The following is a 123,780-nucleotide window of genomic DNA, read 5'->3' as shown; positions in this document are numbered from 1 at the left end:
ATACATTAGAGGATTGGCTCCTTTTCAAAATAATTGCCCTGTGTACTAGCTGCTTTTTCTTATTTAGGCCTTTATTCTGAGGTGTCTTTCACCTAAAAGTTCTAATATAAATTAAATCTTAATAACATAGAAACTGCAGAAAATGAAATACATGTCGCAACAAAATCTCTATTCCCTGTTCTTGACTTTGCTGCTTTGTTGCCCTCTCATATCCCACTGACAACAACCCTGCACCTCTGGGCACCCTGAAGCCCACACTTCTAGGCAGTACGTTATCAGAGGAACCTCTCCTCCCAAGACCCCAAGTCCTTGGTCCCATACCACCTGAACCTGGAATTTTTGCTCTTAGTCTCCCAAACCCAGCAACCTCTACTAGAAAGTAAAGGTCCCTCAGGGACCCTCCTCAATGACCCCTCAGACCTTTAATTCAGGTGCTGGACTCTGCAGCTTCTCAGCACCCTCCAGTCCGCAACCAGGCTCTGCAACTGTGAGGAGAAAAGAAAAGCCTCTACGCTTGGTAAGCCCAACAGATGTAATGATTTGGGAATGCAATTAATGTCATCCGAACTTTTTCTGTTTGTACTATTATTGTACTTCAGAATTGTAGTAATATTCTCCTACATTGTAAAATTTACGTGACTAGAAATGAGATTAGACAAAGCAATCTTTAATCTGAATTTTGGTGAAACTACAAAATGAAAACAATTGTGTAAAACTGGTTAAGTTACTTTCTCAGCCTCGCTCACCCTACCTTGTTAAGGTCACAGCTAAAACAATTCTGCCAGCACTTATGAAACTTGTAAGACTGTTAGCTAGGTTTTTGGGGATTACTGTTTTAATGTTAAAAACCAATAAAGTTTTGGAGAGATAAAAGGAATTAAGCCCACCTAAAGATATTGATTAGGATAAGTATATTGATTATTGTGACTTATTATTATTGCTGTTCAATTAACTATCAACCCCCTCTGCCTGGAAGGGAAAATGACTATACCTTGTTAGCTATAAATTAAATTCCTTAGGCTTCTTTTTCACCTGGGCCAAAAGAAGTAGTTAGAATACTGGCCCAGCACATTTTAAACTGACCTAATTATAATACATGATTCCAAACTGTTTGTAAAACTTTCTCAAGAAAAATATGAACGCAACTTAGAAATTTATACTTGAACAATTAAAAAGGGGTGTATATTGTTATTTGGCATTGAGAAATTTATTAACTTTATAGCCCCAGGAAAATTCTATTGTGGTAATATTGGAGATCTATTGAGACTTACTGACTATGACATAGTTATTGAGATTTACTGGTTGTGACATAATTATTGTAATTTACTAATTGAGACCATCACTGTTATCATTACTATAAATACTACTAATATATATATATATATACATATATGTAAAATTTGAGATCCTGCATTGTCAGAAAAGTTATAATCTAAATGTTGTTAAGCTAAGAATTGTACTGAGTTAGAAAACTTTTAAATCATTCTAATTAACCATGTCATAATATGTTGTAGTGTTATAATTTAAAAAATCATAAATTACCAAATTTCATCTTTGATTGTTTTGCTATCATTTAGGAAATTTGTGAGATTGTTAGTTAAGCTTAAATCTAGTATTTACAAAACTATATTTAGTCTTCTTTTTTTTTCTCTCTCTTCAATTATGTAGAAAAGATTTGGTGATCAAATTTAAGAATTGTTTAATACTTAGAAATTAATAATAATATCAGGATAAATTGTAAGCTGTTTTCTGAGAAAGGGATATAAGTTTATGAAGAAAAGTTTTGTAAAATCCTTTGCATAATTTTTAGAAAGCCTCGACCTTGAATAAGTGTGCTACAAGAAAAGGCAAAAGATAGCAGACAGGCCCAAGGTTTTTCTATTAATCCCTTCCTGAAATCCATGTTACTGCTCCTTATTTTGTAAAGTTGCCAAGGCCCCTGGAAACTATCTGCATGGGCAAGGTCATCAGCTCCAGAGAGAGAACCTGTTTGATTTATGTAGGTCCTTAACTACGAACTTAGCTTGCTAAGAAGCCGCAAGTTTAGGTACTATAGATAGGATTCTAACAATTGGCTTTTTCACCAGGACAAATTTAAATCTGAGAAGGAACGATATTAAATGAAATCCCTTACGCATGTGAGTCCTGATAAATCTTCATTGCTTATTGCAACTCTGTCTCTGGCTCTAAGCCGTGATTGGTCAAACTTACTATTTTAGGCAAAAGGCACTTAGGACTATGACTAATTTTGTTTTGAGTTTGGATTTGGGTATAGTTATCTGCATTGAAGATCTGTAACTAAATTTGAGTTTACACAAAGCAAGAATGTTTTATCCTATCATATTGGGTATGTCTCTGCTTTTTCCTTCTATAGCGAATTTCTGTGATCAGAACAAGTAGTTAGTATAAGATATAAGCTCTTTTGTGTTATCTTACTAGGCATTCTGATCTTATTTTTATCTAGAACTAGAACATGTGCAGAAATTTATACAAACTGCTTAAGACTCACTTTAAGATGTTCTCTGTTTATAAGGATTCTAAGAGCAGTATACAACATCTTTTTGACTTAGAAACTTGTGATATTTAGGAATTCTACAATAACTAGAAACTTCCTTTGCTATAATGCTTTGGAATTAGTGTTACTTACGGACTTTTGCACCAATTTAGTAAATCTTTATGAAGAAGGGTAGAAATGCATACGAGCCACATAGGGCTCACTTTGTAGTTGCTCCTCAAGCAATGTGAGAATGTTATTTTGTTATTTGATTTAATATCATGCTCATTGCTGGCCTAAAGTTTGTTGCAATTACTAATGATGATGATAGTTAGAATAATGTGTTGTGGTTTAGTTTGTAAACTCCGTCAAAGGAACATAAAGATTGGGGATGGTACTTTAACATTGTGCTAAGATTGCTCTTGTAGGAGAATGGACAGAAAGCTGGTTCCTGCAAGAAGAAAAGGAGCTTCTGCAGAAGGGGGCCGAGGCCCAAGGGACCGGGGAGCAGCAGGAGCAGCAGCCAGCCCTTGAGGGGGAGCAGGAGAGGCGGCAGGCCAAGTGAGTGTGGCAAGAGAAGGAGAGATTACTGAGTGAACCAGAGGAGAAGGCCAAGGACGTTGCAGTGCCCCAGCTCAGCCCTGAGCTCATCAGTCAATTGTGCCAGTCTCTTCCCCCGAACCCGTACTTTGAGAGCTTCCGCAATCGAAGGGTCCAGGACGTATTTGACAAGAGTAAACTGCAGGATCAAACACCTAAAACAACTCCAAAAGACTTATGAATAAAGCAGACTGTTGACTGTTTAAAAAATAAAAAAAAATAAAAATAAAAAAATAAAAAGGGGGGGAGGAGGATTATGTGGAATATTGAAGTACCTGCGCGCTTGTAGGCATATCCCTTCTTGTACCCCTCCCTCTTTCTTCCACTTCCCTGCCCTGCCTGCATCCAACACACAGAATCAGGTTACCCAAGCTTACACTCTCCAGGATCTTATGCATAACGTCTCCTTAGGTTTTGAGACGCAAGCCCATATAGATAGGGCATTTTTATCAGGCTATCAACACCGTTAGACAGGAGGTCATGAAACTAGGAGAGGAAATAGAGCTGACAGAACTTAACCAACAGTTGAAGTGTGATTATCGCTACCCCTCCTATTGTGTCACCCCCCAAAAATACTATGCCACTGTATGGGGCTGGGATAAGATCAAAAATCAATTACATGGGCTCTGGTACACTAATGTGTCCTTAGATATCACAGACCTCTATGAGCTTGCCACTTCCGTCGGTGAGGCTAGTTTCCAGGGACTGTCCCCTGATAAGTTTTCTAAAGAGTTCCCTAATTTCTTCCATCATTCCTGGTCTCCTTGGGGATGGCTGGAACGTACATTGATCAGTGTTGCCTTAGGCACTGGCTGCCTAGCTCTTCTTTTGTGTCTGCTGCCTTGCCTCCTGCGTGGGCTCCTGAAAGTGCTGACATCCTCCATCACCACTCTAAAGCATGATATTTGGAGACTACATGCTGAGCACTCGCCTCGTTCGGGAGGTGCTGTGTTGTAAATCGAAAGGGGGGAATTGTAGGGAGTTAGTGCTGACCCGGGGGCTGCTCGGACCCTAGCGCTTGGCCTGTTTCCTGGGTAATACCAGACAGGCTTAGTAGGAGTTGGAACAGTAGGTGCCCGGAGGAAAGACTTCTGTCCCTAGCAGCCCCCCTAACAGCACCCCCCTCCTGCTCTGATAGCCATCCTTTCTCATGCAGGCAGAGTCCATTCACCAGGGACTCACAAGCCCAGTAGGAGGAACACAGCTGGCCACTACCTAATGCTCTTGAACCAGTGCCTAACACAACAACGATGCTTTGATACTTTACTTACTGGAACATCTTTGATACTTTACAAGGGCATCCTGCCCCGTGCCTGACATAGCTCATACAGCTCTGATATCAGCTGGCTACATGCCTGAGCCTTCCCATGCCTCCATAGATACTGTAGGACAGCACCCCACTTTGTTCCCATACTCCCATGGAAACTACCTTACCACAGCCCTAGTTTTTCCCATACGCTTGTAGGAAACATAGTTTACAACAATCCAGATTCTTCCCACCAGATATCGATCTTCCCATGCTCTCATCCCCTTACCCCTTGAACACCTGCTTCTGCTTATGTAGTGCAAAATCCTATAAAACTGGATAATGTCTGCCAATAAATCGGAGTTGTATCCATCTTTGGCTCCCACCTCATCATTGCGTACTGAGATAGGGCTACTTGCTGGTCAAGGACCCCTAACATATATGTACACACACATATGTATATATAATTATTCTATGCATACTTCTGTTTATCAGTTCTTTCTTCATTAGATTTTTAACTAACCTTCCTGACCCACAGTTCTCTTTCCTTTAGGTTCCTATAACACTCATTTAGCCCTTAGATGTGTCTTTACATTGTCACATTTTTAAGTGTGTTTATGCTTTGTCCAGCAACTTTTCAACTACATCATCAACACCTTAAGGAGAGGGGCCATATTTTATCCTTCTTCATAACCCCTGTGGTGCATCCTCAAGTGTAGAGGTATCACACTTAGTGCAAGTAGATTAAAATGTAATGGGCATGTGTTCAACACAATAAGCAAAATATAGTAAAGCATAAATGTTAGTTTGTGGTTTTCTAAGTCAATACACAGCCACAGGGATCCATTTCTGTTTGAGTTTCATACCACTTCTCAAGTACTCAATAAATATCTCAGTGTATGTGGCTGATAAAGGCAGCAGACACTTGTGGAGAGCCCCAAGGTGTTTTCATCACAACATTGCCCCTCTGTTTTTCTGTACTAGTTCTCTTCATGTACAGACATCTGAACACTAGCTTGAGAATCAAAAGATTTTTATTTTAGCCCCAGTTCTGATGCTTCCTAGCTGTGGGACTGTAACATATCTCCAAGCATCAGTTTCCTCATCTGAAATAAAGGGATAACACTCTACTGCCTCACAGGATTTTTATGGAGAAAGTACTTTGTAAACCTCAAGAAGCAACATAAATATGAGCTGCTATTATTATCTAGTCCCAATTCTTACTCAGCACGTGGCCTCGGGTAAATCACTTAAGCCTCAGTTTTTCATCTGTAAAAAGTGAAGAAAATTATGCATACTTTACATAGTCAGTAACTATGAAACAAATGGTGAGGTCTCCAAAAACATTTTGAAATTTGTAGAAGACTCTTTTGTAAATGTGAATTCCTGTTATCTGGACCTGGCTCTACCACGTGGTAACCATGTGACCTTGAGCAGATTATTTACTCTAGTATTCTGATACCATTAGAACCAGGAATCCTAAATTCTTGACTCTGTCATTCACTGACTTTCAGACCTGGTACAATTTGTTATTTATATCTCAAGTTTCTCATTTGTAAAACAAGAAAGGTCATTTTCTTTTCTATAAAGATAACAGATAAGCTCAGGAAAATATCCTAAACTCCTATTCCATAAAAGTAAGCTGGTGGTCTCTTCTCAAGCTTTTGCCTTGTGTCACTAACTACACAACCCTTTGCCTGATCTGGGTTACAAATCCAAATAACAGGATTTAATCCCCTTATAAACTATCTTTTATGCCTCAAAACTCTCAGGGAGTTACATTTTCCAATCAAGTCCTGTCCAAAGATGATTTCTCAATTTTATCAAGAGGTGAGTATCACAGAGATGGTAGCCCAGAGGAAATTCCAAGCCTTACTTGGTTTCATAGACTTCCGGTCAGAGTACTCCTGAGTCATTCTAATTGTATATATATATATATTGTAGGAAACAGAAACGGGAACCTCTGCCTTGCTGTTCTGACCTCAGATCCCTCTTTTATGGCGTGGCTTTTGCTGAGCAGCACTTACCTTACCACACTGGGATTTAGAAGTTGTGGATTAAGGGGCAGCTAGGTGGCGCAGTGAGTAGAGCACTGGCCCTGGAGTCAGGAGGACCCAAGTTCAAATCCGGCCTCAGACACTTGACACATGTACTAGCTGTGGAGACCTTGGGCAAGTCACTTAACCCTGATTGCCCTGCCAAAAAGCAAAAAAAAAAAAAAAAAGTTGTGGATTAGCAAGGTTACAACATTCAGAGGTACAGTGTACTTAGTAGATTTGCAGCTTTTCATCTTTGAGCTGGTCTTAAGATTTTTTTTCCTCTGTAGTACCCAGAAAACTTTCCTCTCAATGGGACCAAAAAAGTTGCTTGGATACCACAAAGTAATGACTATGACATTTCTTAGCATATAATACATGATATTTGTCTCAAAAAAAAAAGATAGCCAACACAGCCAAATTAGAAGGTCTAGGCTAATGACATATTGATATGGCCTGGCCTACTTAGCTCTATTCAAGCTCTAACTTTAATTCTCACTTTTCATCTGACCTTTAGGTCCTTTGTCCTTTATTGTCCTTTGCACAATCTCTAAGCTTAAAGAAGAGAAGCTTCCCACAGAGTGATCCCTTGGAATTTGTGCCCCCTGAAAAACCCCCAGCTAGGCAGGAGTGAGTACCAGATGAGATGGAAATCACCGGTATGGTGTGTAGAAGTGAACGTTTCACCATGGTAAGCAGCTGCCTGCTTCATTTCTTACTGAGAGGCAGCCTCAGCTCGAAACGAAGGAACCTATGTTCTAGTCCCAACTGTGTCGCCAACAAGCACTTCCTTGTCTGTAAAAATGGGGATGATAAAACTTATCTACCTCGCCCTTTGGCCATAAGGATGAAACAAGATGATAGGTAAAAGTGCTTTAATAAAGTATTATTATTGAGAAATATAGGTTATTTGATTGGTTTTATTGATCTAGTTGGCACAGTGCCTGGCACATAGTAGTAGCACTTAATAGGTGCTGATTGATTGTTTAATTGAAAGCCATTGTTAAAAAGATGTGTGGGTATCTCTTTCCCACTGTGTTGTGCCCATCAGAATGTAGAACCAGTTTTCATGATCAGCCCAAAGTTGCAGAATCTTTAATGAACTTTGAAGTTTCTCCCTTCAGCTGAAAGAGAGGCTCCTCTAGGGCAGGGATGTCAGATTGCATGTATTTGCTTTAGCACCAAGACTACCATGTCCTCTGAGTACATAATATGAAAAAACTGGAGAAAAGAAGGGAGGGAAGGGGACTCCATTGATAGAACCATTTATTAATTTATTGAGAAAAGCATTTATTAATCTGCCCATCTCCCCTTTCCTTCCCCCTCCTCTCTATTTCTTAGCTTAACCGCCGTCATCACTGCCGTCGCTGTGGCAGGCTGATGTGCGGCTCTTGCTCCACTAAGAAAATGTTTGTGGAGGGCAGCAGAGAGAACCCAGCTCAGGTGTGTGACTAGTGCTACACTGAGTAGAGGTTAGGGCAGCAAGGGCTCTGCTAGTTCCCCTAAGCCTTCAGGTTCCCAAAAGCCTGCTTCTCTGACATTAGCACTCCTCAAACAAACATTTAGTGACTTCTGGAGCGAGGTGTTGGTAGACTCATAGCAGGACAAGCTATCTGTAGGTAGGGCTAATCCTTTCCAGCCAAGATGAGAAGAAATATGTGTTCAGGGTTCCTGTCATGGATTCCGCAGTGGCAGGGATTTATTTCTTCATTCTGACTGTTAACACCTTAGCGTTTGCTTTCCTTAGTAAAGCAGATCAAAAGAACCTAGGCTTGCAGCATTCTGTGATAATAATGAAAAGAAATGCAAGCGAGGGTGGCCTAGCCATACCAGATCTAAAATTGTATTATAAAGCAGCAACCATCAAAACTACTTGGTTGTTGTTGGTTTTGCTCCTGGGGCTCCATGGAACCGTAGCCACCCCAAGTACAAGGCGCAATCCAAAAACTGGGAAACATTCAACCGCCCCAGTACCCCAAAATGCCATATTTTCCTTTTAAAATGCAAATCCTGCCCACGACTGTGCCATTTGATGCAACAAGTCAGCTAGCAGCGACTGTGACTGTGTAAAACCAACAACAGCCGGCACACAGAATGTTGCAAGGGAAAGTAGCAAATGTTGGAGGGCATGTGGAACAATTGGGACACTAATTCATTGTTGGCAGAAATGTGAACTGATCCAACCATTTTGAAGAGCAATCTGGACAAATTATTAAATTATCTACGCCCTTTGACCCAGCAATATCACTGCTAGGTGATGAGAAGGTCACGAGCTGCGCAAGTCTTCAGTAGTGAGTGACCATCGCTGTTGCTTTTTTCAATTCCATTCCTTCCTAGGACCCCCTGCCAAGTCTGGTAGTCTGAGCCTCCTCTAGCATTAAAGTCACTCAGAATTATAAGTTTGTCTTCTTTTGGCTCACTGATGGATAAGCTCACTTACCCATTTTCACCTTATCTTAGTATGAGGCGTAAAGCGTTGGTCTATGCCCAGTTTCCGCCATACTGTTTTTCAGTTTTCCTGACAGTTTTTGTTAAATAATAAGTTCTTTTCCCAGAAGCCACAGTCTTGGGGTTTATCAAGCAGTAGATTACTGTAGTCATTGAATGCTGTAAGTACCTAACCTCTTCCGCTGATCCGCCGCCTTTTCATTAGCCAGCACCAAGTAGTGTTGATGGCCGCTGCTTTATGATACAACTTTAGATCCTGTATGGCCAGGCCGCCCTCGCTGGCATTTCTTTTCATTATTTCCCTCGTTATTCCGGACCTTTTGTTTTCCAGATGAATTTTGTTGTTATTTTTTGTAAGCCGATCAAATAATTTTTTGGTAGTTTAATTGGTACGGCACTAAATAGGCAAATTAGTTTAGGTAGAATTATCATATATATACATATTGGGCCTACCCATGGGCAACTGAGATTTTTCCAATATTTGACTTTATTTGTGTGAAAAGTGTTTTGTAATTGTGTTCGTATAGTTCCTGGGTTTGTCTTGGCAGGTAGACTCCCAAATATTTTATGTTGTATACAATTAACGGAGTTTCTCTTTCTTTCTCTTGTTACTGGGCTTTGTTAGTATTATATGGAAATACTGATGATTTCTGTGGGTTGAATTTATATTCTGCAGTGTTGCTAAAGTCGTTAAGTATTTTTGAGTAGTTTTTTAGTTGATTCTTTAGGATTCTTCAAGTATATCATCGTGTCATCTACAAAGAGTGATAACTTAGTTTCTTCTTTGCCTATTCTAATTCCTTCAATTTCTTTTTCTTCTCTTATTGCTAAAACTAACATTTCTATTACAATTGAACAACAGTGGTGATAACGGGCATCCTTCTTTCACCTCTAATCTTATTGGAAATGCTTCTGGCTTATCTCCATTACATATAATGCTTGCTGATGATTTTAGATAGACGCTATTTATTATTTTAAGGAAAACTCCATTTATTCCTATGCTCTCTAATATTTTTAGAAGGGATGGGTGCTGTATTTTGTCAAAACTTTTCCGCATCTATTGAGTTAATCATATGATTTCTGTTAATTTTGTTATTCATATGGTAAGTTAAGCTGATAGTTTTCCTAATATTGAACCAGACCTGCGTTCCTGGTAGAAATCCCACCTGGTAGTGGTGTATTATCCTCATGATAAGTTGCTGCAATCGTTTTGCTGATATTTTATTTAAAATTTTTGTATCTACATTCATTATGGAGATTGGTCTATAATTTTCTTTCTCTGTTTTGACTTTTCCCAGTTAAGGTATCAGCACCATATTTGTATCATAGAAAGAATTGCCAGGACTCTTTCTTTACCTATTTTTCCAAATAGTTCATATATGTATTGTTGGAATTAATTGTTCTTTAAATGTCTGGTAGAATTCACTTGTGAATTCATCTGAGCCTGGAGACTTTTTCTTAGGGAGGTCATTGATGGTTCATTCAAATTATTTTTCTGAAACAGGGTTATTTAAGCATTTTATTTCCTCTTCTCTTAATCTGGGCAATTTATATTTTTGTAAGTGTTCATCCATTATACTAAGACTGTCAATTTTATTTGCATACAATTGGACAAAATAGTTCCTCATTATTGTTTTAATTTCCTCTTCATTGGTGGTGAATTCACCCTTTTCATTTTTGATACTGGTAATTTGGTTTTCTTCTTTCTTTTAAATCAAATTAACCAAAGGTTTATCTATTTTGTTGGGTTTTTCATAAAAATACAGTTCTTAATTTTATTTGTTTGTTCAATAGTTTTCACTAATTTCAATTTTATCAATCTCTCTGATTTTCAGAATTTCTAATTTGGTATTTAATTGGCGTTTTTTAATTTGCTCATTTTCTAGCTTTTTCCATTGCATCCCCAATTCACTAGTCTCCTCTTTCCCTCTTTCATTCATGTAAGGATTTAGAGATATAAAATTTCCCTGAAGAACTGCTTTGGCTGCATCCCGTAAGTTTCGGTATGTTGTCTCATTATTGTCATTCTCTTGAAGTTATTGATTGTTTCTGTAATTTGTTGTTTAATCTACTCATTCTTTAGAATTAAGTTATCATCTGTTACAGCTTTGAAAGCTATTCAGCTTCTGATGGATAATTCCAGCTACCAGTTAATGTCTTGCTAAGTATTCATTAGGTAATGATGATTTACAACCTTCATTGAAGCAGTGCTCAGTTTTTACCATTTCTTTCCATAGTCTGTGTTGAAAGTTAAATCTCGGATCCTTAGACACAATCAATAATTTCTGCTGATAATGACCTGATGTGGGATTGCCCCCAGAAATCCCCTCCATTTCTATAAACAAACCCACATGACAAGCATGTATTCCATGGTTCTCTGTACACAAGTTGTTGGTTGAATTCATGTGCAGTGTCACCTATAAGGTGCATTTGGACTGCATTCTTGGATTTTTGTTGTTTTATAAGATTGCCCCAACAATTGACAACTTTCAGATATTCTGGACACATCCAGGAGTATCTTTTTTTTTTTAATTTGCTTTTATTATTGCTAAGTGAAGTCTTAAATCTCTTTGTTTCAAAAGTATTCCGACTTGTTTAAAACTTGTTTAATATGTGCTTTGAGAACATGCCCCAATCCTCTCCCTCCTTTTTAATGAGAAAGTATTGGTCTCTGTATTTCTTTATTATATAGATTTTTATTAGGATACTTTCCAAGTATTTTTGTCTATTTTTGCAGAAAAGGAGATGGTCTTTCTACACTAGACCCTATCTAAAAGGGGAGCTACTTTAAGAAAGCCATACTCTGGGAGGAGGATTGTAAAGCAGGAAACGTCTCTCCCAATTGGCAGTCTGAGGGTTCTAAGGGATGGGTGGATGATTCTGAGAGTTAGAGGCACAGCTGTAGCTGAGGTGGTTCAGGCCATATAAAACAAGTGCTATTCCTGGCACCTCAAAGCATTTTTATACTTTTTTTATACTTCTCTAATTAACTTACTATCCCATTCAGCATAATGGCCATTCTGAAATTTTTCATCCTCCTCAAACCTTCCATAGCTCCTTCCTGCACCCACTTACCCTCTCAGCTGAGGACCTTGTCACATATTTTACTGAAAATACTGAGGTCATTCCCTGAAAACTCCTTCTTCTCTCCTCCTCTTCTTCTCACATCACTCAGATACCTTCTCTCACTGTCTTCTCCTCCAACCCTCTCTCACACATGTGCTTACTCCTTATTGAGCAAAACCTATCTCTACCTGCACAAGGGGTTCCCTTCCAGCCCATTTCATCCAGAAGACTGCTCCCTTTATCATCCCCATTCTCTCATTTCAAAATCTCCCTGTGTAATGGCTGTTTCCCCAAGCCTACAAATATATCTTTTTCTCCCCCATCCTTAAAAAATAATCTCTCCCTGCATCCATCCATCCCTTCTAATTATCATCCCATATATCACCTGCCTTTTTTGGCTAAACTCCTTGAAAAGACCATTTAGGATAATCACATCTATTTGCTTTCTTCTTCTTATGTCTCCACAGTCTACCTTCTTGCCTCATTGTTCAAAAGAAGCTTCTCACACTAACATTGCTAAGCATCTCTTAGAAGCCAAATCTAATGTCCTTTCCTCAGTCCTCATATTTCCTGATCACTTTGCTTTGTTGTTCACCCTTCTCTTGATACTTTTGTCTCTCTATGTTTATGTGATTTTTATTCTCTCCAGGATCTCCTTTTAATCAGAAAATAAACATTTATTAAGTGCCTATTATGTACCAGACACTGCACTAAGAAATAGAAATATTAGCATCTCACCGCATCCATTCCTTCTCAGTATCCTTAGCTTGATCTTCATCCTAGTTATGCCTAATAACCATGAGTGTCCCATGGGGCTTTGTCCTGGCCTGCCTTCCCTTATGTCTCAATAATATTTCACTTCTCAAGCATTCAATTATTATCTCTATGGAGATGATTCTCACATCTACTTGTCCAATCCAGTCTTGCATCTCCAACTTGCCTATTGGACATACCCAAATGGATGTCCTGTAGACATCTCAAATTCCACAGGTACAAAATTGAAGCCTTTCTGTCCCTCTTCTCTCAATACTCTTCCCTTTCAAAATTTGAGCTTTGAGGAATTTCTTTTAGATGAAACATTACAGCTTAGGAAAATTCCTAACATTTAGACAGAAGTTGGGCTCTCTGCTTAAATTGACATTTATATCTGTCTATATTTAGCCTCTGACCTCTTTGTGGTTGAGGCAAAATTCAGGTTACTAGAAATCTTTGTGTAACTAAAAAATGGATTAATATATTGTCTTTGACGGATATTAAAAGGGGAAGTTGGGGAAGGAGCAGACCTTTTGTAGGAACTATCTTTAGACCTCAAGTAGGTGTTTCCACTGGGGGCACCAGCCTGAGTCTTCTATTCTGACATGCTAATAGAGCTAGTATCCATCCTTGATATTCTCCTTCTTTGCCAGAGCTCAGTGCTACCTTGTCTTTCTCTTGTTGCTGGTTGACCCAGCCCTGCCAGTTGTTGGCTCAGCTTGCTATGAATTTGCTTCTTCCTCTCTACTTCCAAATCCTATGAATCTCTATCTTTTTCTGGTATGGGTCCTCCCTTCCATATAAGTTCCTAAAGGCTTAACCAGATCCCTGAAGGCAGTGCTTTTAATTGGTTCCAGAAGATAAATACAGACACTGTTCACACTTGGTTCTAATTGATTGATTCAATTAATAACTGTTCTTTTCTAAGGAAAGTATTTACTTACTTTGAAGGGGGTGAGATAATCTGTGAAGCTCCAGATTTTTACATAAGAATGCTCCCAGCTCCAACAGTCTATAATCTAAGAACCCCTTCCCCAATGCATCTCCCCCTTGCCCCCATAGGCCAGAAGTGTAGAGCATAGGAATAAATGGAGCTTTCCTTTAAATAAGAAATAGTTTCTATCTAAAGCCATCAGCAAGCATTTTCTGTAATGAATATAAGCTAGAAGTTTTCCCAGTAACATCAGGGGTGAAGCAAGGATGCCCATTATCACCACTATTATTCAATATTGTACTGGAAATATTAGCTCTAGCAATAAAAGAAGAAAAAAATTGAAGGAATTAGAATAAACAGTGAGGAAACAAAAATATCACTCTTTGCAGATGGTATATGTAGAGAATCCTAGAGAATAAACTAAAAACTAGTTCAAATAATTAACAACTTCAGCATAGTTGCAGGATATAAAATAAACCCACATAAATCATCAACATTTCTATATATAAGCAACAAAGCCCAGCAGCAAGAGATAGAAAGAAAAATCCCATTTAAAATAACTGTAGACAATATAAAACACTTGCCAAGACAAACTGAGGAACTACATAAACACAAAATATATTTTACTCAAATAAAGTCATATTTAAACAATAGCAAAATATCAATTACTCATGGATAGGCTAAGCCAATGTAATAAAAATGACAATTCTACCTAAATTAACTTATTTATTCAGTTCCATACTAATCAAACTACTGAAAATTATTGTTTAGAGGTAGAAAAATCATACCAAAATTCATCTAGAAGATCAAAAGGTCCAGAATATCAAAGGAATTAATGAAAAAATTAGAAGGAAGGTGGACTAACCCTACCAGATTGAGAACTGTGTTATAAAGCTGTAATCACCAAAACTACTTGTACTAGCTAAGAAATAGAGTAGTGGATCAGTGGAATAGATTATGTACAGAAGACGGTAGGAAATGACCATGTTTATTTAGTATTTGATAAACTCAGAGACTCCAGCTTCTGACAAGAACTCACTACTGGCCAAAAACATCGGGGGAAACTGGAAAAGAGTATGGCAGAAACCAGCATTCTACACTGTATGCTGAGAGAAGGTCAAAATGGGCACATGAGTTAGACATAAAGGGTGATACCATAAGCAAATTAGGAAAGCATGGAATAGTTTACCTGTCAGATCTATGAAGAAGGGAAGAATTTTGGACCAAACGAGATGAAGAGCATTACAAGATGTAAAAATAGGTCATTTTGATTACATTAAATGAAAAAAATTTTGCACAAAAAAAGCCAAAAAACAAAACAATGCAACCAGGATCAGAAGGAAAGCAGAAAGTTGGGAAACAATTTTATAGCAAACATCCCTGAGAAAGGCCTCATGTCTTAAATATATAGAGAACTGAGTCAAATTTACAAAAATATGAGCTATTCCCGAATTGATAAATGCTCCAAGGATATGAACAGGCAGTTTTCAGAGGAAGAAATCAAAGCTATCTATAGTCACATGAAAAAAATGCTCTAAATCCTTACCGATTAGAGAAATGCAAATTAAAACAACTCCAAGGTACCACGTGACAGCTCTCAGATTGGCTAATATGGCAGAAAAGGAAAACAATAAATGTTATAGTGGGTGTGGGAAAATTAGGACTCTAATGCACTGCTTGTGTGCTTGTGAAATGTTCCAACCATTCTGGAGAGCAATTTGGAATTATACCCAAAGGGGAATCAATTCATGCATAATACCTTTTGATCCAGCAATACCACTAGTAGATCTGCATCCCAGAGAGATAAAAAAAAATGGAAAGGACCTAATTGTACAAAAATATTTACAGCAGCTTTTTGTGTGGTAGCAAAGAATTGGAAATTGAGGGGATGCCCATCAGTTGGGGAATGACTGAATGAATTGGGATATATGTATATAATAGAATACTACTGTACTATAAAAAATGAAGAGCAAGCAGATTTCAGAAAAACCTGACAACATTTAGACGAACTGATGTAAAATGATATAAACAGGGCCAAGAAAATGATACACAGTAACAGCAACTTTGTACGATGGTCAACTATGAATGGCTTAGTTCTCAGCAATACAATCGTCTATGGCAATTCCAAATGACTCATGCAGAAAAAATGCTATTCATATCCAGAGAATGAAATGATTCTGTATTCTGAATACAGATTGAAACATACTATTTCACTTTCTTTATTGTTTTTGTGCCTTTTTTCCTTTATTCTATTTCTTCTTCCATGACATGACTAATATGTGTAATCATGTTTTACATGATTACACATATATAACCTGTTACAGGCTTCCGAAGCCTCGCAACTTTCTCAGGGTTCCCCCCAAGACCCAGGCCTTTGCCTAGCAAAAGACCTGATCTCACGGAAAATGAATGGAGCGGGAGCCAAAAGATGGTGAATGACTCCAATTTATTCAGGGTAGCAGCAAACTTTTATATCTTTAGTGACGTAGGTACATTCTTTGGTTACATAGGTGAAGGACAGGTAAAAATCAAGACACCTGGATACTAGCACCGCCCTGACTCCACCTACTCTCCTCCCATATCCTTCCCGTGCTCTCCTGAAGTTCCCTGCGGACAAGCAGTCAAAGTAAAGAACCGGAAACTCCATGTGCTCTGGCAAGCCCGGGCAGAGAACCGGAAGTTCCATGTGCAACAAGGGCAAGACCCTTCCTCCTGGTCCCTTCCTGTTCCCCTCATATCGCAGGGCCCCAAGTTTGCCTCAACAGGCCCCAGACGCAGAGGTCCAAGGACGGCAGGGGTCGGCTCTAACTCGCCCCGTTACAATAACCTACATCAAATTGCTGAACATCTTAGGGAGGATGAAAGGAGGGAGGGAGAAAAGACTTGTGTTCCAGGAAAAATATAATGCCATCCAGTACATGACCTTCTTAGGATTCTCTTTACCAGCTGGTGATCTCACAGTGGGGTTAGGCTTTGGCTGGTGGTTTCTTTGAAGGGGACCTAGGATTTTGTAGATGGTCTGATTGGAGGTCTGTTACCCATTTGGTGATCTTGATGGGGACCTAGCATTTAAGTGGTGATCTGAATGGGGTCCTAGGCTACAGGCAGTGGATTGGCTAGGGCTCTGCCATATAATTAGCATCTCCTGGAGGCCCTGGAACACAAGTGATGGTCTCAATTGGGGCCTGGAATTTGCCATGTCACTTTCATGATGGACAAGTAGAAGTGTAAATAGAGACCTGACACTTAATTGTAGATCTCTGCATGAGTGTGATATCTATGACAGGCATACCCCTGCCTTGGAAGTCTGGCAGCTCCTGGGATTATGAGAGAGAAGAGGCTGTGATTGGGTTTATTCTTCCAATCTCAAGTTCTTGTCGTTGCAATGGAGGCTGCTGCCTCCAAGACCAACATTTAGGAGCTAGACTCCCATGAAGATCACCAATCAGATGCCAGGGTCCTACTGAGATCTCCATTTGGTAGCCAAGTCCCCAAAAGGATCACCGACTGGCTGGAGAATGGATGAGAAAACCATGAAGATGATAGAAAATGCTATTCACTTCCAGAAAAAGAACTATGGAGTCTGGAGTCTAAATGTAGACTGTAGCATAGTATATGCTCTCTGTGTCTCTTTTATTTTTGGTTTCCTCTTTCTTGTGGTTCCTCCCATTGGTTCTAATTCTTCTTTAAAACATGACTAATGTGAAAATATGTTTAATGTGAATGTATATATAGAGCACATATCAGATTGCATGCTGTCTTGGAGTAGGGGTGGGGAGGGAATGGGGGAAAATTTGGAACTCAAAATCTTATAGAAGCAAATGTTGAAACTAAAAGTAAATTAATTAATTAATATTTAAAAAAAGAAAGAAAAACATGAAGAAAATGGAATAGAAAAATGAAAGTAACTACAAGAGAGAATCAGTGGGACCAGCCTCTCCTGAAAAAGCTCCCAAAAAGATGGGGCACAGCCTCTTAATCACTGGCCTTAGCGGCTCACCCCTCTTGAAGAGGAAGCTGGCTGTGCTGTCTGACCCCAAAAGCCTTCATTAAGAAAAAGCCCCAGACTAGTCATTAGGATATGGGATTGTACCTTGTGGCTGTGACTTCTGAAAAAGTTACTTCCTGTCTGTGTCTCAGTCTCTTCATCTTAAAAATGGGCTGTTTGTTGTCAATTATCTCTAACACTCCTTCCAGCTTTACCATTCTATTTTCCAAGCTCTTTTCAAGGTCTAACATTCCACATCCTCTGTGCTCACTGCCTCTCCTGTTCTGACTCTGCTCAAAGAGCTCTGCCATCTCTAATATTACATGTTTGGAGGCTCCTCTCAGCTGGGATGTTCTCTGTTCTGTGGTTAGAAAAAAAAGAAGTCAAAGTCTGGACTTTTCTTATTCTTCAAAGCTGCCTGTATTGTCAGGGCTCTGAGATACTCATTCACTCCAAAGCTTTGAGCAGGCTAATTGCATTATTGGGCCATTTGACTAGAAGGCAATGCTTCTAACAGGGAGAAAGGTTCTAATAAGACCTGGTACACTGCTCTAGTGAATTCAGGAAGACCTGAGTTCAAATCCCACCACACACAGGCCATAGTTATGTGACCCTAGGGAAGTCACTTAACCTCTCTGTGTCAGATTCCTCATGTGTAAGACGAGAGGGAAACTGGATTCATTGGTCTCTAAGCTCTAAAATCTACAATCCTTTCCTATTCTAACCATGCAAGTTCACCCTTCCCCCTACACATATGGCTCCCCACCCACAGATGATTGGGGAGTACATTGTTTTGTTGGGAAGGGAAGAAGAGTTCTAGGTCCATCAAGTCATCACTGTGGCCAAAAGTATTCCAATCCAGTCTAGGTTGATTCCAGAGTCTCCCAGTCTGCCTGGGGCATGAGCAATCAGTATTTCCATGCTGGTTTAGATAAGCTAAAGTTTGTACTAAGGGAAGATTGTTTGAAGGAGCCTACCCAGCAAACCTGCCCACAGAGGTGCTCCTGTGCGAACCAGAGCTGGGCAGGGAGTATAAAGTCCAATTGAGAGTCTCTGAGAATAGAAAATTGCCTGAGATGATTGAGAGAAACAGTGGGGAGCAGCCTTGGGAAAGGCTTGAAATCTACAGAGGAGGAGAGGATGGACAAGTTAATCACTGTGAGTGGCAGCCCAGGCTGGTTAGTACATTTGGGGAGGGCAATGAGGCATTTCAGCTGTCAGGGCTGCAGACCTAGAATCATGGAATCTTCCAATCACAGACTCCCAATTTGGAGAGAAATATAGATGCCTCGTTCCCACCCAGACCTGAGCACCAATCCCCCATACAGCATTCGGGACTCGTGGGCATCCAGCAAGTGCTGGGGAACTGAGTGCTTTCCTCCTAAAGCAGCCTCTTCCACTTTGGGGCAGCTGCCTCAGGGAGGGAGAGCAGTGCTTTCAGCCTGATTCCCCTCCTTCCCCCCCAACTAGAGAGAGTGCTCAGATCCCCTCCATCCTCCCTGCCCTCTCCCCACCTTAGAGAGGTAGAAGTGTCATCTCTGGGTATCAGGGCAGCCTGTTCACAGGAATCCATCCCAGGAACCAGTCCTGAAAGTGATGTCGGAGGGGCTTCTAGACCCTCAGAGAGGTCAAGTGAATTGTCCTGGTTACCCAGGTTAGTAGAACCTTAGAAAGTCAGAGCCAGGACGCCAAACAAGGCCCTGTGACTCTAATCCCAGTGTTCTGTCCATTACATGGCAGCTGTCTGTCACTTCAGGGAGTGGAGGCAGAGGTAAATGGGCTTATATAAGGTCCAGATGCAGATAAAGATCTATCTATATGGGAAACTTTGCCCAGGAACTATACTGGGGAGGGTGAGGGGGAGTGATGGAGGGAAGGCCCTCCTCTCTATGAGATCAGATTTAAACATGGTTCCCTCTAGGACCAAGGCTCAGAGGTCAGTCAGGCCAGGCAGGGAGGCTGCAGGCAGAGTGCTTCAGGCCGGGGCGGGGCCAGCAGGGCTGGTCCCAGGTATCCTGGCAGCTTAACCCTGGCTTAATGAATAAGACAGTGACCTTCAGAGATCCCCGTTTGAAAGTTCATAGATTTAAAGTGGAGGAGGCCCTTGGAGAGCATCTTAACCCCAGAGAAATAGAGGAGCTTGTTAAGGGGATATACAGAATATTTAGCAAATAATTAGAGTGTCCCATCAATGAAGTCACTAAAGTGTTGGTGTATCCTTGTAGAAGGAAAGTTCATCTCTTTATTTTAGTTATATTGAGAATATGCTATAGAATTTATTTCATGCACATTAAGTAAGAGGCATGAGAGGGTTTACTGAAAAGGTTTGGGGCCAGATAAGGTAGGGAAGCCCTGCTCTGAACCAACCATCTGACTCAGCGCACAGAGGAGGAAGGGCATGGAGTCCAGTCCTGACTCCAAACACTTTCTGTCACACTCAGCCCAGGCCAGATTCCTGCTTCCTTCTCACTTTCTATAGTCAAACACAGTCTTGCAGGCTCCCCCACTTTGCCCCTGTTTTCTCCTGGTACACACAGTCAGGCTGTGTCTCCAGCAGGACACAACCAAGGGAAGCAACGCAATTTCTCCTGAGTGTCAAACCAGATAACAGCCCCCAGAAAGTTCAAACTCCGTAGAGAGGATCTAGTCTGGACATTTCTTCTCCTCTCTATCTTCTTCCTTTTACTGAATTACTTTTTAAAAAGTTACTGTTTACTTATTATTAACATTCTTTTTTTAAAATTTTGAGTTCCAAATTCTCCATAGATATAAGATGAGTTTTCTTGGATGATTTCTTAAAATAACGCCCAGGCTCTTTCTTTGATTGTGGGTTTCAGGTAGTCCAATGATTCTTAAATTATTTCCCCGTCTATTTCCCAAATCAATATTTTCTGATGAGATTTTTCATATATTTTCTTCTATTTTGTCATTCTGTGATTTTGTTTTATTGCAGGAAGCGAGCCAGCCTCCGCTGGAACAGGCTGTAGATGGAAAGGCTGGTGTTGGGAAGCAACAACTGGCCATCGCCTTCCAGACCCTTACCCAGGACAGCATTGTAACTCACAGAGACCATCAAGTATATGGGGGAGGGGGATGGGGAGGAACTGCTCATTTGTATTCACTGTATGTGAGCTGGTGCCAAGCAGGGTGCCATCCCCCAAACTTTCTTCCAATGTTCCCATACCCCAGCCCTGCTGGAGGGAGCCCTGAATCCCTGCTCCCCTCCACCTTCTTAATAGTGGTGGGGGCAGTCCCCTCCAGACCCCCACCTCTGCAGGGCAGGCTCCCTGGGAACACTAACTCTCTTTATCTACTTCTAATGGCAGCTTTTAGCATGGTTCTTGGCACATGGTAAGTAAGCACTTAACCTATGCTATTTAATCCATGCATGCATTCATTCATTTGTTTACCTACTTTTTAAGCAGACCACCTGTGTTTTGAGCCTTGGAAACCTGTGTGCTCATCAGGAAAGCTGATGCTTCTGGGGAGGTGGGAGAGCACTGACAAATGCTGACATTCTTATATTATCTGGAGGGGTGGGCTTAGGGGGCAAAAAAGATCAGGGACATGAGAGGTCTCTGAAGGTATCTGCAACCTTCATCAGACTGGGGAGCCGCTGACCAAGGGTCAATCTCCTATGTCTCAAGGACCAAGTCTTCAGCTTCATGGCAGATCAAAAGAGTGGGGTCTCCTAGAGGACACAGGGTTGTAAGTAACTGAGACAAAGTGTGAGTGTGTGTGCGTGTGTGTTTGTGTGTGCTTGAGTATATGGGATTGTGTGTGTGTGAGCATGGATGGTTTTATCCTAGAGGGAGAAAAAGAAGGAATTGGGAGAGCCCAGTGTAGCAGAAACAGGCCCTCCTTTCCTTTCTCTCCTCCTACCCCACTTTCATCCTTCAGCCTCAGAACCTCAACATACTCCCTGTGCTCCTGGTGGAGGCCCAAGATACTGGCTTCTACCCTGTGTCTCCTAAGCCTTTACCAGTGAGGGAGGGAGGGAGGGAGGGAAGAGGGCAGTAGCTGCCCTGGGGCTCTTTCCCCCTTCAGTTAGGGAGGCAGCATCCCTAAGGGGGGCAGCCAGAAGCAGGGGTGCTGCTGCTCAGCCTTGAGGGCTTCAAAAGGGTACAGCAGAAAGAAAAGTAGCAGTGTCTCTAGCCCCTGTGGGAAGATTGGAGCTCTGATCCCTCTCTGTCTTGCCTGTCCATCAGGAGAAGGGTGTGGGTGTGTGTGTACTTGTTTTTTGTTTGTCCAGTTCTCTATGTCTAGCCATGGGGTTGTTTTAGCTAAGGTGATATCTGGTGGCATTAATACAAGCCTGGGATGGACCTTGGGGTAAACAATAGAAGGCCAATCAGGGAGTCAGGGACACCTGGGTCCAAGTCTTACCTACTGGCTTGGCCATGCCACCACTGAAACCCTCTGTCCCAGGCAACTCCCTAATCCCTGGCTGATTGACATAAGAAGCAGTACTCTCCAAGTAAGAGTGCCCCCACACCACTGATATAACAGGGCTGCATAAAATAATCATGCCAAGAATCAAAGGAACTCTCTGTGTTCCTGGCCAGATCACACCTAGAAGGTCGTGTTCACTTCTAGGATCCACATCTAGGGAGGACATTGACAGATGTGGATGGTGAGAGGCCTGGAAACCTCACTCTGTGAGGAACAGGTGAAAGGAGCAAAATCATGTGGTGGAAGGAGCTCTGAATGTAGAATCATGACCTCAATTTGAACTCCAGCTCTGCTCCCTTACAGTCTGTGTGACCCTGGGCAAGTCACTGAACCTCCCTCTTTGGACCTATTTCGTCTAGTTTAAGCAGAGGGGATTGGACCCTGACAACTCTAAATTCCATGAATCTACAAGTGAGTAGTATTTCACTCTGAAAAGAGAAGACAGTGGAGGCAGTGGTAGCTGTCATTACCTATCTGAAGGACTGTCACAGAGCAAAGGAATTGGACTTTGGTGTAGCTTCAGAACGGATTTTTATTCAAGTCAATGCTGCTGTACCAGGTTCTCCGTTCACCTCACTCACTGGCTAGGACAATGCATTGTCAAGAAAATGAAGTCCCAAATCACAAGACACACACCTACATCCACACCTTCTCCTCCTCCTCACAACCACCATTATTATCCCTCTGCTTCCTTTCTGCATGAATACTTGAGAAAAGATACCTCAAAAGAGCACCTGGAGAATTTCCTCCATCTATCCCCATGTTCCTTCTCTAGTTGCCAGTCACAATTCCCTTGGCAAAACCTGCTCCCCAGAAGTGTCTAAAGCAACAGAAATGGGTTGGGGCAATCTTCTTTCAAGCCAAATAGCTGTCATAGGACATTGGCCCGCTAGAGGGACTCTGAATCCTTGGCAAAGAAACAGTTTCAGGAATGGGAAATGAAGAACCTTTCTGAAAATTCAGTGACTCAGAGACCAAGAAATCCAAGACCTGAGGAGCCATAACATCTTGGAAATTGACCAAGCCCATTGACATACATCATTTGGCCCTTGCACTCTACTTTTCTGCCAACCCAGTTCAGTCGATCATTTCTGAGATTGGAAGAGAGGACATTTACAGAGCAAGGCACTATGCGTCTCACCCAAGATGACATGGTAAAAGGCCTGTGTCTTGGGTCTCAGGAACACTTTGATTCTTGCAGCTGCAAAACTCAGCCCGTCATATGGACCTTGCCAAAGGGCCTCAGTGTCATCAGTGGTTACAGTACAAACCCCAGAAAGCATGTGGGCTCTTTCCACAAATGAAAGCAATGAAGCTAGTAGACAGTGTAGAAGGAGAAATTAGAGCTAGAGTCTAAACTCCTTTCTAAAATGCTGAAAGACAAATGATGGGATTCCTGCTGGAGTTAAAGGGGATGAGAAAACTCCACTTGGGCACCAGAAATCTTGACCTGATCTTGACACTTCTGCTATGTCCTAGGTGTGGAACCCTTGCTCACTCCCCATGAACAGTCTCAGAGTCAGAGGAAGGCTCTGAGAGAAGAAGGGTACTTGCATCATATGATGTCCAGGGAAATGGAATGAAAAGTGAAAGACAAATTAAACAGAAATGGCATTACACATCATCCTCAGATTCATGGTCATCGTCACTGTCACTTGAGTCAGAGCTATGACTCATTCAGACCAGATCACTTCTAGAGGAAATCCCTTAGCGCTGCAGGCAAGTAAAATAATCTCAGCATGAAGAGACACGCTGCTCTTGGAATTCTTGCTATAAAAAGTCTTTCAGAACACCTTCTTTCAAATAGAACTTCATATTTGAAGGAGGAAATCTACCATTTATTTTTTTTTTGAAACTTGAGAGTATCTGTTGCTAATTGAAATTTGTTCCCATGAATCAGTGTGAATAGTTTAGCTGAGAAAAAATCACAATAATAGGAAATGAAGAAAGTATTTGAACCAGAAGGCAAAGGCACACAGAGAACTTTCTTCCATCATTCACTGCTTCTTTCAACCTGGAAAGTGATCCTGCCATCTGGAACCTTAAGCTCCTTGAATTCCCTTTTTCTTCTTCCTCAGTTCAAGACAAGATGTCTTACCACTGTGAAACCTTGGATGCCCTCACACTAAAAGATTTGACCATCAGGCCTGAGGAAGGATACATCTATGAGGCCTGCACTGTGGAAACAGGGAGCAGAACAATGGGTACAGCAGAAGGCATTGTCTTGTCAACTGTTTCCACAACTTAATTAAATTCCTCAAGCCCCCATATCAGGGGTGAAGGGACCTGTGTGGCCTGTGTCCCCCACTAGCAAAGTCTCTCCTGTCTCACTATAGAGAAGCCAAAAGTTTCATGATCGTACCCACTAAGTTACACCACCAAGGCATCACTTTATAGAAATAAGCTTAGGGGACATCAAGGAACTGCTTATGCTCACTCGAGCATTCACCTCAGAAACACTTCCCAGCCCTTTCACATAACTACATCCTTCTCAAAACTGGATCAAAATCAAAACTAAACATTCCTGTGTAGTCCTCGGGTTAACCCCTTAGAGTGGACCAGACAGCGTGGTCACTAAGGCTGACTCCCTGGCAGGATGGGAGAGACTACTTGACCTTGCCCAGGAGGAGCCGTGCTCTGTGACCCTTCCTTTAGTGATTCTGTACCCCAGGAACCTTTGACAACTTTAGGAAGCCAGCTCTCAACACCATCAGTGGCCATCAGAATAGATGGTCTTTTATCTCAGCACCATTAGAAATGTCAATATTGAACAATTTTAAAAAAATGCTTTTAGACTACATAAGTATGATTTAAATTGACCATGCAGAGATACTGTTTTTGTGTTGCCAGTATAGGAGTAATGCAAAATTCATGACCTGGGAGAGGACCTTGGACATGCCTAAGTGTTTCAGGATCACAACGTATAAGGGATCTCGAGGTAGCAGGCAGAGGAAGTATAACATTTATGTAGATTCCAGAGGATCGAATCCGAGGACCAATGCCTTCAAGTTGATGTAGTAGCAATAGTTTTCCAAAACCGGTAAGCCCACCTCACTGTAGTAACCAGGAAATTATAACAAAATATTATAGCAAGGAACCAAGCCGTACTGTAGCCTCCCCCACTACTAGGGCCTTCCTATAAAAGATCACTCATGAATCCTAACTCTCTGCTCAGCACTCTCTCTTGCAGCTCTACTGACTCCAAGTTCCTGTCTCTAATCAGGCCTCCCTTTGTTGCCCCACCTGAAGCCTATTCAATGGGCAGGAAAGATCTTTCACTTACTGATTGGTTTTACAGTCAGCCACAAAGAGATCTCCAAAAGTCAACCCATAAAAGTTTCTTCCAGTGGGTGTAGCCATGATGGCAAAGTGAAAGCAGGGATCACCAGAGCTGGCTCATAAATTCTGTAGGGTCCATCTAAGAAGTGAATTTGAACAAATATTGAAGAGGTGGAATCCACTGGGAAATAGAATGTGGCTGATTTCCAGCCCAGGACAGGCCAGGAAGGTGAATGGGAAGGATCTGTTGCACATGGCTCAGAGATCACAGAGTGTGTGGGCTACACCAGCACAGACTTGGGCATAGCAGAGCAGAAGTGGGCCCAGTATTAGTGAACTCAATCACTGGTAGCAGTAGGGATTCCCAAACCTCTCAGTGCAGGACAGGAGTCTCTCAGAACTAGGTGAGACAGAAGAGAAGGGCTGGCAGCAGCTATTCCTAGGGATATCAGCCCACAGCAAAGTCACATACTTAAACTTCTGTGAGCTATGATGGCAGAGTAAAGTACATGCTCTCATTCCCCCCTTCTTAACCTTGAAAAACCTAGAGAATATTGCCCTAGGAAAAATCCTGGAATAGTGGATCTTAGGAGTACAGCAGTCTTTTAGTTTAGAAGGTTAGGGAGATCTAAGCGAAGGGTCCCTCCTAGGGTGACCGGATTATAATATGTGGATCCAAACTGTTTGTAAACTTTCCCAAGAAGAAAAATGGGAATGTGAATGGGGAACTGAAAGATTAAGGACCCATGAATTTGTGGATAATAGTCTTTTTTTAAGGGCCAGGGGTATTAGACTTAGGAATAATGTATATTTACATAATTTTAAAGGTACATATTGTTATTTGGCATTAAGAAATTTATTAACTGGGGGGGAGCCAAGATGGTGGCAGGAAAGCAGGGACTTGCTTAAGCTCCCCCCGCCCAAATCCCTCCAAACACCTGTAAAAAATGGCTCTGAACAAATTCTAGAGCTGGGTAACCCACAAAATAGCAGAGGGAAACAGATCTCCATCCCAGGAAAGCCTGGATGGTTGCTGGGAAGGGTCTATTGCATAGTGCTGAGAGCTGAGGGCATCCCAGCATGGGCCACACCGGGACAGACCAGACCCAAAGTCAGCCAGCCGGAAGAGGCCTTGGGGCTGTGGCAGTTACCAGACTTCCCAACCCACAAACACCAAAGAGCAGGTTAAGGGGAAACTGTGGGATTGAGTTCAGAGTGGTCTGACCGCCAGCTCTGGGGGTGGAGGAGGTCATGCAGTGGTGGAGGTAGCAGCAGCAGGAAACTCCTGAGGCTGCCTCCAGAGCACCAGCGTCAGCGGCTTCCGGAGTCCTTGGCTAACACGGTAGGAGGAATCTAGCAGCAGATCAGAGCGGGAATGCAAGGATCATTTTGTGGGCACAAAGGCAGATTCTCTTGTGCCCTGCTTGGATCCAAATTGTGGTCCTGGTTGGTGGTTCTTCGGGGAGGAGGAGCACTGCTATGACAGAGCCTGGGGTGATGGTGGAGTAGAAGTAGCTCTGAAAACAGCAGTGCTTGGACCCTAAAACTTGGGACTCTACAAGCAGTCATATCCTGACAAAAAGCTCAAGGGTCAAGTAGTTGGCTGGGAAGATGAATAGGCAGTGAAAACAAACTCAGACTCAAACTCAAACTCTAGATTCCTATTTTTGGTGACAAAGAAGATCAAATCATACAGCCAGAAGAAGTCAACAAAGTCAGAGTGTACATCAAAAGCCTCCAAGGAAAACATGAACTGGTCTCAAGCCATGGAAGAGCTCAAAAAGGATCTGGAAAAGCAAGTTAGAGAAGTAGAGGAAAAATTGGGAAGAGAAATGAGAGTGATGTGAGAAAACCATGAAAAACAAGTCAATGACTTGCTAAAGGAGACCCAAAAAAATACTGAAAAAAAAATATTGAAGGAAACAACACCTTAAAAAATAGACTAACTCAAATGGCAAAAGAACTCCAAAAAGCCAATGAGGAGAAGAATGCCTTGAAAGGCAGAATTAGCCAAATGGAAAAGGAGGTCCAAAAGACCACTGAAGAAAATACCATCTTAAAAATTAGACTGGAGCAAGTAGAAGCTATTGACTTTATGAGAAATCAAGATATTATAAAAGAGAACCAAAGGAATGAAAAAAATGGAAGACAACGTGAAATACCTCATTGGAAAAACCACTGACCTGGAGAATAGATCCAGGAGAGATAATTTAAAAATCACTGGACTACCTGAAAGCCATGATCAAAAAAAGAGCCCAGACATCATCTTTCAAGAAATTATCAAGGAAAACTGCCCTGGTATTCTAGAACCAGAGGGTAAAATAGAAATTGCCACCAATCACCTCTTGAAAAAGATCACCCCCAAAATTTATTAGCTGTATGGCCCCAAGAAAGTTCTATTTACCTTAATTCACTGTTTAGTGAGGGGATGAGGGTGGAATAATTCCCAGGAATAATATGGGAGTCACCTTGGTAATTAGGCAAAGGCCTTGTTTGGGATCCAATTTTCTGAGTTTCTGTATGAGATCCTGATATTTGGGAAATTAATGCTTATATAGGGGGTTAAGAGATGGAGGAAAGGTAATGGAACAAGATAAAGGAAGACAGAGAAATTTTATGACGCAGGATGGCTGGGGGGGAGGGGCAGAAGGGAAGCTCTATGAAAGGGGACTTTGGGACACCTTCACCTTAAAAAGTACAGTCTCCTCACTCTCTCCCTCTCTCCCCCTCCCCTCCTTAGTCTAGACCAGAAGAGAGAACTTTACCTCTCCACCTGGCAGAAGGGAAGGAGGCTGGGAGGAGCAGTAGTTACTGGGATCTCTATTTGTACAAGGAGGGCCCCTGAGGCAGGGGAAGCCTGGAAGTTTTACTGGAAGTAAGAGAAGAGGGGGGTCAGAAATCAGCCTACCTCCAAACCTGGCTTTTTAAAGTCAGCAGGACTGGGGCAACTAGGTGGTGCAGTGAGCAGAGCACCGCCCTGGAGTCAGAAGGACCTGAGTTCAAATCCGGCCTCTGACACTTGACACATTTACTAGCTGTTTGACCTTGGGCAAGTCACTTAACCCCAATTGCCCTGCCTTCTCCCCTAAAAAAATTAAATTAAAGTCAGCAGGACTGATTTCTAGTAATTGGTTTTTAGGACAAATTTAAAACTTGAATTTGAGATGTGGCATTCTGGTAACTTTCTTGATTAATGAAATTTGCCATCTGATATAAAAGAATCCACCCTCTGGGGGAGATGCCTTTAGTTACTCCAGAGAGAGTACAGGTAGATATGATGTTGCTTTTTTATGGTAGGTCTCTGTAGTTAAAGCAGGTAGTTGGTGATGGAAACAGAAGTCTCTGTTGGAGAATGTAACTATTGTGAAGCAAAGTTGTGGTACCCAAAGACCTAGAAGGTTTAATGGGGAAAAAATGGAAAATTTGATTAATGCAAATATGTGAAATCTTTCTGTTTTCAATCAAATAATTGGGTAAATTGGTACTCTTGTATACTCATGTGGAAGGTAACATTTTTTTCTAAATATTAATAGGGATAATTAGATAAAAGGAAAACAAACAAAGTTACAAACACAATGTAAATCATCCCATAGACTATAGGCTGGGATTTATAGTTACTCTCTATCTGTATGGAATAAGGTCCTTAAGTGTTTCAAAATGATGTAAGAGCAATTGGCTATTAATACAAATCAGAAACATCTTCAGTTTGGGGAAAAGAATTTCAGTGTAAGTTCAATTGGAGAATGCTTTTACATTGGTGAAAGGTTTCGATGTTTCTGTTTTGATTTGAATTCATTCCACGATCTTAAGCATAAGATAAAGTTAGTACCTGAACCTATCATATTTATATGGTTCAATTCTTGAAGTGTATTTCATTAGAATTTGGGAAACAGAGGCAATTCCATTAGAGCAATAACTTATGATCTTCATAGGAAGATTTTATGAACAAAGGTAGAAGTACATGTAAGCTACTTAAGGCTTACTTTAAAGATGTTCTTTAAGCAAAGTGAGGTTATAATCATATCTTAAACTGATTACTGGAACATACTATTCAAAGACTGAATGGACTATTAACTGACTGTTTTTCTGAGTCTTAATTTCAGGTATGGATATCTATCAAGAAAAGCTGTTTGAGTTACTGATCCATGATGCCAGCAGTCCTGTGAGAGGCAAGTATGAACTGCATGTATGATTTCATGCGCTGAGGTAGGACTCTCTTGACTTATTCCTTAACTGAAACCTGGCAGACTTTAAGCTTAGTTCAATGCAGTTTGCAGTTTGACCTAACTTCTGCCTGGAGTTGACATGGAGTTAGGGAAATATTGTTCCCTTACTATAAATTATGTCCCTAATTTCTTGGTGGCAACTTTCTATAATCAAGAGTTTTGTAAACATAATCACAAATGTATTGAATAACTGATTCTGGAACATCTTAGGTTATTATAAGACTGAGCCATCAGGTTTAGGAATTTAGCCCAAACAACAACTAGCTAGTTAGACTAGTGTATGTGTGTGTGTGTGTGTGTTCCTGTATAAGTTAGGGTCCTTTAATCCTTTGTAATAATACAGAGACAATTAAGTCAAGGGCTTGTGAGAATGTTATTTGTTATTTGGTTAATATGCTTGTCTCAAGCTTTGTCACAATTAGTCAATGTTAAAGAAGCATGGCATGAATAGAAGTTTATGATTAAATATGTACTAGAGCTTGTTAATTCCTTAGTGAAATCTCATCCTCCAGGTGGGGGCATTAATAATGGAAGAAACTAGGTTCTAATGTGAACCTCTTAAACATAACAATTGCCTAAGGTCCCAATTTTGCTATTGTAAGAATGATAACTTACAACTGTGCTAAGGTCAGTTTTGTAGGAGAATGGACAAAAGAAAGCTGGTTCCTAAAAGATGACAAGAAGAAGATGCTGAGATGGCTGGAAAAAATACTAAGGACCAGATGATTTCATTAGATGATGCTCCCTGCCGGACTGCAGTATGAGACAAGATTTCTGAAACTTAAAGGGACAACTGGTTGCTCAATTTATTTTTCTTTTCAGTTTCTATATCTGTGTTTGTATCTTTATTTCTTTTACTTTTATCTAATTATCACCACTAATATTTGAAAAAATGTTATCTTCCACATGAGTATACAAGAGTACCAATTTACCCAATTATTTGATTGAAAACAGAAAGATTTCACATATTTGCATTAATCAAATTTTCCATTTTTTCCCCATTAAACCTTCTAGGTCTTTGGGTACCACAACTTTGCTTCACAATAGTAACATTCTCCAACAGAGACTTCTGTTTCCATCACCAACTACCTGCTTTAACTACAGAGACCTGCCACAAAAAAGCAATATCATATCAATCTGTACTCTCTGGAGTAACTAAAGGCATCTCCCCCAGAGGGTGGATTCTTTTATATCAGATGGCAAGTTTCATTAATCAAGAAAGTTACCAGAATGCCACATCTCAAATTCAAGTTTTAACATCTGTCCTAAAAACCAATTACTAGAAATCAGTCCTGCTGACTTTAAAAAGCCAGGTTTGGAGGTAGGCTGATTTCTGACCTTACTATTCTCTCACTTTCAGTAAAACTTCCAGGCTCTCCCAGCCTAAGAGGCTCTTCTTGTACAAATAGAGATCCCAGTAACTGCTGTTCCTCCCCCACCCCTTCCCTTCTGCCAGGTGGAAAAAGGTAAAGTTCCCTCTTCTGGTCTAGACTAAGGAGGGGAGGAGGAAGGGGGGGAAGGGAGTAAGGAGACTGTACCTTTTAAGCTGAAGGTGTAACAAAATCCCCTTCCATAGAACTTCCTCTCTTCCCTCTTGATCATGGGACATAAAATTTCTCTGTTTTCCTTTGTTTTGTTTTATCATCTTTCCTCTATCTCTTAAACCCCATATAAGCATAATTTCCCAAATATCAGGATCTCACTCAGAAACTCAGAAAATTAGATCCCAAATGAGGCCTTTGCTTTATTACCAAGGTGACTCTCATATTATCCCTGGGGGTGAATTCCGCCCTCATCCCTTCACTGGACAGTGAATTAAAGTAAATAGAACTTTCTTGGGGCCATACAGTTAATAGATTTCTTAATACCAAATAACAATATGTATCTTTAAAATTATACAAACATACATTATTCCTAAGTCTAATACCCCTGGCCCTTAAAAAAAGACTATTATCCACAAATTCATCTGTGTCCTTAATCTTTCAGTTCCCCATTCACATTCCCATTTTTCTTCTTGGGAAAGTTTACAAACAGTTTGGAACCACATATTATAATCCAGTCAGTTTCAATTGATGTGCTGGCCAATATTCATATTAGATTTAATAAAACCCACCTACAGATCTAGCCCAAAAGGTGGATGAACATAATTCCTTCTCTCTCTCCATAACTTTATCTATTGGTTTTTAAATCAGGCTATAAGCCTTTCACTGTAAGCTGCCTGCTTAAGATTTTTGTTTACTAATCTTCCACTTCCATCACAGTTTCTTCCTGCCTTTTTCCCGTAGACTTTAGTGCTGAATAGTAAAATAAGCTCTAATTTATCTTAAGCATTAAATTAGGAGTGCCACATTTTCACTTTTCACATTTCCAAATGTGATACTTGAGTAGCCAGCTATTGCTAGAAAAACCCTGCCCCCAGCCCCTAACTACAAACCCCAGTTTTGCATACTAAAGAGTGGACTCAGACCTTTTGGAGTCTAGCAAACATCCCTGGGCTCCGTGACTCCTCCAAGGAATGTCAATAGATAAGGCTATCCCACTTAACGATAACCTGTCACAATCTGTGATCTGTCAGGGCCTTTGTTCCTGTACCCCCAGACCACCCTGTGACCTGGCATGTAAATTCCCTATATAAACTACCCTTTCGCTTCAAATGGGGCCATTGATTTGTGGTGCAGTACCCCAATGGCTGCCGGCTAATAAATTCTCCACTTAAAACTTATACTCTGTGGCGTGTCTCACTCGCTTCTGGTATAACATTTTGGAGGCCCCAGCGAGATGAGGCGGTATTTCGTGTTATTGCCCGGGAGACACGCACAGGATTTCGGACCTCAGCAGAGTCTCTGCCCCCAATCCACCTTCTCTCACGCACAGGATTTCGGACCTCAGCAGAGTCTCTGCCCCCGATCCACCTTCTCTCACTTCAGAGGGCCGGCTCCTGGGGATTTCTTTTCCTAGGACTCTGATGTGGGGTGATGGTCTCGGAGAATGGGCTCTTTGCTGACCTGTCCCTTTTCGGCCTACGGAGAATTCTGGTTTTCAGACCTCTAGAGGTAAGTTTTTCTGGTCTGGGGCTAGCCATCTGGTCTCTGTTATCACAACACCCCTGACGGGGGGAAGGTGAACAGAGACTGGGAAGAGCTGAGACATCAGCCTCTTCCTGCTGGGGTGTGGGGAGATTTGGGGTCGTATTCCTGAGGAGGAAATCTGGTTCACTTTTCTTTCCTCTGAGGGGACCTGTTTAGCCCTCAATCAACCCATGCCATTTGGTTTTCTGTTTTGTGTTGGGGTGTGGGAAGATTGGAGGTCATTATCCTTTTAGGAGGAAATCTGGTTCATTTTCTTTCCTCTTAGGGGAATCTGTTTAGCTTTCAATCTGATCCACCCATTCTGGTTCTGTTCTGTGTCTTCTATGTTTTGAATTTTCTCCTATTTTCTGTACGTTTTGGATTTGTCTGTGTCCGTGTGTCAAAATTGTGAAAATGTCTATGTTTTGTTAAAACCTGTAACGCAGGCAGCCAGAGATTTCAGGCTGCAACTAGGGAACAAAGACTCTTTTCCCTTGTGGTTCTATTTGTGGTCGATTTGGAACTACAATGGAAAGAAAAAGGGTTAAAATTTTGGCAAATTCTGGGTTATAATTGTTAAAAAGTTTGGAAATTGGTTAGTTGAATTCTGGGAGAGTGAACTCCTGAAATTGTAAATTCATTTCCAGGAGCTCAGTCTTGCTGAAATACCTCCTCCCAATGAATGCCTTCTGACTAAAACCTCTGTTAAAGTTTTCAGTGGGACTCTGTCATTTGTCTTTGTCCCTGATCACAGTTAGGAGGGAATCTTTTCCCTTAGATTCTAGTGCAAAAGGTTTTTTAGGAGTAAGCAAGGAGTGAAGTTTACTTGAATTACAATCATTGAGATTTTTCACCATTGTTGTCCTGTCTCAGGGCTGCAGTAAAAGAGCAGATAAAACAAACTCCTCTCCTCTCAGATCAGATTAGAAGAACGCAGGAGAGCTGTAGGGAAAACTTAAATCACCCTTCCCCACCTGGTGAAAAGGAGGAGGACAGAAATTCACAGACTGACAGTCAGTCCTGTGCCCCTGGGTACCTTCGTAGCCCATTCTTTTTGGCAAAGCTTGGAAATGCCATCCAGGTCCTATGCATCCTGCCCACTCTGTCCTCAGCAGCTGCAAACTGCCCTAGGCTCAGTAACTTCTGCGGTCGTCGGAGAAGAGCGAGGTAGATGGATTTGGACTTCCTACCTCCCAGAATTGTCACCACTGGGATACCAGCTTCTGCTCTAGGTAACTTCACATTTTTGTTCCAATTGCAAAACTGTATTTTAATCTCTGTTTGACCCGTTTCCTGATTTGTAAAGGGAAGTAATAATGATGGTTGTTTATATTTTAGACACAACATTGTTATTATCTCTCTCTCTGATTTAATGTAATTGTTAACCTTTGAAGTAGTTTTTTGGATACCAAAATAATAAGTTGAATAATTTCTATATGTGATAAAATTTGGAACTGTTATATGTGGTTGTAACAAGTGAATAATTAATAATACTGATATTTAATCATGAGAACAGATTTTCCATGTGTGAAAGTTTTTATTATGAGAATATATCTGGTGGTTTAAAGATGAGATGGAAGATTCTCTGTGCATAGAGGTTTAGAAATTTGCTCACCAAAATTGATAAATGGGCTCTGAATTAAGGGATGGTTAGATTCTAAAAAAAATAATAAAAGCTGGGAGAGTATGTAATCGATTATTCACTTGAAATGTCTGAGGTACTTTGGGTCAAGAATTAGGAAAGAAAGAGAGAAAACTTGTATGGGGAATTTAGGTGGGGGGGATGTTGCTCTTAGCTGCCATATGCTCCTGGCCACACCCCTCCCCCCACCTTCCACATTGAAAGACTGTGGGAGCTGAAGCTAAAAGAAACTTGCTACCTGACTGAGAATATAGAGTTAAACAAATAAAGTGTATTTAAGATATTAATGTATTAATATATGTTATGCATGTATTTCTATATTAATGTATTAATATAGAAATACCAGAAGTAATAGGATCAATAGTTCCTATATGTAATCTGGAAGTGCAATTGATGTCATCTGAAATTTATTGTTTCTGTATTTCTAAAATTCAATTTTAATCTGAGTTTGATATATGTGAATTGGGTGCTTTTAGAGGATGTGATGAAAATTTGGTAATTTTAAACTGTCATATTTGGTTTAGAAATGTATTTACCTAGACAGAAATGAGTAGTTCAAACTTTACACACATAATAATGTTTAGGGCTTAAAGTTGCATTAGGTTGAGCAGTTGGACAATTGCTGTAACTTAAGAAATTATAAACTTCCAAGTTTTGTCTTTATTTAAAAGAAAGTTCAATTGAAATTGTTTTTGTTATAAGTCAGGAATTGGTGCAGAGAGGCCCTTTTGGGATTCTGTTGTGATCTCTGTCAGTTCAGGATACATTGTGAATTGTAAAACTGTGGCTTTGTAGATAGTGATCTACAATGCTAAGATTGTTTCTTTACAATGCTAAGATTTGGGCCTTAACAATTAAAAGGAACTAGACAGAGAACTAGAAAAAAACCATTCATGCTTTCCTCAAGTACTGTCCAAAAGTCTAGGGCCAAATTCTTTCATCCTTGTTGAATGCAAATCGAGGTGATCCTTCCCTTGAGTTATCATGCTAATTCTGAGAAGGCTGCAGGAAGGAGACTGATAGCAATTTGGCCCTCACATATCTATAATCCCTTGGCCTTTACAAATTCGTTTGGGAAGGGAAGAAATATATAGTTTTTTATGTGTTTCTTCTTTTCTGCTAAGTCTTCACCTACCATCTCTCATCTGTCCCATTTAAGATGAATTTCTATGAAAAAGTTTTTTAAAGGTCCTGGTAAACTTTGTTATTGTAATAAAAGCTAATTTAATTGGGTACCCATTACAACATCTTTTTGACTAAAGAATTTTTGTGATATCTAGAAATTCTGTAATAACAAAGAATTCAGTTGTTATAATACTTTGAAAATATAGGAGTGTGATTTTCAAGCCTGTATCATCTAAAGATGTATTTATGTATGTTAATCTGGAGGTTTATGGATTAATTGGTGATGGCACTTTGGGAATATGAATGAATCCAAATGTTTAAAGGTTATTTTGCTTTAAGAAAGGAAAATAAAATGCTCTGTAAAATCTTTTTGTATGACTTTCAGAAGGCCTGCTGAATTTCCACCTGTAAGCTATTTGGTTGCAGTTCAAACTACTGTGAGGTTTCCAAGTTCTGGGTGAGAACCTTATACTTGGAGAATTAATGCTTATCTATAGAAGTCTTGGGGAGGGTGGTTAAAGCATGTGTTTTATGTACCCCAGTGTGAGAAACGTGGTTTTGGGGATCACTGGACTTCCTAGGCAGGGCCAAAGTCCTGAAGAACCCTGTGATAATCCCTAGGGAAGGTTGTACAGACCACAGGACTCCCAGAGGAAGACCAAGTGGTAGCCATCCCTTAATCTGTGGGGATCACAGGGCCTCCTAGGGATCAGACCCTAAGGAAGACCCAAGTGATGGCCCCTTAGGATGGCAGTAAGATCACAAGGCTCCCGAGACAGGGCCGGGAGTCCCATGTGATGTCCCCTTAAGAAGGCCGTGCAGACCACAGGGTTCCCCAAGGGAATCCAGAGTGGTAGCTCTCTTAACACCGCAGTGGGGATCACAGGACACCCCAAGGCAAGATCCAGGAGTAAGCCTGGCGAGCTTCCGCTGCCTGTTGCTTACCTTCACTTGACCTTAGGAAAATCCATGTGATTTGCCCATTCACACCCAAAGAATTCAGTACCAGAGTGGGCAGAGGAAGGCATTTTATTATGCTCCCGGAGAGAGGGGTGTAGTGCTCGCGGGAACACTCACACCGATACAGCTGCAGGAGCAGGGGTAACCATTCCCTCCACTCCTGCTAGAGTCATGGTTAGCTTACAATCTTTATTTTTTACATAGTTTTCCTAGGTTATACAGTTTATATAAATAGGGTAATAAGGATACAGAAGCAAAAGTGAAGTTAATTAGATTTTCCTTGTCTTAGTTTAGGATTAAACTATATTCTTTTACTTCCCCTACTTTCCCTCTTTAACATATGCAAATTATGCAAATCAGTAGGCCTGGATTCTTGACCAAGACCAGACCCTAGATAAGCTTGAACAGGTTCAAGTGGGTTTGGCCTCTCTAACTCCCCAGACTGCCTTCTCAAACAGTATGCACATGCGTACAAGCCTCTGACCTCTCAGCTGACTGACCTTGAGGCCAAATAAAACATTGAAATAATATAGGGATAACATCCTCCAAAAGGGGGAAATGATTAGGCAAAGCAAATAAGGCAAAGATGTAATGTGATCAATGTCCAATAAAAGGAAGGGATAGTGGATTTTGAAAGAGGCAATAGGATCAGATTGATTCCCCTAAGAATTCTATACAGATGTGTATGATTGGCTCCAAAATTTATCAATTCTGGAAATTCGGGCTGATAAGTATGTTTTGGTAATAAGATCTTAAATTTGGATGCTAGCATAAGAAAAATTGTATAGGATAGTAGTACAAGTGAAAATATATCTCCTTTGTAAAGTATCTGTAAGTTATATTAAGTTAAATTGTCTGAGAATTTCTAGATTTGAACTAGAGAAGCAGAACTCTCTTTTACTATCAAGGGACCAGATAACTGCAATCAGGCATCTGGGATTTAAAAATACTGCTTTGAATGGACATTGTGAATATGTAACTGTAATTTAAAGTTACTTTGTATACAAAATGTGCAATTAAGTGCTGGAATTAAATCAGAAACATCTTTAGATTTGTTAAGAATGGTTTGTGACTATTTGTAAATTCCATCAAAAAGACATGGCATGGCTAAAAGTTTATGTTGTTATATATGATTGTTAATAATGATTGCATTACTCTGTATGGTTCATGTTTAAGTTTTCTTGGTTATCTAATTTGTAAATGTAAAGCATGTGACATGCAAATCTCCCCCTCTATTGTGAATCATCTAAGTCTGTACCTGACTCAATGTAATTGTGCAGTTTTGTGAATTATGGGAAGAACTTTATTGTAATTGTTTGAACTCAGCCCTGTGTGGCTGGGATACTGAACTACTTATTGTATTTGTTTGAACTTAGCCCTGCGTGGCTGGGACCTATGTTGTGTTTTTTTTTCCTCAATCATCAAATCACATGTGTTCTGGGAGCCCCTGGTAGGTGGATATCGACTCCTTGCTCCTTCTGTCACATCTGAGGAGTGGACATCTGAGCCTATAGGAGACCCTGCCTGGAGATTTCAAAGAACCTGAAGGGGACAACATCAGACACAGGCAGCCCCTCCCGAGACTCTGGACCAGTACCTGCACGAAGGACAGCTGCCTTTCTGAGTCCTTGCGTTCCCAAGACTGTTTTTCCTGTATTTTTAGTATCTTTAGCTAATTATGCTCCCTCTGCTTGTTTACAATTAGTTTACAATTTCAAATATTTGAAATGTTCCCTAAAAGAAGTGGGAGATGTGATACTTGAGTAGCCAGCTATTGCTAGAAAAACCCTGCCCCCAGCCCCTAACTACAAACCCCAGTTTTGCATACTAAAGAGTGGACTCAGACCTTTTGGAGGCTAGCAAACATCCCTGGGCTCCGTGACTCCTCCAAGGAATGTCAATAGATAAGGCAGCAAAAGGGTTAAATGCTTATTTAGCTTGCCTCCCTTTGATCAAGGAAAAAAAGAACCTCCCTCCTTTCTTCCTAACTCTACAGGGGCTGTAACCCTTTCCTATACTTCACGCTTCTTTGGTGCAGGGAAATTCAAAAAGACCTTTTGCCATGCACCTTTCCCCTGCACTACAACACATCCAAAGTCCTCCTCTGGCTCATCAGATAATTCTGTCTCTTGAGGGGAGGGAATAATAAACATCCGAGTGCCGAGAATTTGAGCCTAATACTTCAGAGGGCTGTTTCCCTTCCCATTTTCGACATAAATCAATCTCAAACTCCCCACAACTGAGCTTTCACTGACAGCAGCTTGTCAGTATTTTTCCTCACAATGGTAAACTTTAACTAGACTACAAAACACAAAAGAAACTGAATTGCCTGCTCTGCTCTCCCACTCCCCAAGGCCACCCCCTTCTGCTGCTGCTGCTGCTCCAGCCCATCTCCTCAGGAGTGCTGGTAGACTAGGGACTGGAAAGGTGGGGGGAGGATTACCAACTGCTCCCAAAACTGCTGCTGGGAGCTCCTTGCTGGCAGGCTACATCTTTACAGGGTTTCAACTTACACACTCTCACTCATTCACACAGAGACATACAAAACCACCAACAGCTACAGAAATCCAAGAGTGAAGTGACAGAGGATTGTCAGAAATCTTCTGTACACATCAGTTTTTTGTTGTCTTTTCCTGGGGCAGGCAAACTACCCCAATTCACTAGCCTCCTTCCCAAGCAGTCTACTTTGGGATATTTCTGGAAGGGGTTCCTCAAGTCCCTTCCCCCCTTGAGATGCCTTTCCCTGTGAATTTTTCCCTCCTATCTCTAAGTCATTTCTATTAACTGAGACTCAGCTAACCCAGACCAATTGACTCCCAGAGATAATGACCCCAGACCAACAAAGGCAGTACTTTGCCGCCAATTTCCCCACCTTTGTTTGACTCAGAAAAATTCCTGCTGCTGTCTGAGTTGTAATATCCCAGCAGTGGGCATAACTCTTCTCCTCTTGTAATTGACAAACTCAATCTTCATCAGATCCAAATTTTGGCCAAAACACTGAAGGTGCCAAGATATGCTCCTTAACTTTTTCCTGGCAATAATATTTAATCATTTTCCTTTTTTCCTTTCCCTAGTCTTGGGAGCATCCTCCCAACTTTAATTAATCTTCCTGAGGGGACTTTCAGGAGAGATGTCTTCCCAGGGATTCCTTCCCTCCCTAGGCCTAGACCCTGACCCTCCCATATCTGAGCCTGATATCAGTTGATAACTAACCCATACAGGCCTTTGGTATTTTGGGACTTCTGGGGGCCCTCCCTTATCCGAGTGTGGTGTTCGTTCATTACAGACCTGCGAAGGCTCACAGAGTAATGGGACTTCTTGAACAGAAGGGTGTTCCTTAACTTTGGTTCAATACATCAACTTGCCTGGCCTAGGGTAGGCTTCCCAAATCCTTTGGACTCCTCCTGACCAATATGGCCACCTAGGCCCACCTGAGGCCTATTGAATGTGTGGGGAAGATCTTTAATCACATTAAAGAACCTTCAGCCCCAAGATCCTTCACACCCTTTACATACGCAACTTGTGTCTCAATAGGTAAAACATTTTTTCTAGTACAACAGAATCCCCTCAAAATGAGCGCATCACATTTTCAAAATACTTAACATAACATCTCATCACAAGAACGGCCACATTGCTCACTCCTTGGCCCCTAGATCTTTGCAGCCATTACATAGGTCATTGGGAAACTGGTGTCAATGATACCGTAACGACATAACCACTCAAGAAGGACAATACAAAATAGGTACACAGGACAATATCACCATTTCTTCCCTCTTGTCCTCCATAGCTTCTTCCTACTGAAACTGGACATAGCGCTGTCCCTGCCTGAGGAGGTCAAGAGACTTGAGAGGTCAGTTCTTTAGCAAGCTGGCATCCAGGAATCCATTGACAAAATGCCTTCTTGGTTAGAAGGAAAGATGGGTAGGATTGAGCCATCTTTGGGAGTCCCCCACCCCATGGTATGGACTGGTAGCCTGGGACCTTCCTGACCTGGGACTCCCCAGCCATGTGACCCAGATGTAGATAATTCCCCCATTGGTGCTGATGAGTTTTGGTAATTCTGGGTAACTATTGAGACTTATTGATTGAGACCTATGTTATTGTTCATTTACTTATTGAAAGCTTTACTATTATTATTAATAAATGCTAGTACTATATATCTATCTATATCTATGTCTATATATATAAAACTTGAGACTGTGTGTCATTTCTGAACTAATCCAAACCAAAACTAAATTAAGCTGCAGCCAATAAGTTTACTTTGCAACACAATCTCTCAGTGGCCTAATCGGGTACTGCCACAGTCCCTGGGGTTCATTTTCCATTTCCCAGGGAGAGGCCATTTCACAGAGATCATGAGATGCCTACAAGGAGCAAGGAAGAGGGTCAGGCTGGAAAGTCCCCCAGGTCCCGGAACTTGGATGCTTGCGCTACTTCTGTCCATTACAGTTGCTGTGAACCAGCTCAAGTCAGTTCTGTGTTCGCCAGGACAGCAGAGGGAGTTCCAGGCGCAGGAAGCCAACAATGAAAAGGATGTCTCCTAGGTCAAATGTAAGGGATGCTCAGTCTGCCTCCTGGTTGGCTGATTCTGGTTCCTGGGTCAGTGCTGCCTCCTCTGGATAGTAAGGAAATGCAAGCAAATTGAGGTGGCTAGTGAAGTCATTTTTCACTTCTTCAGTTCTTCCCTTTTCATGCTCTCCCTCCACTTACCTTTAATGATTTTCACTTTTGATGTTTGAGGCTTTTTCAAGTCTTACATTCTGCTGTCCTTGTCCTTTATTCTATTGTTCTTTGCCACTCCCACTTCTCTCTGTTGACCCTGCCCTTTAATGATGTCCCTTTAATGCCTTGTTTTTCTTCAGTCTCTTTTATGACTAGATTTTTTTCTACCACATTTCAAGCCAATCAGCAGCAATGGATAAACAGCGAGAAAAAGTATGTGGCTACTTGGCTCAATAGCTGGATGGTCTTTCAGGCCTGAAAGGTGTTTTGTTTTCCCTATCTGTTTCATCTGGGCAATGTGAAACAGGCTTTGATGTGGGATATGTGCAGGGATGGAAACTCTGTTAGGTATATCAGACTCACACCCAGTCCTGAGGTCTAGAGAATCCTTTCTTATTGGAAACCTTTCTTACTATCTTTAAAAACTTTCATTCTTACCAACATTTCATTCCCCACAGCCCCACTTACTCCCCAGCCCACACCCACCCCATTAGGCTTCCCTTGATCCCATCCTGGTTGTCTTTGGCCCCTTTGAAAGTCTCAGAGCCACCACACTTTCAGCAGCTCACAATCCCCATGATGGTAGAGCAGCTGCTAGATAGAAAGAAGGTATATTTGAAGGGGAAAAACAATCCAATGATTCATGATATCTGAGGCATTATCTCTGTTACAACTGACTGGAATGTCCCCCAAGGGAAAAGTGACTTCTTCTCCAAATATCTTCCAAGAATTTTCAATGATGAACTCTACTAATAGAGGGGCCTGTAACACATAAAGCAAAAAAGGAGATGGCATTTTTCATAGTCTGTGTACCTTGTTTGACATAAGTCTTCCCAATCTTACAAAAATACAAAAGAAGACAAAGAAAATTCACAAGTTTCTCAGCAGTAGCTTGCTATGGAGTAGAGACAAGAAGATTCAAGACTACTTCTTATTTTTAATCCTTAGATTTAAAACTATGAAATTATAGACTTTCCCTAAGATCTCATCTTAATACCTTAGTGTCTCCACCTATACAATTAAGATGACATTAATGGACCTTTAGGAAGAAAGGAATGAATTAATTTCTTATTAGTTTGTAAAATAGCAGATAAAAATAATTTTAATTAACCTTAGTACCAGAGAAAATGGGTTATCACAAGCCTGTGAAGGAAAAACATTTGTAGTTTGGTTGAAGGAGGGTGACACAATTGGAGGCAATCTTGCTTACCTGCCTGGCCACAGAGGGATGTGTGTGTGCGTGTGTGTGTAGATATATGTGTGTATATATGTATATATCTATTAGTCTATCTATATACCTATATCCCTGGCTCTGACCCCCATCATGGACTCTCTATGTATGTATATATATGTATGTATATATATGTAGATATATATGTGCGTATATATGTGTATGTGTGTATATCTATCTCTGGCTCTGGCCCCCATTATGGACTCTCTATGTATGTATATATGTAGATATATATGTATGTGGATGTGTGTGTATAAAACTATATTTGTGTGTATCTGTCTATCCATCTATCTCTGGCTTTGGCCCCCATTGTGGGCTCTCTCTTTTTCCATATGCATATATATGTAGATACTCTTTATCTTGGGCCCCCATTGTGGACTGTAAGTATGTATGATATTTCCTTAGTATGCCCTTGGACTATGTCTCAGCTTACACATAGCTAAGATAGCTAAGAGAATGTTTAGAAATGACAAATGAATTTGTTAACAATACCATTTGGAAGCTGAGCTCAAGGGCCACATCCTGCATGAGGCCTTTTCTGATTCCTCAGCGCTAATTGCTCTGTCCCCTCCTCCAAATGACCACACATCTGTATTTTGCATACACTTATGTATACATGTCTTCTCTTACAGAATTTATGCTCCTTGAGGACAAGAATGGCTTTATTTTTAAGCCTGGCATCTACAGCACCAAGCACAGTGATGAAAGGCAAAAGGCAACATTGGAGTCTTTTCTCTCCACAGTTCACAGGCTATGCTTACCCCCCTGAGCTTGAAGGGGAGAAAAGACCCCACTACTATTACTATTCAACCTTCTTCATAATCCTCCTGTTGAAGGCTGGGATGAAAAATATTCCAGATTCAATTCTATCTGGATACATTACAACTTTTATGGGACTATATATCTATACATCCAAAATCTTTAAAAATTGGTGCTCAGATTTAAAACATTGTGGGGGGGGGAGGGTCCTTAGATGCTCAAAGAATTAAACTCAAGGTACCTTTTTGGCAAATTTATTCACCAGCTCAGGACTGGCAGAAGATGGTGGTCAAAGAAGACTGGGAGCAAAGCACACTCCCAGGTTGTGTGACGTCATCTGATTTAAGGTTGCTTGTTGCTTGATGTTGTGCAACAAGCCAAATAGATGCCTCGAAAGAATGAAATCGGCCCTAGGAAGCTGCTCCATTACCCTAAGAATTGGAGGAGGAAAAAAAGGTGTTCTTAAAGTAAACTATTTGGTTTATGAACTTATTTACAAAAAAACCAAAGAGAACAGTGTATTTCTCACTACTCAATGAAAGTGCAAAAGAATGCAGACATGTCAAAGGTTGTAAAAATACAATGCCTGGAATATTTTTCTGAAACCAATACAATGTGGTTTAACTTAAGTAAATTTTATTTGCAACTGAATTTGTACACACACACACAGCAGCAGCAGCAACAGCAACAAGAAAAACAGTAGCCCTGTAACACCCCAGAATATGAGGAAAACAATTCACTAAATCTTAGTGAGGAAATTCAAGAGCAATTCAATTTAGCGTGCTACTTCATTTCCAAGAGAACAACACTGGAATGCCATGTATGAGTGAGAGCCAGCCTTTGCAGTTAATACTCCTAGGCCTCTCCAAAGAATGAATTCTTTAGTTCCTCCAACTCCTACAATCTGCCTGGGTAAAAATCACTTCCCCTCCTTGCTCTACTTCCTCATGTTAATTTGTTCCTGTGCTGTGACCCTGGGCCTTTAATTAAGCCTTCATATCCCAGGTAGGAAACTGTGATCCAACTTCCTAGAGAGAATTCTGAACATATATTAACATGGAACTTGTAAATGGGACTGGAGCATGATCAACCTGTTTATTTGGACCAGTTTTCACAACTGCTAACCTTCATTAGGGCCACGGGGAGAGTGCAAAAGTCCTTGATGACAGGTCTTCACTGTCAAAGGAAAGCTGTCACCTTTGTGACCAAACTTGATCGATGGGGTTAAATACTATTACATACCTGGATTGTGGAAGGCACTGACTCCCCTGGAGTACCACCTGCTCTGTAGTCTACACCTCTTCCCCTATACCCTAGGACCCAGTGACATTAGCTTCCTTATTATTTCTCCCACTTCCCAACTCCAAGTATTTTCTTTTTTAAAAACATTTTATTTTTTCACCAATTACATGTTAAAACAATTTTAAAAATTTTTTTCAAAACAAGTTTTGAGTTCCAAATTCTAGCCCTCTCTCCCTCCCTCCTGTGTCTGCTCCCTAAGATAGTAAGCAATCTGATCTAGGTTATGCATCCAACTCCAAATATTTTCACCTGTCAACCCTCTCATTAGATTGGGAGATCCCTGAGAGCATTTCTTTGTACTCCCAGTGGTTAGCACAGTGCCTGGTACATGGCTGTGGTTCTGTTTTGTCTGACTCTTTGGGATCCCATTTGGGGTTTTCTTAGCAAAGATACTAGAGTGGTTTGCCATTTCTTTCTCCAGCTCATTTTACAGATGAGGAACTAAGGTTAACAGGTTTAAGTGATTTGCTCAAGGTCACAAAGCTAGTAAGTGTGGAAGGACAGATTTGAACTCAGCAAGTTCAGTCTCCCTGACACCAGGCCTGGCACACTATCCACTTTGCCACCTACCTGCCCTGCCTAGCACTTGGTAGATGCTTAATAAAAGTTTACTGATTAACAACAAACCTATGGATGCTGATCTCTAAAGACCTATATGATTCAGAGCCAGACATTTCTGAACTTCTGAACTTCTCCAAACTTTTGACTTGCAGCCATGATCTTCCATGATATTGTCATCACCCCCTTCAGACTTTTTTTCCTCCCAATTCTCTGTCTTTCCCTTTTCCTGACACTGGCTTTAGTTCTCAAGCAGGGATTTTCTATAAATGATTGTCGGTAGGTGATGAAATACTCAACTTTGGAAAATGCCTCAGAAAAAAACCAAGCAGACATATCTGAAGAGCACAAAACATAACGCAGGCACACTAGTGATCCTTGTAGATGTTTCACACCACTGAAAAGCATTCGTTGGAAAATGTACCTTCAGGAAGACCTCTTTCTGCCCACCACCACAGTGGTGGACACGAGCAGGCCAGTCTTGTCAGGATTTCCCCCTTGGATAGAGAATTTTTGGTGGTTCATAATCCCCAAATTCACACTTTCCTTGTCCTCTGGGGCCAGCAAAGACAAAGCTTGTCAGCCGATGAGGTCAGTTCCATCTGACTGTCTAGATGCATGTTTTACTGATATCAGGAAGCCAGTAAGATGGGACTTCTACATTGTTGATAGCCTTATGGATTTTAGTCGCCTATGCTATGTCTACTGCAGGTTCAAACATCCAGAGGCTTCGGCACAGTCCTATATCCCAGATCACCAACAATGACAGTGGCATCTCTCAATCTATTTTTAAATGGCTACTCAAGGGTCTGAAAAAGTGAAGTCTACTCTTGTAGCAGGCAAGCCCACGCGCTGTAATCCTTTTATCTATGTGCATTTTTGAGGAGTGACCCAAGTACCTCTTAACTCTATTTTCTCTTCATCTTCATCATCTCCATCCATGATGCCCACCCACTCATCAAAAAGATCAGTTGATAAAACACTTTGGGGAATATTTCAAAGAAATTCCTTTATCAGAGGAAAGGAGAAAACAAAAATGCTTTTTTTTTTGTTTTTGTTTTTTTTTTCATATAAAACTATTTATTCATAAATATCTTCAAAAATGAAAATAGGTTTACGAAAAACAAGTCCTTCCCCAGCTGGGGAGGGCGGGGGAAGGAGAGTCCCTGGCCCTGAGCTCCGTCCCTTGCCCCAAGTGCTGGGGGCAGGCAGGAAGGGGGGGGGCTGTCAGGCGGGCCAGGGGAGGAGGGGGAGAGGGGCAGCGGGCAGGGGTCACTGCAGGTCCCGGTCCTCCAGGTAGCGGTACTCGAAGGTGAAGCCCTCTTTCTTTCGCTGGCCCCACTTCTCGTAGTCAAAGTAGATGTAGGTGCCCTGCTCAAACTCATCTGTGATGGTCTTGGGCTCCTCATGCCGCTGAAACCACATCATGTATTTGGTGTGAAATTGCCACGACTGCTTTTTCAGGGCCTTGGCAGCGAGGTACTGAGCCTTTGTGCCCTCCAGATAGTAGAAGATGAAGAACAGAGTCTCTGTTGGGAGGCGCTGGTAGAACTCCACCGTGTCTGAGCGAGGAGGTGGCATCTGATGGTGGTACAGCGGGGTTGGGCATGGGTTCCGAGGCAGGTACTGCCTGATGCGTTCTGAATCCGAAGGGTGGGGCATGTGGTGCCAGGCAGCCTCCTCCATGGCCTGCTGGTAGAGCTGCTCCTTGGTGAGAGCCACAGGCCCCAGGGGGCAGACGCCCAGTGACAGGGGGATGTTGACCTCAGACAGTTGCAGGGGTGGCTGGGCTGAAGCCGGAGGGGCTGAACTGCTGCCCAGGAGCATGTCGCGCTCAGCTAGGTGCAGGGCAGGTACGGAATCCTCAATGCCAGAGCTGATGGCTGCCCGCTCTGCCATGGACTTCAGGGAACTCAGGGGCTCAGGAGCCTTGATTTCCAGGGCTGTGCTGAACTGGGGGGGCCGTTGAGCAGGGCCCCAGCTGCCTTGGGCTCACTGAAGCTGGGTGTCGGGGAGCTGGGAGGGTTCACAGACAGGGGCACCAGGAGGCTGGGTCCTCCAGCACCACTCCCTGAGCCCCCGCCCACGCCCCCTGCCCCGGCTGGGGCCGCCCCAGCCGCCTCCTTCGTGGTGGTGGGTGGTGGGTTGTGGGGGCCAGGAGGGGGACCCAGGGCTTGGCTGCTGCTACTGCTGCTCCCACTGCTGCTCAGGCTCAGCTCTGATGAATTATCAGCCACCATGGAGCTATAGCTGGTAGCCCCGTTCTGCTTGCTGCTGCTCCCACCAGGTTGGACGCTGGGTGGCCTGGGCTGAGCAGAGCCGGTGCTCGGGGCAGGAGGGGCCACAGCCTGGGCATACGGGGTGGGGGTGCTGGCATTGTGGCCTGGGGCAGGGTTGGCTTTGGGAGGTGCCACAGGAGCCCCATTGCTGCCAGGCCCGTTGCCCAGTGCAGGGGGCACAGGGGCAGGGCCGGCCGGGTAGCTGGATGGCACAGCAGGAGAATGTGGATGGTGGTTGCTGTGGACAGGCTTGGAGCCATTTTTGGCTGGAGACTGGCTCACTTCACTGTCTGTTGACCGTCCTCTCTTTTTGTCATCTTCAGAGTTTTCCGTAGTGCAGTTGGCTGGGCTGGGTGGGATGGGAGAGCTGGAGGTGGTGGAGGTGGGTGTGCTGCTGGACTGATTAAAGATCTCATCCTCCATGTGGCTGTGGGTTGGGGGTGAAGTGGCGACCAGCGCCTGCGGAATGTCCTCGAGATCAAGGTCATCATAAAGGAACTCATTCCCCTCAAAGTCGGGGTCCTGTGAGGAGTCCACATAATATTCCACGTCGTCCTTGATCTTCCGAATCGAGTCCACCAGGATGGAGTCGTCGTCCAGCATGCGCAGGATGGTCTCCAGCATGCGCATGTGGTAGCGGTGCTTCTCAATGTGGCGCTTCAAGCCCTCGATCCGATCCTGCTTATCCTTATCCCCCTTCTTCTTCCGGGTCTGCGCAGACAGCGACTCCACTTCACTCTCAAACTGGTCCACCTGCATGTTGGGGGTGTCTATGGTGTTAGTGAGCCACTGGCCGACCTCCTCCTTCTCCTTCTGGGCCGGGTCCACCTTCTGGGCCCCCACAACCCACAAACCACAATGTTTATAACAGAGTACTTAAAAATAATAAAATTTGTAGAGAAAGTACTTTGTGGCCAGCCCAGTGGACATACTTCCTCTCCTGTACCCTCAATCACAACTAAACTCAAGGGGGCATTTAAGTTTCAGGTTTTTGACAGGACTGATGTGAGTAAATAGAGGTATGCTTTGTTGTTTCATTTTTTTCACAGATGGAAAATGTGTATAATCAGGACTTGAATTGTCATCTGGGGAGATGAACACAGCTTTGCAAGAAATCCTACTTAAAAAGCAGCTTAGCAGACTCACCTAGCAGGACTGTCTGGTTGTAAGCCTACTTAATTTTTAACACAGGCTGAACTAATAACTTTAACATTCTAAAGTTTGCAAAGATCTTTACCCTGATTGTCTCATTTGTGCCTTTCAACAATCCTGTAGGGTGGCTATTACAGATAGTATTATCTTCATTTTACATAAGAAGAAACTGAGGCTTTTAGAAGGTTGTCATCACACAGCCAATAGGCATCAGAAGCAGGATTCAAACCCAGCATGCCAGCCATTATATGACACCATTTTACTTTTTATTTTTTTGGAGGGGGGAAGGCAGGGCAATGGGGGCTAAGTGACTTGCCCAAGGTCACACAGCTTGTAAGTGTGTCAAGTGTCTGAGGCGGGATTTGAACTCAGGTCCTCCTGACTCTGTGCTCTGCTCACTGTGCCACCTAGCTGCCTCCACCATTTTACTTTCATGAAAGCTTCTCTTACTTTTATTAGACTTTCATGTTCATGTTTTATCGCCCAAGAGAATATCAGGCTCTTGAGGCCCCAACATGAAGCACATGTACATAATGTCTAATCTTTGTTAGACTGATTTAATGAATTATTTCAAAATAATGTTAATAAATCATAATGCTCCATCACAATCAAGTAAAATTCAGAGAGAAAAAATGAAACATAAAGCCCCTCCACTCCCACTTTTAGATAGGCAGAAAATAGAAAATATTACAACAGAAAGCTTTTAATATTCAGGCCATTTAGTGAATAGTTGCTAGATCCATAGTATTATCAGCAAACTCAGGTGCCTGCCCACAAGTAGAATTGGGCAGGATAACATAGGCCTGGTCCCACTCCTACAGGGCCTTTTTGCCCTCCCCAACTACTGTACTGACTGAGAGCTATGCAGAGCTACCCCTCCTTCCCTTTGCCTTACTTACCTGCGTCTCTCGAGCAGGAAAGGGGCAAGTTGTAGAGAGAGGAAAACCAGTAATCACATAGCAAAGTTATATAGTTTCAAGTCTTAAAAAAAAAGTTTAAGCTTTCATATTCTCAATTTTGGCCACCCAAGAATGTATCTCACAAGTTGCAGCTGTTCCTATGGAACTTAGTGCCTCCTACATTTTGCTTAACGTATTGTTTTCAAGGAATCGATGAACAACTCCATTAAATGAGGATATCCCTGGATTCCATATTAGCAAGGCTAATTCTGTCCAGTACATTAGGCTGTTAATTGTTTCCTTTGTCTTGGCCCGCAGATCCCAAGAGAAAATTAGCTTGCTGCCACACAAAAGATTTCCACCATTTATTTCCACAACTTATATGTTACATAAAATACATTCCCAACTGGCAGCTCTCCCCAAGTCACACAGCAACTAGAGAACACTGAGCATGGCACACATCAATGCAGCTAGTCTGCCAACAGGAATAGGCTCCAAGACTAGTCCCGCCAGCGATGTCCACACTGCGCGTTGCAGCACTTATAGAAAGTAGTCATAGGCTCATCGGCAGAACGAGTCTGAAGCTGCATGAAGTAGGCTCGAGGATGTTCACACTTGGGACATGGTTCTGCAGAGGAAAAAACAAATGCACCATCGAACCTACATTTAAAATTCCATTATTCTTTCTGATACAAAAATACTACCGAGCCATCGTTAAACAAATGCCTTTGAGGTGCTCTTTCTGTATTGGACATGAACACCAAGCACCAGTGTGACCTGAGAGGATAGTGAGACGATAAGGAGAAAGGGTCAACGGGGGGCCTGGCTCATCTCCTCACATTGCCTTCACTGTTTCTGCTCCATTCTGTGCTCAACTGATTCTCAGTGAAGGGCACCACATACCATGGGCTGCCTCTGGGGCTGTGGACTTTCCTAGAGGCCCTAATTCCTAGGACCATCCCCCTATTTCAGCCTTTATATGATTAAAAGCACCAAGGTAAATCAAGGAAATAAAATTGGCTTTTCCCCCATCATTCACTGGAAGATACCTGGAGAAGGGACAATGTTTAAAGCCAAGTGAAAGTTCAGAGCATTCACACACAACTGAGGAATAATAACTACAACTACTTCAATTTGGAAGGCCAGTGGAGATGTTTATCTCACAGGGCCAACAGCTTTATTATAAAGATTGGAAAGAAGCTATATAAAGTGTCCCAAAAATCTTAGTACAGCTTAAGTTTTTAAGGCTAGCTTTAACAGCACATTCTACATCTCCAAAAACTGCTGTGTGGCAGGTGTTTTTTAAAGTGATGTGAATTAAAATTCATTTGTTTTGAGAATTTTTTCAATAGCCCTTTAGGAAAAGAGGACTCCCAAGACTATTTGTGCTTTCAAACTTTAGACAGGCATTAAAGCTTTCTACAACAAATTCTAGCAATATTATTTACTTTTTGTAATCTAAAGGTATATTTTCTTAAAAGAGAAATGTTAACAAATGGGGGTTGTGCGTTGCTTCCCAGATCCGATACACATGGAGCTTGTTATTATCGCTCTTCTTCTTCTTCTACCCTACCCCATGCCCCTATCCCCAGCCTGATCTTTTTCTCTTAAATGACAGTTAATACTATCACTAGAATAGCTAATACTATTCACTAGAAGTGAAGAATAGTTTTCATTTGTGTATTTATTAAAGTAAATTTTATATTCCTTAATCTTAATTTAAAAAGTGGATGAGAGGCACATTTTCTTTGAGAAGCAATATAGTTATAAAAAGCAGAAATGCTATAAGTAAAATGCTTTGCAAACTTTAAAGTATTATAGAAATAGCTCTTCTAAAAAAATATTAAGCACTACTCTGGCCCTTGTTATATGAGGAACAATTTCAAGTGTATGATGTGAAGGGAAGTGGTCAGCAGCCACGTCGCTGGTATAGCTACTGTTTATACCCTTGGCAGGGTCCGAGAAAGGGGACCATGCTTCTCACCTGCAGTGGAGTCAACGTTCTCCCAGGCAGCGGCTCCCCCCAGCACATCATCCACTTCTTTCAGCTTTGGATACTTCCGATTTGTTACCTAGCAAACCACATCACCACATCAGAACCCCAGAAAATCAAATGGCACCTGTCTTTCCCAAGCAGGCTCCAGCAATATCATTTAACTCCACACAGCGTTCAGAAAACTACTGAACAAGAGCCACACTAAGCAAACAGATGGAAATTTATCAGGGGAGACTCAGAATGGGAGAAAAGAAGTTTAGGTGGAAATGAGGATAATCCAGAGAAATTAGCATTGGAAGACCAAGGACAATCAAAGCCAAAAAGCAAATGGTGCACAACCGAGAGAGGGCTGAACTAAGAGTCATAATCCCACAGTCTGAATCTAGACTTTTCCACTAAAGGTGTGATCTTCAACAAGTCATTTCCTTTCTTTTGCTATCGGTTTCCACACCTGCAAATTTACCGGACAGGACCAGTTAACCTATACAATCCCTCTTGGTTCTAATGTTCTATGAGTCAAATGCCAATACTCCTAAACAACAACAACATCATAAAGACAAACAACTATGAACTTGGGAACACTGATCAACACCACAACCAAACACAGTTCCAAAGAACTCATGTTGAAACATGTTACACACATCTAAGTAGAGAAGTGATTGACTCAGAATAGTTATTGAGGCATATATTTTTCAGACGTGACTAATACAAGAATCTGTTTTGCTTGACTTTACATGTCTGCAATTTTTTTCCCCTTGCTTCCTCAGTGGGGGAGAAAGCAGAAAATGCTAAGCTGAAAATAAAACTGATTTTCTTTTAAACATAGTTTTGAAAAACGGAGTACCTTTTACAAGGAACAGCAAAGAGGCCGATGTCATTAGATCAAAGAGTATATAGTGAAAGGGCAGAGCCAAGATGGCGGAGTAGAGGCAAGGATTCACTTGAGTTCTCCCAAATTCCTTCCAAACAATATTAAAGTAACACTTCAAAATGAATTCTGGAGCAGTGGAACAAACAAAAGCCCTGAGTGAAACAATTTTCCAGCCCAAGACCACTTAGAAGGTTGGCAGGAAAGGTCCATCCACCAGGATGAGGATAGAACACAGTCCAGCACAAGCAATGCCAAGCCAGGACAGCAGCAGGTCTTGGGACAAATGAATCCAGCTTCCAGAGCTCTCAGCCCATAGATGGTAAGGGAGTCAGACAACTGATCAGGAGATTATGGGGGATTCTTTGTTGGCAGTAAGACTCTGTTGCATTACCCATACATGGTTCTAGATCGCAATCCCAGGGTAAGGAGGAGCACTAGAATGCCAGAGTGTGTGCTGCAAGGGAGCAGAGACCCTGGTCACAGTTCCAGGGAAGAAAAGTTTCTGGTCACTCACAGACCAAAGTACAGGGCAGGAAAGCAGTGATCACACCTCTTCTTAGTTCATACTACCTTGGAAAAACTGAAAACTTACAGACTCCCAGAACTAGCTCTGAAAACAAGAGCACAAAAAACCTGAAGCTTGGGGAAGTGCCCACTCCACACCAATAGCAGAGCCCAACTTTAACATAATGTTATACGTCAAGAAATAGGTAGGAAAATGAGCAAACAACAACAAAAAATAACCTGCCTATGGTGAAAGGGAAGATCAAAACACAAACTCAGACTACAACAAAGTCAAAAGACCTACATGAAAAGCCTCAAAGAAAAATGTGACTTGGTCTCAGGCCCCCCAAAAAAGAATTCCCAGAAGAGCTCAAAAAAGATTTTTAAAATCAACTAAGAGAGGTAAAAGAAAAATTGTGGAAAGAAATGACAGTGACATAAGAAAATAATGGGGAAAAAAAGCCAACAGCCTAATAAAGGAAGCACAAAATAATACTGAAGAAAATTACTCCTAAAAAAAACAACATCCCAAATGGTAAAAGAGGCACAAAAATCCACTGAAGAGAACTCCCCATAAAGCAAAATTTGCCAAATGGAAAAAGATATGCAAAAATCCATTGAAGAGAAGAACTCCTTACAAAGTTGAATTGGCTTCATTGTTGGTAGAGCTATTCTGGAGAGCAATTTGGAACTATGCCCAAAGGGCTATAAAAATGTGCATACCCTTTGATCCAGCAATACCACTTGTAGAGCTATATCCCAAAGAGATCATACAAATGGGAAAAGAATCCACATGTACAAAAATATTTACAGCAGTTCTCTTTGTGGTAGCCAAGAACTGGAAATGGCTTTCAATTGGGAAATGGCTGAACAAGTTGTGGTGGTATATTAATGTAATGGAATACTATTGTGCAATAAGAAATAATTAACAGGCAGACTTCAGAAAAACCTGGAAAGACTTACATGAACTGATGCTGAGTGAAGTGAGCAGAACCAGGAGAACACTGTAGACAGTAACAGCCACAGTTTGCAATGACTGATTTTGACAGACTTAGCCCTTCTCAGCAATGCAAGGACCTAAAACAATTATAAAGGGCTCATGATGGAAAATGCTATCCACATCCAAAGAAAAGACTATGGAGTCTGAATGCAGAGCAAAGCAGACTATTTTCTCTTTTTTGTTTTGTTTTGTTTTTTCTTTCTCATGGTTTCTCCCATTCATTGTAATTCTTCTATACAACATGACTAATGTGAAAATATGTTTACTAGGAATGTATATGTAGAGCCTAATCAGATTGCTGGCCATCTTGAGGAGGGAGGGGGAGAAAATGTAAAACTGATACTTCCATATGGTGAAATGAATGAATGTTGAAAACTAAAAATAAATAAATTTTAAAAATAAATAAATAAGAGCTAAAAAAAAAGGAGAATTGGCCAAATGGAAAAGGAGATACAAAAACTCACTGAAGAAAGTAATTTCTTAAAAATTAGAATTGAACATACAGAAGCTAATGACTCTATTAGACATCAAGAAATAATCACACAAAAAATTTTTTAAAATTTTAAAACTGGGCATAGACCAATATCTTACACCATATACCAAAATAAAGTCAAAATGGGTTCATGATTTAGGAGTAAAAGTTGATACTCTAAATAATTTGGGAAAGCAAGGAATAGTTTACTTATCAGATTTGTGGAAAAGTAAAGAATTCATGACCCAACAAGAGATAGAGAGCATTACAAAATGCAAAATGGATAATTTTGATTATGTCAAATTGAAATGTTTTTGTACAGAAAAAACCAATGCAACAAGAATTAGGAGGGAAGCAGAAAATTGGGAGAAAATCTTTGCAACTAGTACCTCTGATAAAGGCCTCATCTCTAAAATATACAGGGAGCTAAGCCAAATATATAGGAATACAAGCCATTCCCCAATTGAGAAATGGTCAAAGGATATGAACAGGCAGTTTTCAGAGGAAGAAATTAAAGCTATCTACAGGCATATGAAAAAATGCTCTGGATCGCGGCTGATTAGAGAAATGCAAATCAAAACAACTCTTAGATACCACATCTCTCCTGTCAGATTGGCTAAAATAACAAATCAGGAGAATGATAAATGCTGGAAAGGATGTGGGGAAATTGGAACATTGTTGCATTGCTGGTGGAGTTGTGAGCTGATCCAGCCATTTTGGAGGGCGGTGTGGAACTATGCCCAAAGGGCTATAGAAATGTTCATACCCTTTGACCCAGTAATACCACTTCTAGGGTTGTATCCCAAAGAAATCATGCAAGCGGGAAAAGGACCCATATGTACAAGAATATTTATAGCAGCTCTCTTTGTGGTAGCCAAGAATTGGAAAGCAAAGGGATGCCCATCAATTGGGGAATGGCTGAACAAGCTGTGGCATATGAAGGTGATGGAATACTATTGTGCCATAAGAAATGGGGATGATGCAGACTTCATAACAACCTGGAAAAACCTACACGACATAATGCTGAGTGAGCGGAGCAGAGCCAGGAGAACGTTGTGCACAGCCACAGATATGTGGATTCCGTGAGGACCAACCCTGACATACTGCGCTTCTTTCAGCAACCTAAAGGGGCAAGGACAATTACAGGGGACTCATGATGGAGAATGCTATCTTCATTCAGAGAAAGAACTGCGAAGTTTGAATACAGACTGAGGCACACTACATGCTCGCCTTTTCTGCTTCTCTTTTGTTTTTGTTTTTGGGGTTTTTTTTTTTGTTTGTTTTGTTTTTTTTTTTTGGTTCTGTTTCTTCTTTCTCATGATTCATTCCATTGGTCAAAATTCTTCTCCACGACTTGACTAGAGCATAAATTAATTCAATGCGAAGTTATACATGACAGTTATATGAGACTTCATGCCGTCTTGGGGAGGGAGGGGGGAGGGAGGGGAGAAAAACTGTAACTCAAAACTATGTAGAACCATGTGTGGTAAACTAAAAATAAATAAAACACCTTTAAAAAAAAAATGGAAAAAGGTGAACTATCTAATTAGAAAAACAACTGACCCAAAAAAACAGATCAAGGAGAGATAATTTAAGAATTGTTGGACTACCTGAAAGCCATGATCAAAGGAAGAGCCTAGACATTACATTTCAAAAAATTATCAGGGAAAGCTGCCTCAATATCTTAGATCGAGAGGGCAAAATAGAAATTGAAAGAATCCATCATTCACCTCCTGAATGAGATTCCAAAATAAAAAACTCCCAGGAATATTATAACCAAATTCTAGAGCTCACAAGTCAAGGAGAAAATGTTATAAGGAGACAGAAAGAAACAACTAAAATATTGTGGAGCCACAGTAAGGATGACACAAGATTTAGCAACTTCTATAAGGATCAGAAAGCTTAGAATATGATATTCTGGAGGGCAAAGGAGCTAGGATTACAACCAAGAGGTGAACAGAAATTTGATTTTCGAATTAAAGGCTTAAGAGAAGCATAAAAAGGTAAACAGGAAAAGAGATTCAATAAGGTTAAACTGTTTACATCCCTACACGAGAAGATGATACTTGTTAACTCCTAAGAATTTTATCATTATTATGACAGTTAGAAGGCAGGTACGCCTTGAACCTTACTCTCATCAGAAATAGCTCAAAAAAGGAACAATATACACACTCAGCTGGGTATAGAATGCTATCTTACCCTACTGGGAAGTAGGAAAGGAGTGGGCCAACTGATAGAAGGGAGGGCAGAAAAGTTTTTGCAAAAACAAAACCAATGTAGCCAAGATTAAAGGAAAGCAGAAAACTGGGAAAACAATTTTTGCAAGCAGCTTCCACTGATAAAGGCCTCACTTCTCAAATACATAGAGAATTGTGTCAAATTTATAAGAATATATATCATTCCCCAATTGATAAATGGTCAAAGGATATGAACATGCAGTTTTCAGAGGAAGAAAAAGCTATCTATAGTCATACAAAAAAATGCTCTAAATCACTAATATTAGAGAAATGCAAATGAAAAAAACTCTTCACTACCACCTTATACCTATCAGATTGGCTAATATTACAGAAAAGGAAAAAATGACAAATGCTGGAGGAGATGTGGAAAAATTGGGACACTAATGCACTGTTGGTGGAGTTGTGAACTGATTCAACCATTCTGAAGAATAATTTGGAAATATGGCCAAAGTGCTATAAAACTGTGCATACCTTTTGACCCAGCAATACCACTACTAGATCTGTATCCCAAAGAGATTTTTTTTCAAAAAGGAAAAAGACTTTATATATACAAAAATATTTGTAGCAGCTATTTGGGGGGGGGGGGTGGCAAAGAATTGGAACTGAGAAGATGCCCATCAATTGAGGAATGGTTGAACAAATTATGGTATATGATTGTGGTACAATACTGTTGTGCTATAAAAAATGATGAACAAGATGCTTTCAGAAAAACCTGGGAAGACTTACATGAACTGATGCAAAGTGAAGTAAGCAGAGCCAGGAAAACACTGTACACAGTAACAGCAATATTGCATGAGGATTAACTGTGAATGACTTAGCTATGTTCAGCAATACAGTGATCCAAAGTGATTCTGACCTAGGATGAAAAATACTATCCATCTCCAGTGAAAGAACTGGTAGAGTCTGAATGCAGATTGAAGTATACTTTTTATTAACTTTTTCTTAGTTTTTTTGGGGGGGAAGGGTGGTCTGTTTTTTCTTTTACAATATGACTAATATGGAAATATATTTTTCATGACTACACATATGTAACCTATATCAAATTGCTTACCTTCTCAAAGAGGGAAGAGAGAAGAAAATGGACTCAAGAGAAAAGGATAATGTAGAGTTGGACTGATCCACTAAAGGGGAAGGCAAAAGAGTATAACCAATGCAAGAGTGATGATGTGGAAAAGAACTGAGAAATGGAGGGATTGGAGGTCACCATGACATTGAAAACCAGAGTATGAGGAGTTTACAACAGACAAATCTAGAATCCCTTAGTTTCTCCTCTTTAGCACCTTATCCATTTAATAGGCTTAGTCTTTTAACAAGTAACTATCTGAAAAACCAGGGCTCCTTGATATCCCACTCTTTCACTAGAAACTCTCCCATTTGTCCTCAAAGACTCCACTCACCACCTTTCTTTTACTTCTAACAACAAAGCTGACAAAACATGTGTGTCCTAAGGTTTGAAAAGTGTCCCCTTAAAGTCAATGATAGGTTTCACTATTATACAAGTTATCATTAAAAAAAAAAATCCCAAAAACTATGGAGAGAAGAATTTTCTGATATTAATGATGATTTAGATACAATTATTTTACTATATTTAATTAACGAAGATTTTAAAAATTTACATTTAATTTTTAGAAAGTCATTAAGAGGTGTTATTTGAGCACTTAATGAATGTAATGCCTGGCACATAGTAGGCAGCTTAATAAATGTTTATTAATTGACTGGTCACCCTAACTTGTATAACCTCACTTTCAGCTCTCCTTACCTCAGTCTATCTTCCCTGTACCGTTACAGCTGCCACTTTATATCTCACACAGTCCCTTTTATATCCTCCCCCACCCTTGGTCTCCCCAGTCTTCCTTTTTCCAGCAGGAAGTGTACAACCCCCTCAATAATCTCCTCCCCCAGCCCACAGACGATTGTCCCCTTCCGCTTAGGCTTACAGGACCCCAGACTGAGAGCTGAAAGGGTCTTAGAGGCCAACTAATCACAATGCTCTCCTTTTATAGACAAGGAAATTCAGCTTCTGAGAGGCGGAGTGATTTTTCCGGACACATTGCTAGTCAAGGTCTGAGGCGGAATATGAACCTCCAGGTCCAAACCTCTACATGCCCTAGACCACGCTTTCCCTCCTCACAACACCCTCGCCAGCCCAGACCACTGTGCCCCCACGCATCTTTTCATCATAGACACACGCCCCCTTCCTCTCCTCCCCAGCACACCTGCCCGCACCTTCCTGGTGATGTTGTGCACGTAAGGGCACGTGTTGCAAGCGAAGCGGTGGCAGCGCTGACCCTCCTCCACTATCAGCCCGTTGCCGCAACCCGGGCAGAAGAGCAACATTTTCACCACGGTTCACCAGCCTCCACCACCAGAGCACATTCGACCTCACTAATCCGCGACAGCCCTGCCCCTCTGCTCCCACCAATAGCCATTCCCCAGCTGCTCCACAAAAGCTCCGCCCCTCTGCTCCTACCGATGGCCGTACTCCTTCGGCCCCACCGGCAACCCCGCCCCTCATCAGCCCCGCCTGCTCTCCTGTCACCCGTGGCAGCCCCGCCCCCATATCACCCATGGCAGCCCCGCCCTCCTGCTCCCACCAATAGCAGTTCCCCATCGGCTTTACAACGGCCCCGCTCCTCAGAGGCCCCGCCTCTGTCCTCCCCCCCCCCCCCAGACGCACTTAGAGAATCCCCGCCCCTCCTTTTCCACCAATAGCCGTTCCCCATTGGCCCTACAGCCGTCTGCCCCTCTCCCTCCATCACCGTTGTTCCGGTTCATCAGCCTTGCATCAACCTTACTCCTCAGCCCCGCCCCTCTCTTTCCACCAATAGACGTTACCCAGGAGCCTCTTCGGCAGTCCCGCCTTTCTCTCCACATTTTCCCAGGTGTCCCTTCGGTGTTTCTCACCGGATGTTTCCTACTAAAGGCTTGGAGATGGAGGATTGGGACGTGGCGGAGAAGCTGCAGGTCGCTAAGGAGGAGGTGGAGGCTGCGAGCAGCGGAGGTGGCGGGGAAGACGAGGATGACGAAGAGGAGGCGCTGCCTCACGCGGAGGTGGTGGACGTGTTTCAGGAGGGGCTCGCCATGATCGTTCAGGATCCGCTGCTCTGTGACCTGCCTATCCAGGTATGGAAGGTGGAGGTTAGGAAGGGAGGCGGTGGTCGCTAAGACCCAGACCCAGACCCAGGCTCCCGAAGGCTCCTTTCCTCTCTGGCCCTGTATAGAAGCATGTGAAAAGTACGTGCCACGTATTGAAATGTCAGTTACTAGCGAGGAAGGGGCCAAAAATAGTCAAGAAACGTTTAATGACTGCTGTATGCCGGGCATTGTGCTGAGCGCTGGGGATACAAAAACTCAAAGGGAAGACAGGTCCTGCCCTCAGGTAGCTTATAGTCTAACAGGGGAACATGGGGAGGGGGAAGGGGCAGTATGGTGGAGAAGCCAAACAAGTGCAGTGAGTGCAGCCAGGTGGAAAATTAGATTCTGGAATTTCTAGCTTGTGAGATCTGTATACTTGAGTAAATGAGATGTAGGGCACGTGCACCGTGTGGGTCAGACGGGCCAGGAGCCGCCTGTGGCTCCTGCTCCTCTCTTATTTTGTCAGCCTAGCACAGTGGAAAGTGTCAAAGACCTGTGTTACCGTCTAAAACCAGATGTGTAAAATAGAATCCCCTTAACCTTCCTGAATCTCAATTTCCTCCTCTGAAATTAAGATAATGATACTTGTCCTGTTTCCCTTGTAGGCTTGTCGTGAAGAGGGCCCTGTGTAAGTCTTAAAGAGATTGGACCTCACTTCCCAGATAATCTACAAAACCCTTTCTAGGTTCAACTCCTATAATCCTTTTTCTCTAATTAATTATTCTAGGTCACTTTGGAGGAGATAAATTCTCAAATAGCTCTGGAATATGGGCAAGCAATGACCGTCAGAGTTTGCAAAGTGGATGGAGAAATGATGCGTAAGAATTTTTTTAGTTATCCTTTACTTTTTGTGACTACTATGAGATATCTAACATTTATACTTGTCTATTATAATCATTTGTGAGACTTGCTAAATGCTGAGAAATTCCTTAATATTGGGGTGATGAAACAAGAGTTGGGCTAACACTGGAGAGAGGAAGGAACTTGTTTCAACGTTTCTCATAAAATCACTGGAAGTGTTTTAAGTCAGGTGCAGGTCCCAAGATTCCGGCGTACTTCTTCCCCAGCAGTCTCTGAGACACAATTCCTCCCTTTGGAGAGCCCCAACCCATTGTGGACAGTCGGGTTAAAGCTAGGTAAGGTGGACAGGACACATTGCCCACTGGGAATTGTTACACACTTTGTATCTACATTTCAGCAGTTGTTGTGGTGCAAAATGCCACAACCTTGGACCTAAAGAAGGCTATCCAGAGATATGTGCAGCTCAAACAGGAGCGGGAAGGAGGCATACAGCATATCAGTTGGTGAGTTGTCAAAGTAAAGAGGATTTATCATCTTTTCTCTGCCCCCTAGTTTGAGCAGGAGTGGAAGTTTTGACAAAGAGGTAGATATCAGATCAACCTCAGAAAGAATAATCGCATAATAAGAGGTCCTTGATAATAGAGGAGGCTTGTATGTGCTCTCTATCACTATGAGTGTCCAAGCAGCAGCTCATTGATCCACCTGCCCCCTTTTCCCCCCTCTCCCAAGCTGAAAAATAGATGCCTGTATTGGGTAGGAGGTTGGGAATAATTTTTGAATAGCAAACTAGGATTTGGGGGCATCTAGTGTATAATCCTGTCTCTGCCCCTAATCTACTATGCGATTTGGGAGAGTTACTTTCCATCCCTGGGCCTATTTCTTCATTTGTAAAATGAGAATTGAACTCAAAGGTGTTCCCTAACATTTTATATCTGTAGAAGCATAGAAGGGATTCCACCAGGTGGGAGTTTGAACTGGACCACCTCTAAGGTTCCTTCACCTGAAATTCTTGATCTTTAGAAGTACTTAAGGAGATAGTGGTCACAGTGTTTCAATGAAGATAAGCTGCTAAAGGATCTTCTTAAAGCTAGGTTAGCTAGCTCTAGGATCCTAGGGGAGAGCTAATGTTTATTCATTTATTCCAGGATCGCTTTCCTCTTTGACAAATAGGGACACTTAAATGGCCTCACTCTCCAGGGGAAAGCTATAGCCTATCCTATAGACTTCTTAGGAGACCTTTGGGATCGTCTTTGGTAACAGGCTTTGTTTACCTTTCCATTGAGTTCTGATGTTTGATTTTACTCCCTCTTAAATTCTTGGGGAGGTCTTCAGGTCATATATATGGAGAACATACCACCTTACTTTTGCTGGAGAGAAGCTAACTGAAGATGGGAAGAAACTCCGAGAGTAAGTGATCCATTTCATTTATGCTGCAGGAAGTTCTGGAGTCCCTGCCCTTCCACACCAACATCACCTATGATTCTAGATATTCAAGGTATCTATGTAATGTATAAAGGACTGAGCAAGTGTTTTCCTCCCTCAACACTCGCAGGATAGCATTCTGTACATAGGTACTAGGCAATGTGTACAACACAGGGTTCTGAATGTGCTTGATAAATGTCTAATTGGTAAACCTCTTCCTTTATGGGAGGTTTGGCTGTCAGTAGCTCTCCTGGAAGCTTGGCCAGACCACTGTCATGATAGCGAATGGGAAGAGAGGAGGAAAGGACAGGCAAAGATTTGAAAATGGAACAAGATTGAAAGGCCTTAATGGTTGAATATTAGAAGGAAAAGACACATTAGAAATGTGGTCCTTGTTAGTCCAAAGTTGGCCTTTAGCCATGGAAATAGCTCTGGGCCAAAAGGAACCAAGCTGAAGGAAGGTAATAACATCTTCTGAGCTTAAAGAGATGTACTTTGATACTTTGCATCATCTTTTTCCTTCATGTGACTCCCTCTGGTTAGTGAGTTAAATGTAGAAAGGGCTCAGAAATATTTTGAGAAGAGAAGGAATAAGTTTTTTAATCCCACTTTGCAGTAAGGCAGGAGTTTTTATTGCTCATCTGAGCATTAGGCCCCCAGCCTCAATCCTCCATTCTTTCTTTGGCCTCTGTGACAGACCAAGGCCTTAGACGGTGAAGGAATCACTGTGGTGTCTGATTCCAAACTGGTAACCAGTGTTCTCTTTTCAGGTATGGTATTCGAAACCGAGATGAGGTCTCCTTTATCAAGAAGCTGAGGAACAAATGAGGTAATGCTTCTTCTTAAGGAGCGCCTTTTTGTTCCGAAGACCAAGATGGGGTTGAACTTTGCAGCATTCACTTCAGTCCCTTTAGGCTCACCCCAATGTTATACTTTCTTTCCCTAGCCCTGCCACAGGGCTTGGCTTCTCTGGGCTCTATTCCCTTCTTAGGCTAATGTCCCCGAATTTGGGACCTCTGAGTTTGTAGTAATTCCCATAGCCGATTGGGCCAGGTGTGATAGTCATCCTTTTTGTGCTATTTCCAGCCTTCTGAAGAATGGAGAATGCAGAAGGCTGCCAGGGTATGTCATCTTCTCATTCAGGTGACTTGTGACATGGGTAGAGGGTGGTGAAAAGTATTCAACCTAAGAGTCAGACATTCACAGACCTTTTTTTTTTCCTTTTAGCTAGATGGAAGCTTAGGGATCATTTAGTCCAACTTCTTCATTTACAGATGAAGAGACCAGGCAAAAGAGAGGTTAACGGACTTGGTACAGGGTTAAATAGCTAGTAAATGAAAGAGCTGGGGCTTAACCTCTCATCTCTTTGGTCACTTGCTCTTTCTACCATGGCATAAGACCTGGGTTCAAGTGCTGGTTAGCACTTATCCACACATGTTAAAATGCTAACACTGGATGTCATATTTCATCTGTCAGATTGAGATAATATTCTTTGCATGACAACCCAGCGTTATGGTGAGGAAAGTACTTTGTAAACCTTAAAGCATTACAGAAATATAAGTATAATCATGAGATCATCAGTCGCTATTCATAAGGTCTGTTTAGCATCATTTCCCTGGCCCCAGATTTGGCTTCTGGCCTGAGTGCATGCTGTTCGTTACAAAGAGGAGGAGAGGAGGAAGCATGGATAGGTCAGTGCACGTCATCCCCACTGCTGGAGATGGCAGCTAGTCAGTGATATCACAGCTAGATACACAAGATATAGGTGATAGCATTAACACTCTGGAAGTTCATACACTTCCTAAAGAGTTTCTCTTCAAAAGGCCTAAAAACCTCCAAGTAAAACCCAGTTTGACTAACATGGTTAGCGTGCTATCACACTTCTGCTTCCCACACAAGTTAGTTTGGGTCTTTGAGGGCAGGTTACCAGTGACAGCTATTTCTCAAATGACTCTTCTTCAGTTGCCCCCTCCCTCCAGTAGTGATCATTGCTTTCAAACTTTTAAAAGGTACCTCTTTTTAAACAGGATACCTGTTAAGGCCTTTGTCCGTCCTCTTCCTAATCTGGTCCAGTATATCTCTAAAGCACCACCACCCTCCCCACCCTGACCAAAATTCCCTGTGACTTTCCTACAATCTGTCTGGTCCAAGTCTTCCATTAAAGGTAGGGGGGCCCTGGGTCACACATTATCCATCACATTCCTCTGGAGATCATGGGTCCTACTTTGTGGCAAAGTAACCAAAGATTTTACCTATTCAGAGTTGCCTGATTGGAAGGTTCCTTGTTTTACAGGGATCAACCAGTCCAAGCCCAGGAGTTTTGCCACCGTGCTGAGATATTTTCATCCAGTCCTGAGCATGACTGGAGAAAAACAGGATGACAAGATTGGGCTAGCTCCCAGGGAGTAACAAGACTTGGAACTTGAAGCTTGGTGCCTTGAATGTGACCTGCCTGCCCAGCACCCTCTGATGTTCTCATTGTGTTTGCCACCTGTCCCTCCTCTATACTTGATGACACTTTCAAACTCTATGGATCTTTATTTTGTTTAAAACAAGGCAAATGGGACAATTTCTATAGGACCTGTTTCTGTTGATGAGAGGCAGAGTCCTTTTGTTCTGTAGTATCCGGAAGCATCTTTGCTCATGCTAGTGAACTAGGGACACTTTTTCCTGACCTGACTGAGCTTCCCCTTGCCCATTTCTCACCATGTTCCTGTATTCCTTCAGTTGATAAAAATAATCATTTTGCCTTTTCCCCAATCCTAGTCTGGTCTGAGCCTTGGCTGGTCTTGAAAAGCTGGTCTGAGTCTTCCATAACTTTGTAGCTTTGTACTATCTCAATGTCCCCAGTACCCCAGTACTATTCTCTGGTTGTTCTTGAATCTTTCCAACCACTACCCTGTTGAGGCTGGCAGCCTAGGAAGGAGAAAGACACAGGTATGATCTGAGTTAATGGCAGCTAAAACGCTCCCGGTTCCATTTATTGGCCACATGTGGTGGTCGTCAGCTGGGCTAGTTAAAAAGGTAGTTATGGACACTAGTGTAATAAAAACCTGGAGGCATAAAAGGGTTCAACAAAACTGAACAAGGCACAATCATTCTGTTTTCAGGAAACATGTGAGTCATGGTAAGATGAGGCAGGGCCAGGCTGGACTGCCAAGTGCGGAAGCCTGGGTGAGAGGTAGGCAAGATTGGCCAGTGGGATAGGATCCGGGTCTGTCCCCACCTGGGGGAGAGGGAGACACAGCTCCCATGGCTCCGGTCCAGCACCACTTCGGGCACCTTCCAAGTTCCACCTCCCATGGCCCTGGATCAGTGGAGCTGAGCATCCAATTCATATTTCTCACAAAACTTGTCTGTGAAGGGGATGCATGTGAGGAACTCGCACCACTCACAGCGGATTGGGTAGAAGTAGAAAAGGATCACCAGGCCAGAGAGGAGCCCCAGGAAGATGATCTGGAAGATGATGATCTGGCACCGTTTTCGATACAAGTCAAACTTGCCAAAGCTTATATAGGGCAAGAAGGCAAAGGAAAGGAAGAAGCCACTGATGAAGCCAGAGATGTGGGCAAAGTTGTCAATCCAGGGCAGGAGACCAAAGGTGAAGAGGAACAGCACCACTGCCAGAAGCTTGAAGAAGGCTCGCCAGGGCCGAGCCAGGATCTGCCAGCTCTGGAACAGCTCCACAAAAAGGCAGGCAAGGATGCCAAACTGGGAGCCTGCGGGACCAACCTGCAGGAAGAGAAATGATGAAAAGGAGGGAGAGATGGGGCTAATAGAGACTCCTAGAAGGAGTGAACATGAAAAGTTGGGGGTGGTAGGGAGTAGATTGGGACAGACTAGGGTTAGAGATGCCCTAGACAGCCTTGCTGAAGGTGCACCTGTACCTAGCACACCTAGGCTCAAATTGTCTCAAACTACTCATTTTCCACCATCCCACCACCTCTTACAGGAAGCCTTCCCTCTATCCTATATATAGCATGTTTGCATGTTGAATCCCATGAGTTCCTTTAGGGCAGGGGAAGACACTTGCCTTTCTTTGTTTCTTCAGGGGTTGGAACCCTAAGGTTAATTGACTGACCCTCACCACAGTTTTCAAAGGAACCAAGGATCTGATATGGTTCAAGGTTGACTAATTGCTAGGTTCTAAATTCTCATGAATAAACCTGAAATTCTTCACTTTAAAAGATTTGTAATGCAATTTGTGGAACCTTTGAAGCAAGAACAGACCTTTTCTAGTCAACCTTTTACATCTCTTATAATTTCTGTAAGGTTCTAAGTCCAACCTTATGGAAAGGAAAATGGAACCAAAGCAGAGTAAGGTCACAATGAACCAGGACTGGAACCCTATAATTCCCCTCCTATGTTAATTTTTTTAAATTTTATAAATAAGTTTTACTGAAATGATTTTGATTTTTATAGCATAGTCATTTCTGGGTAATACTGACACGTGCCCCCTCTCACTCACACACCACTTAATCCATGAGCCCTTCCCTTTGTAACCAAGAAAAGCAGTTAAGGAAATTAGTGTTCCCATCTGATAACATACACTATTTCATTCCTGTAGTCCCCAACTAACCAAAAGCAAGAAGGTGCATTTTGTAAAAATTTCCTGGGGCCACGATTTCCTCCATACATTTAAAAGAGTTTACAAGTTCCATGAGGGTGGTGATTTTGTCAGGTTTTTTCTTAAATTCTCCCCTATAGTATCAAGTCACACACCAAGGTCAAAGTGGTTCAATATTTCTGATTTACAAAAATTCTATTTAGGTATATTTTCAGAATTGTGTCTGCCAGATTGGCTAATGTGACAAAACAGGAAAATGATAAGTGCTGGAGAGGATGTGGGAAAATTGGAACACTGTTACATTGTTGGTGGAGTTGTGAACTGATCCAGCCATTCTGGAGAGCAATTTGGAACTATGCCCAAAGGGCTATAAAAATGTGCACACCCTTTTACCCAGCAATACCACTTCTAGGGCTACATCCCAAAGAGATCACACAAGTGGGAAAGGGACCCATATGTACAAAAGTATAGCAGCTCTTTTTGAATTAGAAATCAAGGGGATGCCCATCAATTGGGGAATGGCTAAACAAGTTGTGATATATGAATAATGGAATATTATTGTGATACAAGAAATGGGGAAGATACTGACTTCATCATAATCTGGAAAATAACCTACATGATCTGATGCTGAGTGAGGGGAGCAGAATCAGGAGAACATTATACACAACCACAGATATATTGATTCTCTGATGACTAACTTTGATAGACTTGGCTCTTCTCAGCAACACAAGGTTCAAAGACAGCTCCAAAGGACTCATGATGGAAAGAGCTATCTACATCCAGAGAAAGAACTATGGAGTCTGAATGCAAATTGCTCTTTTTTTGGTTTTGTTTCTTCTTTCTCATGATCATCTTCTTTACAACTTGACTATTGTGTAAATAAGTTTAATGTGAAGGTTTATGTAGAACATATATCAGATTCCATGCCGTCTTGGGGGGGGGGGGGGAAGTGGAGGGAGGGGAAGAAAATCTGGAACTCAGAAACATGCAGAACTGAGTGTTGTAAACTAAAAATAAAAAAAAAATCTTAATTTAAAAAAAGAATTGTGTCTGCCAAAGGAAATAAGGCCTTCAAAGGTATCTTTTTCAAGTATCTAGTATGTGCTCAGTTAAGCTCGAGGGAGATGGAGAACAGGATAGAGGCCCTGCACTTGACTAGCTTACAGTCTGGTTAGAGAAATGAGATTCAAGAATAATACAAAACAAAGCTGGATTCAAGGACCAAAGGGAAAGGAAGTAGGGTAACAAAAGACGCTTAGAACACAGCACACAGGCTATCAGAGCTCAAAGAATCGCTACTGATCAGGTCAAACCCCCTCACTTTAAGGAGAAAATGAAACCCAGAAAGGCAAAGGGCAACCCAAAGAGGCAGTGGCAGAGCCAGGCCGAAGGGAGGGAGCCAAAGAGAGAAGACAGATTGTAACAGCATCCAGACTAACTACTATGTTTGTGCCCCGTGGAACACTTCAGGGCTTACCTCAGCCCGGTAGGGCAGGAAAATGGCACTGGCCAGGTTGCCTGTGATACCACTCAGAAGGTAGATGATAGATATTCGGTGCCATCCAGCTAGCTTCTCCAGGTCCCTAAGGATTGTCATTTGGAAGCAGACAGACACCAGGCAGTGCAAGATCCTGTTAAGAAAAGGGGAGCAGAACACTTAGAACCACATAGACACCGATCTCCCCTCACAAACCCTAAGGTTCACCCCACCTAGATTATTAAGGTCCATATGTTGTCCCCCCACATCAGAAGGTGAGTTTTTCTATTTGTATCCCCAGAGCTAAATGTAGCACTTTACATACAGTAGTGGTTTAATAAACACTTTTTTACCCATCAGCCTCAGGTATACTTCCTAAGGATCACCAGAGAAATGTGTGTGATTCAGTTATTGTATAAGATGCAGACTTTCTGGAAAAGTTATCTACTTTCCCACCCTTCATGCCTAACCCTGGTTCCTGACAAAACTGGACAGTTAGGATGGGGAAACCTAGGAGAAGGGCAGTAGGCCCTGGTTATCCCATTCAACCTCAAACCCCTTGGAGACTAGAGAACCCCTAGGCCCTAGCCCAGGAGGGCAGTGACTTACCCAGCATGTAAGAAAAGGGACAGCCAGAGACGATAGAACTGGTCAGGAACCTCGGGGTTAAGGAAGGGCAGAAGACCACAGACATCATCCATGCAGTGCACCTGCAGGGACAAAGTGGCCTATCAGCATCCCAGGAAGTAAAACAGGTTATTGGGGATAGAGGAGACAGCGCCAGGCTGGGAAGGTACCCACAGTTCCTCAAAGGGCTGGAATCCTTTTGCTAACTCACTCAAACACACCTTGCCCTACATAAAAAAAAAATTCCCCCTTCCCCCCCATTCCCATACCTGGGAGCACAATGTGGCCTCCTCATGGAAATAGCCCCTCATGAAGTCACAGTATTCCCGAGAGGTGATTTCACACCTTAGAGGGAGGAAAATTCAGACAGGTTACCACGGGGGTCCCCTGTAGTCTGGTCTCATCCTTCCCAGCCCCATACCTGTAACCCTCCCTAGGACAGTCTAATCAATCTCCACTAACCAGCCTGTCCCCTGTATCACCAGCACCTTCTGTGCCAGCCCCTGAGAAGCCAGATGGGGGAGGCCGGAGCTAGTCTTCTCTCACCTTCCTTTGGTACCAATGCAGCAAGGCCTCCCGGTGATGGCACAGTCCATGTGGAGGTGGTTAGTGTGGTTCCCAGCGCTGTTTTTGGTGCAGATCTGGGTTACAGATGGGTTAGGAGAGACAGCAGGTCATTCCCTCCCCATATGGGTGAGGAGGGGCAGGATTAGTCCAGTAAGTTGCCCCCTGGCCTGCCCCCTGAGTAGAGCCCAGAGCTGGGGGATAAGGGAAGGGTCACTGAATATCACCAAAAGAACCCTGGTCTCTCAGGGCACAGGCCTGGGTTCTTGTTCTATTTCCAGAATTTATTATTTGGCCCTTACATCTATCTCTTTCCCTCTCTGAGTCTCTGTGTCAACAGTAAAATGGGGACTATAAACCTTGCCCTAGACTTTGATGAGATCATGGCTTTAGAAGAACTTGTTATATGATTATATGGGTTCATATTAAGGGTTGGGAGCTGATGTAATGGAGAAAACGTCAGAACACTTGGGTCTGAATCCCAGCCCTGCTATTTACTGCCTGTGACCTCAGGCAAGTCATTCTTTGGACCTGCTTCTCTTTATGTAAACTGAGAAGGTGGGATGACATGATCTCCAAGATTCTCTCCACCTCAAGATCCTAGAAGGTTTTTCCTGACTCTGGCGGTCCCAAGATAAGCTCTCTGTCCCCAGTTTTGCCAAGCATAGACAGCGAAGCTGGGCTGAGACTGAGAAGGACAGAACCATATAAATTCCAGGGATTGACGTTCTCCTATGTGATACCTTTATAAAGGAGTGTTTGTGCCACCCCCAACAGTCTGTTTGGGGATGCAGACCCCTGGGCACCTGCCTGGCTTTTTCTTCAACAAGCCAGCCCCACCACCTACCAAATCAGGAAGAATAAGAACATTTGGCCCAGGCCTGGTCGTTCCTGATACCCTCCACTATCAAAGGACCCCAGGGTTAGGGGACAGATGGGTCTCCTGAGTTGAAGGTGCCTATCATATCCTTCACATGTAGGTATCTTGCTTACCGGCCATTTAGTGATGTCATCTGGCCATTCGTGTGGGTCCTCTGAGGAAGGCTCATCACATACCCTATAGTGCCATAGCTGGTCAGACCCCATACCCACTGGTGCCTCATCTTCCCAAGCCCCATTTGTGGTCACCTCCCCACACCAAGCCCAAATACTTGCATCCCCAAGAATCTAAGCATCTCTGATTCTACAGGGGCTCATCCCCTTCCACTCCCTCCACCCTTCAACAGAGTTAGGCCATTGGCATCAGAGAGCCCAAATCTAGCATGCTATGGTCTCTAGCCCAGGGCAAGGTATTGAAAATGGCAGGGCCATCTGGGCAAGTCCCTCCAGGAACCCAGCATGGTGACCTACCTGGGATCCTGGTGGCAGACAGACCCAAATTGCCTCTTGTTCCCAGCCAGGTACGGAGTGCTGGGGTGAACAGGCCACTTCACCCATACAGCCAGTGTGGACTGGAGAGAGAAAGAGTGAAGAGGGTCAGCCTCACAAGGGGGTTCTAGATGAAGGGCAGGGAACAGGGTTTGGAGAAAAGAAGAAGGGCTGGCCCAATCCCTGAGGAATGTGTTTTCTAAAGTACGACATTCATAAGAAACAACAAATACAAAGAATTTAAACAAATACAAGAAGATGTAAGAAATGATGCAGAGTGAAGACAGCTAACCCAACATGCGGGCAAGATGAGACAACAGCAGCACCAAGGTCATGTTAAATACACAGGAAAAGTAAAAAAAAAGATCCTAAAAAATGAGAAGGATGATGTGAATATTACTAAGGCAGCAAGTTCTAGTGGAAAGGAGTCAAGAGACCTGGTCTCAAATCCCATCTCAGACACTTACTAAGCCATGGGATCATGGGCAAGTCACAACCTCTCAGAGGCTCGTTTCCTCATCTTTAAAGCCGGGATAATAATACTTGGCACTACCCACCCCACAGGGCTGTGGTGAAGAGAGCACTTGGCAAACCTTAAAGTTCTACAGAAACGTGGGTTATTATCATCGCACACTTGGGGGGCTGGGGTTAACAATCAGTAAATAACGGAAGCTTACAGACACATATCACAGACAGACGACCCCAGGCTTTAGTGCAAGTGTGGTGGGAAATTCCTGGGGTCTTGTCATCCGTCTGACTCCCCCCCTTTCTATGGTCAGGGCCGGGGACAGTGCTGGGGCACAGAGCAGGTGGGAGGCAGAAACAGAATAAAAGGTCATGATGTTCAGGGTGACAAGTCAAATGTTAACTCAAAAACTGAACAAGGGTGTTAAGAGCATGCTTAGGTTTACAGGGTTTGCCTTGGCACAGGCAGGCAGCACAAGACAAGTGAGGAAAATGGGGTTCAGGAGACAAGTGACTTGCCACACACTAATTAGCCAGGACTTCAGCCAAGGTCTTTGGTGCCCAGATTCAACATTCTTTCTATTCTAGCATGGCACTTCTCACAGAGGACCATCCTGGCCAGAAGGACCCATCCACTGAACAGAGGACACCCAAAGAGACTGCCCCAAAGTCCCACGAGTAATCATGGTGAGGCCAGGCCTGGGTTATCCATGACTATAGGACCACTTCAGGCTGAAGCTATATCAATGATATGCAAACCCCAAACCAGTCTCCACAACTGCACCCCCATGGAGGGAAAACAAGAGACGTGGTTCAAGTACAGTGGGGCCTTTCCAAGACCCTTCCCCTCCTGTCCCCTCATCCATACAATGAAGGGGGCTTGGATGAAATGATCTCCGAGGTCCCATGTGCTCCCAGTGTCACTAGGATCAGGGCAGGAGCGGGGGTCCTCGGGGCAGGAGGCAAGGACTCACAGAGCACTCCTCCTCAGAAGTCTGCACACAGCCCGATCGGTCATTCCGCACACAGCAGGCCGAGTGCTTCTCTCGCTCCCGAGTGGCCTGGATGAAGTTGTGTACTTGCTGGTCCTGCCGCATACATGGGGAGAACTTGGCCCCGAGGTGGATGAGTGCCTCCTGGGTGAGGGTGAGTCACAGGTAAGGTGGGGAGAATCATGGATCAGGTACGGACAGACACCCCCTGCCTGGCCCCACCAAGCCCTTGCTAAGTCACAGAATTTCTAGGCAGAAGGGACCTTTGTAGTCCAAATCCCTCATTTCACAACAAAGGAAACTGAGGCCCAGGCCTCATCTAGAAGGTAGAAGCAGTGGAGGAAGGGAGTCCAACCCTTGTCTGACTCCCAATCAAGTGCCTGTGCCACACTATGCCACCAAAAACTTACTGAACTTGGCCCGATCCAGAAGTTCTCCTGTTGCACGTACTTAACATTCTCATAAACCCCTCTGTTCCTCAGGACCTGTTGGGAAAGTGGGGAGGTTGAAGGAAGTGGGATTGAATTGAGATTGAGATTGGGTGGGGAACCCCAGGAAATAGCAAGCAGGAAAATGGAGCAGGGAGTACAACAAAGGCTCGGAAGGAAAGTATCCCAGAAAGACCAGGCGGGGAGGCAGAATGAGGGGCCACAAGATCATTCACAGAATCATGATCTAGAACTTGGAGGGACCTTAGAGGCAACTGGGCGGCTCAGTGGATAGAGAGCTGGACCTGGAGTCAGGAAGACCTGAGTTCAAATCTAGCCTCAGACACTCACTAGCTGTACGACCCTGGGCAAGTCACTTAACCTCTTTGCCTTAATCCACTGGAGAAGGAAATGGAAACTCCAGTATCTTTGCCAAGAAAGTCCCATACGAAAAGTCGGACACAACAATAAGAGGAACCTTAGAGATCATCTGACCTTATCACTTTATAGATAAGAGAACCAAGGCCCAGAGAAATAAATGCCAAGGTCACATCGACAGTATGTGGCAGGGAACAGGAGATTTGAACCTGGATCCTCTGTTTCTAAATCCAGTGACTTTGCCTCTATATGCCCTCCGATCAGTGTGAGAAGATTTGAGGGTCATCCAATCTTCCCTCTCTGGGATGTTCTCCAGTCCCAGCCTGACCAAGCAGAACCACAGGCTTTTACCAAGGGAATAAAGGCCAATGATGGAGCTGAGGGCACAGGAGTCAAATACTCCGATAGAGAACCTAAGGCCCCAGGAGAGAAGGGGCTGGTCCAAGGTGGGATCCAAAGACCAGACATGGCACCGAACAGAAAGCAGCGGCATTATCCCAACTCCCGCCTTGCCCTGGGATGGCGTAAGAGACCAAAGGCAGAAGCCAGGGGAGCCAGGAGAGCGGGGCTAAGGGAAGGAGCAGAACCTCGCCTCAGCTCCCTGGTGTCCTCACCGAGTCTACTGTCTCATGCTGAGAGAAGCCAACGGGAGCAATGCCATAGATACACACGGCCAGGATGGTGATGAGGGAGTGAACGAAGGTCAGCCAGTAGGTAAAGAAGGGCCTGGAGGAGGAACACTGGGGTTCAGCACTGAGCCAGGCCAGCACCTGTCTCAGAGCCCCAAGGAGACAGCAGCCAGGCTACTATACACAGAGGGGCTTTACTTTCCAAAACAGACCTGCTTCCCCACACACCCCCACTCAAAAACCTGGAAAGAGTCAGTCTTACTATGAATAATAATAAAAATGGGAGCACAGGGCAGAGGAAAATTCAAGCCTCAACTCTGATATTACCAACTTCCCATGTGACCATCTCCCTCTCTATCCTCAGTTTCTTCAACTGCAAAATGAAGGGGTTCCTAGCATTTAGAGCTGGAAAGGACTTGACCTGCACTTTACAGGTATGGAAAGCGAATCTCAGAGAGGGAGAGTGCTTTACCCAAGATCCTGCAGGCAAGGTCAGGATTCAAACCCAGGTCCTCTGACTCCAAACCCAAAGCTCTGTAAAATCAGCCTGTCTACTCACTGATCTCCTTAAAGTCCCCTCCAACTCTCAAATTTAGGAGTCTATGATTGAACTCTGTGGTGAAGCTTTCTGAAATATGGTATAAAGGATTGAGCAACGGACCTGGCATCAGGCAGAGTAGGGTTCAAATCCTGTCTCTGTCATTAGCTATGTGATCATGAGCAAGTCACTTGCCCTCTCTGCGTCTCAGTTTCCTCATCTGTAAAATGTTGACAAGTAATACCTAGATAGTACCCACCTCAATAGGTTAGTATGAAGTTGAAGTAAGATACTGGATATAAAGAATTTTTCAAATCTTAAGGCACTATATATAATGTGTAATATTAATAAATAAGTAATAGAACAGAATATATAATATTGTTATTAATGGAAGCCTCAGTACCAAATCTTTCACATAAATCTGGAATTTCATACTATGGGCGTGCTTAGAAGATTCATCCTTCCTTCCACCCCTCAGTGTCCACTACCTTCCTGGTCACTCCAACCCCCAGTGTCTGTGCCCCCATGCCCACTCCCCACCTGTGGTCATCCATGTCCTCAATTTGCCGCTTAACGTAGCTGTCTATGCGCTTCCGATAGGTGCGATTGGTGAGCCGACCCACCATGCCCAGTCCGTAGGGCCTCTTCTCTTTGGCAAACAGCTTCCTGACCGGCACGGCAATGCGCTGACCCCGCCGTGGCCCTGCCACACTCACCACCTCCTGCCGTAGCCGCACCTTGGGCTGGGGAGCTACAGCTGCCCCCTCCTTCTGCTTTCGCCACCCCCGCTCCAGTGGTCTGAAACACAGACAATAACTAGGCTTCCGCGTGGGGATTCCCTGATGCCCAGAGGCTCGGGCACCTTCTACTTCCCAACCTCCTCCAAGAGCAGATGTGGACTAGTACATGAAAATGACATAACTGCTTTTATATATAATTGTTATTGTTAAAGTGAAATAAGTTAGGGGTGTGTGTGTGTGTGCATATATATATGCATGCAGATATATGTGAGTGTGTGTGTGTATGTCTATATGCATATATAATTGTTAAATAAGTTCCCTGGAAAGCTCACCTAGGAATGACTAATTCGGGGGAAATCTTAATCAATTAACAAACTTTTATTAAGCACCTACTGGACAGCTAGATGGCATAGTGGATAGAAGGCTGGGGATGGAGTCAGGAAAACTCACCTCCCTAAGTTTAAATCCAGCCTCAGACACTTACTAGCTGTGTGACCCTGAGCAAGTCACTTAACCCTGTTTGCCTCAGTTTCTTCATCTGTAAAATGAGCTGGAGAAGGAAATAGCAAACCACTCCACTATTTCTACCAAGAAAACCCCAACTGGAGTCATGGAGAGTTGGATGTGACTGAAACAAGTAACCCAAAAAGCAACTACTATGTGCCAGGCACTGTGAGGAGGAGGAGAGCACACAAATGACTCCCTTAGGATCTCAAAGTTAAAAGGCTCTCAGAGGTCATCTGGTCCAAAAAGGAATCTCTTCTCTACCCTTTGATCCCTTCTAACATGGTTATTCTGCACGATTTCCAGTGCTAGAAAATTCACTACCATTACCCCTTCTATCCTGGAAATCTATTTCATTTTTTGGATAGCTCTTTTCTTTCCTTTTATCAAGCAAAAATATGCCTTCATCTGTTTGATAAGAGGAGGAGGAGGACAATGAGGTTGGGATGGAAAGTGATTTGCTTGAGAACACATAGTTAGAGCGTGAGGGCTTGAACCCGGAGATGCTGATTCCCAGTTCAAGATTCTTTTTACTATCCCCTGCTGGGTTCTCCATCAGAGGATAAGCAGCTCAGGGTCGTCAGATTCAGGGGTGAGCCCTACCAAGATTCCCCCTCCCCCCAAACTCAGGGGCGCTTGCCCCCAAGAGACCCGCCCAGCCCAGTGAGGGGGCCGCTCACAGCATCAGATGGCTCCTTTCCAGCTCGCTCTTGTCCAGGGCACCCCCTGTGAGGTCCGCCTGCTCGGGCACTTTCTCTTCCCACTCTTTGAGTGCGGCTTCTGAAGGCGATTCAAACACCTCATCGGGGTAGGTGGACAGCTCCTCATGGAGGACTCCTTCCTGAGCAAATGGGATTGTGGGGATGGCGCTCATCACAGGAGCAGAGAGGGAGGGAGGGGCTGCAGGGAAACAGGCCTCTCGTGGGCAGAACACCCAGTGGTGGACCAAGGAGGAGACGACACCAGGGGACAAAGCTATGATGGAACGGGAAGGGACCCTCTGGTTGAACTGGAGATGAAGTAGGAGAAACACCAGGACAAGGAAAGATAGACTCCTGAAAAGATGGGGCAGGATAGGCAGAGAGAAGCCATGCTCAGGGACCCTGCATTTGGGGGCAAATGTGGCTTTTCATTTACCCGAGCAAAGAAGGACGTATCCAATTCATCAGGGAAGTCCACGGTATCTTCCTCTAGGAAGCTGGCAGGTGTGAAGCTTCGTCTCTGGGCCTTGCGCAAGGTGCTTTCCCTCACGGAACGGCCCTACAAGGAGGGGAGGGAGGGAGGTGAAGTTCTGTGGGCCTGGGGAACAGCCCCAAAGGGACCCCTCATGTCTTCTCAAGAGATTTCACACATGATGCACACATTGATATCAGCACATGCCCACATACATACGTTCACATTTTAATGCACAGGTGTTCATGCATCTCCCTACATATGAGACTTCTTAGGCATGGACACACACACACACACACACACACACACACACACACACACACACACACACGACCTCTGAGCCCTGCTTACCTTCACAAGAGCTGCTGCTGCCCGGAAGCTCATCTTGGCGACAGATTCCCTCTTCCGCCTCCTCGGCAGGCGATTGAAGCCAGAGCGGGAGCTAGTGAAGGAGCAAAGGGAGGTGGCCCCAGGTGTGATAGGTGTGTGAGGAATGCTGTAACCATCTGTGTCATCTGCCACGCGGAATGCCCGGCCTCGGGCCAGCGGGTCGATGATCTGCAACCAGAGACAGGGCCTAGTTGGGATGGAGGAAGGGGCCGGAGAGGGAGGTGCAGGCAACTATCCCCTGTTGTTAGGGCCACACATACATACTCTTCTGTTCTCGTCCCCGAGGACACAGAAGAAGTTAACTCAACATCTTCACGCTGCCTTCAAGGCCTTGTTAGAGGACAGGGACCATCAAGTTCTCCCAAAGTGGAGGTGACTATAAGGGATGGAGTGAGACCATGTCCCCAGGGGAAGCCGGAGAGGACTTCAAAGGTCATTTTGTCCAACCTTCTGCCCCAAAACAAACCCCCTCTACAACAACATTGACAAGTAGCCTTCCAACCTCTGCTAAAAGACCTGTAATCAAAGGACACACAGTCCCCCGAAAACATTCCACTCCCTCCTCCTTCAAATTCCACCCACTGACCCCCAATGACAAGCTCTCTACCAGCCTGAGGTAGCTCGTTCCACTTTAGGGCAGTACCGTTAGACTTCATTACCATAGTAATTCTTAGGTTAAACATGTATTTCCTGGCATTCTGTTCTCTATATGTATGTTCTCTATTTTTACCTATGGATGTCCAACCTCACCCATCACAGTGAGTTCTGACTGGGGAGGAACTACACCTCTTACCTTCTCGTCTCACCCACTCCCATGTCCATGGCCAGGCTCCGCATGCACAGCAAATTCTCTCTTGCTATTGTGGTGACTGACAGACCAACTTCAGGGCAGAACATGCTGGACCAGATTCCAGCTCCAGCTAAGACTTCCTAACTCATTCTGGGATTCATGAATAGAGTTCAATAGGACACCAGCCCCTCACTCTTATTAAAGTAGTGTGTGTGTATTTGTATGTGTGTGTGTGTGTGTGTCTGTGTACATATGTATATATGCATGTTCATGCACAATATGATATACATATAAATATATGTGTGTGTGTACATGTGCATGCTTTCATGTAAGCATGTGTGTACATGGATACCCACATATGTGATGCATGTGTGTATGTGCATGATGACATAAGGGACTGCCATTACTCCTGATAATGGCTGCCAACATTGCCACCATCACTACCTCTTGGGATGCTGTAGGACAAGAGTGTTTCATAACCTAAACTACTTTTCAGACAAATACAATTCAGTTCTTCCCCCTTGAATTTCCCCCCTCTCTCTCAGCCTCTTCTTTGAGGCTCAGGGGGCAGGTCTTAGTAAGGGCAGGACAGAAAGAAAATGTATAAGTATCAGGCAGTAACAACTCTTCCTGGAAGCAGGGGATTGAAAGCCATAAGGATCCCATAGAGAGCTTCATCCAGGCTAAGAAGAAGGTAAGTAAGCTGCTTGAGGGCAAGAAGGTTCCCTCTTTGTCCTTGTAGCCTCTACACTTAGCAGAGAGCCCAGCCAGCAGCAGGGCTTGATGGAGCATACGGAATTAAATTGAACTGAGTCCTTATTTTACAGAGGTAGAAACCAAATCTCAGAGAAGTTATGCAACTGGTCGTATGTCACAGAGGGAAGAGCTAGGAGGTGGCTGGACAGAGCGCTAGGACTGGATTCAGGAGGACATGAGTTCAAATCCAGCTGTGTGACCCTGGGAGAGTCACTTAACCGTGTTTGCCTCAGTTCTTCATCTGTAAAATGAGAAGGAAATGGCAAACCACTCCAGTACCTGCCTAGAAAACACACTGGCAGGACGGTCCATGGGGTCACAAAGAGTCAGACACAATGCAACAACAGCAACAAAACGGAGTTAGGATCTGAACCCAAGCCTTGTCAACTCCAAAGTCAACACGCTTGCTCTCTACCATATCATCCTGACTCGGAGGCAGCCAGGTGGCTCACGATAGAGCGCCAGGCCCGGAATCAGGAAAACCTAAGTTCAGATCCGGCCCCCAGATACTCACTGACCTTGTGACCCTGGGTAAGTCACTTAAAACCTCCCTGCCTCAGTTTAATAAAACACCCAGAGTGTTATGAGGATCAAATGAGATAACATTTGTGAAGTGCTTAGTACAGCGCTCGACACACAGTACGCACTTAATAAATGCTTGTTTCCTTCTTTCCTTTGGTAGCAAATAGCTTTGTATGCTGTTAAAAATTTGCCATGGATCAAAGCCAGTTGGGACACACTGGTATAGCGGAAATTCCCACACTGGGTGAAAGGTTACAGTATTTCTTGTTTCTCTACCATTTTTCTGATTACAAAATGCTTTAAGTATATTACCCAATTTTTATCTTCATTAATATCCCTGAAGTAAGAAACAGTAAATACTAGAATGAGGACTTGAATGACCCCAGATCCAATACTCTCCACTGCTTCCATTCTGTAGATGAGGAAGCTCGGGCTCAGACAGGCCCTCCTACAAGGGAGACCTGTTCCAGGTCACACAGCTGTTCAGCCTCAGAGCCAGGACTTGAATTCAGGCCCTCTGACTCCTACTACAATACCCTTTCTTTCCATCATCACCCACAGCATCCCAGTGGATCAGATGATTTCTAAGACATTCTTCCTACATCAAAGCCTGTAAGGTTCTGTGAACTCCTTCCTGCCCCTGCTCCCCGGGCTCTCACCTTCTGCATGCCCAGCTGGCAGGGCCCTACGTAAAGCGGGGGAGGAGTCTCTGTGCTGGTAAGAGAGATGTTGTCCTGGCTTGGGAGATCCATCTCCCGGATCACTTGGGGCTTCAACTTCCCGTATCGCTGGCTGCAATGACGGATGCTCTTGCGCTGCCATTTCTGGTTGGTGTCACTGTCCTTGCTCACCCCAAACCAGTCAGCCGTGCCCCTGGGAGATGGGTGAGAGGGAAAGCAAGCCTTAGATGGGAAGAGCGGGAGAAAGGGGCTGTCAATAGGAAGGGACACCCCACCCCATCCAGACACTAGGGGCTTTAAATTCTAGTCTCCCATCCCGATGCATGGGAGTTCCCCCTGTATACAGTCCACTCTTCTCTCCTTTCTTCCCCCAGGCCCCTGGTTTTACACTGTATGTAGCACACATACCTCCCTCCCTCGGTGCTTTGGTATGTCCCCCATACAGAGCCCACATCTCACACCTCCCTCCCTCTGAGAGCTCCATGATGTTTCCCTCTGGTTTCCCATCCCAACCCCAATCCTTGCCCCCATTTTTTCTATTTTCTTGACTGCAACTTTCTCTGCATCAACTAAGAATCATCTGGTGTTCCTTGTCCCAGCTTTGCTCAGACTGAGTAAGTCCAAAGTGCAGCTAGTCTGGCTCATACCCCCACAACACAGTCCTAACATTCCCCCTCCAGCACTGCTGAGGATATGGGGAGGAACCATGAGCTTTGCGGTCTTTCCACTTACTCCTGGTCAGGGAGAGAGAAAAGACATTGCAATGAAGATGGACAGCCTTGTAGGCAGACACTTAGTGGCAGACCTCATGGAACCCTGACCCACTGCGTGCCTGTGAACAAACTGCCAAACGTTCCCAGTGTCTTTCCTCCACCTACCCACAGTGAGTGCACAGGGATTAGCCATTTCTCAGGGCAGAATACTAATCCTTGGCATTTGTACAATAGGTTTTAAAATTCTCTTTACATCCTTTATTTAGTTTGTTCCTCACCACAGTCCTGAAGTAGGGTGGTCAAGGATAATCAATATCTGTTTCATAGAAAGGAAATGGTAACTCAGAGAGGTTAAGGGGCCTGCCCAGGTTCACACAGACTTACAGAAAGAGCCAGGATCAGAACCCAGGGCCTCTGACACTCAGGGCAGGGAGGCCACTTTCTACTATGTATCTGCCTATTTTGTGGGAGCCCCGGAACCATACAGAGTTCAACTGGGCCAAATCTCCAGGCAAGAGCAGTCCTACTCAACACAGAAGGTCTGAAGATACTTACAAAGCCTTTAGAATGAAGATCAATGGCAGGAAAAGAACGGGGTAGGGGACGATGGACTTTGGTGCATTCAGACATTCACTGAGCAATATGCAATGGTATGAAAGCAGCATGCAAAAGCATGATGGGCTCCCACAGCCCTGCTCAAAGGGGAAAGCCTGGTCAGCATTAACAAGGCCTCCCTGGACGTGCACAGCAGGTTACATGGGCTCCTGCAAAAAGTCTACACACCACACACACACACACACACACACACACACACACACACACACATGCGCCCACTTGCCCTCCCACCAGATACCTGAGCAGGGAGCGAGAGAGAGACTGGCGCTTTCTCAGGGGCCGGCGGGAGGCCTGGTGGCCGAGGATGGGCAGGGTGTGGATTCGTTCAAAGTGAACCTGTCGACTGCTGCTTGGGAGGGATGGGGAGGAGGGAGGAGGAGAAAGGTGAGGAAGAGCACCATGCAGGTGACAGAGAAACAGAGAAGAAGTGGGGGAGAGAGAGAGGAAGAGAAGAGTGAACTGGAGGAGAAACAGAAGGCCTAGAGCTAGAAGAGGTGGGGGAGAAGAAGTGAGAGACTGAGAGCTAGACAGGGAAAAATTACATCAGTAGAGATAAGAGGCCTGGAGAGCCATTAGCAGGGGGTGGGGAAGGATGGACGAGAGGAACAGAGAGAGGACAACATATGGGACAGACAGAAAGAGCTGGAAAAGGGAGAGAAGATAAGGAATGCGGGATTCTAGACAAAGAGGGAAGAGGGGAGTAAACAGCCCTAAGGACAAGGTATGTCCAAGTGATGTCCCGAAGTAGGGGAGGAGTCTGGGCAGAATCAAGTGTCCCTGTGTCCCCCAGTCCCTATTCCTCATGTCTACTTAGCAGCCTACGGTACAGAGGAACTCCTGAACAGCCTCCTGGGAATCTGGGTCTCTGAGATCTGGAGTCAACTGCAGCCAGTGAGGACACTTTGCAAAGCTGATTGGCTATCAAATTATAAAACCCCTGAGATCTAGATTCATGTAAGAACAGAACAAGACGGTAAACTAGGAATCACTGCCAAGTGGGGTCAGAAAGGTTGGTTTCATTTCACTATCTTCTAGGGCAGGAGTTCTCTACTTTTTGTGTGTAAATAATCCTTTTGACAAAACCCCTTCTAAAACTGATGTTTGCTTGTTCTGAATAATGTTTTTAAAGGCACAAATTAAAACACAGAGGATTACAAAGGAAACCAATTAGATGGAAATAATTATCAAAATATCAAATAAAAGTTCAAGTTTGAGAACCCACTCTAGGCTTTGACACTGTGGGAAGCAAGCACCAAGCTCCCACCCTCCTGGACGCATGACATACCCTGACAACCCCTCCCACAGGCACAGATATAGAAAGATCCTGACCCTGGGCCCCTTGGTTCCCTCTGCATACATTCTCCTTCCCCCCTCCCCCAAGACAATATGAGAGGCCAGTGGGCTCCCACTGTCTGTCTCTCCCAGGGACAGGACCTCTGTGCCTGCCAACAGATGCCCTCTTCCTGGTACTCTCTCTCCCTTCCCCCATCCTAATTTTCCTGTAAACTTTGTTTCTTTTTCTAATTGCTGGCCACTACCCATCCTCACTCCACACTACCCAGGCTTTCTGAATCCAAATGGGCCCATAGAGCCCATGACCAGGTCCCAGCTGGGATTCTAAGGAGATCAGAAGTTGTTAGGAAGTTTCCTATTCCTGGAAGAGCAGCTGGAAGAGGCCTGAGAGTTAACTTCCCTTCTCTGGAATAGGACTAGATGATCTCTGCCTCGGCAGAAGAACCAGGATTAGACCCCAGTCCTAGGGCTCCAAATTCAGTTCTTTCCAAAATACCATGCAGTCTTTCTAGTCAGGAAGGCTGAGCAACCTTGAGTATAGGAATCCAGGCTGCAAGTTCCCAAGGGCCCTAGGGACAAGAGACCATTACCTGCGGATGGTTTGGGTGATGGATGTCTGTCTTTGTAAGGCTGGGCGCCGGTTTGGTTCGTGGGGGGATGGCACTCGGATACTCTCAGCTGGCATACTGATACTCCGAAGAAAGGCTTGGCGCTTCAGAGGCTATTGGAGGAAGGGTGAAAGAGGTTACCACTTTTTTTGTTTGTTTTTGTTTCTGTTTCTGTTTTGTTTCTTCTTTCTCGTGGTTCATTCCATTGGTTATAGTTCTTCTTTACAACTTGACTATTGTGAAAATGTTTAGTGTGAATGTATATGTAGAACCGATATCAGATTGCATGCTGTCTTGGGTGGGGAGGTGGGGAGGAGAGGGAAGAGGAGAAAATTTGAAACTCAAAACCTTGAGGAACTGAATGTTGCAAACTAAAACTAAAAATAGGTTAATTAATTAAAAAAAAAAAAAGAGATTACCACTGTACCACCACCCAAATTGTTCCCAGGCCATTTCTAAGCCTCCTTTTACTCGTAATTCTTGGAAAGCCCAAGGGAGCCAAGAAGATGAGATGAATCACCCCCCTTGGATCATGCCTAGGACTTAGAGGGACTTGGTTTAGCTGGTGACCAGGTGTCTATTAGGAAAAGAGCGGACTCTTCTGCCCCATACCTGAAAGGTCCCCCTATGGTTCTTACCGGCACAAAGATGGGCTCCTCAGCTGCTGAAGCTGGGACCAGGGCTGGGGCTGAAGCAGGAGCCGGGGTCGAAGCTGGGATGTCCAATTTGAGCCATGGTGGCTTCTTCCTCTGTAAGCTGCTGGAGCTGTCCCTCTGAGCCTCAGTCATTGTCCCAGCCCAGGCAGCAGGTGGGCCTAGGCACAGGGAGAAGTAATGGAGACAGAAGCCCGGCTCTAGGGCTTTTCATGGAGAAATGATAATATGATATGTACAGAGGGCCAGACCCCTCTACTCTCTTCAGTTGGGAATCCATCCATCAGGAGCACCAAGGGCAAGAACCAGCTTTTTCCCAGATCCCACAACAACAAATGTGAGGGAGGCTATGGAGCTGGGCTAGGAAAACAGAGACATAATAGGTACCTACCCCATCACATTTATCTGTCAAAATGCCCCAGCATCCCCCTCTGCCCCAGGGTCACTTCAACTTGGCTACATATTCCCCAGGAGCCACCAGAGGGAGCCAAATCCTAAAAAATTTTGCAGGAGTTAGTGACTCAAGGAACAGAACAAAGAAAGAGTCTCTCCAGGACCAAAGTTTGCCAAAGTTGGTTCCCTATGGCTATGGACAGAGCATAGACCATGCAGGAGGATATACTCAGACCATCTTAAACCTACTGGCCTTGCCTCTGAGGCTGGGCAGCCTAGAATATCTAAGGAGCCTTAGAATGTAAACCATACAAAGTTAAACCTAGAAGGACCTCAGAACACAGAATGTTAGAACATCAGAGCTAAAAGCATCTTTGGAGCAAAGAACACAGAATGGGAGAGCTGGAAGGAAGGAACCTTAGAAAGCATCGTCCTAATCCTTTTGTTTACATTTAGGGAAACTGAGGAACAGAGATGGGCGGTAATTTACCTAAGATAGTGACAGAAATGGGGCCAGAACCTGAGTCTCTTGATTCTTTTCCCTGTGGTTTCTCTACTACATATACCTTGCTACCTTAGAAAAGCACAGAAGCAGAGGACTCATTCAGTGTATGCTTGGCTGTCCAACTTCTGGCATCTGTGTGCCCTGTGGCATCAGACCCATTCCCACTGACCTTTCAGAGAGAAGTCCCTCTGGCTGAACCCCCCAGCCAAGCTCCTCATACACTACCACCCACTCTCTTCCCTCCTTTCCCCCACAAACACATACTCCTAGGCCAGAGCAAGGGCCCCTCCCTGACTATTAGCTGTGGAAACTCAGCCAGGGCAGAAAGACTTCATAGCCTTGGAAGAGAGGGGTCAGAATCATGAAGGGCTGAGCTCATGAGACAAAGAGCCCTTTGATAATCTGTGCAAGGAGGGTACTAAGCAGGGGAAGAGTGGAGAATGTAAGATGAATGTGGAGGATGTTCAGTTCATCCAGGGTCCCTGATCCCACTGGAGATAGAGCCAGAAAACAACAGAATCTTAAAGAGGAAGGAGACCACCAAAGACCACCTAGCCTCATCCTTTATTTTTACAGAGAAGAAAGTGGAGATCTAAAGAGGGTAAAATACTGCATCCATGGTTCCACAGCTAGAATGTAGGTGAGCCAGAACTAGAACCCAGGTCTCCTATTTCCAGTCAAGGCCTCATTCTACTATGCCATAATGCCCCTGCTTCTCTGGGAGTCCTGTCCCTGCCCTCAACAAAGCCAACAATATTTTAGAATTACCAGACAGAAGCTAAGAAGCCCATTGTATCCAAGCCTAAAGAACACAGCCAGGCAGCACATCCCCAAATCCTAAAGCCCAATGGGCACTCAGAGCAGGAAGCCAGCAGCTTCAGAATGCATCATTGCTATTCAGGCTGACTGAGCTCCTAAAAGTTCCTGAGAGGGGTCACAGCCCACAATTATAAAGAGGTTCCATAAAGGTATAGATAAATAAATCCCTGGATGACAAATCCCAAACAAGTTAGTAGGATCCATATTCTTTAAAACCCAACTCAGATTCCATCATCCTCTGAGAAGTCTACTAACACCTCCCCTTCTGCCACTGAAGTGGCGTGAGTTCGAATTCCATCTCTGACACTACACGTGTCCATGGGCAAGGCATTTAACCCGTGCTTCAGTTTCCTTAGCTGTAAAATGAAAAAAAAAAAAAAAAGTCATAGTATCTACCTCATAAAACTGTTATAAGCATCAAATCAGATAATATACGTAAAGTGTTTTGCAAATATTAAAGCGGTATATAAATGTCTGTTGTTACTACTATTGCTCTCTCCCCAAACACCTCCTCAAATCTCGACTCTTGAATATTGTAATGTTAATAGAAGAGGAAGTTCTTCCCTGTCCATTAATAGGCCTATGTGACCACATGTGTTCAATCACAGCTAGGATCCACCCTGAGTCACAGAGAGCCCACTGGGGGAGGAACTTGCATAAGGAGGAACTTGCTTAAAGGGGAAGTTTTCTTAGGGGGAGGCTTGCTTAGGAGGAAGGCTTGCCTACAGAAAGGTTTCACACCTTTTGGTACTAAGCTAATTAGGCACTGAGTCACTAGACCATTGCAATGCCTTTTGGTTCTGAGCCTATTAGCCAAAAGTGTGTATATACTCTGAGGCGAGATTTTGCTCTGGGGGTTCACTTATGAGAAGCACCTTTTGATTCCCTGGACAAGAATCTGAGTAACCATTTGTTCAGAGCCCACCCCACCACTACTCAGATGTAGAGAGCACACTACTGTGCTCTCCATACCTGGTGGTGTATGCAGGTGGTTGTGTTACCTTGTTCAGATAGCTGGAGCCCTGTCTGTTGGTCTTTGTGCTAATTTCTCTGCTTGTATTTTCTGTTTGTATTTTCTCTGCTTGTGTTTTCTCCATGTTCAGGGTGCTGACCTTTCCCCTGAACTAGCGAATGTAATTAAATGTAATTAAAGTAAGATTGCCTTTTTAAATTTATTTATTTATTATTTATTTAATATATTTAGTTTTCAGCATTGATTTTCACAAGAGATTGAACTACAAATTTTCTCCCCATTTCTACCCTCCCCCCCACTCCAAGATGGCGTATATTCTGGTTGCCCTGTTCCCCAGTCAGCCCTCCCTTCTGTCACCCCACTCCCCTCCCATCCCCTTTTCCCTTTCTTTCTTGTAGGGCAAGATAAATTTCTATGCCCCATTGCCTGTGTATCTTATTTTCTAGTTGCAAGCAAAAACTTTTGTTTTTGAACATCTGTTTTTAAATTCTCTCCCCTCTTCCCTTCCCACCCACCCTCCCTAAGAAGTCAAGCAATTCAACATAGGCCACATGTGTATCATTATGTATAACCCTTCCACAATACTCATGCTGTGAAAGACTAACCGTATTTTGCTCCTTCCTAACCTATCCCCTTTATTCAGTTTTCTCCCTTGACCCTGTCCCCTTTCGAAAGTGTTTGTTTTTGATTACCTCCACCCCCATCTGCCCTCCCTTCTATCATCCCCCCTTTTTTTATCTTCTTCCTCCTTTTTTCCTGTGGGGTAAGATACCCAATTGAGTGTGTATGGTATTCCCTCCTCAGGTAAAATCTGATGAGAGCAAGATTCACTCATTCCCCCTCATCTGCCTTCTCTTCCTACAGAACTGCTTTTTCTTGCCACTTTTATGCGAGATAATTTACCCCATTCTATCTCTCCTTATCTCCCTCTCTCAATGTATTCCTCTCTCATCCCTTAATTTGATTTTATTTCTTTTAGATATCTTCCCTTCATCTTTAACTCACCCTGTGCCCGCTCTCTCTCTATATATATATACACATACATATATACAGACATACACACTCACATATACATATATATACATACATACACACATACATAAACACACATATATATGCATATTCCCTTCGGCTACCCTAATACTGAGATCTCATGAATCATACACATCATCTTTCCATGGAGGAATGTAAACAAAACAGTTCAACTTTAGTAAGTCCCTTGCAATTTCTTTTTCTTGTTCTTTTTCTTGATTACCTTTTCATGCTTCTCTTGATTTTTGTGTTTGAAAGTCAAATTTTCTATTCAGCTCTGGTCTTTTCACTGAGAAAGCTTGAAAGTCCTCTATTTTATTGAAAATCCATATTTTGCCTTGGAGCATGATACTCAGTTTTGCTGGGTAGGTGATTCTTGGTTTTAATCCTAGCTCCATTGACCTCTGGAATATCGTATTCCAAGTCCTTTGATCTCTTAATGTAGAAGCTGCTAGATCTTGGATTATTCTGATTGTGTTTCCACAATACTCAAATTTGGCGACAATATTGCTAGGAGATTTCTTTTTGGGATCTATTTGAGGAGACGATCGGTGGATTCTTTCAATTTCTATTTTGCCCTGTGTCTCTAGAATATCAGGGCAGTTGTACTTGATAATTTCTTGAAAGATGATATCTAGGCTCTTTTTTTGATCATGGCTTTCAGGTAGTCCAATAATTTTTAAATTCTCTCTCCTGATTCTATTTTCCAGGTCAGTGGTTTTTCCAATGAGGTATTTCACATTGTCTTCCACTTTTTCATTCCTTTGGTTCTGTTTGATAATATCTTGATTTCTCATAAAGTCACTAACTTCCACTTGCTTCAATCTCATTTTTAAGGTAGTATTTTCTTCAGTGGTCTTTTGGATCTCCTTTTCCATTTGGCTAATTCTGCCTTTCAAGGCATTCTTCTCCTCATTGGCTTTTTGGAGCTCTTTTGCCATGAGTTAGTCTATTGTTTTCTTCAGTATATTTTTCAGTATTTTTTTGGGTCTCCTTTAGCAAGTCATTGACTTGTTTTTCATGGTTTTCTTGCATCCTTCTCATTTCTCTTCCCAATTTTTCCTCTACTTCTCTAACTTGCTTTTCCAAATCCTTTTGAGCTCTTCCATGGCCTGAGACCAGTTCATGTTTTTCTTGGAGGCTTTTGGTGTAGGCTCTTGCACTCTGTTGCCTTCTTCTGGCTATATGTTTTGGTCTTCTTTGTCACCAAAGAAAGATTCCAAAGTCTGAGACTGAATCTGGGTGCGTTTTCGCTGCCTGGTCATGTTCCCTGCCAACTAACTTGACCCTTGAGTTTTTCAGCGGGGTATGACTGCTTGTAGAGTAAAGAGAACTATGTTCCAAGCTTGGGGGGATGCGCCAGCTCTGCCACACCAGAACTCCTCCTTCCCCAAGAACCCCCAACCCGGACTGGACTTAGATCTTCAGCAGGCTGTGCACTCCTGCTCTGATCCGCCACTTAATTCCTCCCACCAGGTAGGCCTGGGGCCGGAAGCAACTGCAGCTATAGTTCTGTAGCTGCCCCACCTCCGCTGCCCCCAGGATTGCCTTTCTTTTAAAAGCAGATCAAAGAACCTGTGCTACCAGAACATCCTGGGTGTGCCAGGGTGCTTGCTGTTACAAATATCTACAAAATGAACAGGCTGGATCTCCCAGTTCTGATGTTCTCCATTCTAAGGGCTAGATCCCATAGTAGATCCCCAATCTATATTTCTTAGAACTTTGAAAGACTTAAGAACTCTAATCAATTCAACAGCCAACCCCAGCTCCAGAATACTCAAGATGGAACATGCTACTCAGCTCCTGACAGGGAGGTGACAGACTTAGGGACCAAGAGGTGACAGACTTCAGGCTGAGACATATTTTTAGACACGGTCAATCAATGCGGGGAATCGTCTTGACTGACTTTGCATATTTGTTACAAGGATTTTGTTTTTCTTTCTTTTCCAATAGTGGGGGAGGGTAAGGTGGGAAAGAAGGAAGGTATATTTTAATTAACCGGAAAAAAAAATAAATTGAAAACATTATTTGTTCAGATATTGACAGCATACCCTAAACTTCTCGGGCAAATCTGCATCCTCGCCTAAAGCATATCTCATGCCCTCTAGTCAGAACGAGAGGGAATCAGGGGACCCACATCACAGAAATGTAACCTAAGCAAGAGTTCAGCTACCAGAAGGGCTGAGTGAGGGACCATCCTCCACCTCTCCTCCTGAAGCCTCATCCCAAGTCAAAAAGCCAGGAGGCAGGAAGCCAAGAGAGAGAGAGAGAGAGAGAGACAGAGAGACAGAGAGACAGAGAGACAGACTCTGGGCAGCTCTCAGATACAGGATTAAGAACACCTTATGGGTTCAGGTCCTAACTGGCTGATTCGCTTTCCATCTCTGAAAGCAATATGAAGGCAATGTGTTAGATGATCTCTAACAATCTACAGGTTTATTTCTTGGGCTAGAAGGGGAAAGAGGGAGGGGCTGGCATTCTCCTCCTTCCATTCCCCTAGACCTCTGGCAAGCCAAGAATGAGGCCAGACCTTAGTGAGTAAGCAGGGTGTGTGAGGTCACTCGGGGAAAGCATCTCAGATGACCAACTGTCCAATCCTTCCATGTCTGTCTGTCTGCCCCCAGGCCTGTTGAGGACTGCATTTCTGCAAGATCCCCCTTCCTTTGTGTCTGGCCTCTCCACATTACCCCTAGTGCAGGTAGGGGTCCACCCTTCTCCCAAGCCCCCTCCCCCTTTCTCCTATGGGTTCTGGGAATGAGGGAATGCCCTGGACTCTACTCTCCTACCCCACCCCAGCATATTCTCAGTTCAGAGAAGAGCTCATATTTGGGGGAAGGGGAAAGTCCCCTCCTCACAGGAAGAGACATCAAGATTCTCCACACCCACAAGGCTAACTGTGCTAGGAGCCTTGGGAATCCAGACACACCCTGTACACACATGGCTGCCCCCAACTAACTTTGCAGTAACAGAGATAGGGATAGAGACAGGAATGGGAAAAAGAGAGGAAGGGGGAGAAGAAAAGGGATAGGGGAAGGAGAGGGAGAGACAGGGAAAGGGAGAGAGGGAGAGGGAAAAGGAAAAGAAGAGGGAGATGCCTTGCTTAAAAAAAAAAAGACAGAATAACAATAACAGCAGCTCACATTTCTACAATTACACCAGAGTTTACAAAATGCCAGGATTATCACCCTAAGGATGCAAGAGAGTAATGATAAAAATAGCATTTACAAAGTGCCTAAAGGTTTGCAAAGTCCTTAACATTTTATCTCTTTTGAAGCCACAAACTAAGGAAAGTTGTGACTCGCCCCAGGCCATACAGCTAGAAAGTGTGTCTAAGGCAGGATTCAAACTCAGAAGTCTTCTTGACTGCAAGTAAAGGAAATAAATATTTATTAAGTGCCTACTATGTGGCATGTATAGATGCTATTATTTGTCCCCATTTTACAGCTAAGAAAACTGAGGCAAACAGAGGTTAAGTGACTTGCCCAGGGTCACGCAGCTAGTCAAGAATCTGTGGCTAGATTTGGACTGAGGTCTCCCGACCCCAGCTCCTGAACTGTTCTTTCTATGGACCACAAGGCATCAAAAACAAATCTCGCCAATAGTCTTCTGAAAACCCTGTTGTGATGTTATAAAGTACAATGTGGTTTATCGTAATGTTCAGGAGCCCCAGGTTTTGACTGATCTGACCCAGTCATCCATCCTCTCAATAGGAGGAAGGTCACATATGCTGCCCTGCCAAGTCAATTCCTGACTTGCCCTGGCTCAGCAGCACATGGCTTCTGTTCCTCTTGAATAGTCTTTCTCATGACAAATGCATTCATAAAACAGTTTGTGGGGTTAAGGGGTCAGCCTAGGACTGGTCTGGTCCCCATCTCGAGTCTCTCCAGCCCTACAGCAGTCTCTTACCAGTACATTTGGTCCCCATCTTGACCAGCTGTGCTCTAAACATCTACTGACTGAAGCAGGGCTAGGGAGGTAATGGAGGGATGGGCATCACTAGAGAAGCCTGAGAAATAGATTATCTTCATGGGATCATTGATTTAAAACTGGAAAGGACCTTTAAAAAAATTATCTAACTGGAAAGCAATGTGGAAGTAATTAGGTTTAGACCAATATCTTACACCGTATCACAGTAAGCTCAAAAAAGACACGACTCAAATATTAAACTCATAACATAAAAAAAAATGGGAAGAAAAACCATATATCAAGTACCCTTTACAACAACGACTAGGGGTAGAACTCCCAACCAAAAGACAGAACCAAACAAAAGATAAAATAAGCAATTTTGATTACAAGAAGTTGAAAGGCTTTTATGATACCTATTGGTAATAGGCTTTGGGGTTTTTTTTTTTTTTGCCTTCTCAAAGAGTGGGGGAGAGGGGAAGGAGGGAAGAGAGACAATTTGGAACTGAAATTGAATTTAAAAAATTGAATTAAATTGAATTAAATGAAATTAAATTAAAAAAGCTTTGACAAATAAAATTAGCACAACTAAGATATGAAGGGAAGTGGTCAATTAGGGGAAAATCTTTACATCAAAAATCTCTGTTAAGGGTCTAATCTTCAAGATACATGGGGAACAAACATATACCACCAAAACCATTTCCTAATGAACGAGTGGTCAAAATAGATGAAAAATTACTTTAAAAATTGTGATCTATTAACAACTACATAAAAGACTCCTCTCAATCGCTAATAACCAAAGAAATGCAAATCAAAACAACTCTGAGATCTCAGCTCAAATCCAGCAAACTGGCAAAGATGTTACACGTCAACGGGGAAAGGGTTGTGGAAAGATAAGCAAGAGGCCAGACCTTTAAATTGCTCCAACCATTCTAGAAAGCAACTGACCTAGAGATTCCACTGCCAGACATACAGCAGAAGGCAGGCTACGACAAAAAGAAACATCCCATATACACCAAAATATTCACAGCAGCACTTTTTGCCATAGCAAATAAATGAAAACAAAGTAGATATCCTGCTATTGGAATGGCTGAAAAAATTCTGGTACACGAAAGTAATGGAGTATTACTGCATGTAAGAAACAATGAATATTATGAATTTCAAGAAGCACAAGAGGGCTTATATGAACTGATGCAAAGTGAAGTGCAAAGACCCAGAAGAATATACACAATGACCACAACAATGTAAATGGTAAAAACAAAAGCAATCTAAATTCTGTGGAAATAATAATAGTCAATCTTGACCCCTCAAAAAGAGATGAGAACGTACCTCCTCTTCTTGGCAGAGGTGAAAGACTGTGGATGCAGAATACTGTGTATATCATGTCAGACTTGGCTGATGTGATGGTTAATTATGCTTTCTTTTTTGTTCTTTTTTCAAAGGATAATTCAATGAGAGGGAAAGAAGGGAATGTTATATTGGGGAATAAAGAGATATTAAAAACAAAGAGGTTAGTAAAAAAAAATTTAAGAAAAAAATCATCTAATCCAACTCCCTTATTTTATTGATGAGAAAGACTCAGAACGACAAAATGATTTGGTCAAAATCACATGGACAATAAGTAGAAAATTCATGATTCCAATCCCGGTTCTCTGCCTCCAAATCCAGTGACCTTTCTTGGTAGGGGGAATCTCCTGCATCCATTAAAGGGATGCTACCTAGTCATCTAATCACAGAATCATAGCATGTCTGAGTAGGGAGATCATCTACTTCATAAAACACCCTCATAGAATGATGAAAAGTCACTCCCATTTCTCCAGCCTTTAGAGATTTACAAGGCAATTTTTTTATAGAAACCTTGAGTCTTATTGCTATTTGAGTAACTAAAACTCAGAGGTGTAATTACTTAACTGACTGGGATGATACAGCTCTGGTTCATAAGGTCACCAACTGGACCAGCTCAGGAACCCAGGAATATCCCACCTAGAAAAATGCCCCACTTCGACAAAATTAATAATAATTCTAACAGAGAAGTGACCTCGTTCAAGGTCAAACAGCTAATTAAGTATCTAACTTAAGGTGAACACAGGTCTCCAAGGCTCCCTCTCAGTATGGTAATTTTTCTATCACTTACATCAGACTCCTATTCCTAGTTATCAACCTATTCATGAGTGGGAGACTCAGGATAAGAACTCTGTCCAAACCCTCAAGCATTTACTTGTAACCAAACAAAAAACCTGTTCAGCAAAGCTGGTCAGCACAAAGTCCTAGTCTGACAGTACATGTGATGTTCCCCTTCTGTAGCCCCCTACCTTACTTCAAGGAGGAGGAGAGATGCTTATTTAACTCTTCTATAGGGTTCAAGATCAGTAAATGTTGGGGGAATAGCACCAATCAGAGACTTAATACTGGAACCCTAATTCATACAATTTGGGGATTCCCAGACTCCTTGAGAAAAAACTGGAGCTAAAGCCTCCAGTTTGATAAATGAGTGAGTAGTAGGACCCAGGGACCCTGGATTACTATAGCAATTACTACAGTAATCCAGGCTTTGCTTAACACTTTTTCTCTGTTAAAAGGGACATATCACTGGGTAGTTGTGGAGGAAGGGACCGTAATCTTGAAATGACTGGTGTAAAAAGGCAGCTCTAAAAATTTTTTTAAGAACATTTACTGAATGCTTTTGGAGTACACAGGGTACACCAAGCCATGAGGGAGGCACGAAGAAAATAATAACAGCTCACATTCCCATAATGCTTTCCTCATAGTATTATTATCCCTATCTTACAACTGAGTTGATTGAAACAAGGAGGTATGCAGTGACCTACCCAGGGCAAGTAAATGTCAGAGCTGGGACTGAACCAAGGTCTCCTGACTTCAGGTCACCTGGGCTCCAAATCTACTGCCCCTTTCTTTACACCCGGGATGATTTGTACATATGCATAAATTGTATATTTGAATGTGTGATCCTGGACTCCTCATTCTCCCTGATCCCACATATCCCATGAATTGCCTGTCATTTCTGTCTCTGCAATTATCTCTTGCATCTAGATTCTCATGAATGCTCTAAGGAAACCATGTCATTGTGGTTTCATTTTCCTTGCTTTTATTTCTATTCATGTATTTTATGAACCCTCTCCCCCTAACTAATGGAAGATATATAGGAAGACCCAGAACTGTAACAGAACCCCATCCAAGTATGCCTATTTATATATATACCCTACCGCAGGCCCTTATGACATCTCCCCTGGACTATTGCAATAGCCTCCCATCTGGTCTCCCTGCCTCTCCAAACCATCCTCCACACAGCTGCCAAATCGATTTCCCTAAATCTCTCCACTACTTTTAGTATCTTTTTTTTTTGGAGGCAATTGGGGTTAAGTGACTTGCCCAGGGTGACATAGCTAGTAAATGACTGAGACTAGTACCCCTTCTAAGTGCCTCTGTTTAGCACTAAAAGCCCTACTCAACTCAGTCCCAACCTATTTTCCCATCCTTATTCTATGTTACTCTCTTTCCTTCCCCTCTACAATCCAGCCACATTGTCCTTGCTGGGTGTTGCAACAATCCAGCTATGTGTAAAACCAACAACAACCAGCACAAAGAATGCTGCAAGCCCAGATTCCTCCATCTGCTTTACTAAGGAAAGCAACATTAAGGGCTTAACAATCTTACTTTAATCCAACATACAAATATCATTCACTCAGCTGAGGGGGAAAAGCCAGCACCCTGAGCTTCAGAGCAAATACAAACATCAACAGACAGACCTTGTCTGATTCAAATCCCAATTCATAGTTACCAGAGTAGCATCAACATCAAAGCCAGGGAGCTCATAGTAACGGCTGGCCTAGAGTCATGCACCACTCCTGCTGAGGCTCAGAGCTCCAAAAGAGAAAGCCAACCTCTGGGTTTATATATCTTGTTCAGGGTCAAAGGTGAGTCACACATGCCACTCCCCCTCGTGACCTAAAATCGTCACAAAAATGTGACTTAAACCCATGTGGTCTAAAAGCCTCTGATGTCACAAACATGTCAGTCAAACCCATGTAAACTAGGCTTTTCCCTTGAGGCAAGGAGGTCATGAAGGACTCCTAATTTGATCAAGGAAACAAAGGCCAAACTCTTCAAGGGCACTTGGTTGAATAAGTGCTAAGAGCCCATCTTGATTCCCAATACACTGGGCTATCCCTGCCAGTTTCTAGACCCCTAAAAAGCTACTCCAGACAAGGTCAGTTCTGTACCCCTACTGAGAGATGGGTGGAAACTATTTCATTGTGGTTTCATTTTCCTTGCTTTTATTCTATTCATGTTTTTTATGAACCTTCTCCCCCTTCCCCTAACTAATGGAAGATGTGTGGGAGGGCCTGGAACTGTATCAGTAGAACAACAGAAACCTATCCAAGTATGCCTATTTATATACATAGCCAACCTGACCTAACCGCTCTTCTGCTTTGACCGCTGTGCCACAAGTCAGCAGGCAGGCAGCCTCAATGGGGGGGCAGTTGAGAATCAAGTGTAACCAGAGGCTGCTCCAGGCCAGGAAGGGTACTTCCACAAAGCCTGGAAGAACCCAATGCTCTAAAGCTTGTGCCGGTTACTGGTGGAACCTGATCTGGACCCAACCTAATGCCATTGCCTTCCTATTGTTACCTAGGAAGTCTGCCTGAATTAGGAAACCCAAGGCAAGAAAATGAAGGAACTGCATAAGACCACCCTGGCCCCTCTAATTCTCAGCTCTTGTTCATAAAAAATATCCCCAGGGCTTCACTTCAAGGATGTGGGATCCAAAGTAAGCACTGGATTTTGAGTCTTAGATATGCCACTTACTGATGGCATAGCCATGGAGAAGTCACTGAACCCCTCTGGCCTCGGTTTCCTCCTCTATAAAAAGGGAATACTATTATGGATACGAAGAAAAATACCCTAAAAACCACGAAAAGGTATACCCACTAACAAGACTAACATTCTGTTTTTGTTGCATTTTCAACATCTACCTCCTCTTCTCTCTTCTCTCTATGCCCTACCACTCTAGTAGATTGTTAGAAGATAACGGATAGAACGCTAGACTTGGGACTAGGAAGACCTGAGTTCAAATATTGCCTCAAGCACTTGGTGGAAAAGTAACCTTGGATAAATCACGACTTTTCAAAGCCTCAGTTTTCACACCTGTTAAATGAGAGTGTTAATAGATCCTACCTCCCAGTATTGTTGTGAAAATCCAATGACAGAATGTATGCAAAACACCAAATCAGGTAATAGTAGTAGCTGGCAGCCTTTATTATCAGCCACTCACAGTAAAGTAATGCCTCCTAACAGGTCCTTTCATATCATACCTCTGATCAAAAATCTTCCCCTTATCCAATCAACTCCAGCGGTTCCCTATTACCTCCATGATCAAACACAGCTTTTAAAGCTCTTCATAACATGGCTCCCTCTTCTCTTTCCAGTCTTCCTACATGTCACTCCCATCCCTGCCTCCTCCTTCGTACTCTGTTATCCAGTGGCAATGACCTCTTTGCTGTTCCTCCCAAGTCATGTCCCCAGTCACCATTTTCCCTGATTGCCCCTCTCCCTCATGCCTGGAATTCTCTCCCTCCTCACCTCTACCTCCCAGCTCCTCAAATCCCAGCTAAAATCCCATTTTCTACAAAAAGTCTTTCCCCACCTTCCTGGATTTTACTGCCTTCCCCTCTGAGATTATCTGGTGTATACTGTCTATATCTTATTTGTACCCAGTTGTTTGCATATTTTCTCCCCCATTAGACTGTGAGCTCCTTGGGGGCAAGGATTGTTTTATACCTTTCTTTGTAGCACCAGTGCTCAGCATAGAGTCTGCCACATAGTAGGTGCTCAATAATCAGCTTGACTTGACTTACCCTCTTATTCAAGAAGCTCCAACATCTGGTACCACCCTACCTTTCCAGCCTGATCTCATATCAGCCTCCATCCTTTTGCCCACCCTATGTTCTGGCCCAACTTGAAGATTCCCCACATGTGGCCTATCTTTTTCCACCTCTGAATCCCATGTCTAGATCCCCTATGTAATGGATGACTGAATTTTGTTTCCACAGAAATTATATGAAACAAGATTTGAAGTCATACTGCTGGCTAATGTAAGAAATAAAACTGCTTGTGGGGGGACCTTAGGGAGCTGTTGGCCACCTGACAATCAGCATATCTAAAAGGCAGACTCCTTTTCTTTGTTCTGAGAAGGCCTTTTGCCAGTATCTCAAAAAAAAACAACAAAACTGTCAGGTGTATTGGCTATCAACATGGGCTCTTAGCACTTACTCAACCAAGTGCCCTTGAAGAGTCTGGCCTTTATTTCCTTGATCAAATTAGGAGTCCTTCATGACCTCCTTGCCTCAAGGGAAATCCTAGTTTACATGGGTTTGACTGACATGTTTATGACATCAGAGGCTTTTAGACCACATGGGTTTAAGTTGCATTTTTGTGATGCTTTTAGACCACATGGGTAAGTCCCATGTGTGACTCACCTCTGACCCTGAACAAGATATATAAACCCAGAGGTTGGCTTCCTCCTTTGGAGCTCTGAGCCACACAGCAGGAGTGAAGCATGATTCTGGACCAGCCGTTGTTGTGAGCCCCCAGCTTTGGAGAAAACTCAGATGTTGATGCTTCTCTGGTAACTGTATATTGGGATTTTGTCAGATGGAAATCTATCTGTTGACTCATATTTATTTGCCCTGTTTGTATTTGCTCTGAAGCTCAGGGTGCTGGCTTTTCCCCCTCAGCTGAGTGAATGATATTTGTACGCTGGATTAAAGTAAGATTGTTAAGCCCTTAACGTTGCTTTCCTTAGTGAAGCAGATCAAAAGAACCCAGGCTTGCAGCATTCTTGTTGTTGGGTTTTTCACCCCTACAGCAGCTGCTAGCCGAACTGTTGAAACACCAGGCCAAGTGTAAGAGGTCCATTAACCCAGACAGGGGTCTTAGATAATGGGACTTTTTATCATTGATATCCTGGGTTCGAATCTTCAAACTCAAGCTTTTGTCAATTCTCTCAGCAACTCTCATACTATCTGAGGCAGACAAATGGGAAGGAGACTAAAAGTATCTTTGGCTTGGCATTTCCTTTTATAAAGAACAAAGTATATGAGAAGGGAACTGAAATGTAGAAACTAGAAGATGCTGACCAATGGGATTCAAGGTGAGAAATTCCAATCAGGGTGATTGTAAAAGTTTTGTAATTATTTTGAGGTGTGCTTGCACCTAGGATGGGACCCTTTTTCACAAGGGTTTAAAGGCCAAGTCACACGTTAGAAACGACATGAAATAAAAATTTTTTTCTAAATTCACTCATGGTCAGGTCGAATTCTTGGTAAGACAATTATTTTTAACACCCCACTCAACTCCATCTACTGAATTCCTATTCGTCCTTTAAAAGTCTATGTTAGCTATCATAATTATTATTATTATTATTAACACAAACGCGACCTCCAGGAAGCCTTCTCTGATTTCCTCTGTTGGTTAAGGACCTTCCCCCAACTGGACCATCACATACCAACATTGCTTGCATCTCATGTAATACAATGTAACATAGATATCTTTATCTTTGTCTTACCAAAGCTTTGTATCTCCTCCACTGCCTAACTCATACCCTGAGATCTCCTGAGATCTCCAAAGGCATCCTCTTCTCCCTAAAAAGACACTCAAATGCATCTCCTCCCCAGCCTGTGTTCCCTGTTATATTCAAATCCTCCTCAGTCTTCCAGGCCTGGAGCCCATACCCCCTTCACCAGGTTGCCTTCTCTAACCACCCCAGTTCTGCCAGATCTCCCCATCTAAATTCCCTAGAGCACCTGCAGAACAAGCTCTTTAAACTCCAAGCCTCCCCCCTCCTCCTCCCTCCAATCTTACCCCTCCCCTCCCACCACCACACACATAGACACACACATAGTGTCTCTCTCTGCCTCAATCATTCCGTCTCTCAGTCTGTCTCTCAGTCTCTCTCTATCTCTCTCTCTCTCTCTCTCACACACACACACACACACACACACACACACACAGAGCAAAGTCGTGTTGACTGTTAGTCATGTAGACCCAGACCATACCTCAGCCTAGCATCAACAGTGGGTAGAAGGCAGGACCAAGCAGCAGGAGGCGGGACCCAGGCCCCACCCAGTTCCCACCCACAGGTCTCATACAGGAACAAAACCCTGGATTGGAAAAAGTTCTAGGCCTCTTTTACTCAGGGCCAGCGAGCAGCCTGCCCAAGCTCACGACCTCTCTGGGCTTTGGTTTCTCCATCTCTACAGTCTTTATGCTCTTATCAGCCCCTCTGGGAATATGAAGCTCCTCAGCTTCCCTCTGCTAAAGTCTTTCATGTGCCAGTTACCTCGCTTCTCCAGGAAAAAACACCACCAATTCCTTGGCCCTTAATTTGTGGCTCTTCTCTGAATGTTTCCCATTAAGCAGGAGTCTCCCATAGAAATCAATCCCATCCCAAGGGTCATAAAGGCTTTCCAGCACCCTTCTCTCTTCTACATTGTCTCTCCAAGGAGGATGCTCTCAGGCAGAAGTAAGGGGCTGGATAATAACAACAATATCATTTGATCCTCACAATAATCCTGGGAGATAGGTGCTATTGTTATCCCTATGGATGCGACCTGGGTATGACTGAAGTTTTTAGGTTGTTTTCCCCAGAACTTAGCAAGAACGAAGGAATAGGGAAACAGTGCTCTGTACCTGAGGCTCCAGACTCATTTTAGGATTATCTTCCAACTCATTAAATCAAATCAATAAATATTTATTGAGTCATGTACAAGGCCCTATCCCTAAACACCAGCCGCCAGCCAAGTCTCAGGGTCCTCCTCCTGGACTGTGATCTCAGGTGATAACCAATCCCCTCTACCCTTCCTTCTTCCAATACTTGATTCAGTACCTGCAGAAGACCTGAGTTAAATCCTAGGCTCCATCAGCTTACTAGCTTTGTGGTCCTGGCTAAGTCACATAACTAGAAGCTACATAGTACAGAATTACAGAATCTGAACACTGGAATCTACACTATGAAAGGAATTCCTACTACAGAAAAGTAATCCAGCCTCTGCCTGACCCCTCCCCCAACTGAGGGGACTATCTACTTCTCCAGGCAGCTGTTCATTTTCTGGAATGCTCTAACTGTTGAGTGGAATACTGAAATAGTGAAGCCCCCCCACCCTCAGCATAGGAAAAGACCTTGTCTCTCCTACTATCCACCCCCGACCCTGCACCCCTTCTATATTTTTAGAAACTGCTCTGCTGAGAAAGTAGATAAGAAATTACATCAGTAGACAGACACCTGCAAGATCCTGTTTTATCTAGCTTTTACTCCCTTTTCCCTGGTCTCACATCTGTCTTTTTGTTCTTTTGTTCTCTGTTGCTGGGAAAAGATTCCGTGTTTAGAATGTGAGCTCCAAATCCAGTCAATGGGAAGAGGAGGCCATGGGGAGGGTGGGGGGAACTCTGCATTAGGGTCTATATAACTTGCTTGGAGCTGTATGCCACACACACACATGTGCTGGCATCATCTTGGGCCACACTGGGGTATGTCCTTTCTCATGAGAAAGTAATAAACTCCTTTTTACCTTTTCTCAAGAACTGTCTCTATTTTTAATGTGAGTAGTGGTCTCTGACCCACACACTATCAAGATGTTTTTCCTGACACTGAGTCTAAACTCGTTTCTTTGGACTAAATGGGATCCTAGGTCACAGGATCACAGATTTAGAGATGGAAAGGACCTTTGAGGCCAATGAGTTCAATTCCATTCTACTGATGAGCAAACTGATAAACAGAAGTCAAATTACTTGCTCGGGGTCACACAGTTGGTAAGTGTTTGAGGCAGGATCTGAACTTGGATCTTCCTTCAAGTTCAGCACTCTACCCACTAGGCCACCTAGGTTATAACTGATTGTTTTTTCACTTTGTTGGGAAGTGAGCAGATGGTGAGTCCCAAGGGGCTCTCACTTCTGGCACCAAAAAAGAACAGCACACTGGGCTGGAAGTTTGACTGGGATGTTACATCTGTCAAACCACAAGGCAAGTGTCCTAAAATGAGTTCAGAAACCATTCAGGAGCAGAAGGGTAAAAGTTCATTTGGTCTTGATCTTTTCAGCATGAAATACACTACAAAAGCAGAGCCTCATGATCCTTCTGAATTTTGGGGTATCACGAAACTGATCCCAGCCAGGGGACAACTGGCTTGTGATGACCAAGCATGACATCAGCTCTTCCTCTCACAGGGAAGTAAACTTCACCAAGTGTTGGATTGTTCACCCACAAACGGGCAGCGTGAGCTTGGATCAGACCATCATGAGTCATGTTAGTTTTATTCAGTTGGTGAGGGGTTGTCACCACAGTAATCAGACTCAATCCCAAAGTGTTCAGACACTTGGGGTGTGCACCTGGCTAAAGAGGCAGTGGGGTAAGCAGAATGATGACTGAATCTCCCTAAGCTGGAACCTGTGCAACCTCAGGCACATAACTTTCCTTCTCTGCACCTGTTCCCTCATCCAAGAAATGAAAGGGTCAGATAAGATGAGTTCTCAGTCAAGTTCCTTCCAGCTTTATATTGAGGTCTATATCCTAGCATCTCTAAGATCCCTTTCAGCACTAGCATGCTGTGGCTCACAGTCCCACAAACCACAGCACACAAAGGAAATCCATTTACTACCAAAGTAAAGGCGCCAGGGACAAGGAATTAGTATTGCAACTAAATGTCCAACTAGAGTTTGGACATTTCATCTGCATCTAAAAACTTCTGTTGTTCAGTTCTTTCTGACTCTTCCTGACTGCATTTGGGGTTTTCTTGGCAAAGATACTGGAGTGGTTTGCTATTTCCTTCTCCAGTTCACTTTACAGATGAGGAAACTGAGGCAAACAGGGTTAAGTGACTTGGCCAGGCCAGATTTGTACTCAGGAAGAAAAGTCTTCCTGATTCTGGGCCCAAGGCTCTATCCACTGTACCACCTAGCTGCCCAGGCTCTAAAATGTCCCATGACATTATCTAACATGACCACTTGACTCACCCAATTCATCTTTTTTGCAAGTGGTCTAACCTTTGGATGACAGGGCTATGTTCTTATCAACTGGTGACCTGGAATCCCAGGCTGATGCCATCACTCCTAACTCAACCCCTCCAACAACAGCTTATGGTTCCCAGACATACAATGTAGGACGATGAGCATTATAGCATTCAGGAGCACAGGTTTAGAGCTGGAAAGGACTTTTGTAGGCTGCCTTGTCTAGTCCAACAGTTGAGCTGTCTGTCTGTCACCCCTTGAAGTTAAAAGAATATCAACTTTGACTTCAAGGCCCAATTCTGACCATTCTAAGCCATGTCACCTCAGATGAGTCATGCAAACCTCCTCTCCTCCCTTGTCCCAGCTACAGCATACCACTCATACAACCTACCTCACAGGTCTTTGCTGTAAGGAAAGTCTTAACCCAATCACCCCGCAAGGCTTCTTCCTTGGGAGACAAAACATTCATCACCCCAAAGGGGAAGAACTTGGAACAGGGAACAGGACCCAAGCTCAGCTTCACTGAAAATAGACCTTGGGGAGTCTGCTGGGTAGGAAACAGGTCACTGTTTCTGAAATTGTGCAGCTGATATCAATGACTTCCCTCTTCTCTACAGATGAGAAATAAAACTGACCCAATGTGATAAATAATAACAGAGGATTTCAATAATTAATAATAATAGTAATATTAACATTTATATAATAACTAACTTTTCTATAAATGTTTACTATGTGCCAGGCACTGTGCTAAGCATTTTACAATTATTATCTCATCTGATCTTCACAATAACGGTGCTATTACTACATCCATTTTGGAGATGAGGAAACTGAGGCAAAAAGCGGTGCCCAGGGTCATAGAGCTAGAAGTGCCTAAGGCTAGACCACAGACCTGGTGACTCCATCCACTTGCCACCTGGCTGCCCCATAAATATGGGGCATCACTGTGAATATTAATCACTATGACTAGACTGGCTTAAATGAAAGTCCATTCCCTTCTCTGATCACTGAGTTGGGGAGGCACCCAGGCAGCACCAAGGACTCCACAGACAGCCAGAAATGGCCCCTAAGTAGGAGGTGGGGAGAAAGCAGTTAGTATGAGGAGAACAGCCTTCTTGCTGTTACTCACACCTGGCACTGCTGTCCTCTCTCCATAGCTTTGCCTAGCTATCCCCAATTCCCAGAATGCTCTCTTTCTTCACCTCCCATGTCAGAGAACCCCTTATTTCCTTCAAGACTCAAATACCACCTTCTACAGGAATTCTCTCCTGATTCCCTCAAGCTCTCAAAACTACCCAATATTTAGTTTATATTCTCTATACATTTAAATGTATACATGTAGTCTCTCCCAATATAACATAAGCTCTTTGAAAGCAAGGACTTTTTTTTATATCCCCAGTACCCAGCACAGTGCCAGAAACATAGCACGCATTTAATAAATGTTTGTTGATTGACTGATAGAATGGAAGTCACAGGATGTCAAAGATAAAAAAGAGACTTTGCAGGTGGGGCTAACTAAATCTGCCTCCTCCCATTTTACAGAAGGAAAACTGAAAACCACAAGTAGAATGATCTGCCTAAAGTCATAGAGAAGGGCTCCACAGAGTCACACCCAACTCTCTAACCCTAACCTGGCTGAAGGGCCATCGCTTTGCTTCTTCTCTCTCCAAAGCCAACTACCCTACACAACGACCTCAGATTCAGGTGAGGGAGAGCTCACCAGGTTCCTCTTCTGATAATTAAATCAGTTTTCCCTTCCTATGCAAGGGGAGGAACTCTCAGAATCCACTAAATTGAGGAGACCTGAGATAGAGCTGCAACAGCTAGGATTTAGGTTAGATAGAAAGAAGCTCTTTCGTAGTGCAAGGGTTGTCATGTGATATCCTAAGGGAAGCTAGGAGATTGACCCCTCCCCTAAGGTGTGGCTGCTAGGGGTGGTACTGACCCCCATCCCGGGTACAAGGCCTAAAAGGAAGAGCGAACTCCAAAGATCAGCCAGTGTCCCTAACATTGAAAGGGGGAATCCCAAGACACAGAATGTTAGAACTAAAAAACGGTCTTCTCTGATCTGGTCCACCCCCTCATTTTACAGAGGAAGACAGGCATCTGGGGGCTGTGGTTTCTAAAGGGGTGGATGGGGAAGAAGGAACCCCTACAAGTGTTTGCTCCTAGAGAAACTCTTTTCCCCAACTGCCTGTCTATGGTGACCCAACCTCATTGCCTTGCCAGCCCTGTGCCCAAGTACAGAGTTCCTCCTGGCTAGGACCGCCTCCTCCAAGGCTTGTCCTCTGGTCACCTGAACAGGGATTCCCCAGAAGGGCACCAGCCTTCCCAGGCTTCAAATCCTACCCAGGTCAGGACCCTCTGAGGTGTGCGTGTGTGTGTGTGTGTGTGTGTGTGTGTGTGTGTGTGTGTGTATGTGTGTGTATCTCATCCCAAGGTAAATAAGAAGAAAATCTGGTAGCCTAGCCCCAAGCCTCTGAACCCAAGGCCGCTGACCATCAGACCTTTAGACCTTTGACCACCACCTATGCCCCCTGATCCTTTCTGCAGCAGCAGGAGAGATGGGATCCAGAGACAGTTCTGTAAAGTTGTCAATATCCATCCAAATCCCAGATAAATGCCCCAGAGATGAAGAGGACCTAGGGCATCATCAGTAGCTTTATCCTCGCACATTCCCTAACCATGCCAAAAGCTCCACCCTATGCCAATCAGCTCCAGTATCAGTTGTAATTACAGTCAGCTAATAAGAACAATGATCACAATAGTGCCCCTCCTCACAGCATCCCATCCCTCCAGCTCTGCTGACCTCACAGAGAGATTGCAAGGATCTCAGGAAGCGGTGGAGTGTAAAAGTGCTTTGGAAGCTGAATCAACACTGGGTGATAATAACAGTAATAGTATTAATAGTGAAGAGAGAAGCCTCAGGCAGTTCTAAGCCAGGAAGTGGCCCTCCTCCTTTCCCTCTGCTGACACTGGGCTCCCTTGGGAAGGGGGCTGAGAAAACAAAGGCTTTTGGGAAGGGGGAGCTGGGAATCAGGGAAAAGAGAGGGCAGGGTGGTAATAAAGCTATTCATTCCTCAACAGCCAGTTTCCCAACCAACAAGAACAGCCCTGATTAGAAGGAAGGGTCAGAGAACCCTGCCCCTTTCAACTGGGAGACTATCAATCAACAAACATTTATTAAATACCTACTAAGTGCCAGGCATGGTGCTAAAAGTTGGGGATGCAGGGGCAGCTAGGTGGCGCAGTGAGTAGAGCACCAGCCCTGGAGTCAGGAGGACCTGGGTCCAAATCCGGCCTCAGATACTTGACACACTTATCAGCTGTGTGACCTTGGGCAAGTCACTTAACCCCAATTGCCCTGCCTTCCCTCCTCCAAAAAATAAAATTAAATAAAAAAATAAAAGTTGGGGATACAAAAAGAGCCCAAAGACAGTACCTGCCCTCAAGAAGCATATAATCTAACTAGAATAAAACCTCCCAGTAGCTCATCCACTCCTTCTCCTTTATTATTCAGATTAAGGGCAAAGGACACCTTCCAGGAATCCTTCTCAGCCTCCTCTCCAGCTAGCCAACAGCTGAGTTTTTTTCCCCTACCATCACTGTACCCTTTCCTTCTCTGCCCAGTGTACTTCATTGATTTTAGAAGTCCCAGTTAAATGCAATATCCTAAGGTCCCTTGAAGCTCTGATATCTGTTCAGAAGTCCCTTCTGAAGACTCTGATGGTCTGAGTCCATCTGGTTCTTGCCCTTCTTCCCTCCACAAGTCCCCGGACCAAATCACCAGGAGTTAATCTGATTCAAGTGAACCCTCACTAGACCCTGGCACCCAAGAGTGCCCAATGGGCCTCTAACATTTAATCCTAATGGGTACTAAGCCCCAGTCACATCTCTAGGTCAATGGAGCTGGTTCTGGGGAACCTAGATTGAGCCTACTTGCCTAGGAGGCCAAAAAGACCTCCAGGAAGTAGAACACCCTCTTGATACAAGCCAAAGAGATAAAGGCCCCTTTTACTGAAGGGTGAAAGGGGAACATGCAGAAAGAGACAATTTGCATGTGTGTGCATAGCTGATTATATAAATACATATATATTAATATACAGGGTGTTCCTAAAGTCTGGACACATAGGCAATTGACGGCAATGTGGAGTTATTGTACTGAGTTCATGTGAATCTTGTAAAGCACATCAACCTTTGCATCACAAATGATGGAAATCATATTGAAGATGTTATTTGTTAATATTCCAATTAAATAAAAATTCACTCATTTCATTTCTCGAAAATATGCATTTTTGCCTATGTGTCCAGACTTTAGGAACACCCTGTATAACATGATGTTATGTTTATTTATGAGAAGGGGTCCACGGGCTTCACCAGCTGTCAAATGGGGTGCTCCATGACACCTAAAAGGCTAAGAATCCTTGACTTAGAGGTACCTGAGGTTTGTTTACACTACAATAGTGCATTTATGTATAAGAGTCTCCCGCTTCCTTGGTCTACCTCGATATCTGTCATACAGCCCTGGACATTTGTGGCCTATCCAGAAACCATCTGTTGCTTGGATGGTAACTGCATGACTTCATTTCCTTGATCAAGGCCAAAGTAGCAACCTTGGATGACAATAAAGGGCACAACTCCTTAAATGAATATGTCCACTAAATCAATTTATATATTACCAATAAACCCTGTCAGTTTTGTGTGAGGCTCTATGGTCCTTGAAATCTCCTGTTTAACAAAACCTTTGAGCTCACGGGGCCCATCCCTAGGGAGTCCATGCCAAGAGTACAGTGTCCAGGGGCTCTGACCACACCATTCCTACCCACTGGCCTTCAGTTGGAGGAGGAAGCCCAATTAATGAGATCAAACAATTCACCCCAAGGGCAAATGATTAACTCAGAAACACAGAGTTTAAGAGTTGGAAGAGACCTCAGTGGCTATGCAGCTAATCCACAACATATAAGGTATCCCCACTATAGTATACCCAATAAAGGGTATGTTTCCTACCCACCCCAAAAAAATTATCCTGCCTTCAAGGACAGCTCAAAAGTCTCCCTCCTCCAAGAAGTCTTCCCTGACTGGGTCAAAAGAAACACTTTGACTTCTGGCCAGGCCTCAGTTTGACCAGTGATCCTTTCCTCCACTGGATTATATATATGCTACAGCAGGACACTATCCTGTTCTATTGGCAGTTGCTCAGTGGCTATATTTGAGACAAAACACATAAATAATAAATAACAACACTCTCTCCTTGAGACATAAGATTACAGGAGTCAATGCCAATCCTTAGAGACAAAAGCCACCCAGAAATTCAAGAAGGCATATAGGAGAACGCCTCTGTTATCAGAGAAAAGTACCAGGGATCAAATACAATACTTGGTACAGCAGGCTCAGAGAGAAATCAGGAGGGAAAAAAAAAACATTACAGAGGGGAGGAGGCAGCCTGGGGGGTCAGGAGACTTGGGATCTGGTTCCAGAACTGCTGGTCACACTCCCTGCGTGACACTGGCCAAGTCCTTCTCTGGACTTTAATCTCTCTAAAACTCCTTTTAACCCTAGCATTCTGTCCTAAGATGCCTTTCAGCTTTGACATTCTATGTCCTAAGGGAACTATCACCTCTGACATTCTATGTACTATGTGGTATTCTCTAAGATCCCTTCCAGCTCTGCCATTCTATGTAGGTTTGTTTGTTTGAATGCAATTGGGGTTAAGTAACTTGCCCAGGGTCACACAGCTAGTAAGTGTCTGAGGCCGGATTTGAACTAGGGTTCTCCTGATTCTAGGGCCAGCGCTCTATCCACTGCACCACGTAGCTGCCCCCCCCCTTTCTACTTGAACACTCACTGTTCTAACAAGAGCAGCTTAAAGGATTTAAATCAATAGTTTAGGAGGAAAATGGGGAAACTATGCCAACAAATTTATGGTAGCACATCCACAAGTAGGCCCTCACTGCAGCAAGGCAATCTTACCGCTCCTTTCTGACTCTCTATTCTATTCCCCAAGGCAGTTTTTTTATGCCTTCTATTCTCCCCTCAAGCGGTCCCTTGCCATCCCATCCTAACCCGTCAGCTAAGGAGCTCACTTCATACTTTATGAAAAACTGAGACCAGTGACCAAGTCCTCCTCCCTTTTCTCCCCCTCCTCATCTCACATCCCTCTGATATCACCTCCCACTGTGCCTGCCTTCACTCTAGTCTCTGATCATAAGATGGTGCTTCACATTCCCAAGGCCAGCTTCTTTATTCTGCCTCACCTTCTCCAGAAGATTGCTCCCTCCGTTCATCCCCAACCATCATTCACTTCAGCCTTTCCTCTCTTCTCAGGGTCACCTCCCAACTGGTGCAGACTCTCGGTGTTTAGGGTTAGGGTTAATTAATCTTCAATCTCTCCCTAACTACTGGTTCCTTCCCTTCTATGGCTTAGTCTTCTCCATCCTTAAAAAATCCTTCCTAGTTCCTACCGATGAGAAAATGAATATCGTACTGAGTTTTAGGCACAAGTTTGCCAGAAACAATTTAATTGATTAATTTAATATCCAAGATTTCTAACTTGAGGAGAGAGACATCCAAATTGGCATAGTCCCTGGCCTTGTCCCTTGGCCTTGGACATGCCTCTCCCATCAAGTTGTTTTGAGGCGATATTTTTTGGGATCCAGATAAAGAAACAGATCACAAGTTAAAATACATTTTGAGACTAACATTTCAGAATAGCTGACTTATCAACAGTCCCCATCAAATTCCTTCCTCGACCACTCCCCCAGCTTTGAAAAAGGTCTCCTCTTCCCAGTGATCGATATCCATTACTGACTTTTCAGAATGCAGGACTGGGGCAGCTAGGTGGCCCAGTGAGTACAGCACTGGCCCTGGAGTCAGGAGGACTTTGAGTTCATATCCGGCCTCAGACACTTGACACACCTACTAGGCGTGTGACCTTGGGCAAGTCACTTAACCTCAATTGCCCTGCCTTCCGAACCCCTCCAAAAAAAAAAAAAAAACCAGAATGGAGAAGGACAGGTTATATACAGCACCACCTCTTCAGGGACCTGGGGAGATAATGATCTCATTTAGGTAAAGGTTGAGTTTGATTAACCCACAGCTAAGTAGAGCTGGTGGAAAGAAAACTGGAGTTGGAGTCTGGGTGACCAGATTTCAAATTTGGCCTCAGACACTTACCAGCTCTATGATCTAGCCAGATCACAACTTCTGCCCTCCTCATCTATAAAATGGAGATGATAGCAACTACCTGCTGTGAGGGTAAAATGAGCTCATATTTGTAAAGTGCCTTCCAAACCTTAAACTGCTATACAAATGCTACCTAGTGTCACTTGATTCCCTTCCTGAAGTCTTACTGGCCTTTGTTCTACCCATTTTCCCAAAAGGAAAAGTCTGGAAAGTGTTTGAAGCTGTAGAAGATATCATTTCTTAACGTTTACACTGAACTAGACAGGAAGCTTTATGATACTTTCATCCTACTATATCCAGTGGCTGTTGTCCTATATTCTCTTATTAGGTCAAGTGCTTTAAAAAGCTGCAGTACCTATGCCTGGTGCCTCTACTTCCTTTCCTGTCACTCTTAACTGCAATCAGGCGTCCAATCTCATCATTCAACTGAAAACTCTCTCTCCAAAATTACCAATGATCTCTTATTTGCCCCATCTAATGGCCTTTCTTAATCCCCATTCTTCTTGACCTCTCTGCAGCCACTGATCCAGTCAATCCCTCTCTTCTCCTTGGTATTCTCTTCTGAGTTGGTTTTTGTTTTGTTTTGTCTTTTTTTACCCCATTCTCTTAAGTTCTCCTCTCTCTGTCCGACCCTTCTCAGTTGCCTTTGCTGAATACTTCATCCAGGTCCTAGGTCACCACTACTAACCATTGGTATACCCCAAGGCTCTATCCTAGGTTCTCAGCTGGTTTCTCTCACTATTGTCTTTTACTCACTGACCTCACGATCTTATATCATCATGAGTTCGGTTTTCATCTCTAGGCAGATGATTCCCAAATCTATTTGTCCAGTTGTAGTTTCTCTTAGGAGCCCTAGTCCAACATTGTTGACTGCCTACTGGACATTTCAAACTAGATGTCCCTTAGGCATCTCAATCTTAACACCCAAGTCCTCGCCTCTTTCTTAACAGAAAGGACACCATGATCCTGGAAACTTGGTGGTACAGTATGGTACAGAGCATGAAACCTAGAGTTCCCGTCTAGCCTTAACCACTTATTAGCTGTGTGACCCTGGGCCAGTCTCTTAACTGGTGTTCCTCAGGGTCTTCATCTTTAAAATGGACATGATAATAGCACCTTCCTCCCAAGATTGTTGTGAAAATAAAACAAAGCACTTTGCAAACCTTAATGTGCTATATAAATGTTACCTATTAATATTATCCTTCTAGTCACCCAGGCTCACAACTTTTCGATATCATCCTTGCCACCTCTTTTGCTCACCAGCAGCATATCCAATCAGCTGCCAAACCAGGCGATTTCTTCTCTACTCACACAGCAATTACCTGGTCCTCACCATTTCTCACCCGTACTACTACAATAGTCTCCTCATTGATCTTCCTGATTCAAGCCTGTCCCCACTCCACTCCATCTTCCATACAGCTTCTGAAGTGGTCTCCCTAAACTGCCTGACAGTATCAGCCTCCACCCCGCTCCCCTCCCCCAACACACGATAAACCACTACAACTCATTATTACCTCTAGGAGCAAAAATAAATGTCTCTGGCTAGCATTTAAAGCTGTTCACAACCTAACCCCTTATCTTTCCAGTTTTTGACACATTATCACCCTCCATGCAGTAAATCCAGCTACAACTGCTTCACTCACTTTTCCTGACACAAAGCATCCTATCTCCCCATCTTCTCACCAGCTGTCCCATATACTCAGTATGCTCTTCCTCTTAACCTTCACCTGGGAGAATCCCTTTATGACTCAGCTCAAATGTTACCACCACTTGCAATAGGTTTCTCCTGAACCCCCACTCCTAATAATAATGCACTCCCACAACAGGATCCAGGTACTCTACATCTATCTGATATGTCCTGATGTATGTGTTGTTTCTCCCATTAGAATCTAAGCTCCTAGAGGGCAGGGACTGTTTTTGCTCTCTTTGCATCCTCACCACTTAGCACAATTCCAGGCACACAGTAAGAGTTTAATAAATGCTTGACGATTTACTGATTTTTACACATGGCATATCTCCCCCACTAATGAGCAGACATTCCTTGAGGGCAGAGACTCTGTTTTTGCACACAGTACATGCTTAATAAATGTGTTAAAGTGCGTTGAAATCTACGGAGAGAAACAGTGATATAGAAGAAAAAAAACATTCACTTGGAGTTAGAAGATTTGAACTTGAATCCTAGTCAAGTCATTTAATCTCTTTGAATATCAGTTTCCCCATCTGTAAAATGAAAATCCAAAGGATCATAGATTTAGAGATGGAAGGGATGTGGTGGGTAATAACACTTTCATTCTCATTCTCTCTCTCCCTTTCTCTCTCAACATATAGAATTCCTATGACTTATAACTTATGATACACACATATATATCTCAAAGAGTTGTTGTGAAAAAAGCACTTAGATAAATTTTAAAATAAGGGATCATTTATCACTCACAAAATTCCTTTTAGTGCTAAGATTCTATACTGTCTAGATTATAAATTCCTTGAGGGCAGGGACTGTCCATTTTGTATTTGTATCTCCAGCTGCCTGGTACAAAGTACACAAACAATAATACTTGTTTGTGAATGGATGGATGGCCAATACTCCTTACTGCCTAAGAGGATAAGATGCCAGTCTAAGCACAGAATCATCCGGAGGGTTTAAAAAAAAAAGTTTCCCTATCTTGTTAGCCTAGAAATTGCCCTATGGTGAGACAAGAAAAGCCAATTACTAATGATCTATCAGGCAAGGAGGCAGCAAGAAAAACAGGGAGAACAGCTGGAAATTTGTGGAGAAACCAAGACATTCATTTGAACCAATGGTTTTGTTAAAAAGGATGAAAATAAGTAATCCTGCCATCCACCCCGACCTCTCTAGTATAGATAGAAGGGGAAAAAAAATTCCAAAACCTAAAAGAAAAATAGGAGCTTTCCATAGGGGCTGAGTAATCTACACTCTGGGTGATGAACAGTCATTAAGACCTATAAAATCCTAGAAAGATTTAGAGCTCGAAGAGACCATACACATTAACGAGTTCAGTTTATAGATGAGGAAATTAAGAGACTGACTTGTCCAGGGTCACACATCAAGGTTAGATTATTTGTCCCAAGGTCACATATGCTTAATCAGAGTTTGTATTTGTCAAACTATTAAGGCTACTAAGAGGGCCAGTCCTGGCAATCTTATGAGACTATAAAAGTGATGCACAGATAGCTGGGATGATCTTAACACTCACTCAGTGCCATCAGGGAAATATTATGGAATTTAATCCACCAGGCTGTCTACAGAGGTGTCAACAACCCACCCAGGTCAGAAATGGAGTAGGTCAAAGCTTCCATGCCATTTAGCAATGGGGGTCTGCTGTGAGTGGCCACTGAACTTCCAGCTTGGGGAAAGATGGGGAGATCTAGTCTCAAGAAACAAAATAAAACAAAACAACAAAAATAGGAGCCCCTGGAAAAAAACTTAGCAAGGGGGCAGAGAAAGAGTGCCAAATGGTGACTAAGTACCAGGGACAGAGGGATTTCCAAATTTATTATATTGATCCAAATATAGGCCATCTCCTGCTAACTATGAAGATGATCTTTTTGAAGTAAAAAAAAAAGATACAGTATAATGAGTGTATAACAAAAATAACACTGATTATAGGCCTTACTCAGATTTATACACTTTGGGTTTGGGAGAAAAGTATGGCCTATATAAAGGTATGATAGAGGGGAATTGCTTTACCCAAACTTGAAGCTGAAGATTGGCCCAGTAACCCCTCAACAAGCTATGTGGCCTTGGGTAAAAGCTGTCCTTGGCCTCTCCAGACCTCTGCTTCCTCATCTGTGGAATGGGGAGGGTTGCAAGCTGGGACATGAAAACCAGAGAGACATGTACACATACCCCTCATACACACACACACACACACACACACACACACACACACACACACACACACACACACCAGACACAAAAACAAAAAGCCACCATGTAGGCATCCACGTCTGTACTCCCACAGAGAATAATATGGCGCTCTGCACTGTGGGAGATCTTTGGATTCCCAGAGTTCTAGTGCCAGTTCCTGCAGAGCCAGTCACCAGGCAAGCAAGTATCCCTGAACACATCTGCAAGGGAGAAAGGAGAGACTGTAGCCAGGGAAGGCTGCAGGGATAGGAGGAGGAACAGGAAGGGCTGTGGTGGGAGGTTCAGTCCTGAGAAGTACTACTGGGGACACCCCCTCTCATCAGTCCCAGGGCCAGAGCTGTTGGTCTGCCCCAGATAATAAGAAGCAGTAAGGAACAGGACCTAGAAGGGAAATGGCAGGTGAGCGGGAATCAGAAAGAATTCTCCTCTGCTCAGCCGCATAAGCTCCCAGGCTGCTGGAAGGCTGTCCCAGGCTCCAGCTGGGCCCCAAACCTGAAAAGCCAGTTTCATCCCTGAATCTTCTCCTCACTCCAAGACAGTCTGAGCTGGGAAGGCTGAAGGGAGGGGGTAGAGAGGGTTCCCAGCATTTGGGTGTGGTGCCACCTTCCCTCCACCTCCTGGTTCCCCCCTCCCCAATGAGGCAGGTAGCTGTCAGATTCCCCTCTCAAAAATCAGCTTCCCCTACACACACACACACACACACACACACACACACACACACACACACACACACACACACACACGAAACTGCACCTGTATGAGACAAACCATCCCTGCAGACTACGACATCCAGCTTAGGTAAAGAATAGGCAGCAGTTACACCCTCCTCCCAACAAACTACCAGAAAGATTCAAGGTGCCAGGGACTCCATCCGTAGGCCCTGAAGGACCAAGCACCAAGGTATCCAGTACAGATTTGCTGTATTTGTCCAGCCTCTCCTTCATGGTTCCAAATCAGCCATAACCATTCTTCTAGGACCCTCTCCCTCAATCACTCTCTCACCCTACCCACCCCCCAAAATCACTGTCCTTGATTCCCAAGTCCTAGTCTCAATCCCTTCCCCAGCAGGAAGGCATTGGTCAGAGAAACAGCTCTTGAACTCCTCTGGACAATGACCACAGGCCTCTGGTACAACGGGATGGGATGTGCTGAGAGTGACAGAACAGAGACTCAGCTCCTCTGTGACTAAATCACTATGTGACCCAACTAAGTCACTTTAACTCTTTTGGGCCTCACTTCCCTTATCTGTAAGAAAAAAGGGGGTAAACTAGTTGGCCCTAAAGATCCTGCCAGCTCTAAACCAGTCATGGGGTTCCTTTCTTTTCTTTTTTTTTAAACATTTTGATAACTATTTCAATATAATTGGTTTCCTTTATAATCCTATATATTTTATACATTTAAAAAGATCAGGCTCAGAAAGGGCCCAAACTGCCAAGGCAGTCCATGACACAAAAAGTTTAAAAACTCCTCATCTAGTCCAATCCCATTATTTTACAGAGTAGAAAACAAAGGCCAGAGACATGACATCCCTTGACCAAAGTCACACAGGTATAAATGGCAAAGGCTGCACTCGGGACCCCTGACTCAAAATACAAGATTCTTTCCACTGGGCCACACCACCTCAAGGTCCCTCTCATCTCTCATGTTCTAAAGCCCCCTTCTAGGTCTGATATTCCGTGATCCTTACCCAAGGGTTAAACAGAGACCCTATAGTGTGGCCAGAGAACTGAGGACATCCCAGGCCACAAGGGGGTGCCCATGACAGGGTGGAAAGCTTACCAGAGGCACTGATATGAATCAGATATGGGTCAGTGTTGATCTGTGTAGTGTCAGTCCCTGAGCATCTGTGTGTTTACATGTTTATATTTACTCTAAGAATGACTAGCCACATACAAGGATATTGTGGGTAGGGTGGAGAAGGAAGGTAGCCAGTATGAACTGAGAGATATATTACCACATGGAGGGGTAGGAGCATGTGTGTGTCCCCAAACTAGTTATTCCTGTGAAAGGGGGGAGGAGGGTAGAGAGGGAGGGTCTGTTCTTAATCCCAGCTTCCACCTGAGTCACTGCATGATCCTGGGCAATTTTCCCTCTCCTGGCTGAAATTTCAATGAGAAGAATATGGCCTGCTGTGTGCTCGGATGTGAAGAGGGGTATTATATAGGGTAAAAAGGCCAAGGAAGTAAAGAGTAGGATAAACTTGATTCCTGAACCCCAATTCCAACTGCTTTGGTTTTTGGAGAGGAGCCAGGTGAGAATCATCCATAATTTATTGGGGATGAGGGAAAGTAGCACAAGCTCTAAGCTTTAGTTGGTCCTCTTTATTTTTCCCCCCATTCAGGAAGTCAGGGCAATTGGGATTAAGTGACTTGTCCAAGGTCACAAAGCTAGTAATTGTGTCAAGTGTCTGAGGCCAAATTTGAACTCAGGTCCTCCTGACTCCAGGGTGGGTACTCTACTCACTGAGCCACCTAGATGCCCCTATCCTGTATTCTAAGTCCTTTTTTATTGTGCACCAGAGACTGTCCTGCTCTAGGTAACCAACAGAAAAGTGACAAGGATGGAAAAGGGAAAGAGACCAGCTAACTGATCTAGTTCGACCTCACGAGCACACCGTACACAGGAGCAAACTTTCTATCTCTCTCCCCACTGTCCACCCAGGGGCACCTAGCTGGTCATTCAGCTGTTCTGGGGGATGGCTAGAGCTGGAGTCTCCATGTCGGGCCTGTTAGAGACTCCAACCCCACTGCCTGGCCCAGGGCCAGCTCAGGGGGATGTGCTAATCCTGCCTAGTGCTATTTTTACAAAACTCCCATCCCCAGGAGGAATTCAGAGGAAGAAGAAACTTGCTTCTCAGGACCCCTGGCTCCAGTCTCTTCAGCTGCCCCTTCCCCAATGGCCAGCCACCGAAACTTGCTTTCCTTGGCTCCAAGTCTACCAAGTTGCTCCCTCTCCAATGACCAGCCATTCCAAGTCTCTTGGTATCAGCCTTCACATAGGTCACATATTCTCTGCTGCAGTCACTCCTCCCTACCTCCCCATTGCTGCCCCACTCTACATCCTTAGGGCAAGCCATACTTACTCCTGCAACACAACTCCCCACACTCAACCATGGCTCAGGGTCCCAAGGCCAAGTGGCTATACTGCCTTAAACTTGGACTTATCCACTAAGCAGTTCTTCTACTGGTTCCTAAAGATTCAGAAGGAAACTAAACTTCAACTCTAAGCCCAATGATTTCCCCAGGGGTGGGGTGTGTGTTTAAACAAAAAGTCTGCTTGGTGAGCTGGCCATTTAGCTTGGGAGGGGCAGAAGGAGGCTGGCCTGGGACACCCCCTCCACTGTCCCTCTTATCCCGACATCCCTGCGGACCTCGTAGGATTTTCCAGCAGCATGAGTCTCCACTATGTGTGCTCACACCCTTTCCTGCCCATAGCGCCTTCTCAACAGCCCCAAATCCTTTATCTATGGAGAGTGTCGGATTCTTGCTCTTACTCTTCCATTCCAAGACTATCAAGTTCAGAAGAGTCTGAAAGTGTCACTCTCAAAGCCACCCATCCACCTAACTAGACCCACGTGCGAGCTAAGGTGGAGGGCTAGGGAAGGACAGAAGCAGAGGTGAGGGGTGCTGCAGGTGGCAGCAACCTGGGGGACCCAAGGCGCCTCTCCCTCCATCATCCTCCAGGAGGCGGGGGCTGCCCCGATCCCCAAGAGGCGGGCCAAAGGCCCTCTGAGGAGCTAGCCAACCCCAAAGGACTCCCAGATGGGTCCCGCCAGCCCATCTCTCACCCTGCTACGAGCACGGGACAGCAGCAGCCCCCGGGACCCGCCGATTGCGAACGACCGACCCAACCGGGAAGAAGCAGGAGAGCGGGGAGGAGTCGGGAAGACAAGGCAACTAACTCCAGGAAAACCGGCTGGTTCTGCTCCGGCCGAGCCCGGGGAAGGCAACGGCGCTCTCGGCCCGCCCCATGCCAAGCTCCGATCCGGAGCTCGCCAGGCTGGCCCGGGACTCCCCGCTCCAGTGCGTCCCTTCTCCCTCCCTCCCTCGGCTGACTGGCTCCCTCGTCCACTCACCAGCCCGCAGCCACCGCGGCCGCCGCTGCCTCCAGCAGTCCGGTCCCGGGGGCGGGCAGAGCCAAGCGGACAGTGTGCAAGGGGGCTGCCTGGACTGGCAGTAGCCCGGGCCCCGCACTCTGGCCGGCGGGCAGGGCAGGGGGCCGGAGCCGGGGCGGGGCTGCGGCGGGGGAAGGTGTGTCCTGCTCCAAGTTTGCCAGAGTCCCCGGCGCCTGCCTGCTTCCCTCTCTCCGCCTCTCCTCTCCACTTCTCCAAATCTCCACTTCCCCGCCTCTCCTCCCGTCTGTTCCCCTCTCCGCCAGCCCGCCTGGCCGAGAATGCCATGGAGCGAGGGGCACGTAAATGAGAGGAGGGATCATGGGACGGAGGGAGGGAGCAAGGCGGCAGGGGGCCCGAGCGGGGGCCGGGGGCCGGGCTGCGCGGCCGCCAGCTAGGAGAGCGCGCAGCGCGCGGCCAGATGGGTTCAGTCATTCACAGCGCGCTCTGAGTCAGGGCTCAGGAATGCACGCGGGGCGAGCGGGGCGAGCTCATCTGCCACCCGGAGCCGAGCGGAAGCTGTTCCCTCCCACCGACTGCAACCCAGACGAGCTCCAGGCCCGGCTTCCCTGCTCCCCGACCCCGGGCCCTCACCTCGGGTTTATTCCGCTGCGTCCCCACCGCGCACAGACGGACCCCAGCAAACTACGGCGCAACTCTGCGGAAAAAACTCCAAGCCCGTGTCCCACCCCTGGAGGGAGGTGACACCCCCCCCCCCCCCCGCATAAATAGGTCTGGTCCTAAAATTTCACAGCCGGAGGCGGAACTTAGAAGTGGTCCAGACCAACCTCCCGGCCAAACTTGTGGGCCTGCCCTTGGGCCTCCACCACACCCCACCCACTACCCTGCTCCCCGGGTCTTGACCTCATTCTCTCCTTCCAGCTGCCCCCGGGGTGGGCCTCTCTGGGAAGTGACTGACATTACTTAGGTACCAAAGAACCTGGCAACGGAATATTGCAGTTAAGTCAGGAAGACCAGGTTCAAAACCCTGCCTCTGATCGGACACTTACATGACCTCACTGGTCCTCTCTGCGAAGGAAGGACAAGAACTACTTAGCGATGTAATTATGGGCAAGTCACTTAACCTCTCTGGTCCTCAGCTTGCTCATCTGTAAAACGGGAATGAGGACCGGTAGTACTTAACTCTTCCGTTTGGTGTGAGGTTCAGATGAGATAATTGTAAGCAGGGCATTTGAATTGCCAGTAATTATTCCCCGGGACACCAGTTTTGGCTAGACTGGGGGGTTGCCAACTTAGCTAGTTCATTAGCTTAAGCGTCAGGGGTGGGAAACCTGAGGCCTCGAAGCTACATGTGGCCTTCTAGGTCCTTGGGTGCAGCATTTTGACTGAGTTCAAGTTTACAGAACAAATCCCTTTATTAAGGAGTTCCCCACCCCTGCTTCTAATCCAAGTCCCAGACTTACGCTTTACCCTGGCCAGCTTCACCTATGACCCTTCATTACCCAGAGATGAGGGTGACGGGGTCTCCACTAATGGAGATACATATTGGCCAGGGTAGGAAAAGTATGAACTAGCATGTCAAAGGAAACTCCTGACCGTTGACCCTTTGGTGGACATGCATTTGTGTGGCATTTTAAGGTTTGTAACATTTTCCTTTTACCAACCTTCCCTGTCTAAGGCCTCCCCCTCTTCAGGAAGCTGGGGGGGCGGGGCAAGAGGGGGAGGGAGTCCCAAGGTAATTCTGGCCAACCTGGTCCCTGTCTACCAGCACTTGGCAGGCCTCTTCCTGGTTGGCTTCCATCAGTCTTCCAGGATGAAGTGGGCAAGCATAGAGCTGCAGAAGTGGAGGTTCCCTTAAGCCCTTTTAAGCAGTTACATGGGTAACTTTGGAAGGGGTCACCCTCTTTTCTCAACCCTCCTCATGCCACTCTTCTCAACTCCCTTGGGCCACCATTGTTCCCTGCCAGTATCAGGAGCAGCCTGTCCCAGACACAGGTCTCCAGACCAGAAGGCAGACCTCACTTTATACAGAGATTTGTTCTGAGCAATTATGTAGACAATAGAATTATATTTCATATGCACCAGAGGGATAATGCACAGGTTAATGGAAAGAGCCCTGAAATTGAAGTCAAAAGTCCTAGGTTCAAGTCCTAGCTATAATAGTGTGCATATTAACTGAGATCTTGGATAATTATGGACTTTAGTTTCCTACTTGGTAAAATATCTTCTACTACCTGCTGAAGAGGACTATTATGAAGAAAGAGGTTTTAGTTAAGCTAGACTGAATATAAATTTGAACTATTATTATACAAATGAACCAATCCGGATCAGGAATCCTTCCTTAAAGTGAATTAACCTCCTAATTTACCTATATGAATATGGATTTTCTTCTATATGGTTGGCTTAAAGTGAAGAACACCCCCTGAGCTGGGCCTAAGCCTCTGAAATCCACTTATGAGGGATAGTATCTCTACACACCACAGAGACTGTCTGGGAACCTCAGAGACATTTCCACAAACCAGGAACTATCTCCAGGCACCACAGAGAAGGTATGTCTAAATAGAGATATTGTTATGTAAGTAAGTGAGTAAAGAATGGAATTCAGGCACTAGATCTCTCACTAACTTCTTAATACAGTTATTTGAGGGTAGGCCAAAGTTCAAAATTACCTTCAGTAAACTCCTCAGGAATGTTAGTCCGGTGTAGAGACAGAGGTATGGACAGCCATCTGGTTCTCCTACTAGGACAAGTGCTGGTCCTTTCTAAAGCTGCTAGCTTAATTATGTCTATAGGTCTGCAGAAGCTTAGCCCTTTATTAATGCCCCACATCCCCAGCTCCGCTGAAGAACCTTGTCCTTGAGAGCTGGGGTGTTACTGCTCCCACTCCAGAAAAAGAATTCATTCATTTCTTCACTTGAGGGTTTCTTCATCTCCTGGTTCTATCTTAATGACCATGGGGGAAAGTGATTTGAGCAAGACAGGGCGTGGGGCTTGGGAAGCCATCAGGCCTCTCAGGAGAAAATTAGCTCATCCCTACCCCACCCAGCCTGGCTGGGCCTAATTCACATTAAAGTGCCTTTCAGTGGTGGTGACCACAGAAGTTCTGAGACCACCGAGATAGGAGGAGTAAAGGCTTTTGTTGGTTTTAGCTTTTTGGAAGGAGAGGGGAGTCCTCATCTTCAAAGTTTTCCCACTATCACAGAACACAGAGCTGGCAGACATTAAAATGGAGAATGTCGGCCAGCACTAGGAGAAGACTAAGTCGAATAATGATAGGTATAACTAATATAGCATGTTATGGTTTATAAAATATTTTACATACTTTTTATGGAAGAAGGTACTAGATTTAGAGTCTGGGTTTGAATCTTTTCTTATTTGTTACCATTTTTTTGATCCAAGGCAAATCCCTTAACCTTTCTGAGACTGTTTCCTTATTTATAAAATGAAGTTAGACTAAATGATCTTTAAGGTTCCCTTTCTAGTTCTCAGGCTTTGATCTTATTTGATCCTCTTAACTCTGGGAGGTAGCTAGTGAAAGCATTATCTCCTTTTTAAGGATGAAATAGGGTGGCTAGAAGGTGCAGTGGATACAGTGCAGGGCTTAGAGTCAGGACATTCAACTCAAGATGTTCCTGAGTTCAAATCTGGCCTAGTTGTGTGACCCTCGGCAAGACACTTAACCCTATTTATCTCAGTTTCCTCTTCTGTGAAACGAGCTGGAGAAGGAAATGGCAAACCACTATAGTATCTTTGCCAAGAAAACCCCAAAAGGGGTCACAAAGATTGGACACAACTGAAACCATTCAACAAGAAGTTTGAAATGGAAATAATAAAACCTCTCAAAATAGAGAATGTTGGAGGTATAAGGTAGAGATGTCAAACTCCTGCAAGAGTGAAGCCCAAATCAGATGAAAATGCAATTGGGAAATATTTAACAAAAATAAATAAAATTATTAATACAACATAAATAATATGAATTTGTAATTGCAGTAAGGGACCTTAGAACATAGTAAGTCAGAGATGGAAGGAGCCCTAGAACACAGAACCTTAAAACACAGAACACACAAATGATTTGCTCAAGTTCACACTAATGGGGTAATAGGACCTGGACTCCTAAAAGGAAAAGATCATGTCTCTGAAAGTGACTCAGTCCCCCAATTTTCCCATACATTTCAGTAGCCCAGATCATTGGCCCCAGATGGTGGCATCTGGCCCACCCCAGCCTACCTAGATCACTTAATTAATTGGACAATCCTTTCACTGTTGCTCTAGGGCCACCCCAGACTACTTGCATATTCTGACCACTCCTTAATCCCATCTAGATCACCTAATCAGACTACTTACTACTGTTTTCACTATTTTGCCTGACCCACCCCAGACCACTTAATTCCTTTCATTGTCACACCTGGCTATTTACCACTCCTTAATTCCCATCTAGATCTTTTCACCATCCTTTTTTGTATACAAGTATCTGTCTTACCCCCTGGAAGGCATAGATTCACTGCTCCTATTGGCATTACAATAAACCTCAGTATTTTGACTGAAAAAAGGCTTAAGTGCTTGAATTCTTTCCAGGCCGACTTGCCTTGTACTCTGAAATTTTGGAGTTCCCAGCAACCCCAAACCACATCAACTTGAATTAGTGATAAAGCTGGGACTAGAAGCCAGTTCTCTTGACCGCCAGGTCAGTACTCTTAATCCAGTCTATATCACCCTGTTTCTGTGTCCCCTCAGCCCCATGGCACTAGATTCCAAACCTAGGCTGTCTTTTTAGTTTTATTAATACCTATATTTTTTTAGATCACAGTCACTACTGAATATACTTCTCACCCTCTCTCCTAACCAGGGAGCATTCACCTGTAGCAAAGAAACAAAAGTAACAGTTCCATAAAAACCAACCAACACATTGACCATGCCTGACAGAGAATGCAACATCCCATATCCACAGATACCCACCTCTCCAACAATCAATCAACAGGCGTTCATTAAATGCCTACTGCATGCCAGGAGCCATGGGAGGCACTAGGGATATAAGGACAAAAATGAAACAATCCCCACTCTCTGAGAGCTCACATTCTTTTGGGAGACAATAGGAGGAAGAAACATTTCCTCAACTCTTCTCCCAGGCCAAGCTTGAACCCATGTTATTCTTGAGTATATTCTTTAGGCTTATCTCCTCCCCCCACCCCCCAGGACAGGAAAAATCTAAGGCTACATGTTCTCTCCCCAATTTGAAATATAAGCAAAATAGTATAGCTCAATGACATTAAATTACTGTGAGAAATCTAGGCCTCAGTTTCCTCCAGGAAAATGAAGAGGATGGACTAGAAGATCTCCAAGGTTTCTGACAGCGGTATGGTTCTGCTAACGTGTAAAACAGCATTCTCCCTTCCTTCCTCTAGCACCTGTTCCAGGGACTGCCAATAATCTACTCTGCTAAGTCCCTCTTATGATCTAATTTCAATTTCTCTTACTGCCATCCAAACACTTTTTCTCTATTCTTTTTTTTATAATTAAGATTTTTTATTTTTAGTTTACAATGCTCAGTTCCACATAATTTTGAGTTGCAGATTTTCTTTCCCCCCTCCCCCAAGATGGCATGGAATCTGATATATCTTCTACATATAATTTCTCATTGAATTTATTTACAGCACAGTCAAGTTGTAAAGAAGAATTATGACCAATGGAATGAATCAGGAGAAAGAAGAAACAAAACCAAAAAAAAAAAAACAAAAACAAACAAAAGAGTAAAAAAAGGGAGAAAAAAAAGGAGAGCAAACAGTGTGGCTCAATCTGCATTCATACTCCATAGTTCTTTCTTTGGATGTAGATAGCTCTCTCTATCATGAGTCCTTTGGAGTTGTCTTTGCACCTTGTATTGCTGAAAAGAGCAAAGTCTATCAGGGCTAGTCATCACAGAATCCATATGGCTGTGCTTATGTATAATGGTCTCCTGGTTCTGCTCCCCTCACTCAGCATTATGTCATGTAGGTTTTTTCATGTTATCATGAAGTCCGTATTATCCCCATTTCTTATCACATGATGGTATTCCGTTACCTTCATATACCACAACTTGTTCAGCCATTCCCCAATTGATGGGCATCCCCTTGATTTCCAATTCTTTGCTACTACAAAAAGAGCCACTATCAATATTTTTTTACATATAGGTCTTTTCCCCACTTGTGTGATCTCTTTAGGATATAACCCTAGAAGTGGTATTGCTGGGTAAAAGGGTATGAACATTTTTATAGCCCTTTGGGAACAGCTCCAAATTGCTCTCCAGAATGGCTGGATCAGTTCATAACTCCACCAGCAATGTAACAGTGTTCCAATTTTCCCACATCCTCTCCAGCATTTATCATTTTCCTGTTTTGTCATTTTAGCCAATCTGACAGGAGAGATGTGGTATCTAAGAGTTGTTTTGATTTGCATTTCTCTAATCAGTAGTGATTTTGAGCATTTTTTCTTATGCCTATAGATATCTTTAATTTCTTCCTCTGAAAACTGTCTGTTCATATCCTTTGACCATTTCTCAATTGGGAAATGACTTGTATTCCCACAAATTTGACTCAGTTCCCCGTATTTTTTAGAGATGAGGCCTTTATCAGAGACATTAATTGTAAAGATTTTCTCCCAATTTTCTGCTTCCCTCCTAATCTTGGTTGCATTGGCTTTGTTTATACAAAAACTTTTCAATTTAACATAAAATTATCCATTTTGCATTTTGTAATGCTCTCTGTTTCTTGTTGTATCATGAATTCTTTGCTTTTCCATAAATCTGATAGGTAAACTATTCCTTGCTTTCCCAAATTGCTTATAGTATCAGCCTTTACTTTTGCTCTATTCTTAAGAGACAAAGAAAAAGC

General features: G+C 43.7%; 4 protein-coding genes across 6 annotated transcripts; 1 reads left to right on the top strand and 3 right to left on the bottom strand.

Annotated features, from left to right (window-relative positions):
* Nucleotides 1-45,954: 45,954 nt before the first annotated feature.
* On the bottom strand, nt 45,955-48,565 carry LOC118831167 (CCR4-NOT transcription complex subunit 3-like). The gene is given in 3 exon segments (XM_036738340.1): nt 45,955-46,844; nt 46,847-48,043; nt 48,550-48,565. Coding segments are annotated over 3 exon segments (1,896 nt in total). The 3' UTR covers nt 45,955-46,161.
* Nucleotides 48,566-49,569: 1,004 nt separating this feature from the next.
* Nucleotides 49,570-58,715, bottom strand: POLR3K (RNA polymerase III subunit K). Its single transcript, XM_036738683.1, has 3 exons — nt 58,526-58,715; nt 51,204-51,291; nt 49,570-49,847 (listed from the first exon to the last, which is right to left on the bottom strand). The coding sequence occupies exons 1-3, from the start codon at nt 58,634-58,636 to the stop codon at nt 49,720-49,722; spliced, it is 327 nt and encodes a 108-aa protein (XP_036594578.1). The 5' UTR covers nt 58,637-58,715; the 3' UTR covers nt 49,570-49,719.
* Nucleotides 58,716-59,173: 458 nt separating this feature from the next.
* On the top strand, nt 59,174-64,417 carry SNRNP25 (small nuclear ribonucleoprotein U11/U12 subunit 25). 2 transcript variants are annotated; one of them, XM_036737864.1, is made up of 6 exons: nt 59,174-59,422; nt 60,162-60,252; nt 60,633-60,738; nt 61,568-61,642; nt 62,428-62,486; nt 63,951-64,417. In XM_036737864.1, the coding sequence occupies exons 1-5, from the start codon at nt 59,207-59,209 to the stop codon at nt 62,483-62,485; spliced, it is 546 nt and encodes a 181-aa protein (XP_036593759.1). In that variant the 5' UTR covers nt 59,174-59,206; the 3' UTR covers nt 62,486; nt 63,951-64,417. The 2 variants fall into 2 exon arrangements, with proteins under 2 accessions (XP_036593759.1, XP_036593760.1); XM_036737865.1 differs by having other exon boundaries at nt 59,175-59,422; nt 60,636-60,738.
* A 185-nt stretch (nt 64,418-64,602) lies between these two features.
* Nucleotides 64,603-117,230, bottom strand: RHBDF1 (rhomboid 5 homolog 1). Of its 2 annotated transcripts, XM_036737862.1 has the most exons (19): nt 116,918-117,050; nt 83,113-83,288; nt 82,457-82,587; nt 80,812-80,919; nt 79,225-79,438; nt 76,459-76,665; nt 76,072-76,194; nt 75,615-75,775; nt 74,231-74,488; nt 73,138-73,249; nt 72,128-72,202; nt 71,700-71,861; nt 70,243-70,343; nt 69,886-69,949; nt 68,875-68,969; nt 68,598-68,673; nt 68,311-68,411; nt 67,702-67,855; nt 64,603-65,389 (listed from the first exon to the last, which is right to left on the bottom strand). In XM_036737862.1, the coding sequence occupies exons 2-19, from the start codon at nt 83,260-83,262 to the stop codon at nt 64,970-64,972; spliced, it is 2,712 nt and encodes a 903-aa protein (XP_036593757.1). In that variant the 5' UTR covers nt 83,263-83,288; nt 116,918-117,050; the 3' UTR covers nt 64,603-64,969. The 2 variants fall into 2 exon arrangements, with proteins under 2 accessions (XP_036593757.1, XP_036593758.1); XM_036737863.1 differs by lacking the exon at nt 80,812-80,919 and having other exon boundaries at nt 116,918-117,230.
* Nucleotides 117,231-123,780: the final 6,550 nt, after the last annotated feature.

This window comes from Trichosurus vulpecula, chromosome 9 (assembly GCF_011100635.1).
Source record: "Trichosurus vulpecula isolate mTriVul1 chromosome 9, mTriVul1.pri, whole genome shotgun sequence".
Taxonomy (NCBI): Eukaryota; Metazoa; Chordata; class Mammalia; order Diprotodontia; family Phalangeridae; genus Trichosurus; species Trichosurus vulpecula.
Note: the sequence above shows the minus strand (reverse complement) of the source record. Positions and strands in the feature narration are given on the sequence as shown.

Coding starts and splice junctions, on each gene's coding strand:
- POLR3K (XM_036738683.1), bottom strand. CDS start 58,636: ATGTTGCTCTTCTGCCCGGGTTGCGGCAACGGGCTGATAGTGGAGGAG. Junction 51,292..58,525: donor TGCACAACATCACCAGGAAG/GTGCGGGCAGGT, acceptor GTGGTTTGCTAG/GTAACAAATCGGAAGTATCC. Junction 49,848..51,203: donor GAACGTTGACTCCACTGCAG/GTGAGAAGCATG, acceptor TTTCCTCTGCAG/AACCATGTCCCAAGTGTGAA.
- SNRNP25 (XM_036737864.1), top strand. CDS start 59,207: ATGTTTCCTACTAAAGGCTTGGAGATGGAGGATTGGGACGTGGCGGAG. Junction 60,739..61,567: donor GGCATACAGCATATCAGTTG/GTGAGTTGTCAA, acceptor GGAGGTCTTCAG/GTCATATATATGGAGAACAT. Junction 61,643..62,427: donor GATGGGAAGAAACTCCGAGA/GTAAGTGATCCA, acceptor TTCTCTTTTCAG/GTATGGTATTCGAAACCGAG.
- RHBDF1 (XM_036737862.1), bottom strand. CDS start 83,262: ATGACTGAGGCTCAGAGGGACAGCTCCAGCAGCTTACAGAGGAAGAAG. Junction 73,250..74,230: donor GAGGACATGGATGACCACAG/GTGGGGAGTGGG, acceptor TTCCTCCTCCAG/GCCCTTCTTTACCTACTGGC. Junction 68,674..68,874: donor TGCATTGGTACCAAAGGAAG/GTGAGAGAAGAC, acceptor CCTCCCTCTAAG/GTGTGAAATCACCTCTCGGG.